At 52.3% G+C, this 137,395-nt stretch overlaps 7 protein-coding genes and 1 long non-coding RNA gene across 13 annotated transcripts; 7 read left to right on the top strand and 1 right to left on the bottom strand.

Annotated features, from left to right (window-relative positions):
* The first annotated feature begins 18,690 nt into the window (after window positions 1–18,690).
* SEMA3F (semaphorin 3F) lies at window positions 18,691–46,695 on the top strand. Of its 3 annotated transcripts, XM_080934072.1 has the most exons (19): window positions 18,691–19,198; window positions 23,044–23,204; window positions 35,417–35,577; window positions 35,682–35,744; window positions 35,846–35,965; window positions 36,684–36,776; window positions 38,345–38,438; window positions 39,827–39,946; window positions 40,172–40,311; window positions 40,412–40,526; window positions 40,680–40,749; window positions 40,904–41,048; window positions 42,520–42,742; window positions 43,294–43,382; window positions 43,521–43,562; window positions 43,728–43,885; window positions 44,067–44,134; window positions 44,416–44,549; window positions 45,419–46,695. In XM_080934072.1, the coding sequence occupies exons 2-19, from the start codon at window positions 23,093–23,095 to the stop codon at window positions 45,827–45,829; spliced, it is 2,358 nt and encodes a 785-aa protein (XP_080790198.1). In that variant the 5' UTR covers window positions 18,691–19,198; window positions 23,044–23,092; the 3' UTR covers window positions 45,830–46,695. The 3 variants fall into 3 exon arrangements, with proteins under 3 accessions (XP_080790198.1, XP_080790199.1, XP_080790197.1); XM_080934073.1 differs by lacking the exon at window positions 36,684–36,776; XM_080934071.1 differs by having other exon boundaries at window positions 40,412–40,749.
* A 2,009-nt stretch (window positions 46,696–48,704) lies between these two features.
* GNAT1 (G protein subunit alpha transducin 1) lies at window positions 48,705–52,921 on the top strand (the record flags this gene model as incomplete). Its single annotated transcript, XM_080934681.1, has 9 exons — window positions 48,705–48,810; window positions 50,056–50,098; window positions 50,213–50,354; window positions 50,434–50,591; window positions 50,699–50,827; window positions 51,046–51,175; window positions 51,348–51,501; window positions 51,619–51,810; window positions 52,077–52,921. The coding sequence occupies 8 exons, from the start codon at window positions 48,705–48,707 to the stop codon at window positions 51,807–51,809; spliced, it is 1,053 nt and encodes a 350-aa protein (XP_080790807.1). The 3' UTR covers window position 51,810; window positions 52,077–52,921.
* An 8,711-nt stretch (window positions 52,922–61,632) lies between these two features.
* SLC38A3 (solute carrier family 38 member 3) lies at window positions 61,633–76,937 on the top strand. The gene is made up of 17 exons (XM_080933930.1): window positions 61,633–61,734; window positions 62,141–62,215; window positions 69,674–69,825; window positions 69,923–70,001; window positions 70,170–70,285; window positions 70,817–70,890; window positions 70,977–71,069; window positions 71,168–71,249; window positions 72,131–72,213; window positions 72,296–72,354; window positions 72,553–72,720; window positions 72,805–72,884; window positions 73,125–73,225; window positions 73,430–73,554; window positions 73,661–73,805; window positions 75,863–75,966; window positions 76,057–76,937. Exons 3-17 carry the CDS (start codon window positions 69,725–69,727, stop codon window positions 76,159–76,161), a joined length of 1,515 nt encoding a protein of 504 aa, XP_080790056.1. The 5' UTR covers window positions 61,633–61,734; window positions 62,141–62,215; window positions 69,674–69,724; the 3' UTR covers window positions 76,162–76,937.
* A 13,988-nt stretch (window positions 76,938–90,925) lies between these two features.
* GNAI2 (G protein subunit alpha i2) lies at window positions 90,926–110,875 on the top strand. 2 transcript variants are annotated; one of them, XM_080934804.1, is made up of 9 exons: window positions 90,926–91,156; window positions 105,043–105,085; window positions 105,298–105,439; window positions 105,626–105,786; window positions 107,925–108,053; window positions 108,415–108,544; window positions 108,628–108,781; window positions 109,061–109,274; window positions 110,306–110,875. In XM_080934804.1, exons 1-8 carry the CDS (start codon window positions 91,039–91,041, stop codon window positions 109,249–109,251), a joined length of 1,068 nt encoding a protein of 355 aa, XP_080790930.1. In that variant the 5' UTR covers window positions 90,926–91,038; the 3' UTR covers window positions 109,252–109,274; window positions 110,306–110,875. The 2 variants fall into 2 exon arrangements, with proteins under 2 accessions (XP_080790930.1, XP_080790929.1); XM_080934803.1 differs by having other exon boundaries at window positions 109,933–110,875.
* Window positions 110,876–115,967: 5,092 nt separating this feature from the next.
* Window positions 115,968–118,415, top strand: LOC308434333. Its single transcript, XR_013975476.1, has 4 exons — window positions 115,968–116,097; window positions 117,801–117,965; window positions 118,069–118,241; window positions 118,341–118,415. It is a non-coding gene; the product is annotated as an uncharacterized lncRNA (long non-coding RNA).
* A 185-nt stretch (window positions 118,416–118,600) lies between these two features.
* On the top strand, window positions 118,601–126,820 carry SEMA3B (semaphorin 3B). Of its 2 annotated transcripts, none has more exons than XM_080934598.1 (18): window positions 118,601–118,690; window positions 119,809–119,996; window positions 120,774–120,931; window positions 121,108–121,170; window positions 121,546–121,665; window positions 121,745–121,838; window positions 122,003–122,122; window positions 122,881–123,026; window positions 123,125–123,236; window positions 123,343–123,412; window positions 123,493–123,637; window positions 123,937–124,156; window positions 124,446–124,537; window positions 124,620–124,661; window positions 124,882–125,039; window positions 125,130–125,185; window positions 125,274–125,413; window positions 125,791–126,820. In XM_080934598.1, exons 2-18 carry the CDS (start codon window positions 119,888–119,890, stop codon window positions 126,193–126,195), a joined length of 2,250 nt encoding a protein of 749 aa, XP_080790724.1. In that variant the 5' UTR covers window positions 118,601–118,690; window positions 119,809–119,887; the 3' UTR covers window positions 126,196–126,820. The 2 variants fall into 2 exon arrangements, with proteins under 2 accessions (XP_080790724.1, XP_080790725.1); XM_080934599.1 differs by lacking the exon at window positions 118,601–118,690 and adding an exon at window positions 119,633–119,687.
* Window positions 126,821–127,048: 228 nt separating this feature from the next.
* On the top strand, window positions 127,049–131,725 carry LSMEM2 (leucine rich single-pass membrane protein 2). 2 transcript variants are annotated; one of them, XM_080934604.1, is made up of 4 exons: window positions 127,049–127,949; window positions 130,695–130,805; window positions 130,877–131,062; window positions 131,197–131,725. In XM_080934604.1, exons 1-4 carry the CDS (start codon window positions 127,928–127,930, stop codon window positions 131,328–131,330), a joined length of 453 nt encoding a protein of 150 aa, XP_080790730.1. In that variant the 5' UTR covers window positions 127,049–127,927; the 3' UTR covers window positions 131,331–131,725. The 2 variants fall into 2 exon arrangements, with proteins under 2 accessions (XP_080790730.1, XP_080790729.1); XM_080934603.1 differs by lacking the exon at window positions 127,049–127,949 and having other exon boundaries at window positions 130,499–130,805.
* Window positions 131,726–131,838: 113 nt separating this feature from the next.
* IFRD2 (interferon related developmental regulator 2) lies at window positions 131,839–136,980 on the bottom strand. Its single transcript, XM_080934602.1, has 12 exons — window positions 136,739–136,980; window positions 134,653–134,772; window positions 134,481–134,565; window positions 134,250–134,374; window positions 134,010–134,167; window positions 133,829–133,879; window positions 133,565–133,743; window positions 133,372–133,477; window positions 132,934–133,071; window positions 132,608–132,736; window positions 132,440–132,535; window positions 131,839–132,334 (listed from the first exon to the last, which is right to left on the bottom strand). The coding sequence occupies exons 1-12, from the start codon at window positions 136,794–136,796 to the stop codon at window positions 132,254–132,256; spliced, it is 1,326 nt and encodes a 441-aa protein (XP_080790728.1). The 5' UTR covers window positions 136,797–136,980; the 3' UTR covers window positions 131,839–132,253.
* Window positions 136,981–137,395: the final 415 nt, after the last annotated feature.

Raw genomic sequence — 137,395 nt, 5'->3', positions numbered from 1 at the left:
ACACCCAGTAGCTGAGACTGCCTTATGTGCATGTCTTTCACACCTTGGCCTGTCTCTGTAGCAGGCAGACAGAAGCGGTTTGAAGAAGGGGAGGAAGTTCCTGATAGTCTTGCTGCAGACATGTGGGGGCCCCTCCCCCAGCTCTGCTCTGTGCCTGTTCCCCATCCCTTCCTTCCCTTGGGCTAGGGGCCAGTGGCTTTTCCCTCAGATTGCCTGTGGCTTAGCAATGTAACTCCAGCCCCAGGTCACTTTCCCAAAGCTAGGGACTGCAATGAGTCAGATGGGTGTCAGAGACAAAGGAAAGCTACTCCCAGCTTCCTTGTCCCTTGGGCATTGCAGTCCTTTTGAGGGTCCAAATGGGTGAGCCAACTCTGGGATGTTACAGGTAAATTGAAAGCCCTGCCTGAGGCCAGGCCTATCATGCTCCCTTTTCCTAATCAGGGAAGTCCTAGAGACCAGAGTGTAAGGGTAAGCATTGCCCTCCCTTGGCTCTAATTCCAGATTTTATTTCACCTAGGGTAGAGAGTAATAAGATGAAATTGAGAGCGAGGGGTGGGGCGTACGCTTGGCGGGCTGGTGCCAAGGTGTGCCCCTGAGAAATTTCTCTATGCAACAGATCTAGTGTAAGAGGTTTATTGGGGGAGGGGAGAGCAAAAGGCCATCTTGGAGTGAGGACATAAAGGAGAGAGGCAGACAAGCAGGCAGACAGACGGGAAGACAGGGAAGGAATAAGACACACAGGCATGTTTGCGCAAGAGAGAGAGAGAGAGACAGACAGACAGACAGACAGACAGAAAGGGCAGAGAGTGACCTGGGGTGGCTGGGGGCCCTTTTATGTGCAGCACCTAACACACCTGGTGGTGGCAGGTGATGTAAGCTGCTGCTAGGTCCCTGAGACCAGGCCAGTGGGATCGCTTGGTTACTAACAGAGAGTCTCTGCTGTTCTTTCCACCAAGCCCCAAGGCCCTTATAGGGGCCACATGAGCCTGAACACCTGGGTCTGTTGTCCTCCATGTGCAGGATAATAAAGTCTGTGTTTGACACTTTTTGTGAGTTATTATCCCCACCAGCCTTGTAGGCCCCACTGGCCCAGACAAAGCCACACAGTTTTCAATGGCAGGCATCATTAATTCTTCTGTCCTTCTGCCAGCTGGTGTGATGAGTGGAGGAGGAGGGGTTAAAGCAGGACCTCAGACAAAAGAAGTAGAGAGGCAGAGAGGGAACAGGCTTGGATGGAGGAGTGCTACCTTCCTTTCTCTTCAGACTCCAAGACTAGAGAAACCCCAGGCTAAGACTCAGGAGGAGGAGCCCAGGTAAGGAAGATGTCCTAGGCAAGGAAACTCTGGTCCCTAATCGTCTCCTATGCATATCCACCCATCTGATAGACTCTTGGGGATTTCCAGAGGCCCAGGCTTCAGACACTCATCTTTCTCTAACCAATGGTAGTCACCTGAAGTTGTGCAAGCCAGGAGCAACTAGACGCCCCTCTCTCCTCAACAACTCATGATTCCCAGATTCACCGAAGAGCTACCTGGATTCAGGAAGTTGAAGTTGAACCACACTGGAAGTCTTCTGAGGCCTCCACACTTGAGACCACATGGCTAAAGGCCTGAGGATGCAACTGCAGAGCTTTGGCAGTGTGACTTGTTCTAGCTTACCTCAGTCCCAAAAGGGCCCTGGCTTTGGAAAGCTTATGAAGCACCCATCTCAAATCAAATGAGGGTTCCAAGTTGAAAGACCATCAGGGCCTGTTGAGGCTTATCTGAGGTCCTCTGTTGGGGTGGGACAAGGCTCAGCTGGATGGATATATAAAGAGCTCATTCAGCACAGGGCAGTGCCTAGACTCCTGGCTCATTCCCTCCTCTAACAGCAGAGCCTGCACCTTGCCCCTCACCCTTATGTGCTAATGCAGGGAGCTGGATATTTCCCTAGAACATTGCTCCACCTCAGAGCAGACAGGTCCCTGGAGCTCCAGGATCAGGTTATTGAGGTCCAAAATCCTGTCTCCTTCTGTGTTGTGGGAAAGCATTTAAGAGAAGAGCTAAGAATATGCTAACAAGAAGCTGTAGCCTAAGGAATGTGCCAGCTCAAACACAGAGTGTATGCATCCATGTTCTCTAGAGGCCCGGGGCGTGCACTTCTTCTTCTTCTTTTTCCTTTTTGAAGACTTATTTATTATGTATACAGCCTTATGCCTGTATGTATATCTGCAGGGGAAAGAGGGCACCAGATATCATTATTGATAGTTGTGAGCTACCATGTGGTTGCTGGGGTTTGAACTCAGGACCTCTGAAAGAGCAGTCAGTGCTCTTTACCAGCCCAGGGGTGTGCACTTCTAGTTTGTGAGATCACCAAAACTCAGAGTGGCAGTTGAGTGAGGGTGGCTTAGTTAAATCTAACAGTATTATGCACCACCGGCCTCAACCCCCACCTTCATCTCCTGGTGTTCTCCTTGGCCCAACCAGCACCATTTTTTTCTGACCTTCTGTGGTGTAACAGCTCTTTTCTAAATTCCAGTTCTGTCTTTCTGGAAAGATTCTGAGCTCTCTGAAGGCAGAAGCCATGTCTAGCTGACATCTGCAGCCTTCCTGTGTGTTACCTATCACCTACCCTTTCCAAGGGCTGGGAAAGACAATTCACAGGCTGTGTGTACGTACGTACGTACGTACGTGCAAAGCAGGGAAGAAGTTTGCCAAGTAAACCTTTAAAAGATGCTTGTATCTTATGATCTTTTGGCTGGATGACTGAACTGTTACTCGGTGTCCCCAAAGTTGACATCTGACCAGTTTGAACTTGCTTATACTCAACCTCTTTTGCTAGCACTGGACCAAGGGTGACCAAGACAAGAGTGGTCTCCATCCTACCAGAGGTCACAGGAGAAGGACAGAGGACAGATGAAGCCATTTGTTCTGTGATAGGGACCACAGAAGATGTGAACAACTGAGGAAGATGGATGAGGAAAACTCCCTTGAGGAGGAACCTTTGACATGAACTAGCCAGACCTAGGACTCTCTTACATATAACTTCCCTCACAACTAGAAAAGACTGGCAAAGAAGGTCAGAGGAGAGGTGTTGGGAACAGGGACTCCTCTTTGTTCATAATTGATAGCCTAGGGTTGTTACACCAGAACAAGGTAGGACAGGGCTTGGGTCATTTCCCATCCATGGCCTGAAGGACAAGCAGGCTCAGATCTTTCAGCAGCTGTTCCAGTGTTCCACCTGGAGAGTAAACCAACCAGGAAGTCATTAGGAAACATCTCAGAGCACCAACTTTCTGAGATCTGCAAGAGGGGTCCCTTCTGATCCCAGTCTTATCTGGGCTCAGCTGTGTCCTTTCCCAGGCTCTGCCAGGCAAGCCCAGCTGCATGAGAGAGGTGGATGGATACCTGCATTACAGCTGGTCTGCTCCACCTAGGATGTAAGGGTCAGTTCTCCCACATCTGGACAGGTGAGGCCTGTTTCTCAGCATCCGCCAGGATGGAGCCAGCCTCCTTTCTGGGAAAGTGACTGCCCAGCTCAGGTTGCCTGAAATGGGCACCAGCAATGTGAACAAAGCAAACCTGGGTGGCAGGTGGGGCTGAGGCCTCGACAGTGTGGTTTGTCACAGCGGCTGCAGTGAGACAGCCTGCCAGCCTGGAGCTCACAGAATTCCCACAGTTATTCATGAACTTCGACCCAAAAGCCTGTAGCTAACCAGTCTTTCCATGATCAGCTATGTTGACATTATTTCAGGGTCTCCCCCAAACAGCGTGAGTCCTTTTCCTGGTACATAAAATGCCAAATTGCTTTTGCTTTCCTTCTGGAAGACTTCTGTATGGTCCTTTTCTTTCTTTCTTTCTTTCTTTTTTTTTTTTCTTTTTGAGGCAGACACTCTACATAGCCCTGGCTGTCCTAGAACTCACTATGTAGATCAGGCTGGCCTCACACTCACAGAGATTGACTCTCTAGTCATAACCCCAAGGTGGCATGTGACCAATTCTAACAGGCTGGACTCCTGTTTCTTCAAGGCTGTGGTTTACTTTAGATGAGGAACTAAACCCAGGGTACCATGGAGGCTCAATTGTCCTTACCTTCCTCCCTGGGAAGGAAGTGACTGGTCTGACTCACCTTCCTCTCTCCTTACTTGTGGAATTAGCCTTGGGGTAACCCTATGACCCAAAGAGGGTAGTAGGTGGTCTGGGCTCAGAGCACTTGTCTGGGAAATGGAGATGACTGTCCTCATGAGTGGATGAAGACCCTAGGGTCTAAGCCTCTGGACGGAGGGGTCAGCCTTCACACATTTTCCCCTTGTCAATTCAGAGCTCTCTGTCTTCTGTACTCAGAGCAGACTTTGAACTTATCTCTTACTTTAGCCATCGTCCCAAGTAAAGAGAAATGCAGGCCTGAGCCACTAGTCCTGGCTTTTTTCTTGCGTGTCTTGTTTGGCTATGGGCTATATGACTCTGAATGCTTTCAGGGCTGTGTAAAGGGTTCCAGAGGACCCTAGGTCACACAGGATATTCCGACTCTGCCCTTGCTGTGAGACCTTGGACATTGGCAAGAGGGAGATGTGCCAACTCCTCCCACTGGGTACTCCAAAAGAGCAGTGACTACACCCTTCAGAGTTCACTTCCCATTTCCTGTTGATTGGGTCTCAACCAGACAGGCATCCTCTCTCACCTCCCAATCACCATTTCCTCCTCCTGCCCCTCCCCCACCCCACCTAATGAGAACCTGCTCCTACCCCCACCGAGTGGCTTCCTCTTACTGCTTCTCCATCCTACTACAGTCAGGAGGGGCCACAGTCCTCTGACTTTGTCTAACTTCTGTCCTGTTGTCCTCTCTCCTCAGTTTTAAGAAAGCCCCGTCCCATCCTGAAATACCCCACCCTGCTAGATCCTCCTTCCCTAACTGAGGTTCAGGGACCCGACCCCCACCCCCAACAAACTTGGCCCCTTTCAGCTCCCCTCCCTTGCGGGCAGAGGCAGGGCGTTCAAGTCCATTTAATCTTGGCAGAATGCAATTTCCTGCTTCAGGGAGCTGGCGGGTTTAGGAGGCTTAATGAGGGGGGAGGGGGGAGACCGGGAAGAAGAGAAGCTGAGACAGGGCTGAGAGACGGAGGTAGAGAGTCCCTGAGAAGGGTGGTCTAGGAAGCCTAGGGGGTGTATCTGAGGCTGCCCCAGGGTGGGGGATCTTTGAAAGGGTCAGCTCCCGGCCTTCACTCTCCCACTGGTAGGTCAGGGACCCCACCTGCAATGCTCTCTCTCTATGCCTAGCTATGAGGGTCAAAAGAAGGGGCATTGTCAACAAAATGTGGAGGGTCAGGGAGAAGGACAATGATCCAAGGAGTCGTCGGGGCTCCAAGGTGGGGGTGGGGGGAGCGGCATTTAGCGAAAATGCGAGCTTGGAGAACCGAACCGTAGGTGGAATGTACGTGTTGGATGGGTCCCAGGAGAGGGTGCAGCTGGCAGGTCCCAGACCCCCAGGGGGTGGAGTAGCTGCCAGGTTGGAATTTCAGCCCAGAAAGGGATGCTTATCTGTATGCTGCCACCAAAGAGGCTGAGAAGATAAGGGACAAAGGGGCCTCTGAGGTGCCGGAAGCCTCACACCTGGTGGGGACAGCGTAGCCTAGAGCCTGCCTGACACCTGGAACACAGACAGCCTCTCTGGAGAGACTGAGACGGGGTGTCCTGTGCTCCATGCCCTGAATCCCTACCTAGCCCCCCTCCCCAGCTCTACCCTTAGGTGGTCTCCCTAACCTGACTCCTCGGAAGTGCTTAGTGGAGCCACAACTCCCGCAAAGCAGTCCCCCAGGATGTAGAGATAAGTAGTCTGCAGCTAAGCAGAGGATTCCCCAACCCAGGGGAGGCAGAATGGAGGGGGATCCTGGGGATGGGGAAGCTGCCGATGCTGGATGCTGGGGAGGGGACAAAGCAGGCTCAGAGAGCCAGGACCGAGGCTGCCAGATGCAGCAGCCTTGTAACCTGCAGACATAGCCCCACACTTCCTGCTGTGGATGGCCTTGCTGGTACCTAAGAAAACGCTGATGTAAGTGGTGAAGTTCTCTGCCCCTTGGTGCTTTGGACAAGGCCCTTTCTCTGAGCCTCAGTTTTACCATTTATGACCAAGGGTCATAATGTTTACCTTTGGAAGCAGGGAGCCTGCCTCAGCCCAGCCAGGGTCATCCGTGGGTGTGCTTGAACAGCACCTAGGTTTGAGGACTGGGAAGGTAGGCAGAAAAGAAGCTTAACTGGGACACTGTGGCCTTGTGTCCTCCCAGAAACCTTGAGATTCCCCAGCTTGTCAGCATTTGTGAAAGCAACATGTCCCACAGAGGTGGTGTGCTGTCACTCTGGAGAGAGCTGTCAGTCAACCAATAGAAAGAGCAAGGGTGACTGGAGAGGTGGCTCAGCGGTTAAGAGCACTGACTGCTCTTCCAGAGGTCCTGAGTTCAAATCTCAGCAACTACATGGTGGCTCACAACCATCTGTAATGAGATATGATGCCCTCTTCTATGCATCTGAAGACAGCTACAGTGTATATAATAAATGAATCTTAAAAAATAAATAAATAGGAGCCTAGAGTCAAGCTGCCAAAAAAACAGAGAAATAAAATAATAAAAATCCTCATTTAAAAAAAAGAAAGAGCAAGGGTTCCATAGGTTGGGGCTCCACAGGAGGGCTCCATGAGTATTTGTCCCCCTTGCCAGAGGACTCCACCTCTGCTTTCCCTTTGACCAGTTCTGCAGCTGTCTCTTCAGCTGACGTGAGCATCTAGCTTTATACCCTCATATTCCCAGCTCTCTGAGCCTTTTCACTTGTACCCCTAGGTCAGAAGAGCTCCCCGCTGACCCCTAGAACCTCATATTGCTAACTTCTGTAACTTCTGGCACATCACAGTTTGGAGGAACAGTAATATGTTGGACGTGAGGGGTGGAGACTGTGGCCTGTCTAAGGAGGGGGCAGTATGGGACCCAGGAGTCTCAGGCAGTCTGCTTTGCTAGCACTGTGTTCCCATGACAGCCTGCAAACAGGTTTTCTCCCAGGGGGAACAATGAGGCTGCCTTCCCTAAGGAGGTTCCAGTGAATGTGAGAATCCTATCTACAGCTGTGGGGCCGAACACCTGACTGAGGCCTCGGCAGGTGGGCTCATAGAAAAGCAAACTTGAGCCACCCCAACATAAGTGCATCCTTGTGTCAGATGAGAAAACAGACACCTGCTCCTTCTTTTCTGAGGTTCCAGCAGAGCAATTCTGGGCGATGTCCCTGTGTCCCTTGTATTGGCATTCTGGTCTCCCTGTCACTAGTGGGAAGGGCCAATAAGTTGTAACTTGGTGAGAATGTGCTATACATAATAATAATAATATATATATATACTGTAGCTGTCTTCAGACACACCAGATAAGTAACACACCATGTGCTTACTGGGAATTGAGCTCATTACCTCTGGAAGAGAAGTCAGTGCTCTTAACCACTAAGCTATCTCTCCAGTCCTTCCAGAAACCTTTCTATACAGCTATGTAGATACTCTCTGGTTCTGACTTGTTCAGGATGGGAGAGCAAAGACACCAGTGAAGTCCAAGTCCCCAGGGCTGCCTGGCCAGCCAGTCAGGTTCTTCCTAGCTGAGCCTGCCTTTTCTAGACTCTGGATTCACTAAACACCAGCCTCCTTCTTGGCTGGGCTCTTCTGCCCTTGGGAACTCCAACTACAGTTAGAGTTAATGGTTCTCAACTACCAAGGTATTCTTCCCTTCCTGAGGTGGCTCCTAGCCCTTAGCCCTTTACTTCAGAGCCTGACCCTACTACTCTTTAGACATAGCTTCATTGAAATGTGTGTGTGTGTGTGTCTCAAATGCTTGTGTAGGGTGTAGTTCAGGATCTCCTTAAGCAGTCCTAGTTCTCAACCCTCCTAATGCTGCAACCCTTAATGCAGTTCCTCATGTTGCTTGTGGCCCCAATCATAAAACTACTTCTGTTGCTACTTCATAACTGTAATTTTGCTACTGCTATAAATCATAACGTAAATATTTGTGTTTTTTTGACGGTCTTATGTGACCCCTGTAAAGGGGTCATTTGACCCTCAAAGGGTCACAACTCACAAGTTGAGAACCGCTACCTTAGGAGCTGACAGGACACAGGCTGATTGAATATGTAAGAGGTGGCTTTTAGGAAGTGTATTTGAACCCTGTCAGAAGGACTAAAAGAATATGGGACCTATTAAGAGATGGGGAAGGATATTGCTCATGCCTTGGGCTCATGTCTTGGGCTCCTAGCCTTATCTAGTCCTCACCTCCCTACCTGAAAGGCCCTGGATTGGCTACATTTATCTCTAAGGCACTAGTCCCTGAACAGGATTATGACCCAGGGCTGGCCTCTCTGTGGTTCTCTGGAGAAAGCTACCCTAAAGATGAACCCAGCCCATGATGGGAAATGCCATTCTCTGAAGTTCTATGCCTACATGGAGTCTACCCTCAGTCTTGTCTAAATGAGATTAAGATTTCTCTTGGAGGGGCTGGATGTGTGATTCAGCTGGTGGAGTGTCGTCTAGCATGTTGAAAGCCCTGGATTCCAGCTCCAGTACTGCATAAAGGAAAGAATGGTGGACCCCTGAGATTCCAGCACTCAGGAGGTAGAGGCTGGAGGATCAGGAACTCAAGGCCAGTCTCAGCTGTATACATAGTTCATGAAGCCTTGGCTGCATAAGACCCGGTTGCAATCTATTGATCAATTAATAAATGTTTTTTTAGGCTGGGCATGGAGGTACATGCCTTTAATCACGGAGGCCAGTGGATCCCTGAGAGTTTGAGGGTAACCTGGTCTACAAAGTGAGTTCTAGACAGCCAGGTTTATGTAGAGAAAACCTGTCCCCAAAATGCAAAACACGCAAAAAATTTTTTTACATTTATTTTATGTATATATATATATATATATATATATATATATATATATATATATATATATATATATATATACATAAAATAGTACCTTGGAGTTGCAGATGGTTATGAGTTACTATGCGGTATGCAGGTGCTGGGAATTTAAACCAGGTCCTCTGTAAGACAGATAAGTGCTTTTACCGAGACATCAGTTCAGGCCCAATAAACAATCATGCTAGCAGGCCCGTCTTTAACTGGAGTCCTATGTTTTTGGAAGGACTGGAACTTTGGTGTGTGAGCCTGAGCACGGACAGGTAATGCTAAGGACAGTCCCTTTCTAGAAAGGGAAACTGAGGCTTAGGGATAAACTGTGAGATTATCTCCATAGTCAGGTTCAGTGAGACAGACTGCCCCCACCATGGCTGTCCTGGGACTGGAGAAAGCTCATAGAGAAGGGCTGGGGTTTCCTGGTTCCAGCCATGGGGCAGTCATGTGCCTTTCCTTACTCAGGCAGGACTGGATGTCTGGAGAGAGGGGCTGGTGGCTGCTCTATGCTTGAGGCAGAGACCAAAGGACTGAGACATCATGGGTTAGAGGAGAGCGAGGAAAAAATGTTGCTTTCTAGGAAAAAGCTGTGCGTGGAACTGTATAATCCTAACACATGAAGGACGGCACAGGATGCTCTAGCATTCTTGCTCATTTGATCTGTGTACATCAAAGCTGTTGTGTATCAGGCACACAACAGGCAGCCCACAACCACTGTAACTCCAGTTCCCAGAGGTTCAACACCCTCTTCTGCCTTCCGAGAGCACCATCATGTATCTATGCACACATGCACATGAAGACACATGCACACATATAAATAAAGACCCCAAGTCAACTTCCTTTCCACAACACTCCCCCCCAAAAAGCTCCGGGAGATGGCTCAGTGGTGGAAGTACTTACTGCACAAGCCAAAGGACCTGGGTTCAGATCCCAAGATCCCACGTAAGCTCTGGGTGAGGCAGGTGGCTCACCTGTAAGTTTAGAGTCTCCATAAAACTAGGCATAGCAACAAGGTCTGGGTTTAACTGAGACCCGGCCTCAAAGGATAAAATGCAACTGATACAGTAGGGTCCCCTCGACATCCGTCTTCAGCCGTCACACACCCATGTACACATATCTGCCTATATACCTGTGTGTCCCTTCCTTTTAGTCTATGTATGAGTGCTTTACCCACATGTATGTGTGCTATATGTATATATGATGCTTATGGAGATTAGAAGAGGGCATCAGATTCTCTAGAACTGGAGTCATGTAAGCCACCATGTGGGTACTGGGAACTGAACTCAGGTCTTCTTTACTGCTGAGCCCTCCTGCCCATGCATGCACACACACACACTCACACATTTTTAAAAAAGAAAGACAATGCATAGGTACCTATTGGCATTCTGCAAGTCTCAATTTCTCCTTAGGGACAGTGAGGAGCCCAACCTTCAGTGAAGTGTGGAGGCTCCTCCTTCCTGGGTAGTAATGTCCCTCTACTTGTGAACTGGATAGTAAGTTGCCCAGGACTGGGCTGATTTAAGAGTGCTTCTTAAGCCCCAGAGAGTCTCCTTGCTGTGAGCTATGACCATTGGGGCTGGTTGACAACAGGAGTTGTGGTACACAGTAGGTAGACTTAGGAGGTATGAATACATTACACTGGCTGGCAGGAACAATGCCTGCAAACTATTCTGGGGGTTCTCAAGCCAGGAGGGCTGAGTGTCAGATCTGTTCTGCTGTCTCAACTAAATCATGCCCCTCCCTCCCTCCCTGCCTTCTTATCCCTCCATCTAGGCTGGTCCCTGCTCCTCTGACGGTAAGCGAAGGCTCTGTACAAACTTGTCCTCAGATTAAAGTCTAAATCACTTTTGAAAGAGAGGAAGGTAGGGAGGTCTGCCAAGCTGGCCTTGTGTCCAAGGATAGAAGGACCAGGTAGCCAGCCTGTATCTCCAGCTCAGAATCCAGGTCAGACCCATTGGGTTAGAAGTCAGAAGAAAGCAGGGTGATTTCTGGTTTTCTCTGAAAAAAAAATCTAGCCCCATCACAGTGTTCCAGCCAAATTTGGGGCCAATCCTCTGGATAGCCACAATATTCTCTTTAGGTCCATATTAGCCAGGAGAAATACTTTAAAATCTGAGTCAGGGCTAGGGATGTAGCCCACTTGATAGATTGTTTATCCAGCATGTATGAAGCCCTGGGATTTGATCCCAAGTACCACATAAAGTCAGACTTGGTAGCATATGCCTGTCATCCTAGCATTTGGGAGGTGGGAAGGTCAGAAGGTCAATGTCGTCCTCATCTGCATAGGGAGCCAGAGGCCAACCTATGATGTTACACCAAAGAAGCAGGTAAATTTAATTAAATCAAAGTCAAAACATGTCATACCCCGTCACCCTCAAAGAAGCCATAGTCTTTTCTCTTTCAGAAGTTGCACCCCAATACTCGAGGGGTCCAGGTCTGGAATCCACAGACAAAATCAGACAGGTTTTTCTTCCTCAAGATCGTCATTCAATGGGCATATAATGAGGTAAGGCCAAAGTGAGTTCAAGGCCTGCCCCTACGACTCCACAGATCTCAGATCTGTAATAATACAATGGAGGCTCCCTTCCTCACCCTTGGATGAAGGGTTGGAGATCACAAACGGCTCGGTCCCTACTCAGCCCAGTCATGCTTGAACATCAAGTCCCGCCAGGACAGAAAGGTATCCACTTGGCTTGGCAACTACATAGAGCATGGAGAGCCAGCTTCCTGGGCAAAGTGAGCCCAGGGTTGAGTTAGCTCCTTGCACAGATACCTGGCATTGGACCTGGTGCCCTGCAGTCCTCCAGAGCACGAAGGCTACACTCGGTAAAGGGGAGGTGTCTCTAGAAGCAGCATTCCTGGTTGGCCCATCTCATTGCTGCTGTACCTCAGAGGCCTTGCTGGTGGAAGACTCTCAGGTTCCTTGATCAAGGGAGGCTAGGGATCTAATTGGGATGCTCTGGCCTCAGCTCTCTGGAGGGAGAAAAGGGACAGTGACCTTAAATCACAATCCCTCTTTTAGTATGACCTGTAGCCAGTCCCCGGGAGGAAGGCCTAATGGCCTGGTGCCCAGTGTCTGTGTACTAACCCTCTCCCCCTCCTATGGGGGGCTTCCTTCATCTGGGCCCCACTGCCCTGCTGGGAGAGAGGGACTGGAGGAGGGGCACGCCACCGCCACCACCACTGTCACGGAAGGGACATTCCCCAGTCATTTGGAACTAAGTAAGTCCAGATTCCAGCTTGCAAGCCTGGCTCCGGAACCCTCTTTGGGCCCCCCTCCCCCAGGACGGGGCCACACAGACACATGGAAGGAGTGTGCACAGCAGATGCGGTCCTGGGAGGTAGCCAGAAACCTCACAAGACCAGAGGCTGCCACGGTCCGCTTTGTCAGTGAGCCGCCGGGGTCTCTCCCAGTTTCGAGGTCCACCTCTGTCACTGTGTCTGCCCCTAGAAAGCTCACAGTGCAAATTTCGCTGCTTCTCTGCTCTGTGGAGATGGAGCAGAACCCACCTTGAGTCCTTGCTGCTGCAGCTGCAACTGCTTTCAAGAGTATTTTTCCCGAGGCCAGTTCTTATGGGAGAAGCACTGAACATATGCCCTTCTTTGCCCATCCTCACGCTCAGTGCAAGCAGAGGCCCCGAGGTGGGGGAAGCACTTCCCTGCCCATGGTCAGAACACGGAGCACCTTCAACCCAGCTGGGTCTTCGACTCACTATCTGGAGAAGCAACTTATAAAACAGACCTGCCTGCCCTCTTGGGGGGCAGACTAACCACTGAACGTGAAAACAGGGATGTTGGGAGGAGGGCAAGGGGGAAAGGAGGACTGCAGGGACCATGATGGTCAGAATGGACCACGGAGGAGGCAGGATCTGGGCACAAGTCAGTAAGGGTGAGTGAGGGAGCACACTCTGGTGTGGCAGGAAGGATGTGCAGGAATAGTTACTACAGAGGCCCCAAGGCTGGGAGCGCCAAGGTGTGGAAGGAGAAGGTTGTAGCCAGGAGGACAAGAGTCAGAGAGGTAGGGACAGGCTGAGGCATAGACAATCATCTTAAGACAGCTTTCCTTCCCTCTTCCTCCTCCTCCTCCTCCTCAAGGACATCGTTTTTTTGCTTCCACCATGTGAAACCTGGGATCTCTCTCTCTCTCTCTCTCTCTCTCTCTCTCTCTGTGTGTGTGTGTGTGTGTGTGTCTGTCTGTCTGTCTGTCTGTCTCTCCTTTTTGAAATAGGGTCTCACTATGTGGCCAGGGCTGGCTTTGAACTCCTCCCTGAGTCTAGGGTTATAGGTATGTGCTACTAAGCCCAACTTGGATTTTCAACAAAGTAGGAGCCATGGAGACTTTTGGGTAAGCAGAGAGATGTGACAGCCTTATCCTGAAATCTTTCGGAGTTGTAGGAGGAACAGTAGCAGGGACAATAAGGGAGGAGGCTTCCACAGAGTCAGATACCAGGTGAAGCTGGCCTTGGAAGTGGCAGCTGTGGTTGCTCAGCAAGCCGGTGGTCAGAGGTAACCTGTGCTCACCTAGCGTATTCCACACTTTAAAAGTGAAGCTCAGAGTGTTTGCTAACATGAGAATCCAGACTAGCATAGGCTTTGGGTTTGAGTTGCTGAAAGGAAGAACTGGACACTGAGCCAGGCAACTATGCCATGAAAGCCGAGGAACACTGAGTTCACACCCCAACTCTTGCTGGGAATGTGATTCTGCAGAGCCGGGTACAGATGGAGTTCAAGGCCTGGCTCTTGGCTCCCCATGAAGGCTGGTCAGGCCTGATGGGTTGCAGGAGGGCTATATGGCCCCTGTCTAAACAGGATATGCTCAGGATGGTCCTCAATCATGGGTCACTTCAAAGACAGTGAGCTTAGGCCCTTTCAGCTCCACTTTCCTTACTAACACACACACACACACACACACACACACACACACACACACACTGGCGCGTGCGCAAATGCTCTAACACCATACAAAATGAAAAGGATGATAAGCAAGGATCTTAGCCCCATGTGTCTGTCTCTGTTACTCACACTGAACTCACACTGGCAACAGTGCTGATAGTTCTCTGGCCTAAAGAATGCAGAGTTTAGGATTTCCTAGTATTTGGATGACGGACCCCAGGAAGCTCTGATTCAGCCATTGTAAGGACTGGCTTTCTGGGTGATGGGCCTCTGCCAGGGACTTGAAGGATCTAGAAGGAGACTGGAAAGGCATTTCTAGATGCAAAGGAACCACATGTGGGAAGGCCCAAAATGAGAGTCCAGAGGTTCTAGAAGAGGCTAAGGACCTGAGAGGTCCAAACATAGAATAAGAGGAGGAGGCAGACAGCCTTGAGGAGGGAACCTGAGTCCCAAGTTAATGGGTGAAAGAGATGACCCAGGCTCAGTACTGGAGGAAGTGCAGGATTCCAACTGGCATAGATATCTGGGAAGAGCATTCCTAGGAAGGGAACAGGAGTAGAAAGGCTGGTGAGCAGCCAGGGAGGTGGGTCATTCCAGCTTTTGATCGGCTCCTAGCCAGCCTCTGGGGCAGGTTGGGCAGGAGGTTGAATCAAACCTCATCCTGGCCCTGGGCCAGAGGTGACTCCTCACTGCCTCCCCTTCCTGGTGCTGCCCAACCGGCTGCCCCGCTCCCCCTCTCAGGCCCCTTCCCAATTCTCCCCCTCACTGGTTCCAGTTCCGGGGTTGGGGGCTGGGTGAGAGAGAGAGAGAGAGAGCAGGCAGTGGCGCCTGGGGCAGGGGAGATGAGAAAACCAGAAAGTAAGGAAATCTGAGCCAGCAATGCTGGGCGGGCCAGGGCCTGCTCTGCCTGCTAGGCCCGGGAAACAGGTTCCCTGGAGACTGGTGGGGGGGTGGGGTGGGAGGGAGTGTAGACACCACCTTCGTCCAAGGGGCGTGGCAGGTCTCTGAGGTCTCCCAAGTCCAGCCTTCATATGCAGAGGGCTGAGGGCTGGATCCCTCTCAGGTTAGCGGGGGTAATGCATCTCCAGGCTTCTGTCTCTAGCCTGTGGTAGGCCTGGCAGCCAGATAGAGGATGTATAGGCAGCAGGAGGCCAAGAAGCTGCAATGCAGTTCCCACAGAACAGCCTGGAAGAGCTAGAGAAAGAGAAACAGATACAAAAGCTGCCAAAAAAACAGTTGGGCCAGGTTGAAGGGCTGGAGAACCTGAGAAAGGACCTTTTCTCTTGTTTTTAGGGAACGCCATTACCCAGGGTGGGGACGAAGCCAGTTCCTGACCACCTGGAATCCCTAGAAGGGTGCAGGAAGCCATCACAAATACCCCCCCACCCCGACCCTGTCATGTGACTGCAGTGGGAACTACAGAAGATGACAGCATGCCTGGAGCTGGGGGTCTCACAGAGGAGTCAGAGAGAACTTTTCTTTACCACTAGGACATCCTCTCAGGGGGGACATTGGCAGCTAATGGGTATAGGGGCATGACAAGAAGACTCTGGGTGTCAGGGTGTATAGGATGAAGAAGACAGCCGGTCCATTGAGCTAGGTAGGATGTCAGCTCTCTCTCAGCTCGGTGTGAGCCTCTTGGCTCAGGTTATCTTTTGAGTGGATCCGGTGCTATTCAGGCCTGCTCTCACAGTCATTCAGTAATGATTGAGTTCAATCAAAATATTGAACTCTGTAAGTGAGGCTTGGGGCTCCAGCACCCTGCCAACCCCAGAGCACCTGTCTGTTGCATGCCTTTAGTTTCCTGTAGGCTCCGTGAGCCTGGCCTGTCCTGGGGGGCTTTCTCTCAACTACTGAAGATGCCTGTTCTCTCCAGCCTGGTGGTCACATGTCTTGCCCACCTCTCTCTGTCTCCTCCTCCATTCTGTGGTGGGGACAATAGGGCCACTTCTTTTGCAAGATTGAAGATCACCCAGAGTTAAGTAGCTAGAATTCTTGCTGGAATAAGAGTTCTCCCAACTTGTGGTTCATTTTTTCATATGTTTGTTTTAGCGTTTGGAGATAGAATCTCAGGATGTAGCCCTGCCTGACCTGGACGTTTCTGTCTCTGCTTCCCAAATGCTAGAATTAAATCAGGGTTGGTTTTAAAGGTCCTTTGAATCTCTAAAATTGAAGGTGAAATTGCAGAAAACTATCTACTATTTCTTCAGATAGTTCTATATAAGAATGCAGTATAGCTGGGAATGTGGCTTGGTTGGCAGACTGAACAGGCATGCACAAACCTCTGGGTTTGACCCTCAGTACTGCATCTGATACAAGACTACAACCCCTGCACTGTGGAGGTGAAGGTAAAAGGAAATTCCGTTCGGGTCATCCTAGGCTACTAGTTAGTTTGTGGCTAGCCTGAGATATATGAGATTCTACCTCGGGGAGATCTGCCAGCCTAGGCTTCCTGAGTGCTGGGATTATAGACCTATGCCACGCCCCCCACATACCCTAGTATGTTTTCTGTAGACAGTATTTCACTAAGCAGCCCCTACCTCAGACTCTGAAGGAGAGGCATGTGCTTCTGTTACCAGCTTAGCCCATGGGTATTGGGGGCTTTTTTTCTCCTCTTCCTCTAGGATTTTTGAAAGCTCAGGTTAGCTTCCAATTTGCTATGTAGCTGAGGATGACCACAAATTCCTGATTATCCACCTCCCAACTGCTGGGATTGTAGATGTGTGCCACCATACTTGACCCAGTCAGGGGGGACCTGGCCTTTCACTCTGCACATAGTCAGGTACAATTCTTGTTCGAGGCTCCCTTCTCATCATCTTATCACCTGAGACCTTTGTGTGATAAACTGTTCTGTGACTGAGAGTCAGTCCTTTCCAGCCCTGAGTTTGGAGCTCTGCCACACCCTTACAACCATGCTGCTGCTGCTGCTGCCGGGGCTGCCAGAAGGGTTTCAAGGATACAGGTGGAGGCTATGAAATAATGGAAGAGATGGTTTTAGAGGCCATAGGGATAGCAATAATTACGTATGGTATTTTATGTGTATGAGTGTTCTGTCATCTTCATGTATGACAGCAGAACAAAAGAGGGCATCAGATCTCATTACAGATGGTTGTAGTTGCTGGGAATTGAACTCAGGACCTCTGGAAGAGCAGTCAGTCCTCTTTCTTAACCACTGAGCCACTGTCTCCCCTGCTCCTGGGATAGCCATGTAATTACAGTGAGGAGTCAGGGTAGGCCTAAGCTGCCCATGGTGGTGGCGGTACCCTGATGGTGACCACAAAGATGGCCCTGGTGAGTACCACTGAGGATGAGGGAGAGGCGGTTAGCAATGATGTACTTGATTCTGGCTCGACAGACCAAATATAAGCATTGCGCACACTAAGCCTATGCTTTGCCACTGAGCCCTGTCAGTGTATGTACGTGTTTTGTTAGTCTGAGCAGGATTTTATTGTATAGCCCTGGCTGGTCTGGAATTTGCCGCTGTACAGACCAAACTGGCTTGGAACTCAGAGAAGTGCCTAGATTAAAAGCTAAAGGCATATGCCAGCTCAAGTAGCTTCTTGTTAGTGTTCTGAATGAAGCATGACATTAAGGGAGATCAGGTGCTGTCCTTCATTACAGTCACCATAAACAGCAGGCAGACCTTTCCTTACTTTCAACAGCCAGCCCTACCCCACTTGTGAGTCAGGTGACCCTCAGCAGAATCCCAGTACCCCTCTGATACCCATAGTCAGCCAGTCAGGGGGTCAGAGGAAGAGTGGCTCTCTTGGGAGTTGTAGCAGGAAAAGGGGAGGATGGAGGAAGAAGAAAAGAGAAATAGAAAAGGAGACAGGAGGAGAGATTGGGAAGAGGGAGAGGAAGAGGACAAATGGAGGCAGGCCTGGGAAGAAGAGTGGAAGGCAGAGAGAATGAAGGGGAAGAAAGGAGGGAGACAGACAAGAAGGGAAAGTGGAGGAGGAGGGAATAGGAGATGAAGGACAGGGGAAGGAAGCAGAGGACAAAGAGGGCCAAAGCCTCTTGGGACCACAGCAAGAGTGTGTGGGGAAGGGCTGAGAAGTGGTTCTGGCTGATGAGGCCATGACCTTGGGGGATGGGCTGCTCAGAGGGACCCTTCCTGGGGTCAAGGGAAGCTCTTGCTCAATTGTTGAAGAGATTTGAAAGCAAGTGTCCCTTTCATAGCCGGGAGGCCTCGAGTTATTTCATGTCATCTGGGTTCTCTAGAATATGGCACTGTAAAGGGAAAGTCTGTGAGGGCCGCTGGCCTGAAATGAGACATATTGGTGTTTGAGGCGGTCACCTGGAGCATTTGGGTAGCTGGATAGAGCTAGTGGCTGAGCTGCACCGACTTGACCTACTCTGGAGGTAGACATCTGTCGGAAGGTCCAGAAGTACCAACCGTCCCAAGGGCTGCACCGCCACCTGCTGAGAGGCCTGGGCCGTCCCAGGTCCTTCGCCGCGGGGCCCTGGATGGCTGCAAGTAGGAAGGAGGAACGCGGAAGGGGGCGCGCAGGTGAGTGCAGGCTGGTTGCTCCCCTGCGCTCCAGCCCTTCTCACCAGGGAGTTGAATGCCCGGGTAAACACCAGGCGCGATGGTGCGCGGTGTATCCACGGAGAGACAAAGCCAGGGCGGGGCGGGGGCGCCGCCCGCGATGCCAGGGCGGGGGTGCAGGGCGCAGAGCAGCCTCCCCTGGCGCGGGTTGCCCACCGCCTGGGAACCCTGAGCCCAGTCCGCGGACAGGTGGAGCGGGGGCGGGGCGGGGGCCCGGAGGGTCCCGCCCCGGGGGTGGGGCCGGGCGAGCCCGGCGGGGCGGGGCCGTGCTATGCAAATGTCGCCCACGGGCGGCCAATTGCCTGCGCTCCGCGCGCGGCTCCGAGCGTCCCGTCCCGCCAGCGGCCTCGAGACCCTAGCAGCTAGGGAACAAACCGCAGCGGTCTAGGGAGCCCCGAGCGCAGCGTAGAGCCAGGGTAGGCTTCGAGGACCCGCGCAGCCCCGCTCGGTCTCCCGGCCCTAGTCAGGCAAGCGCAGCGCCACCCGGCCGAGCCCAGCGCAGCGCTCCGTAGCCTAGCGCGCGCCGCCGCCCGCGCCCCACACCGGGGAATGCGCCCTCGGCGCGCAGGCCAGGGGGCGCCCGCAGCCCGCCCCGGGGGAGGCGGCCCCGAGCGCCCCTGAGCCTTTCCATGGCCCGGGCTAGGGCCCGGGGCCTCGGCTGCTGACGTGCACGAAGCCAGGGGAACCAGTGAAGCCGAGACCGCGGTGCGGATCCCGGCTCAGGCTCAGAGACAAGAGGGCGCGGACAGGGCCGTGGCCCCGGGGGGCAGCTAAAGCGGACCGGCCCGACGCAAACCTCTCCGCTGCTGCGGCGGCCACCGCTGCCCGGGCGCCCAGGCCCCGCTGCCGTGGACGAGGTGAGTACAGAGGGAACGCGACCTCCCGACCCCACTAGGACCCGCGGTACTGCAACTCCTTAGAAGTGCGCGAGGTCTGGCGAACCGTGGCACACTGTCTGGGGCACTAGGCGACAGGACTAGGATGTGCTTCATACCTGTCCCGGCGTTCTGGACCCCTCCGCTCCTCGGCGCTGTAAAGATGTGCGACTAGGAGATGTGGCCTCCGGGGTCACCGGTGTGTGAATTAACTTTTTCCACCCCCGCAAGGTTTTCAAGGTTTTGGGTGGGTACTATCATCCTCGCGGAGTGGGAGTTCGGATCCTTCTGTTTTAGTCCTCTGCTGACGCCTGCAGCACCACTCTTTCCCAAACGGCGCGTTTGCACTGCCTCTGTGTCTCTAGACAAGATCAACCCCAGGGGAAGGTCTAAATTGGAAGCCCCCACGTGGAGGGTCGCCCGGAACAGCGAGACAAGGGGATCTGTTTCCAAATGGGCTTTTCTTCCAGCCATTTGCCGATCTCCTGGTCCCCAGCTGCATTTTGGTCCAGCTTGGGTTCAGGGGTCTCGGTATAGGTGAGGTGTTAAGTTGGAAGAGTCTGGAGTCAAGCAAGCCCCAGTTTGAATCACGGGCCCTAGAGGTGAAGTGGGCAAGGGACCATGGTGGGTAGCGGGTTGTCTAGAGCAGGTGAGGCAAGGAAAGTGTCAAGATGAAGAGTCCTTTGGAACTAAGACTGGGGTCCCAGCCGGACCGATAACTCCTCATTCTTGAAATAGGTGCATTTTGCCACCAGTCCATTAACTACTGGGTCGAGAGGACAAACTGGAGCCTTCCTGTGCCCACCGTGGAGCTAGGCCAGGTAGAAGGACTCCTGTTCCCCCAAATTCACTATTTCTCCAATATCCGCTACCCTAGTTACAGATACGGGAAAACTGTGCCCAGGGGTGGGATGGAGCCGGGGCTGCTCCTCCGGCTTCTCAGGGGGGTGTGCCTAGACCCAGTGGACTATCTTGTCTGGGCCAGGCAAGAATGCAGTCCTATCTATCCTCACTGCCCCCCCCCCCCCAGTTCCAAAGGAGCCAGGCCCGGAAGTAGGAAGGTGGGGGTTGGAGAGGCCAGGAGCCCAGCCTCTGCCCCCGCTACTCTGCGTACCTTGGGGGTGGGGATGGAGCCTGGCCCAGGTGACCTTGACTGGAAAACCCTGGCCACAAAAGGGGGTTTCGGTCCCAACCCGTCTGCTTCCTGGTCTACGAGGTGTTGGGGGAGGGGGAGGCTGAGGCTCTAGGAAGGAGTCTTGGGGCATGTGTGGGGTAGCTGATGAGCTGGTGGGGTGCTGTTAGTAATTTCCTCCGTGTTCCTCTACAGCCCTGTTCTTGCCTTGCCTCCCTTCAATCGAGGCAGTTCTCAGCTAGAGGAGCCAACCTCCTTTTGCTAAGACAGGCTCCCCCTGACACACATACACACACACAGACACACACTATGAGCTTGGGAGGTCTGGATCAGGCTGGACAATTTGACCACCTGGCCCCCCGTCCCGCCCCCAGGTGCCTCTGGACCCCTTCCTCCGTCCGCCCCTTCCCTGCACCCCTTGCCAGCCCCGGCTCCTCGTTTCTTTGTTCAGGCGTCTCTCCTCCGTCCCTCCCTCTCTCCTCCCTCTCTCCTCCTCCCGCCTGCTGCCTCCCTCCCTTGTTCCCTCCCGCCAGCTTTCTTCTCCTTTTCGGTTTTTCTCCTGGTGGGCTCCCAGGTGGCGGTGACTGTTCCCCTGTCCACCCACTCGAGCTTGCTCTGACTTGGGGGCTTTAAGAGGACTGGGGCTGAATGGAAGGTATTCAAGGGCTAGCTGAAGGGAAAGGACCGTAGCCGCCCCCTCCCCCTCCCCCCCTCTGTCCCTCCTTTCCTCTTCATCCTTCTCTTTCCTCTGTCCACACCCCTAGGTTTCCAAAGAGGGGCCCTGGATTTGGTCTTGAGGCCCTTGCAGACTTCATCACGCCCCCCTCCCACTAATTTACTCCTTCAAGGGCCAGAGAATTGTGGGAGCTTCCTGTAGGAGCCTCATGGGAAAGGTCCCCTACTTTCTTGGGCACCTTGAGTGAATCAACACTGGCTTTGGTGACCCTGACCATGTCACTGTGAAAATGGATATGGGGGAAAATGAGGTCATGGGGGGTGCTGTTGACATGAGCCCCCTGATCAAAGATCTCAGGGACTCAGACTACATCTTGCCCTTCTAGCTTCCTTGAGCCGCACCCCACTTGCAGGTCAAGTTCTTGAGCAAACTCACGCTTGTGAGGACGTGCGTGGGCATGCAGGTGTGGATGTGTGTATGTGTATGCAGGACTCTTCATGGGGGCCTCCTGGTGCACCCTCAGGGTGATGGAAACTGCTTAGCCCTTTCCCCCTCCTGCCTTCATGCCGGAGCCTGTCTTGAATTCTGTCAGCACTAGCTTTGTGCCCCCAGCCGATGGGGGAGGGGCTGGGCCTGCTTCTCCCCTCCCCCAGTCAGCCAGCCTCCCCGGGAGAGAGCATCTGGGATGGGGAGATCTTGGAGAAATGAGAGGTGTGCCAGGCACTCCGAGAGAGAGCACCGCTGGAGGAGTCAGCTGAAGCTGCACTTCCTGTCTGAGGAACTACCAAGTGGTTTTCCTTGGCAGGAGAGGCAGGGCTCCGGGGCTGGGGGCTGGGTCTGAGGAGGGCACTGGAGTCTAGGAGTTCACAGTGGAGCCTAGGCCTTGTCTCAGCCCCACAGCCCCGGCTGGGGGCACGGCAAGGAGTCACATCCTAACATACACATACCCTGGTGTCCTGGGAATGGGACTGTCATATTGCTTCTTGTGGGAAAAGGGGATAGACAGGGCAGATCTGGGGTGATGATGCTGTTATTCTTAATGCCCTCACCCCCAGTGCTTTCTGGGTGGGGGGGTGGGAGTTGGCGAAGACTCATATTGGGAGGGAGCAATATGTTACAACAACTGGTGCTGGGCTGCGTTTACCCAACAGCCAGCCTGCCTGGGGAGACAATATTTGAAAAACACAGTATTAAAATTTGGACTTGCCAGGGATAGGGTGACTTTGAAGGGAGCAGTGCATCTGGCATATACCCTACTACAGATCCACTGGCCATTCTAGCATCCTTTCTGATCCCTGAACTGGTACTTTTTTTTATGGAGGAAGTCCTTCAGCCCGTCTAACCTGAGTGCTTCCTGCTTCCTGCTTCCTGCTTTTTTAGTAAATGTGAGTCCTGTTATTATCTGTCTGTTCTTTTTTTTTAACTGATGCCACCCCTCCTGCTTTGGGCCATCTGTGTGTCTCTTTCTTGCCCCCCCTCCATCTTCCTATAATTACCTTCCACTCCAATATTAGGTACAAACTTTTCTGCTCTGGGAGGAGAGCACTTGCTCAAGCATGGGAGATGGCCACTCCGTAGGTTGTGGGCAGACTGTGGAAACTTGCCGTGAGCCACAGAGAGTTTCTGCCATCTGCTTGTGTCCGGCATGGAACTGAGGGGACAGGCGGGAGTAAGGCTTGACTCTCCAGTTCCCCCAGTCAGTGCTGCTGCCCCCGGTGGTCCAGGGGCAGGCTCACCCGCAGCATGTCCCCAGACAAAGGGAGGCAGAAGAAAGAACGAGAGCTTTGTCCTGAGAGCTGTGAGCATGGAGACTCCAACACTCTGTTCAGAAAGGGAAACTGAGGTATAGGGAAGCTAGGCAGGGTGCTGCGCTCCTACAGCCTCGGCTCTTAGGAGGCAAAGGTTGGAGGATCGTTCTAAGTTCAAGGCTAGAGGGTTATATAGTGAGGAGACCCTGTCTCAAAATAAAAGCCGGCCCACGGAAATGGCTCATACAGTCTAACCTTGCTCTCTTCCCAGGTGTCCACGGAACTGGAGCCTGCTTCCTGGGCCCCAGGCCCTTCCCACAATGCTTGTCACTGGCTTCATCCTCTGGGCTTCCCTGCTGACCGGGGCCTGGCCAGCTACCCCCATCCAGGACCAGCTTCCAGCCACACCTAGAGTCCGACTGTCATTCAAAGGTAAGAGACTCCTTTGCTCCTCTCCCAAACCATCCTTCCTTCTTGTGCTGGTTTTCCTGCGGAGGCAAGGGGAGCGGTCAGGGCACGGGACTGACAACAGTCACCTGGGGTTTCCTAGGCAAACATGAAGAGAGAAGCAGAGCTTGCTGGGAAAGGCTGGAACTCAGAGGACTGAGATCTTTTGGGAGAGGGTCCTGAGCTGGGCACTGGATTCTTTGAGCTGTGGGAGAAAACTCGGTGGGATTTGCTGGTGTCAAGCCTGTCTGTGTCCCAGGCAGCTTCTAGGGTGGAGGGCCAGACAGTGAGGTAGACTCAGGCAGCTGGAGGAGCAAGAACGTTCCTCTGGGTGTGTTTCAGAGCCAGTGTTCCTGAGAGCAGTGGGTGTTCGTTCCAAGGTCCCTGAGGAAGGACACCGTGTTGTGCCTGGAGGATCATGGGAGAATAGAATACCTGGTGGGCTCGGGGAGGGCATCTACTATTGTGAAAGGCATTAGTACCCCAAGCCCCCAGTGAGTTCTTTAAGAATCCACCACCTTTGCTAGCACACTTGGCAGGTGAGCACAGTGAGAACCTAGGACCTGTGGTTTATTTGCTAGACACTCCCTCAAGGGACGTGTGTGTGTGTGTGTGTGTGTGTGTGTGTGTGTGTGTGTGTGTGTGTATGTGTGTTTGTAATGCACCAGAGATCTGAAGTAAAGAGCAGTGGCTGTGCTGGGGTTAGGGGACTGAGAGTTTCTGCCCAGTGCTGTCTTGGCCATCCTCTGGCTAGAAGCCCCACTGGCTACCCTCCTGCCCTGGGTGGGGCCAGTTCAGTGCAGACTGGCCAGATTTCCCAGCAGCCATATTGGGTGAAACACTGAGCTGACCTTTCCTTCCTCAGGCTTGGCTGAAGCCCAGCCCCTACCTCCTCACCATGGCCCCCTGGCAGGGCCCTAGCCTCATCCCACCCCGCCCCCACAACTTAATTGAAGGAGAGGGAGTGACCTGGTTAACTTTCCCAGTCCTGATGGGCACACAAGAGTTAATCGGTTCTGGTTCTTAAGAGCCTCCTTTCCCAGCCTTGGGAAGGTGAGATATTTATTTGCCGGTACTTCCACCCTTCCCTGGTGGAATTCCTCAAAGCAGATTAATAAATCTTGAAGGGGCCTTTTTCCCCCCTCTCACCTCCCTTCCTAGTGCCATTAAGTGTCCCCTCCCCCAACAAGAGAAGGGAGGGGGCTTGAACAGCACACCTCAGGACCTTCTGTTTATAGCTTTGGGTATTTATTTATATTAACATTTATGCCAGAAAGCAAGGAAGCATAGCTTGGTCTTCTGTTTGCTCCTTTTAAACTTGTTGGACCTCTAGGAGCAAAGGGACAAAGGCTTTGTTCCTGTTTTTCAGAGAGAGAAACTGAGGCTTGGGCAAGAGCAGGGCCAAGGTCAGGCAAGAGGCAGAGAGAAGGCCAGAAATAGAACCCTGGAGTCCTGGGCTTGCTGGCGCCCACATCAAGTTGGGTCGATTCCCTGTCAATTAGCTCTGAAGCCGACACCCACAGTGACTAAAAGCCCAGCTTGCTGGCAGCCAGCCTACGGTGTTGTTTGCTGTGCCTGGCTGGCCTTGGATAGGGCTGGAGGATGCTCGGGCCACCCCATCCTGGAGTCTAGTACCTGTCCCAGAAAGACTCATCAGCCAGGGTCACCTCCCTCTTCTCACCTGACCTTATGCCATAGCATTGTGCTCAGATGTGAGCTCAGTTCAGCATTTACTTGAGCACCTACTGTGCGCTGTACTCTGTCAAGTACTGAGAACACTGCAGTAAACAAGATGCAGTACACATGATGTGACTGAAAACCCTTATTAGGTGACCCCACTGTGGAACCCAGGCCCTGCGTGCCCTCTCCCCTTTAAGCTCCTCAGGTCCACAAGAAGTGAGGAGAAATGTTTGTGGGATGCCAAATGGAGACTGACTCAGAGATGGGGGTCTCACAGCTGGCTTAGGGCTGGAAAGAAGTGGAGAGTCTTCCTTTCCAGTGTACACATACAGGGTTCATAGAGAGTTGCTCTCAGGAAGAAGCACCTGAGCTACCAGGGCTCCATGACTCTCTTCTTAAGGCTTGGGTGAAAGCAACTTGCCTCATACTGGGTTTAGCTAAACTCTCCTAGGCAGGGGTGCTGGTGTGAAGGGCCACACTTCTCAGGGAAGATAAAAGAACAAAGACAGGAATCAGACCAGATTCTAGCTTGCAGCCCACCCATCCGCCCAGGCACCCCAGATCTAGAGCCAGGAGGGCCTGAGAGCCAAGGGTTCATTCAGACGGAGAGGTTTCTGTGGTCCATCTCCTGGGCTTCCATTAGCAGTACAGAGAATGCCAGACACAAACAAGGAGCCAAGTAGGACCAAATGACAGAGCACCAGATGTGTCTTGCCCTCCTGCTTCTGTAAGCCACCCCCCTCTCCTGTTGGTGCCTGGAGTCCCTTTTGCCCAGAATCACAAGCCAAGTTAGGATGAAAAAGCTTTTCCTTCCCTGCCCTGGGCCAGTCTAAGTTGAAGCCACCTCCTTCACAGCAGTAGGGAGGTGCCAGGCCCTGCCAGGGCCTTTGTTCAGTGTAAGGAATGTTTACTTTTTGTCAGGAAGACCCCCGCCCCCACCCCCATGCCACTGCTGTCTGGACTAGCTTAGGCCAGGATTTAGGGCTGGGAAATGTTTGGTGGGAGAGAGGGACCTTGTGACACAGCTGGGCTGTTAGGGAAACTGAGGTGTAGGAGAAGGGAGAGGGAGCAAGTGGTCACTGTGAGAAGAGAGATCAGGAAAGAGACAAAGAACAAAAACGAAAGTGGATGCCATGCCTTTGCCAAGGTGAGAGCCAGGCAGGCGCTAGAACTTCTGTGGAGCTGGGCTCTGACCTCAAGTGCACCCAGCTCCTCAGCCGGGAAGAGTGCTCCGCTCTTTCAGGGTGGAGGGGGCTGGCTGATGTCTGCCCACTCACTTCATTTGCATGTGGCATCTTTAGTGGACCAGGTTGCTGTATCTCTTGTTGGAACTGATGAAGCTAGAGGTCAGGAGTGGTCATGAGTCATCAGCTTCACCTGGGGGCGGTGAGTACAGGCTGAGACGTAAGGGCTTGAAGCAAGCAAACCTTGCCAGAATCTTGGCCCAGGCTTAACTGGGGAGTAAGGGTGGGGCTGGAGAGCTGGAGTATCGACCTGGGCCCTAAGGGTTCACTGAGTGTCCAAACTCGGGAAGCTTCTCATCTGTAGAGAAATAAGGAGGAGGACATGGTCCAGGAGCTGAGGCCATGGTGACATCAGGAAGCTGGGCAGAGGTCAGGTGGCTTTGGCAGCTACAGCGGGTTTGGAGCTCTTAAGCTAGAGAGGGGTGGATGTACCAGGATGAGCCAGGATGACAGTTGGCTTTGGAGGAAGTGGAGGCCGGCTTTGTGTGATTGCAGGAGGCCTAGTTTGAGGCCGTCAGGCAGGAACCTTGGCCTTTAACCCAGACCCTTTCCTTTGGATGGAATGCACTGGTTGGGCCTTCCGAAGCCCAGGCCTTGTCTCAGGCTCTGGCATGCCGCCCACCCCACCCTGCTGGCTCCGGCTTCCCTTGGCACTGAGTGGGGAGCTGGTGCATGCTCGAGGAGTAAATCATGTTCCCTGGCAGCCCTCACGGCTTCGTAATCGTAAAGAATTTAAAGAGAAACTGCCAAGATACAGATCTCACCCGGGGCCCCTAAAGGCATCTTTTACCCTGTGGCTTGGGAGGCAGCAAACCCCAAAGAAGGTTCTTGGCTGCTTAACCTGTATGTGTGTATACACCTCTCACCACTCCCGTTCTCCAGAGGTGAAAGCTCAGAAGATGGCTTCCTGGTCCCTATTACTAAGGGCCCCCGAGTGCCTCCTTCATTTAGAGGTTGAACTCCAAGCCTACCCCTGGTGGCTGTGTAAATTCCATGAAGTGGCTTAGGCTCTCTGAGCCTTGTTTCCCCCTCTGTAAGGTGGAAATGGTAGTAGCACCCTGAAAAAGCATCAACTGTAGGCCAAGCAGGCCTTGGATTTGAGATCCTCTTACCTCAGCCTCTGAGATTAGAGGCCTGTGCTGCCAGACCTATCCTGAGGGCTGCCTTGTTTGCACCGTGGTTATCAATACACCTTGAACAGTGAATTTGCCTGTTCCCACTGCCTTCTGGAAAATGGGGTCCTGGGAATAGCTCTGACTTCATTGTGGTGTTGAGCAGACTTAATTATGTGAATACTGTCCCCTGCAGAGAAGAAAAAGCTCAGTGACCAGGATGGTGGCTGACAGGTGAGGGTTGATAGAGCATGCCCCAAGGTCTCCTCACCTTTCCAGAATTCTGACCTTTGGTTGGCGAGATGGTGCCTGGGAAGGACCTGCTGCGATAGAGAAGTCAAGAGGGAGAGAATTCCTACCATAGGCAGGTAGAAAGCAGGCAGGCTTCATGAATGAGGTGATGCTTCAAACAGAGGACTAAAGAGATGGAGAGGGAAGAGTTGGGGCAGAGGCAGGGTTCATACCACCCAGCATCCTGTGGCCTTTAGTTCTGTTGCTTGAGAGTTGTAAATATAAGTGGTGAGGAAACTTCATGATAGATACACCGGTGGGAAGCAGGTGTCCCGAAGCACTCCCAAAGCCCAGCTTAAACACCTGGGCATCTGCAGTGACACCTACCCGGACACCACGGAATGGGTGCTGCTCCGGCTTTTGCAGCTTGTCTTAGGGTGGCCAGTCCCAGGCTGCTCAAAGGGGCAGAGAGGTTTGTTGGCCTGGCCCAGTGCTATCCTGGGAATCTGAGCCCTGCCTCAAGGGAGCCCTTGGAGAAGCAGAGAGAATTTCTGCTGCATTTTTCTTAGAAATAGCAAGAGGGCCTTTGCCAGAGACTTGGATGCCAGAAGGCTACAGTCTGAATCCAAAGCCCAGCTCACGTGGGCGCCTGAGCTTGGCACGCCTGTAGCTCCCACCCAGGGTGCTCAAGCCCCAGGAGAGTTGGATGCTTTCTGGGCCCCAGATCCTGACCTGTGGCCCTGACCTAGCAAAGAACAGACCCTGGGCAGTGGCTACTGGTTTGGGATCCAGGGGACCCATCTAGGGTTGGGCTCAGCTAGGCTACTGGAGTACATGCTAATCTGCTTGCCAGCACGGCTGTCTAGGGCTGCCTCTACCCAGGCAGGGACAGACACAGCATCAGTGCCTCTCCAGGGAGCAGGAATGCTGGGAGTCTGGAGAACAGAGAATGAGCTTCTAGCAGCTTCTTTCTCCCCTCCCCATACCCCCTTCACCTCCCCCCCCTTTCCTAACTGCCACCTTGCTGTGACTTTCTACTTTGACTCCATCTTTCTTCCGAAGTCTCCGTAGCCAAGAACCAAATTTCTTCTCATTTGGGACTTAGTGCTGCTCCCTCGGTTTCCTCTTTGGGCCAAGTCAGGGATTGTGTACAACAGGCAGCTAGGATCTGGGGATTTGTGGGTTCCTGAAGCAGTCAGAGACTAGGTGGGTGGCACTCTAGGGGGCTGCCACTGAGCTGCTGTGATGTTTAACCCTTTCCTGACCTACCACCACCGCATCTTCTAAGGCCGACCCTGAGCATCTTTGTCTTCTGTTCTCTGTCTCAGCTGCCCCATAAGAATGTGAAGGGGTGGGGGCTAAGAGCATCCTGTAAGGGTGATGGGAGGGGGCTGCAAGGACTCTGGGGATCTGAGGAGGACAGCAGGGATTAGGGCGGGGGGGGGGGAAGGGTCTTGACACCCACCAGCCTGTTGTCCCATCCTGGCCTGTCTGTCTGGGTGATTTATAGCCGTAAATGAGCCATGGAGAGTTTGTTGTCTTTTGCAGTCATGGGGGAGGAGGAGGAGGTGATGGTGGTAGAGGAAGGAGTGAGAGGTTTCCGGGCCAGGTCTGGAATGTGGGAGGAGGGGTGAGTCCCTGGGGCCTTTGGAACTGGCGACCTCTGAAGACTGGCTCACTTTTTCTACCTGAGAAATGGAAGAGCAGGCCCCCTTTGTTACTCCTCTCACATTCCTTGAGGCACATTCTGAAAATCCATGATTGCCTAGTCCTAGTTACCCTACCGTGGTCACCTTCGCCCACCCCCTGCACAAGGGCATCTCTGAACTCTGCTGCGTCTTCAAGCAGTCAGGGCCTTGGCTTCTGCCTTCTTGACATACCCATGTGTTTTCCCACCTAGCGTGGTAATGGTCCTGGTAGGACCTCCTGGCCTTCTACCCAACAGTCTGGACCTAGAATCGTCAGATATGATGGGGCCATGGGAAAGACAGAGGTGAGGGGACATCTGGAAGCCCTCTTCTCCTTCAATGGAGGGAGGGTCAGCAGTGACTGGACATCCTTAGTATATGGTGTGGCCCTCTGGTTCTGCGCTTGCGTGTGTTTGAGTGGATGTCATGACCTTGCCGTGTCTTCCCTCTGGCTCTTCCTGGATTCAGGAAGAGCTGGTTCCTGGTCTCTGCTCTCTCCTGGGCGGGGCAGGTGGGCAGTGGGGCAGAACGGCCGTGGGAATAGCACGCCCCGGCCTGCTGGCCCCAGCCCCCAACCCTGGCCCCTGAAATGGGAAGGAAGAATGAAGGAGCCTTAGTCCATCTGGGTGGCTCATACGCAGTGTGATGTTTACTGAACTGCTGGGATGTTTACAGTCGCCCTTAAGAAGAGCCCCCTTGTTCTAAAGGATTTCCCATCTGGAGGGTCCCACGGGGGGGGGTCTTCCTACCTTTCTACCTCCCTGCTCCTTGGGATAGACGTGCAGAGGGTTTCCAAGGAGCAGTGATGCTCACCCCTCTTCCCTCCCCTCAGTAGGTTTCCTGAAGTGGCAGCTGTAGGTGGTGAAATACGGTAACTGGGTTCCCAGTTCAGACATTTAAATTAAATTCAATCAGAGTGGTTATTGAATATAAACACTCGGAGTCATTTGCATGTTAATTATGTTGAACGGACTATGAGGCCATAATTAGTTGCTAATTGGGTGAGAGCGGTTGTAATTGGTTTTGTTGGCACCGACCTGACTCACCTGCCTATGGGGGGGCGGTGCTTGAGAATTCTGAGAAGGCTCTTGGTCTCAGTGCCTGGTCAGGTTTGGGATGGTCTGTTCCCCAAGAACTTGCAACTTATCACCAAATCAAAGGAGATCAGCAGTGAGGCTTTCCCTTGCCCAGCCCCAGGAGGTTATATCCTGAGTGCCAATGGGAGGGCCCAGATACCACTTCTGCTGATGGGCCCAGAGTTGACCTGGTCAGTCTTGACTTTGGGTATGGGTGCGGGAAATATGCTGAACTTAAGGGTGAAACATACTAAGGCCCCTGGGATGCCCTGCCCCCAGCTCAGCCTGGCTGGGGCTCTCAGGGTTGTAGAGCTGTGGCCAGGGGCTGAGGCCTTCCGGCTGGCCGCTCATTAAAAGAGGATTAGGCTGGGAGCCAGGGGGCCAGCCCCTGGGCCTTCCTCTGGGGCCCCTCATAGCTTTGGAGGAGGGAAAGATGCTAAGGACCACCCTTCTCTAGAGTCCATGGAGTGTTGGGTGGGGATCGTTTGGGCTCCGCCACACATATCACTGCCACTGTTGATATATGAATGTAGATATATAACTTAATATAACATATTCTATAATCATACACACACACACACACATCTTGTCTACTTCAGTTTCTGTCTTGGGTCAGAAGGCCTGTCTTCCTCGTGGATGATATACTGACAAAGATCTACTCTGGCAGCCCCTTCACACCCAATCCCATTTCTCTTCAGCTCAGGGATTAGGGCTGCCACTCGCCCACAGGAGGTCAGAGGTCAGAGGTAGGGTACAGGGACCTGTCTATCACTCCCTCATCCCCAGCCCTTTTAGGGGAGGTCATGCTGTCAGTCAGAGCCTACTGCTTTGTGGAGCTGTAACCAAAGGGGCGGTCACCCACCTCTGCTCCAAGATGCCTCTTTTTGCAACAGCCTCTGCCACACTGGTAGCAGGTCTGGTGTCCTAGAGACAGGCAGCAGGGGGTGAGGCCCGCCCATGTGTGGGTCTCTGGTGAGGGCTGTGGACACGCCTACTGACTCCTTTAAAATAAGGCATCAGCCGGTGCTTCCCACACATGAGGAAGCAGAGACCCCCAGGATCAAGCCCCAAAGGCAGTGGGATTGGATTGTTCCTGCCCCTGGGACCTTGGCCAGGCCACTCTGGGCCAGGACAGAGTGTCTAACAGTCATGGGAGAGGTCTGGAAGCTGGGAACGGCTGCGGAAACGTGTCTGATGCCAGAAAAGGCTCTTCCTTCCCATGACGGGAAAATCCTTCCCGGATGCCACCCCACCCAACCTGTGCCCAGCTTGGGTGAAAGCAGGGGTGTGGGGCTCTCCCCAGGAAGCAGCACCCAGGCCCCCACCCTCCCCTGACAAGCTCAAAAACATATTCAGGCTTGAGCTTGGCTGTCACATACTGAGCAGAAGTCAGCCCTGATCTGAAGGCATCACCAATCCGTAGTACCACACGTCCTGGTGCCACCTCAGGCCCCTGGAACTTTTTGGCTCTTCAAGTCCTTTGAAGGCAGTGGTTCTTAACCTTCCCAATGCTGCTACCCTTTAGTATCTATAGCTCCTCATGTCGGGGTGGCCCTCAGCCATAAAATTATTTTTGTTGCTACTTCATAACTAATTTTGCTATGGTTATAAATCAAAGCTTAAACATCTGACATGGTCTTAGGCAGCTCCTGTGAAAGGGTCATTCAGCTCCTAATGGGGTCAAACCCACCAGTTGAGAACCGATGCTTTTAAAGTACTGGGCCTGGAAGAAGCTAATATAGTAGCATCTGCTGGTGCTGCAGGGGCCAGCCAAGGATATGTGCTTGAGCTTTCCCTCCACTCTGAACCAGGCTTCATGGGGAGTGGATAAAAGCCCCCAGATCCTTTACCCTGTGGTACATAGGTTACGGTAGGTCAGGCAGCTAATTCTACTTCATCATTTTGAGCATCACTGTCTTCCTGACTGCAGCTAGGGATGTGGGACAGTCTTATTAGCATTTTCTCCGGACATCTAGCATGAGTGGTATTAGCACTGCAGCTGTGAGTTCGCAAGGCTGGACCCTGACACGTGATTCTCTCTAGACCCTGGAGAACGACCCAGCTCTGTCTTTCGCTTATATAGCTCTGTCTTTCGCTTATAACTCTGATGAATTGAGTTAGCTGTGCTTCTGGGGGTGAGGGGGGCTGAGGGAATATGCTGGCGATAGGGAGGCTGGGCTGAGTCAACAGGAAGCCTCTTCCGTCCCGGTAGCCCTCTCTGCCTGTCTCCCCAGCATTAGGAAATGGGGTAGCAGGGATGTATGTGACTGGATGTCCTTCAGGTGATGCTGACATCTGGAAGGAAGCCTGCTTCCTCAGGAAAAGATGTGGGAGCCCCAACCAATTCTCTGGTCCCCCTCAAGACAGGGAAGGCCAGAGGAGTGACAGCTCTCAGGTTCTACAGGGCCACCTTGAATGTCAGATTTAGGAGGCCCATGAAATGATCTGGGCTGTAAAATGAGGCTCAGAGAGCCAGGATTCTTCAACATGGGGGTTAATACATAGCCCATGATGGAAATGGAACCACAGCCAAGGATTCCTGATCTTCCCTCCCACCTCTTCCTCAGCCTGCCTGGGGGCTCCCCTCCTCCTCACCATTTCCACAACAACTGAAGCATCACGTCCTGTGACACAGAGTGTCCTGTAATACCAGAGCCATTGACGCCATATCCCGAGGCCATTTAGAGGCATCCCTAGGGTTCTGAATCAAGTGTCTCCATGATGGAGGAGAGTCACCTTCCGGCTCCCCATCTCCTGGCAGGCAGGCCCTGTCACCAGGACTGGCTTTCATGGGCTCCCCATCCTTTGTCAATCTTTAGGCAGTCTGCCTGTCGCTTCCCTTCCCTGTACCCCATCCTCCTCATCTGTAAACTGGATGTACTCTGAGGAGAGTGGATCCCTCTACTTGGGGACAGACTGGAGGAGATACAGAGGCTGTGTGTGTTGGATCAAGGAGATCTCCTGTCCCCTTCCTAGAACTTTCTTTCCTTCTCTGCTCAGTGATGTCTCTCTTGTCTTTCTCACAGGGAGCTGGGGCCCTGGAAGCAGATTGATGATTTGGACTTGGCTCTTGGGTCCTGTCAGTCATGGGGCGTGATCTAGGCTATGGGGTCAAGAGTGAGAAGGGATGTGTGGGCACAAGGCTTTGGGATTATGGCTGTGTGTCTGTCTGGGGGCTAGCTCTGAATCTTCCCCTGCCCACCTAGGTGCTATGTCAGGGGTTCACTTGATCTTCTGTCCTTCTCTCTCCCATTGTCCCTGAGGTGCCCCCCAGCATAGCAGAATGAATCAGGGCATAACCAAGGCCATGCCCCCAGCCAGGGTATAAATAACCCCTGGCAGGCTATCCCAGCCTGGGGGGGCTCCACTGGCAGCCCCACTTCCTCTCTGGCCACTTCCCAGGTCTGGGGGTGGGGGAGTGTTTACTTTCCTGTTGTCACTATGACTGGGTGGCCAGGCAGGAGACTCCAAGTGACCCAACAACAGGTGCAGGACAGGTGCCCAGGCTGCCCTGCCCAGGACTTCAGAGGCACCGCCGGACAGGCGGGTGAGGCCATAGCCAGGCAGGGATTGGCCCTTTGATCTTTTGGCGTCCCTGCGTCCCTGTGTCCCAGTGGCTGGCCAAGGTCATCACCTATATTCCCTTGTTGCTACATCATCAGGTCTGAGCAGAGTAAGGCTTCTTTTTGCATTGCAGCTCTACACGGTAACGTCCTGAACCAGACACTAGGTTGACCGTCAGATCATTTGCCACCATAGCCTGCTCATCCCATCCCCCAACCCCTTTTTCTTTTTGGCTTTTCAAGACAAGATTTCTCTTGTGTAGCCCTGGCTGTTCTGGAACTGACTCTAGACCAGGCTGGCCTCGAACTCAGAGAGGCCTCTGCTCTCAAGTGCCACCACCAGCCTGCTGGCCTTCATACAAAAAAGGGTCTCTACAGAGCACTTGGAAGCAGAGCCAGGCCAATCAGGGACAGCCACCTGCTGGTGCTACCTTCCTGCTAAGTTCAGAGCTTCGGATCTCAGCTGTTCTCTCCCCAGGTGCCTAGTCTGTCCCTCCATTGTCCCATCTGTGAAGTTGGGTGGCAGCTGTGGGATCAGGCAGAGGGTATACATGCTCCAGTGGTACCTCATCTGTTGCAGGACACATTTGCATACTGATTACATGTATGTGCACATATGTGCTCTTCTGGATGTTGTCACTAAAAGCCCCCCTGTGCTGGTGAATATTCAATCACAATTTTCTCTCTCCCGAGCTAAAAATAGCTGGGGGTGGGTAAGGGACAGACTTGTCAAGTGAACCATTCAGCTCCCCCAGAGACAGGTTCACGAGCTTCCAGAAGTCCTGTGTGTCACTGGCCTGTTTGTTGTTGGCTGAGCTATGCATCGTTCACCCCAGGAAACTTTTCCTCAGTGTCCTGAGGGAGCCAAGGCTGCTGTAGGCAAGCAAAGAGAAAACAGAAGGCCCAGTTATACGTCTTCAGCCCTTGCCATAGTGTTCCTACAGCGTCTCTGGGAGGAGCCTTCTCTCCCCCATGGCTCCTCCTAGCTAGCTCAGAATGGCCTGAGTCGAACCATTAGAAGCCTTGTATTGTAGGGTCTGATGGACCCGATCTCTATGGGGTATTAGGGTTCCTTTGGAGCTTTTTGGTATATGGCTATTTCATTTCAGGTCAGATAGGGATCTTGCAGTATACCGGCTGTGTCCCCTACATGGTGGTCAGCGAGGGCGAAGACAGGGTATCTAGGATCGGTGCCAGCGTCTGTAGCAGCTCTTAACACTATTTCCACCTGCTCATTAACCCTTTCAGCCCCATATGACAAGTCTGCCTGCCGCTTCCCTTCCCTGTACCCCACCCTGAGTGGAAGCATCTGCCCCCACCTGAGCAGACTCTTTGATGCCACCACACACCCTGGCTTGCACCCACGGCCCTTTCATTGGGATTAGTTTGGGCTGTCTGTGAATCAGGGCTTAGCTTTGGGTGTGGCCCCTTCCCTGGCCTGCCTACATGTCCCACTTTCACCTCCATGACTGGCAGCAGCTGGAGAGGGAGCTAAGCAGGCCCTGGGAAAGGAATGGGAAGTTTAGGACAGCTGTGGCCTCAGTGCCTCTTTCTTTCAGAGGGAATGTGTCCCTCTCATTGGTGTCCTGCCTTTCATTCACAGAACTTAAGGCCACAGGTACCGCCCACTTCTTCAACTTTCTGCTCAACACTACAGACTACAGAATCCTACTCAAGGACGAGGACCATGACCGCATGTATGTGGGCAGCAAGGACTACGTGCTGTCCCTGGACCTGCATGACATCAACCGAGAGCCCCTTATTGTAAGGGCTAGCCCTGAAGTGGGACAAGGCAGGGTGAAGGGCGTGGAGCCAAGGGTCAGGGACCTGGCCAGCAGGCTGCATCCTCTAACCTCCATCTTTGGCAGATCCATTGGGCAGCCTCCCCACAGCGCATCGAGGAGTGCATACTGTCAGGCAAGGATGGCAACGTGAGTGTGATGGGGTCCACAGAGGGTGAGGCAGTGACCTCAGAGGAGGATGGACATGGGCAGGTGTCTGGGCATCCACACAGCTTTCTCTCTGGCCACAGGGAGAGTGTGGGAACTTCGTCAGGCTCATCCAGCCCTGGAACCGGACACACCTGTATGTGTGCGGGACTGGTGCCTACAACCCTATGTGCACCTATGTGAACCGTGGCCGTCGTGCACAGGTAAGCGCCCACCAAGCCTGGCTCTGTGCTGTCCCCTCTGGTGGCACAAGGTCCTGATGGGAGGATGGGCTTGAGCCTCACCCTTACCACTTCCAAGCCCTGTGGCCTTGGGTGAGTAAGTCATTCAGCTCTCTGAGCCTCAGTTTTCTCACCCGGAAATCAGGTTCACAGTTCCTTTTGAACAGGTCGGTGTGAGGAAGAGGCAGTGAATTAGTGCTCCCCAGCTAACACTGTGCGCATAGTAAACATTTGCCCCGTGTGGGGCAACAGTTCTCTTGGTCTGTGGAGCTTCCAAGTCAGAGGATCTGGTGGCGCCCTCCCTCGGCATTCCAGAAGGCGAGAAGCCTGAACCAACTTCCACCCTGTGGCCTTGGGGAGAGCTGCCTTCCTCCCCCTGGTCCAGGGGTGGGGAGAAGCTGCTTTTTCCCCAGCTCTGCTCCACCCTGCCTGCTTCTGCCCTTTTCCATTTCCATGTGGCCATGGATGTGCATTGATGTGACCTCGTAGGGCATGTGTGAGAGTGACTGAACATAAGGGGCACGTGGTGTGCAGGCGCGTGCCACTCCTGTGTGTATGTGTGCGTACACATGCATATACGTTCTCTGGGGGCCCATGTGTTCATGTGTGTTCCTAGTGTGGTATGAGAGGCTGGCAGCCCAGGCCCGCTCCCCCAGCCCCTACCACCCCCAGCTCTAACATCTATTGCTCATCTTCCCAGGCCCCACCGTGGACCCAGATGCAGGTGGTCAGAGGCCGAGGCAGCAGGGCCACAGATGGTGCCGACCGCCCGACGCCCACAGCCCCACGCCAGGTGGGCCTCATCCTTCTAGTCTTTCACCAAGCTAAACGACCTCTGAACTCAGTTTACCCTGGGCCTGGCCCCAGGGCCAGCCTCCCTAGTGTCTCCCTATACCCTCATACCCCCACCCCATTCCCACCCCTTCCCCTGCAGTGCCCTCAGGTTCTGAAAGCGGTTCCAGCTGGACTCTTGTCAGCCTCAGTGGGACCCCGGCAGGCAAGGAATCCTGAAGCCACCAGGTGGGGAAGACAGGAGTCCTGGGGACAGTTATGCCTCAGCCCTGAGAATATGTGTGGAGACACACATGAGCACGTGGCTACATATGCCTGGGCACACTTACTATCCACAGTACGCCTGGCACAAGACTCCTATGTGTCTGTTCCCATGCCTTCCATGGGTCATGTATGTAGATACAGGTGTCTTGCACATTTACATATGTGGGATCTCCTTTGAGGTAGTATGTCTGTCCATTAGTCAAGTCTGGGGAGGGGTCTGGGCCGGGTAAAGCAAGGTGGGGCTGGGCAGGGGCGGGCAGGGGGGCAGAGGCTGCCGGTGAATGACAGCACGTGTGTGTGTGTGTGTGTGTGTGTGTCTGTCTGTCTGTCTGTCTGTCTGTCTGTCTGTCTGTCTGATGGGGAGTGCTGAACACCTCAGGCTATCTAGACTCTGCGTGTGTGCATTAGGGTGAACAGTGGGCTAGGTGTGCTGGTGGTGTTGTCTGCTGCTGTGTGTGCAGCCCATGTGTGTACAGGAAGTCATGTGAACAGAGTGTAACTGAAAGCAGACCTGTGTGCGCCTTCCCGTCACCACCCTGCCACCTGCTGCCACTTCCTCTGTGCGTCTCTCCTCTTCCTTTTCCCTCCCTCTTCCCTGCCTTTCCCACCAGGCCCATGAGCTCATCCTGGTCCCAGGGATTTTGCCCTTCCTTCTAGCATCTTCCAGGGTGAAATGGGCAGTGTGGGGTTGGATGATGGTTAGCTTTGTGAAGTCCACGTGGTCTCAGCTGGAGCCCCCAACTTGCTCTCTGGGGAGACGTGGAGGGGTAGAAAGCCCATGATCTCTTGGTCCATCCTGAGGTTCACAGGTAGAAAAAACCTGGAGACATAACCTTGGAGCCCCCTGGTTGGACCTGACACTAGGACAGGACCCCAGACCCTTGAACTATGCCCCCTGCCCTACCCAGGTCTGTAGCCCCTCCATGCCCCAAGATAAATAGCTATAGTTCAAAATATCCAGCCTCTGTAGCCCAAGGGGTTTGCTGGCATCTTCCAGATTACTTGGCACAGAAGTACTTTACCCTGATAAGCCCCTGTGGTCCCCAAGACCTGGACCTCTGAGAGTTGATTCTTAGGTCTTGTCTGAGGCATAAGATCAAAGTGTGATCCCCTTGGAAATGCTATAGGCTTGCCCCAGGAGACCTGGCTGGCCAGAATTCACACCCAAGGACCCTGGGAGAGGGGTATAGGGGGTGGACTCAGGGTGGCCCTTGGGGCTTGTCCTTGCCCTAGGGACCTTATGAAACTTACCCTTCTTGTCTGTGGGACTGGCCTGGATGTGCTGAGCCCCTTTCTACCCTGCAGGATTACATCTTCTACCTGGAGCCTGAGAAACTCGAGTCAGGGAAAGGCAAATGTCCATACGACCCCAAACTGGACACAGCCTCAGCCCTCATCAGTGAGTGACCCCATTCCACCCTGATTCCATGGTTTCCTTTGCCACTAGAATGAGGGGTGTTACCAATACTCCAGGTCAGAGACAATGATCATGTCTCATTAGCCCCCAGTGGGGACATGGCTAGAGGGGTTAGGATACAGTACAGTCCTTGCTATGTGCTCAGAAGCAGAGACTAGGTGGTGTAATCCTCTACCCAGCCCTTTATGGATGGGATACTGAACAGCCAGGTCTTCTCCTGGGATACCAACTGTTGGTCTTCGCAAACTCTAGAGCCCTCAGAGCCATAGGTTGCCTAGAAGAGAAAATAAGCTGGGTTTATACAAAGAGTGTTTGGTATAAAGGGTTCCATAGCCCCTTCCTATGTCGAGGAGACTGGAAGAGAGAGGTTCACATAGAACCAGACAGCACCCTGAGCAGATGGGAGGACATATTTCGAGTAGGTGTCTGGGTGAGTTAGGGGCTCTTCTTAAGGAAGTGTCCTATTTGAGGCTCAAGAGCAGCTGCCACATCTGTCTACAGGTTGGGAAATTTGCCCCTGGTCTGGCACTATGCCTGGTTTTTGATTGTCCATCCCCAGGGCGCTTCATCAAGCAGCTGCCAGGTGCTAGGCCACCTGCAGCCCAGTTTAGGCCCAGGGTTTGCGGGGATGTGGGGTGCCGGTGTTTTCTCCTTGGTGAATGAGACCGCTCTGGTCTAACAACAGAGTTCAGACCAGGGTATAACTAACTGGGGGAAGGTCAGACTTGACTGCCCTGTAGAATCTCAGAGAGTAGAGGTGAGGTACTGGAGCCAGCTCAGTTGTTAAAGTCTCAGGAGTTTCCTGATCCAGTTGTTAAACACGGCTCTTGCTGAAAATTCAATTATAAAGACTCATAAGCAAATAAACTGTATTAAGCCAGAAGTACCGGCAACAAAATATAATAAATGCTCAAAAATGTATTATTTCCTAATTGACTACATTGCTACATTGTAATCTGTGCTTTTGAGCTATTTAGGCCTGTTGTGATTGTGGGGTAGAAATCCTGTAAGATGACTTGGGCATGTCTTCCTAGTTCTGTGTAAAGTGACCTCAGGTTATCAGCTTGAGTTAAGCTGGGATGGAAGGATCATAGGAATTGGCCATTGCCACTGACAGCCCCCTCCCAGAACTGGTTGTAAGCATTTACTGAGAGATAGGATTGTGCCCAGTGCTCCAGGGCATCTTGAAGGAGGGAGAGAGTAACAGGGGTGGGAGTGGGGTGGGGGAGAAACATGTTGAACTTCACCCAAAGGTCCCTAAGTCTGAGCAGTCCCCTAATTGACCCACCAGCTTAAAGAGGGGCTGGGACTCTGCCTGGGGGTCCCTGAGTCTGAACAGTCCCCTGACTGATCCACCAATACTTCTACAGATGAGGAGCTCTATGCAGGAGTGTACATCGATTTTATGGGCACTGATGCAGCCATTTTCCGCACACTTGGAAAACAGACAGCCATGCGCACAGATCAGTACAACTCCCGGTGGCTCAATGGTGAGCTCCACCTGCAAGACCTTAGTGGAAAGTGTGGTTGGATGTGCAGAAATATCTGTAGAAGCATGCCTGGGTGGGGAGCGGGGAGGCAGGGGAGAGTTTAAGCCTGTGTCTAGTCCCAGGCAGTGATGGTTTTCTGTCAGGGATTCTGGTGGGGGCAGGGGGTGGGGTAGAAGCCTAGCCAGCGTTCATGCTTCTGACCCCTAGTCACCCATCTACCCACAGATCCTTCATTCATACATGCTGAGCTCATCCCTGACAGCGCAGAGCGTAATGACGATAAACTCTACTTCTTTTTCCGAGAGCGCTCTGCAGAGGCCCCACAGAACCCTGCAGTGTATGCCCGCATCGGGCGCATCTGCCTCGTAAGTGTCTTTAAGGCTCTTCTGCCAATCCCCAGGCCCACCCCAGCTGGTCTTGGGGCGATTGAGCTGATCTAATATGGCTACCTACCCCCACCCCCAGAACGACGATGGTGGCCATTGCTGCCTGGTCAACAAGTGGAGCACATTCCTGAAGGCTCGGCTTGTCTGCTCCGTGCCAGGCGAGGATGGTATTGAGACCCACTTCGACGAACTTCGTGAGTGCTTAACAAGCAAGCAGGGGCCTATGGCTGTAGCAGGAGGGATGGAGGCTGGATCAGAGATCAGGGTGCCTTTAGAGGACAGCCTTCCCAGGGCAGGAGTGGATGGGTCCATGGGAAGTGTCCTCAGTACCTTCTCCTCTTTTTCAGAGGATGTGTTTGTCCAGCAGACCCAGGATGTCAGGAACCCAGTCATTTATGCTGTCTTTACCTCTTCAGGGTAAGGCTGAAGTTAGGGTAAGCAATGGAAGGATTTGGGGGCTATGGTTTGTGGAAGACCCTGGCCTGACTGTGAGCTGTGAAGTAGACACAAGCTGTGGGAGACTGTGGTCCAGGGTCTACCCCAACCATAGCAGTAACCTGTCTGTACACAGCTCCGTGTTCCGAGGATCTGCAGTGTGTGTCTACTCCATGGCTGATATCCGCATGGTCTTCAATGGGCCTTTTGCTCACAAGGAGGGCCCCAACTACCAGTGGATGCCCTTCTCAGGAAAGATGCCCTATCCTCGGCCTGGCACAGTATGTACTCTCTCTCTCTTCCTTATTTCTCTCTTTCTTTCTTCTCCCCTCCTCCTTCTGTTGTGTATCTTGAGACAAGGTCTCACTGTATCCCTGGCTGTCCTAGAACTCCCTATGTAGATCAGGCTGGGCTCGAATTCCAGAGGTCTGATTCTACCTCTCAAGTGCTGCTTTTGTTGTTGTTTGGCTTTGTTTGTTTGTTTGGTTTGTGTGTGGGTGTTTGTCATGTATAGACACATGCATGCTTAGCTTCTACAGAGGCCAGAAGAGGACATTGGATGCCTTGGAGTTACAGAGGTTGTGAGCCTCTGTGTGGGCTCTTGGGAACTAACTAGCCAGTGCTCTTATCTGTGGAGCTATCTCTCCAGCCGCTCTTCTTGTTTCTAAGAGGCTCACTCTGGGCTCATCTCTGCAGACACGGGCTCCACTCTGATGAACCTCCAGCCAACGGGGCAGTGAAACACAAGATATGTAAACCATTACTTGCAGCTGGGCATGGTGGCACACTCCTTTAATCCCAGCACTCAGCAGGCAGAGGCAGAGGCAGAGGCAGGTGGATCTCTGTGGTCTCAAGCCAGTTTGGTTTATGCAACAAGTTCTAGAACAGCCAGGGCTCTGTAGAGAGACCCTGCTCAAAAAAACAAAAGGCAAAACAGAAAGAAAAAAAAAAAAAAAAACTCTTACCTATACAACACACATCAGGTTGTAAAGAAAGCAGTATCCCAGGATAGAGACAGATGAGGACCAGGTGTTGTCCACTACTCCATGGAGGATCCTCTACTCTGTGGAGGGCACTCTACTCCATGGAGGGTACCCAGCAACTTTCAGGGAGGTGAAGGTTACTGGGAAGGATCCAGCAAAGCTGAAGGTAGTCTGAAGTCAGATTGTCTGGCTAACAGCAGGAAAGGAGATGGGGAGTGGGCAGGGCCAAGCTGTGCTCACTCTGCAGCCTTGGGTACCCGCTCACTTTGTCTGGGTAGGGCCTGGGCCCACGGTCGGAGCCTGAGTGTGTGGGCTCAGACATGATCTCACCTAATCTACTGGCTGATGTGACTGTGGGCTCCTTACCAGCATGGGGAAGTCGGTCTCTGAAGTTGGAATTGGAAGGATGACAGTCTGAGCCCAGGGCAGAAGGAAGAGCATGGGCGGTGGGGGCGGGAGGGGGGCCTCCTTTGTGTCTAAATGTTGAGGCTGCTGGCCCTGCAGCACAGGAAAGAGCAGGGAGACCAGAGGGACGGCCAGAGAGGAAGGAGACAGCCGGGTGAGGATAAGGACATGGGAAGGGAGTGGTCAGCTCAGGCAAGTGTTGCCACAAGGACATGACGTGACAGCGTAGATCTGTGGAGGACAGAAAGTGGAGAAAGGGTTAGAGAGAAGCAGGTGGCTGTTGCATGGAAGCTTCTCCTCAGCTAATGGGTATGCATCGCCCCACCTGGGCACCCTAGGACTAACACTCGTGATCTGCCTGCAGTGCCCTGGGGGAACCTTTACGCCATCGATGAAGTCCACTAAGGATTATCCCGATGAAGTGATCAACTTCATGCGTACTCATCCACTCATGTACCAGGCCGTCTACCCGCTGCAGCGGCGACCCCTGGTGGTCCGTACGGGTGCTCCCTACCGCCTCACCACTGTTGCTGTGGACCAGGTGGATGCAGCTGATGGACGCTATGAGGTGCTTTTCCTGGGCACAGGTACCCACTGCTGCTCTCAGACCCTCCCACGTTGGGCCCACTGGATGGGAGGAGCCAATCCTGGGGCCAGACCCTGCCCAGCTAGGGGTTGCTCTTCTTGGCCAGAATAGCCAAGTCTAGGAATGGGAAAACTCCATCTCTCTTCCCATTTTGAGGGGCCCATCCAGGGACCCTGCATTAGGATTCAAAAATAACTTAGGATACAGGGATTTAACTTCTTGCCCGTATATACACATACGAATGCACACAGGCTTGCTTACACGCATCTGTCAAGATTGTAACAGCCTCCAACTCAGTTGCCCATTTTCTGTTCTCAGTAGGGCCCAAAATGAGAGTCTGGGTGCAGGGGCAGACCCTGGCCATGACCCCCTTTGTCCTGTTCTAGTCCCCCAACAACTCTCCCCTTCATCCAAGGGAGGTCCTTGAACCTCAGCATGGAAGCCCCGCTCCAATGCCCTAGAGGAGATGGGGCTTTGGTGGGGAAGGGGCTGAGGCTTTGCCCCTTCCCCAGCATCCTCAGCCCCACTGAGGTCCTGCCCGGCCCGTTCCAGACCGCGGGACAGTGCAGAAGGTCATTGTGCTGCCCAAGGATGACCAGGAGGTAGAAGAGCTCATGCTAGAGGAAGTGGAGGTCTTCAAGGTAGGTGGGATACTGCCCAGTCCTGCCTATGCCTCCTTGACCCTCTCCGGTCCCATCCTTTGACTTTAGACTTAAGCCAGGACTGGCAGGGGTCCCGAGCATTCCCAGTAGCTGAAGCTGACCCCTGCTTTCTTCTAGGAACCAGCGCCTGTTAAGACTATGACCATCTCTTCCAAGAGGGTGAGTCCTTGGCAGTGTGGGCTGGAGTGAGGTTGGAGCCTGTGTCCCACTGGGGTCATGCTCTTGGCATAAGGACTAGGAGATGGAAACAGAAAAGGAATCCAGCCCAACTGGCTGCTGACAGGGCTGTCTGTGAGAACTGACACCCCCTGCTCCTGCTCCCAGCAACAACTGTATGTGGCCTCAGCCGTGGGTGTCACACACCTAAGCCTGCACCGCTGCCAGGCATACGGAGCTGCCTGTGCTGACTGCTGCCTCGCTCGGGATCCCTACTGTGCCTGGGATGGCCAAGCCTGCTCTCGCTACACAGCATCCTCCAAGAGGTAGAGACTGCCAGAACCCTGGGATCTATCCATAGCCCTGGGAGTTTGGAGGTAGATAATGCCAAGGTGGGGGTGGGGTATGGATAAGACACAGCTCTCCTGGGGCACAGGACCTTGTTCTAGAGTCTTGGGGGTGCAGGGGCCTCCCAAGAGCACTCCTTTAGGAGTTACCCTCATCCAGGCGGAGTCGACGGCAAGATGTCCGCCATGGGAACCCCATCAGGCAGTGCCGTGGTTTCAATTCCAACGGTAAGTAAGCATGCTGCACCCCCATGGGCTGCTTCTCATGTTCTGGAGTCCTGTACAGCTGATGCCCATAGGCACCTTCACAGCCCAGACTTACATATGGTTCCCTGGGTGGCAGGATCACCTTAGGTCTGGGATCAAGAGTCCCATGTCACCTCCTCAACGGATAGGTGTTGTCCTGGTGTTGTCCTGGTCTGTGTGTGCGTACCCCTTGATGCTTGCCTCTCCCTACTGAACGGACTTGGGGCGAAGCTCCTTCCACTCAGGGTCCTCTCCATCCACAGCAAACAAGAATGTCATAGAATCTGTGCAGTATGGAGTGGCTGGCAGCGCGGCTTTCCTTGAGTGTCAGCCTCGTTCACCTCAAGCCACTGTTAAGTGGCTGTTCCAGCGAGATCCCAGTGATCGGCGCCGTGAGGTGAGTTCCTGTGTCCCCCAAGGGGCGATGCTGCACTGTGGAGTTCTTTTTGCAGCGGTGAGTCCATGAGAGAGAAATGAGATAGTGTGGCCAGCCTGGGTCAGCCCTCATTCTGTGAAATCTCTTTTATGGCTCATCCTTATGCCAGAATCACTGAGTTACGTAGAAACCGTGGGGAAGGCTTCACTATGTGGAAACCATTTATAGACGGGCTTCCTTTCCTACAAATTCCATACTGAGCCATGTGTGATGAGGCATACCTTTAATCCCAGCACTGGTGAGGCAAAGGCAGGCGGATCTCTGAGTTCGAGGCCAGTCTGGTCTACAGAGCAAGTTCCAGGACCGCCCCACAGGGCTACACAGAGAAACCCTGTCTCAAAACAAAACAAAAAACCACAAAGAACAAAAAAAAAAAAAATTCCATATCTGTACTCTGTCAGGGTAAACCTCCTTGTTTGGAATATCAGATGGGTGAGCTCCAGTATATGGAAATTCTGTGGATATTTTCTGGAAAAGCCTTACAGGTGTTCCTCTTTACATGGAAATGCTATGTGGGTGCCGCAATTGGGTATTCTCATTAAATGAAAATTCTGTGTGTGCTCCAAAATTTTCTCATTCATTGTTCAGAATCCACTCCCACCCCACCCCCAGGGTTATCATTCTTCCAGAAGTGGGAATATTTGTGGGTACCTTATTCATATCCCTCTCATGTGAAAACAGTACGTGGGTTTTTTTTTCCTCTTGGAATATGGAAATACCGTGTGGGTGTCTCTACTTGGAATGGTCACAAACATGGCGGTCTCATTGGAAGCTGGCTAGGGCAGTGGAGTGGTGACCCAGCCCCTGAGCCCCACCCCCTGCCCCTGCAGATTCGCGCAGAGGACCGCTTCCTGCGTACAGAGCAGGGGCTGTTGCTTCGCGCCCTGCAGCTTGGTGACCGCGGCCTCTACTCCTGCACGGCCACTGAGAACAACTTCAAGCACATCGTCACGCGGGTACAGCTACATGTGCTGGGCCGGGACGCCGTCCACGCTGCCCTCTTCCCCCCACTGGCTGTGAGCGTCCCTCCACCTCCTGGCACAGGCCCTCCAACACCTCCTTACCAGGAGCTGGCCCAGCTTCTAGCCCAGCCGGAAGTGGGCCTCATCCATCAGTACTGCCAGGGTTACTGGCGCCATGTGCCCCCCAGCCCCAGGGAGGCTCCAGGAGCACTTAGGCCTCCTGAACTCCAGGACCAGAAAAAGCCGAGGAATCGCCGCCACCACCCTCCGGACACATGAGGCCAGCTGCTGGAGGCCTACATAGGACCAGCCTAGCCCCTCATCCCTTTTAATATAAAAGATATATATATATATATAAAATATCTATATTCTATACATACCCTACCCCTGCAAAGACAGTATTTATTGGTGGGTTGTATATAGCCTGCCTCGGTGGCAGCATTATCCAGAACTTAGACCCAGGTTGGTCAGCAATGGCACATGACTGAGCATGCCCATCCTGGCCTAGGGAGTTGCCAGGGCCAGCCCAAGACCACGCGGTCCCCAGACTCCGTGGAAATCTCCTTGCTGAACAGCTGTCGAGATCTACAAAACAGGGAGGGAGGAAGCAAGCCCTACTTGTCAGGTCATGGACCGTAGACCTCTGCCGATGATTGTGCTCAGCTCTACCTTGGCATATACATGGACAGAATTGCTGTGGAGTCTGGGGTCGGGCTCAGGGCACTCAGAGGAGGGAGGGAGGGGCCGTCAGAGGTCCCCAGTCAGGCCTGCCTTTCCCAGGTATTTATTCTCTATTTATTGGGGACAGAAGAAATGTCTGTCGGGGCGAGGCAGATACTTCTCTTCTCCCTTCTTTGCCTGTCCTGGCAGGTCCAGCCCACTCTACCTCCTTAGCTTTTCCTGTGCTGCCTCAACTCATGGGTGGGACTGGGTGCAGGCATGGCTTAAAAGAACCCCCAGTTCTGAGGAGAGATGGGCCGTGGTGGAGGCCCAGGGCCTGTCTGTCATCCTCAAGGCTTACTTCTGCCCACTGCCTCAGGCGATGGGTGTAAATAGCCGGAGGCAGTAGGGTAGATGGTTGGGGGGCTCCTGCAGCCTCTGCTCCCCAGACCACAGTCACTCTCGGGTTCCATCTTGCTAATAAACGCTGGCTCTGGGACTAGACTTTGGCTTCTCTCCTTGGTGGTTGGAGCGGGAATGGAGGTGGGTTAGGCCCACAACTGCTGAGAAGTGCAAGTCAGGTGAGGACTTGGAGGCAATGGATCTGCTACACTTGGGAGGCAGAGGCAGGTAGTTCTCTGAGTTTGAGGCCAGCCTGGCCTACAGAGTGAGTTCTAGGACAACCAGGACTACAGAGAAACAAACGAAATCTGTGTAGAAGGCAGGTTTGGTTTGGTTTAATAATCAGGGCTCCTGCATTTCCTAAGCTACAGAGAGCTCTGCAGCTCAGGCTTACTGCACTTAAACTGTGCAACTGAAGGTGGGTGGAGCCCAAGGGCTGAAGTGACAGGTGAAACTTTCTCCCTCCTCATTCAGGATGAATGGCAAAATTGCCAGGGTAGAGTATCTACTTCCTACCATCCTTAGGGACAACTCTATGCTCAGTGCTTGGGATCCTAGCACACCCCCTTGTAGTCTGTCATAGAGTTGAGTCTGGTTTCAGGAAAGGAGACTCTAGACCAGTAAGAGAGAGCCCAAGATAGGGTTTCTAATTCTACGGACACATGCCATCTCTAGCACCTAGTTGCCCGGCACAGCAGACTCCATACTTCAGCTGATACACCTGAGCAGGTCTCTAACCCCCTGAGTAGAAGCTATCAGGTTATAGTGGTACCTAGCCCATGCGGGTCCCACAGTATGAGTAGTGGGACCCCATTCTTCTGTTCTCTGGGGAGCACCAAATCTACACTAGATCTTCACATCTGTGTGTGACAAATAGACTTGAATCTAGCCACCTCTATAGTGATCTTCATTGCACCTAAATGTGCATGTACACTTAGACGTGCATGGGCTGGCACAGACAAGCATGTATGCATGCACACATAAGGACACAGGTGTGCATCTAAATACTTAGGCAAGTGCACTGTAGTGTGATTGCCATAGTTACCTATATTTGCACGCTCAGGCATACAGGCACAGCTGTGAATTCACACAAAGCAGCGCTGTAAAACAGGAGCACACAAACACCTGTGCCTACACAGAGACATGCATAGGATGCTGGGGATGCAGCCCAGGAGTGAAGTACATGCCCAGGTGCAGGAATCCCTAGATCTGACCTCCAGCATATACACAAACGCCACCAATTTACATCCACACATTGCATGCATGGTCATGTAAACAGGTATGTAAGGGCACATGCACCTAAAAAGCTCCTAGCATGTGCACACACTCGCAGGTATACGGGCTCAAGTGTGTCTGCTCATTACTTTGCTTGATCCTAGAAAGGAACAGAAAGACACAGGCATGTATAACAGACTCACCCATCCACCAGCAGCAGACATGTAGAGACCATGTTCAGGATCACATTTAACCCCAAGTGTGAGGCAAATTAAAAGTTACACATTCCCTCATAGCTCCTGGGAGACGCAGAACCCTCTGATCCAGAGACACCCCACTCTTCTAAGCTACTGCTAATTATGCGAGCATGTCAGACTCTTCTGATCAGTAAAGTGGGGCTGTGATTCAGGCAACACCTTCCTCATGTGAGCTTATGGGATAAGGAGCGGTGGCCACAGCTGGACAAGCAGTAGGTCCCCTGTGTCTCCCTGAGCAGTCTCCTGTCAGTCCTGCTCCCAGTCCCACTACTTCTGGAACTAAAGGGTCTGTCTCCTCAATTCTACCAAATAAATATAGGATGGGGGGAGGACTCTCTAGGATCTCTTCTGGAGAACCAGAGGGGGGCGGAGGGGTGCCAAGTCAGCAGTTGACGGATTGGGGTCTTGCCAACCTGATTAAAAGGCTAGGAGACTGAGCCTCACCTGTCCTTGTCTCTGATTGGCCCTCGGGTGTGTCTAGCTCCCAAATCCCACTGAGCAACCCCACCAGGGCCTGTGCAGGTCTGTGGAGAGCCAGTTGATTGCTGGCTTTGGGGCCAGAAGGTTATCTGAGGAGGCCAGGGGCTGCCTACCTTGTCCCTTTGCCTGCCGCTGGGACCATGGGGGCTGGGGCCAGCGCTGAGGAGAAGCACTCCAGAGAGCTGGAAAAGAAGCTGAAAGAAGATGCTGAGAAGGATGCTCGGACTGTGAAGCTACTGCTTCTGGGTAGGGGTGCGGGCCAGTGCTGGGGTGGGGACAGCTGCTAGGCGAACAGCCTTTCCTCAAAGCAGGGATTCTTCTGGGGAGAGTGTGGTGGGGCAGAACACAGTGGGAGCCATTCCCAGGCAAGGCTTGACAGGTGATCATGTCCTAGTCCCCCCCAAGGCAAAGTATCCCATGATAATTTCTTGGAGACAGTTCCTGCAGAAGTATATACCAAATGCACTGTTGTATAAATGTGTGTGTGTGTCCAGGCACATTTTCCCCTCAGGCTATAGCCTTTGGTTTTCCAGGCCTGCTCAGCAAGGTCTTCTCAGCTTTTCTTTATCCCTTGGGAATAAGGTCTGGGACTAACTCTAGACTCACCCAGGTCCACAAAGGCACTGGATGCCAGAACTTGGTCCTCGGTAGATCTGGGAAACAGCTTTTAAAAGAGGAAAGATGTCAGGCAGTGATGGTGTGTGCCTTCAATCCCAGCACTGGGAGGTAGAGCAAGTGAATTGCTGAGTCTGAGGCTAGCCTGGTCTACAGAGTGAGTTCCAGAACAGCTATGCCTACACAAAAGAAAAAAGAAGGTGGAAAGATATTGAAGCCTATGTGGGATAAATAAAGCCAATCCCATGATCCCATGGATACTGAGGGGAGATGGGGGTACTGGCATTGTTTAACTCTCAAGGGAAGGTTGCTGGTTCAGAAGGGTAGGCAGAGGTACTAAATAAAGCCAGAGGCCCAGGAGAAAGGCCAAAGCTAAGCTGGAAATCCCATTAATTGTATCCAAAACCCTTAAGGAGTGCAGGCTCAGAAAGGATGTCAACTCTGTCCTCTCCCCCATCTAAGGGTGTTAATTCCTTCTGAGCCTCTCAGAGACATCTCCCAAGTTTCAGGTGTAAAGCAGAGAGAGGCTGGTCCCTGGTCAGATAATCCTGTGCATGCAGTACTAACAAGCTCCACAAGGTGGCACTAAAGGGTTCCTTATTTTGGTCTCGAGGTGTAATAAAGACTTTATACACCAGAGTCTTGGGGAACAACCTCCTTCCCTCTGGGCACAGTTGAAGTCATTCAACTGATGTAGGTCCCCTTTGTCATGTACAACCATTTTTTTTTCTTCAGGGGTTTTTAAGACTTTACTTTGAATAGAGATGAGGGCAAATGTATCTAGAGATCTAGTTGGCACGCCTCCCCCGCCCCCATCCCCTCTGATCCAAAAGAAGTGGTGTTTAGTGCGGCTCTGAAGCACAGCTTCCCTTTCAGGTGCCGGTGAATCCGGGAAAAGCACTATCGTCAAGCAGATGAAGTGAGTGTCCCGTGCCCATCCTCAGGCCCCTAGTGGTGGGTGGGTACGTGCACATTAGAACCTGTCCTTCCCTACTCGCCCAGGAGACTCTGACTTTGCTGGTCTTGGCTGTAGGATTATCCACCAGGACGGGTATTCGCTAGAAGAATGCCTCGAGTTCATCGCCATCATCTACGGAAACACTCTACAGTCAATCCTGGCAATCGTTCGGGCTATGACCACGCTCAACATTCAATATGGAGATTCAGCCCGGCAGGTGAGGCCAGGAGGCAGGCTGACTTCGAGGGCACATGGCTAGGCTCAGGTTCACAACCACTACCTTGCCCCACCCCCAGGATGATGCCCGGAAGCTGATGCACATGGCGGATACCATTGAGGAAGGCACAATGCCCAAGGAGATGTCAGACATCATTCAGCGCTTGTGGAAGGACTCCGGCATCCAAGCTTGCTTTGACCGAGCCTCAGAATACCAACTCAATGACTCTGCGGGCTAGTGAGTACACGAGTGGATGCGGGGGAGGGCAGAGGAGGTGGGTAGGCAGGACCCTGGTGGTGTGATCGCCCACGCCACTCACCCACTCACACCGGGTGGGACTTCAGCTATCTTTCAGACCTAGAGCGCCTGGTGACTCCAGGATATGTGCCCACTGAGCAGGACGTGTTGCGTTCTCGTGTCAAAACCACTGGTATTATCGAGACTCAATTCTCCTTCAAGGACCTCAACTTCAGGTAAGACCCGCTGCGCAAAAAGAGCTCAGCTGGCCCGACTGGAACGTCACTGTCTTGAGTGAAGGGTCCCACCTTTGCCAGGAGAAAAGCTGGTCATTTCGCATGCCCGGCGGTATGGGGGCTCTCCAAGCCAGCTTAGGAGGACAAGGGGGTACCAGTGGACATATCCAGGTGACCTGATACGCGGGTCTGAATCCGGACCCGGCTCTGCCTGACAGAATGTTCGATGTGGGCGGGCAGCGTTCTGAGCGCAAAAAGTGGATCCACTGCTTTGAGGGTGTGACGTGCATCATTTTCATCGCCGCGCTGAGCGCTTACGACATGGTGTTGGTGGAGGACGACGAAGTGGTGAGTGCCAAGTTGGGCCTGAGTGTTTGAGAAGGGAGGTGGAGCCTGGGGGAGCCAGTGAGACTCACGGACCAGAAGCTTTCTGGGAGCGGAGCGGTTGGTGTCGGGAGGCCGGAGACCAAGGGGCAGCTGCCTGCGTAGCCTGGTGTCCCACGGCCGCTCCCCTCCCCAGAACCGAATGCACGAGAGCCTGCACCTGTTCAACAGCATCTGCAATCATCGCTACTTCGCCACCACGTCCATCGTGCTCTTCCTCAACAAGAAGGACGTTTTCTCCGAGAAGATCAAAAAGGCACACCTCAGCATCTGCTTTCCCGATTACGATGGTGAGATTCCCTAGTTCTGGCCGCCAGGCGGTGCCCCAGCCCCACGATTCCCGCCGCGCGCTCCTTCCCGCGGGAAAAGCTCTTCCCGCGCAGAGAGAATGCTGCCCTCTGCCGCAGGACCTAACACTTACGAGGATGCCGGCAACTACATCAAAGTTCAGTTCCTGGAGCTGAACATGCGACGTGATGTGAAAGAGATCTACTCCCACATGACGTGCGCTACCGACACACAGAACGTCAAGTTTGTCTTTGACGCTGTCACCGACATTATCATCAAGGAGAACCTCAAAGACTGCGGGCTCTTTTGAGGTGGGGTCCTAACTAGCCAGACCTTCACCTTAATCTCAGGGCCCCAACCCTCATTTCCTATTGCCCACCCCTAAACCCCGCCCCACTGCTCTTAGGTTCCACTCACTACCAGAGGCCCCTCCTCCTACGAATTAGCAGGATGTCTTTTCTTCCCATCCCAACCTCCAGATGCAGATTCCAGGGCTGTCCCCCCCAACCCCAATGCCTAATCCCATTTATTTTGCTGTTCAAGGAGGGTGAGTTTCCATTTCCTCTTCTCTTCACAGATACCTGAATTCAAGTGTGTCCCTTGCCCTGAGACTCTGTAGTCCCCTCAAATATTGAAATATTCTTCAAGCTGCTGCTACTGTAGCCACACACCCAAAGCCCTGAGGCTTCAAGTACAGTACCTTCCCCCAAGTACCCAACTCTACCCTGCTTTTCACCGCCTGGTTGCACTGGCCTCTTGGACCTACAGTATCCAGCCTCAGCTAGGACACGTCAGGACTTGGGACACCTGGAGCTCACAGTGACTCAGCAGTGCCCTAGTGACCCTTCCCCCCCCCCCAGCAGCAGCTCACCAGCAGATCCTGGTTCAGCAAACAGCCCTCCCTCCCCAGTTTCCATGAAGGGCTTGAGGTATCCCTCCCTCAATCGGTAGGTCAGCCCAGCCTGCTGCCTGCATATGACAAGTCCAACACCTGTCCACCCAGTGGTCAGTGACTGTCCCTCCCAGTAGCCTGAGGAATCCAAAGTCCAAGCTCTGGTTTTTTTTTTTGAAGCCTCTCATAAAGAAATTGGTGACTTGGACTTGGGTGGCAGGGAAGGACACAAGCCAAACCCATTCCCAAATACCAGGCTCAGGGTTTCTCCCAGTTCCTTCTCCCTCTGGGTCTTGCCCCTCTGTCCTTGAACACTTCCACACCACACCTCATCCACCCACACACAGTACTCAGGGCTGGCTGATCAAGGTATGCTGTATTGAAGGGGGGGGGTTATTGACACAGTGATGACCAATAATGAAGCCATGCTGAGGGGTGGCTCAGAGCAGAGTCCAACTGCTATTGATCAACCACGGGCAAAGAATATCCCATGTGAGGTTACCGGAAATTCCATGTGACCACGTTGTCCCTTCCGATTCAGGCCCTATTCCTTGAAGGAGAACTGAAAACCATGCCTAAACCAGGAGAGGCGATGTCCCACCCCCGCCCCAGCCACTTCTCCTAATACCTTTGCTTAAGCCTGCGGACCAGAGCCAGTGCTGCTGGTAGGGGCAAGATGCTTCTGTCCAACAAGGCTAGGGCAACAACCTCTCCTTCCCTTAGCTAGCTACAGACTCAGCAATAAACCTTTACACCAAGTCTGCTGTCCTTCCTTGGGTCAGTGGGAGAAGCTTAGCCATCATGCGTCCTGCACATTTATTAAATCCCTAATACTAGACATCAGAGATATAGGAAGATGACCCCCTTCCAAGGTAAAGTGTCTGGGCTGTGGGATCTCAGAGAGGGTTAGTGGATCCAACTCATGAAGTCAGACAGAGGCTGAGAGATATGGAAAACATTACTGGGACAGGTTCAGACCAACAGGGAGTTTTTGCTTACTTGTTTTATGAGACAGGGTCTTACTGGGTAATCTAGGCTGGCTTTGAACTCACCATTTCCCTGCTCTGAGTGCTGGGATTATTGGCATACCTCTTTAATGACACCTAGTGACAGGGAGATGTGAGACACAAGTGTATCTGACAGACACTAGAGTGCATAAGAGCTGTGGTCACAGGAGCTCAGTGAAGCAGGAGCAGAGAAGCAAAAGATGGTGAAGAAGAGGGGACAGGGCTAAATGCCAGGAGAAGGTAATGAGGAGTTACAGAAGCTCTCAAAGCTGGGGTGTGGCTGTGGCCAGGATTAGGGTGAGGCAAAGGAGACTCTTCATCTCCAGAGCAGCAGTAGCAGCCAAGGGCTGGTGTCTCAGTGCACACCTTTAATCCCAGCACTCAGGAAGCAGAGGCAGATTCTCTGTGAGTTTTAGACTACCTCAGTTTACATAGCAAGTTCCAGGTCAATTGGAGCTATGTAGTGGCGCAGGTGTGCACGCGCGCACACACACACTTTTTTAGGGGAACTGGAGAGATGGCTCAGCAGTTAACAACACATAATGCTTTTACAAAGAACCTGAGCTCAGTTCTCAGGCGGCTCAAACCACCTGTAGCTCCGGTGCCAGGGGGTCTGATGCCTCCTTTTAGCTTTGGAAGGTACCTAGACTCACATCCACATATCCCCACATAGATACACACACACAAAGATAAATAAATAACAAAATAATTTTTAAAAAAAAAATCAGGGGACTGGAGAGAGAGATGGCTCAGCACTTAAGAACACTGGCTGTTCTTTCAGAGGACCTGGGTTTGGTTCTCAGCACCCGCATGGTAACTTATAACTGCCTAAAACTCCCAGTTCAAGGGACCCAATATCTTCTTCTGGCTTCGGTGAGCACTGGGCACACATGGTACACAGACACCCATTCAGGCAAAACATCCATAGACATAAAGTAGAATAATTTTTAACATTTTTAGTTGGGTGTGGTGGCACATATCTTTAATCCCAGCATTCTGAAGGCGATGCAGATGAAACTCTAGAGTTTGAGGCCAGCCTGGTCTACATAGTGAGTTCTAAGACAACTAGAGCAATATAGGGAGATAGTGTCTTAAAACAAACAAACAAAAGAACCAAAAACTTAATCTTTTTGGGCTGGAGAGATGGCTCAGCGGTTAAGAGTACTGACTGCTCTTCCAGAGGTCCTGAGTTCAATTCCCAGCAATCACATGGTGGTTCACAACTATCTGTAATGGGATCTGATGCCCTCTTCTGGTGTATCTGAAGGCAGTGACAGTGTACTCATACATAAAATGAATAAATCTTTTAAAAAAAACTTAATCTTTTTAAAAGATTTATTTATTTAATTATATGTAAGTAAACCGTAGCTATCTTCAGACACACCAAAAGAGGACATCGGATCTCATTATAGATGGTTGTGAGCCACCATGTGGTTGCTGGGGTTTGAACTCAGTACCTCTGGAAAAGCAATCAGTGCTTCTTAGCCACTGAGCCATTTCTCTAGCACCCCAAAAAACTTAATCTTTAAAAAAGGGGAAGAGCAGCTAGTGGTAACACGGGCCTTTAATCTCAGAGACAAGCAGATCTTTGTAAAGTTGAGGCTAGCCTGGTCTACAGAGCAAGTTCTAGGACAACCAGACTGTACAAAGAAACACTGTGTCAAAAAAGTAAAAACAAAGTCACAACTAAACAAAGAGGCATGGTGCCTTTGGTCTGCTGAGGCAGCCTGACTTCCATGAGTTTGGGGAAACCCTGATCTACACAGCAAGTTCCAGGCCAACCAGGGTGACATAGAAAGGCTCTGTCCGTAAGTTTTTTTTCTTTTTTACAAATCACAGTCTGGTGTGGTGGCTCACAGCTTTCAGACTGGAGCAAGATAGCTCAGTGAATCTGCTTCCTAGGTAAACCTTGTTCCACCCCAGAACCCACAGAAAGATGGGAAAAGAAAACTGACTCGAAGTTGCCCTCTGACCTCCACATTGGCACTATGGCATGCACCTTAACATGAAGAAAACTATGTGTTCCTAGATACGCTTTTCTCTTTGTTTTTCTTCTTTTTTCCTTCTTATTTTTGGTGGTAGTGGTAAAACACACACACACACACACACACACACACACATATATTACAATTTATATACTGTTTATTTCTTGATTTGTTTTTATGACAGAGTTTCAAAAAAAAAAAAATCTGTATAGCTTTGACTGTCCTGGAACTTGCTCTGTAGACCAGGCTGGCCTCCAACTCAGCAATCCCCCTGCCTCTGCCTCATGAGTGTTGTGATTAGCTCCATCACTGTCTAGCTAACCATTAAATTATTTAAAAAAAAATTATTAGTGTGTGTGAGAGCAAGAGAGAGGGAAAGAGAGAGACAGAGAGACAGAGAGACAGAGAGAATATGTGTGGGTGTTGGTGCACACACTGGTATGGGAAAGAAGAGGACAACTCAGGGGAGTCAGTTTTGCCTTTCCACCTTGAGTTTGAGGCAGAGTCTCTCATTTTCAGCAAGCTAGCACTCCGTGAGCTTCCAGGCCATTCTGCCTCCCTCCATGCTGAGCCGGAGCCTACAGATGTGAGCTGCTGAACCCGGTTTCCTCCCACAGCTTAGATTCTCAGGGCTGTGCAGCCAGTGCTCTTATCCTTCTCTCCAGCTTCATCCTAACTGTTTTATCTGTTTTGTTTTCTGTTACAGAGTTTCTCTGTGTAGCCCTGGCTGTCCTGGAACTCTCTCTGTAGACCAGGCTGGCCTCGAACTCAGAGATCTGCCTGCCTCCTGAGTGCTGTGGCTAAAGGCCTGAGCCACCACGAGCTGCATATCTATTTTAAATGTACATGTTGGTGACACTGAGTGTGTTCATAGTGTCATTCAGACATCATTACCATCTATCACTAGAACCTTTCCCATCTTAAACATCTGAACATTTTTGTCTATTAGACAGTAACTCCTCCTTCAAGGCCCTGTCAATCAACACTCACACTTCTCACAAATAGGTCAATCTGTGTCTGCTTACCGGCTGCTTGCTTCACTTAGGTGCTGCTGAGGTTTATCCCTATAGTAGCCTGTGTCTAAATCCCCTTCTTTCTTATTGCTGAATAACATTCTGATGCATTCTGTTTTGTTTTATTTTGGTTTCGTTTAGTTTGGTTTCTTGAGACACTGTTCTCTGTAGCTCTGGCTGTCCTGTAACTTACTATGTGGACCAGACTGACCTCGAACTTCCAGAGATCCACCAGCCACTACCCCTCAAGTGCTGGGATTAAAGGCATGGCACCACCACTGCCAGGCCCTGTTTCTAATTTTTTATTACATTTGTGTATTTATTTTGTGTGTGAAGGGGGAGGGGATACACACACCTCAGTGCACATGTGGAGTCAGAGCCAACCGTGGGAATTGGTTTTCTCCCTTTACCAAATCACTGCCAAGCTATTAGGCTTGACTTTAAAAACCTTTGCCCCCTGAGCCATCTCACCAGCCCAATTTTCAGTTTTCAGGCTGGTGCCTCTGTACCTGATTTCCTTTGCTTTTCAGTCAGGTTGTACTATGTAGCCTAGACTGACTTAGAACTAGCAATCCTGTCTCCACCTACTAAGTGCTAGGAATCCACAAACCGCCATGCCTGGCTCTTCTTGTGTAACACCCACACTTTTTTTGGGGGGGGTTGAGGGTGGGGATTAGAGCCAAGATTTTGTCCATGCTAGAAAATTCTCAACCACTACTTGCCTTTTGAGATGTCTGTATCTATGTGTGTGCATATGTGTGTGTGTGTGTGTGCACACGAGCACACATATAAACATTAAAATAGCTTTAAAATTTTTAATATTGATGTCAGGGGCAGGGGGCCCACATCACTTTAAAAGCAGAGGTGGAGGGCGGGGCTGGAGAGATGGCTCAGTGGTTAAGAGGGGTTAAGAGTGATTGCTCTTCCAGAGGTCCTGAGTTCAATTCCCAGCAACCACATGGTGGCTCACAACCATCTGTAATGGGATCTGATGCCTTCTTCTGGTGTGTCTGAAGACAGCTACAGTGTACTCACATACATTAAGTAAATAAAAATAAAAATTTTAAAACAGGAAAGAAAAGATCAAAATGTCAAGGACACCACAGGAAGATCTACAGTTTCAACTAACCTAGGCCCATACTCACAGAACTGAACCACCAACCAAAGAGCATGCATCGGCTGGCCTGAGGCCCCTTGAACAGGTTTAGCAGACGTGCAGCTTGGTCTTCATGTGGGTCCCCTAACAACAGGAGCAAGGGGCTGTCTCTGACTCTATTGCCTGCCTTTGAATTCCTTTGCCCTAGTGGACTGACTGGTCAGGCCTCAGGGGGAGAGGAAGGGTTTAGTCCTACTGTACCATGGTGAGTTGGTACCCATGGGGCATAGAGGAAGTGTGAGGGCAGAACTAGGAGGAGATGGGGGATGCAGGGAAGAACAAAGCAATGATGGTTTGGAAAAAAGCCTGCCTGAGCTTTCTAGTAAATTCAAGTGAAACCTCTTTTGAAGGAAACGGGGAAAGCCAGGAATGATGGTATGAAACCTTTAATCCCAGCACTCTGGAGGCAGAGGCAGATGCAGATTTCTCTGAGTCTAAGACAACGTGGTCTATATACAGAGTTCTATACAGTGAGGCCTTGTTTCAAAAAGAGGAAGAGAGAAGAGTGTGAGGAGGGGAAAGGGAATGCGTGTAATTTTTTGTTTGTTTGCTTTTAATAGACCAGGCTGGCCTCAAACTCCTGAGTGCTGAGATTAAAGGTGTGTGTCACCAGTGCCCACCAAATGTAGTAAAAAATTTAAGAAAATGCTCAGAAGTGGTAGCACACAGTTTTAATCCCAGAATTCCAGAGAGGCTGGCAGATCTCTGTGAATTCAAGGCCATCCTGGTCTACAGAGTGAGTTCCAGGACAGCCAGGGCTACACGGAGAAACCCTGTCTCAAAAAAAACCCAAAAGGGGTAAGGGGCAGACTAATGGTATCTCCTTCATTAGCTGCCCTGTTTTCAGAGAGCTCTTGAGTAAGAGGCAGAGAATTTCAACTCTATATGTGAGCTGGACTCCACCCTCCAAAGATGGCCCTGAGTACAGGGTCTGGGACAGATGAATAATATTCCTGAGTCTTGTGTGACGGGCACAATACCTGGCCTTAAGCTGTGCTGTGTGAGGGGAGTCTCCCAGGCGGAAATCCTTAGCCCTACTTACCACAGCAAGTGTAAACATGCTCTAAGGAATCAGCTCAGTTAGTGCCTGGTAGAGGATCCAGGGCAGAGGATCTAACAGAACAGAGTGTCATGATCATATCTGTTATGGGGGCATTTACTATGTGCCCTCCAGCCATCCTGTCTGCTCTATAACCTCAAAGTGTCCCCAAGGGCCCTCATGATCTTTTGCTCTGGCTCTGACAGGTCTTGCCTGGCCCAGCCACTGACCTGAGATTAGACAAGTGGATGGTTAATACCACTGACGTCAAGCTTGGCTGGATGACCACTGGGAGTCTGAGCCCTCCCATGGGCAGCAGCACCGTCCATGTGACCTGGGCTCATTAAACTGCTTCAGTGGCCAGAGAAGCTAGGGGCCAGATCTCAGGGGAGAGAGGGCAGGCATGCCAGACCTGCAGAAGCAGGCCTTGGCCCAGAAGCTACCAGCTCTAGGGACCCAAGCTGGGGAAGACTAGATAAGAAGATTGCCTATGGTTACCTCCATTCTTTTGCAAGCTGTAGTGTGACATTCAACTCTGCTTGTGCCCAAAAGGCAGCCTCCTGGGCACTGAACGATGAACAAGTATAGTCAGGAGCCTGGCTCTGGGTCTTCCACTCTGGAGTGTGAAACAAGGGTCCTCTCGTCTATGAACCCTTTTAAAAGTCCCTAACCTCTTTCCTTAACAAGTATCTCATCCTTACACATAACCCAGAATCTACTAGTGCCGATCACACGGTGTACTGGGCTCTCCGTGGAGAGTTCTTGTCTAGCCCCAATATGTGGCTTCCATCCCCTGGACTGAGTCTGGTTCACAGGCTACTCCTCCACTGGGATTTCATTCATTCATGCACTGATTCCGGTAGGTGTTTGTCATTTACATGCCCTACACAGAGCACGTGAAGATGCTGAGGCTGGGACTGAGTGTGTTGGGTGGGGGTGGTGATTTGGGCAGCCACTGTAAGACCTAGAATAAGCTGGTTCTTTGGTAATTTGGGTACCTTTGAATGCTAAAGGACGAATCCGAGGTTGCCAAGGACTTAGGACTGTGAGGATCTCAGGCTGGTGAAGCAAGGGCAGAGGCACAGAAGCATGAAATTTGGCATGTTCTTAAAAAATGGTAGGACCAAGTATGGTCAGCCAGGCTGCATCAGGAATGGGCTGACCAGGAGCAGGCTGGGGATGAGTGTAAGGGAGGAGCCTGCAGATGCCCATGGAATGCATAGATCCAAGAAGAACTAGGTTAGAGGTGAAGATGGGGCATCAATTATTTTTTTTTAAGATTTATTTATTTTATGTAATGTGAGTACACTGTTTCTCTCTTCAGATACCGGAAGAGGTCATCGGATTCCATTACAGATGGTTGTGAGCCACCATGTGGTTGCTGGGAATTGAACTCAGGACCTCTGGAAGAGCAGTTGGTGCTCTTAACCACTGAGCCCTCTCTCTAGTCCCCTGGGGCATCAATGTTACAGAGGGTCTGGAGGAACTCTGTAGAATGGGGTATGCTGAGAAAAGCCTGTCTGGGGGTTGGATAGGAAAGAGCTAGGAAACAGGCAAAGGGGGTGGTGCTGATGTGGCCTTGGAAGGAGAATCTCTAAGATCCTAGGATTCTAAGCTCTATTCCTTGTGTCTTTTAGGCCTGTGTCTGAAATGTGGAAATCAGGGAGTAGAGGCAAAGGCTGGCCCTAATGCCACAGATAATAAAACTTTGCCTCTCCTGATAAAGTGACCCCAACATGGCGGCTGGTTACAAGGATAGGCATTCTCTCAGACCTCTGGAAGAAGGTGCCTGGCCTCTCTCAGAGTCCTATCTGGGCTGTGCAGCTAATGCAGGCTGGGCTGGGAGATTCCGCAGGTGGTGAGGAAGGCCTCAGAGCTCTGTTTACCCTGGCAGGGGTCCAGGCCTAGCAACAACAAACAGTCACCCTTCCCCCAGCTTAAACATGATTGGCCTTACCCAGGGACCCCTCATCACATTAGTCTCTGGGCCTCCCACAGCAGCTCAGCCCAGCCAGTCTCTGCCTGTTCAGTTTGGACTAAGGACTCCAATGTTCATTTGCTGAGTGACCTTGAGTCTAGTCACGACCCTCAGGAACTGCCCGTGGGTGCCGCTACCCTTTGACAAATATCTCCTGTGAGTATCCAAGGTGGTTCTGTCTCAGCCATTTTGTCCTCCCCGCTCCCCTCTGGAGGGCTGGGAGTGCAGGCACCACGTGCCACCCTACCCCGTTTCTCATGCTTTTTTAGAGGTTAGGAGTCTAATGGCCCTTCACAATGTGGTAAGTGAGCTCTGGTCTGGTAATTATGTCAACCTCAGCTAAGGATGCAAATCTTTCCTTCCTGTCATCTAGCTACCGGAAAGGTAGGATTGGAAGGCCTGAGTTCCTGGAGTTGTCGCCACTCCAGGGCCGTTTTCCTCAGTCCCTCAGCTCCCTGGCCCTTCTAGGCAGCATCTAGTCTGTTCATGGCTTATAGATTTCTCTTTACGTGCCCCCCCTTCTCTCCTGGCCAGAGGGCAAGAGAGCCATTTCTTTCTAAAACAGAGGGAAACTGAGGCACGCTTGGGCTTGGCTGTGGTGGTGCTATGATTCAGCAGGAAGGGAATCCAGGACTTCTGGATTCGAGGAGTCCTGACTCCCAGCCTGGGGCAGGGAAGGGATGAGACCTGGCCTCTGAAGGCATGCTTTGCAGCATCAGGAAGTAGATATGACATCAGGAGGTAGATATGACAGAGAGATCCAGCTTGGAGAGGAATGGCAGAGGCCCAGGAATTAATCGGATCAGAGCCAGTGGCTGAGAAGCAAGGGACACAGCTGTTTTAGGGGCGTCCCCAGCCCCTTTAGCCTGAAAGGTCAACACCTCTCCTAGCTCCATACCCCACCACCTGCCTCTGAACAAGAGTCCTAGGCGGGAAGCAGATTGAGGTGGCACTGACTGCCAGCCAAGAATGTCCCCCCCCTCCCCAGTCTCTTCCTCACAAGTCCTGCCCCCGTTTCTGATGGGCAGGCTGACAGCAGTCACTCACAGAGTGGAGGACATAACCGGGTAGGGCTTGAAAAGAGGCAATACAATCAGATTCAGATAGCCCCTCTCCCACCTCCATCCACCACAAGCGAAGGTGACCCAGGCAAGGTATGAAAGAGGTAAGTCTGAAAGCCATCCATCCATTCCAAGCCGCTCACTGAAGTTAAGCCTTGCGGTATTCCTATTCCTTTTGGTTGAAGATCTCTTGGGGGGGGGGGCGGTTAGAGAAATGTAGGCAGAATGTTTCAGGGGTTCAGAGCAGCCACAGTCCTCACAAACATTTGACCGGAACCATCGTCCCATTCTTCAAGGCTCAAACGACCCCTCCCCAATCAGGATGTCTCACTTAAGGGCTCCGAGGGCACCAAGGGCACCGAATGCCCCTTTGAAACAAGCCGGCCAGGCCCCCGCTCCTCCCCGGGCCAGCCCCTCCTCCCTCCGGCAGCCTGGGATTGGCGGGTCGGGGGCGGGCTAGGGGCGGGGCCGGGCACCCTTCATCCCCTACAGCTGCCTTTGCTGCTGCAGCCCTGCGCTCAGCCTGGAGCAGAGCGGATCTCACCCATTGGAACGGAGTGCTGAACGTGTCCACCACGAGGCCAGGTACGGCCGGGGATATAGAGCCACCATCCCAGGGGCGCTGGGCAAACCGAGCCCACTGTATCTCCCCCAGTCCATAGTAGGTTCTGGGTAGCTCTTCTTGTACCCCGAGATCTGGGCAGGCGTCCCAGCTTTCCGAGAGTCAGTCTTGCGAGCTCCAGGGCACAGGTTTGTGAGCCTTGCCTGTAGGCTCCCAGCTCCAAGCTTGCGCCAGGGTGCCGGGAGGGGCACTTCGTTGATTCCGCTTCTTGGTAGAACTAAGCAGGACAGAAAGGGACAGCAGCCCGGGGCTAGATCCACAGGACACCTAGTTTGAGGCTCAGTAGACAGTGAACCAACTTCCCGAGTCAGACAGAACCTGCGGGCACCAGCTAAAGAATGGCCGGGAGTAGACTCTGGAGCGCTGCCCCGACGGGCGCCTGAGAGGCAGATCTGCCGGCTGGCACGCCGGCAGTCCGAGTATATTTATCCCGCTCTCTGGGCAGTTTGAGGGCAGATCGGGCCGGGACGCCTGAGGGGCCGCGGGGTACATGCTGGACCCAGAACCAGTGCCATTTGCAGTGGGGCCAGCGGGCACTGCCTGCTCTGGGTTCTTGTGGCTCTTTGGCCTGAGGGCGGGGTGCAGTGGACGCTCCTGTCCACCTGTGGACCTGGCTGGCCGAGGTGTGAGAACTAGCCAGGGCCCAGGACTCAGTTTTCATAAACCCGCCCCTGCTGGACTGGCCCCTTCCATTGGCTACAGCGAATGCGTGCCGTTTGTTTACACTAGAAAAGGGGGCCAAGGATGGGGCATGTGAGAATGAGAATTTTGTGAGAGTGAGAGTTTCGCCCCAAGCTTGAGATCTCCCTCACCACGTGACCTGAGACCTGAATCCAGGTTTGCCTTTTCCTGTGTGTGTGGGGGAGGGGGTGTACATTGCACCCTGAGGAATACCATGGCGCCCTTCTTTTAGCCCTCAAGTTCTGTTACCCCTTTTGCTTTCTCCACGTCCCGCCCTTATATTATCCCCTAGAAGAGACCCCTGGCACACAGTCTGGGATGGGGGCTTATTTTCCGGAAGAGAAGCCAGTCCCTTAGAGCACTTACTGTGTGTTAGAAAGCTAGGTAAGTCCAAGGATCGATCGATTTGGAAATAGGGAACATCTGCACAGCTGTGGAAACCTGGGAAGCCCCATGATGGGAGGGACCAGGAGTGCACGAGGCCATGCCTGGCACGTTTTGGAAAGGCTGGGATGGCTGAACCAGGAATGGTAGTCTGACTTCTTGAGTTGGAGCATGGGATTGTGTCTGTAGGAAAGATGAGGATGGTATGTCTCAGAGCATCGTTCTGCCCGGGGCTAGGGAGCCCACCTCCTCACAGACTCCCAAGTCATCCTGTTGAGTGCGGATTCTTATCCCAGGCTTGCTGTACCCACAGTCCAAGGCTCCAGAAAGCCAGGCCGAAAGTTGCTTATTCCTGTGCTTATATCATGGGTCTTGAAGCCCACCCCACCCCCACACATACACAAATGGAGAAATAGGGCCAACGAAGGCAGGTAGATCATGGACTCCAGACTGGACCAGGAAAAGATCTGAAGCCGGATGAAGTGCACCTTGGAAATGAGCTGGGTGTGAGTGGGAACACAAAGACTGAGGCCAAAGCACGTTTGCAAGGCAGTGCCTGCTAGGGACAAAATGCTTTTTGGGCATTTGTGTGCACAGCAAGCTGGCATGTGATGTCTGTGCTGTTGTAGGAAGGGGCCCTGTGGGAAGAATTCTATTGTAGACATCACCAGGGAGGGACTGAGTCCCACAGAGTAGGTAAATTAGACTGAGAACTTATAGCGGGCTTTGAACCCATTCCATTCAATCAGTGAGTGATGTTTATTGAGTGCCTACTATGAGTCTTGCTCACAGTGTGACTGGTGGATGCATACTGAAGAGCTGGACCTTTGACTTGGATGGGAAGACAGACAGACACAGGAGGGTAGGGTGGGAGCTGGAAAGGACCAGGCAGCACTTCTGGGGGCCAACGGGAAGGACCGGCTGCTGGGGCAGGAGGGGCTTTCCTGCCAGTGGCCCGGGGTTGCTTGGCTTTGAATTTCCGCTCTGCGGGCCACGTCCTGTACACAGCCTCTCAGCCAGCACGTCTGCACCTGTGTGTGACCACTGACAATAGGAGTCACTCCAGATGACCATCCCTTCTGCTTGTCTTTTTCCTTTGTTCAGGTAAATAAGTCTCAGGCACCAGCCCTGAGGTCTCTGAGCTTTCTCGTTGAGCCTGGCCTTATGACCTTCCTGGACTTGGTTCCACTGAATGTGACATAGCATCTGGTTGGTGGGATATAACTTGAACTTATGGAGTCCTGAAGATGCAGTGGTGGTGGCCTTATGGAGTCCTTCCTGGGTTCTCTATAGATACCTACAGAGCCTGACACACTCCTGCCTCATCTCCTACATGTGGCCATTTTGGCTCCCCCTCCCTTCTTGCTCCTTCTAGGACTCTGTCTTTGTTGGGACAGGCTGTTTGACTGTTTGTTTTGGTTTTGTGGGTTTTTTTTTTTTTTTTTTTTTTTTTTTTGGTTGTTTCAAGACAGGGTTTCTCTGTATCCTGTCTGTCCTGGAGCTTTCTTGGCAGACTAGGTTGGCCTTGAACCTGCTTTTGTCTCCTAAGTGCTGGTATTTTAGGTGTGTGTCACCACCATCCATCTCTGTTTTTGTTTTTGTTTTTGTTTTTTTTTAAAGACAGAATTTTACTATGGTGCTTGGGCTGCTCTGGAACTATATAGATCAGGCTGGCCTCTAAGTCATAGATATCCCCCTGTCTCTGCCTAAGGTTTGTGCCACCACCCTTGTGGGGCTCTGTCTTTTGCTGGCTATTTCTTGGCACCATCTTTTCCCAACTTCTGGAGGGTCATTTTTTGTTTCTTACCCCTCTCTCTTTGTCTCTATCTCCTTGCCTGTGTAGCAAACCATCTACTTATGTATGGTTTTTGATTCTCTCTGTTTTCTTTTGTCTGTGACCCTGTATATCCACCCATGTTTCTCTAGCTCCCTGGGCCCCTGTCTGTCTGGTTGTCTGTCTAGATCAGTATGCATGGGCGCATGTGTGAAATGTGTGTTTTCTTTTACATTCTCTCCCCTCAGATCTTTCCTCTCTTCCTCTCTCTGCCTCAATCCTCCTGACCTTGGATGTCTCCCCTCCTCCAAGCTGACCTTGCTTTAGCCCCCCATCAAGGTCTACAATGAGTCCCAAACTGCCCCAGGCCTGTGTTCCAGTTTTCCTTGAGGCCAGAAGTCCGGCTGTCCAAATATTTGGCCACCTCCAGGGGATTCCAGGTCGGCCTGGAGGAAGATGGACTGGCTGGCGCAGGGTCTCCCCTGCCTCTTGGGGGCCACCATCACGTGATGTTCTGTCCTTGGCCTCAGCAGGACCTCTGGCTACACATCCCTCTGAACAAGCTGGCAGTAGAGTTGGGGGAGGGGGCTGCTGCTGGCTCTGGATAGCTTGGGCTGAGAGGTGCTGACCTTAGAGACTGAGCAGAGAGAGTCCAGGTCTCTGTGGGAGATGAGGCCAAGGTGGCTTGTAAGCATCTGCCTCGTCTAGGAAATGTACCCTGTCACAGGAAAGTCTACCTTCCGGCCCCAGCTGGGCTTCTTAGATCCTCCTAGATGCTTCCGGATAGCCAGAACACAGACACAGGCTACACAGATCGTAGGGCCAAGGAGCTGAGGCTGAGGCATTGAGTAGCTAGGGTGTCAGTGTTCCAGGCTGTCACCTTTTCCCTGGCTTTGCCTGCTCTTGCACACACACCTCGTCAGGCCAGTCCTGCCAGCCACACACTGGCCATGTATGTGTCTTATTCTCCTGTTCTATTGTCTTTCAGTGATGAGACAGTGGTTAAGTGCAGGCTGGGGTCTTCTACCACCAAAGTATGAAGCTGTGGCCTGGGGCGGGAATGAGGCATGGCTGACTGCTCTAACAGCTTCCTACTTGCCCTGAAACCTCAATCTCTTACAGCAGCAGCTCCCAGCAGTCTTTCTGGCGGTGTGTTACGGACCCACAGTCCAATCATGTCAGCCGTGTGCTGATTCCCCTCCCCCTGTAATACACGCTTGCTCCCAAGATGGAGTCACCTCTTTAAACCTGGAGAATCAGGTGTCTAGAGATACTATGGCATAATGGCTGAACAGGGATAGGAGCTTTCCCTACCATGGAGCCCCCAGCAAGAGGCTCTGTGACCCTTCACTTCATACAACCTGCTTCTTACAGGTCAGGGCTGCCCAGGCCCAGGAAGGTTGAGCTGTAGAAGTATGACATGCACACCCCCATCAGAACATAGGGTTGCCTGACTTGGAGAAGCGCTGTCCATCGTGTAGCCAGCCCACACCTGCAAACCCACTTAGGTCCCTGAGAACTGAGGTGAAAAGTGGAGCTTAGGGACTCCGATAGGAGAGAAAGCTGTGGTTCCCATAGAGGCTGATGCAAGCAACCAGCCCGTCCTGGCCTGGATTCCGGGGCCCAGAAGTCTTTAATTAGCCAAAGTCAACACCTGCCAAGGTGTGCCTGATAAATTCTCACTCTGTGATGCCTGCGTGGGCAGGCGCTACTTGATGCATCGTCCTCCTGATGCTCCTCCCTCCCATCTCCCAGCAGAGCAAATAAGCCTCGGAGGGGTGCGCTGGACCAGGCCACCAGCTCGCTGCCCATGTTACCCATGATTGATAGCATTCTGACGGCCTGTCCAAGGGCTCAGTGAGCTCTCTATCCTAAGGCTTGCCTATTCTTTGGACTCCCCTGACCTGCTCTTGGAGGTGCAGCCTCACGATAGCTCCCCATTCTGTTACCAGCGTTGGTCCAGCCTTCCAGGACCCCTAGATATCAAGGGGGCAATGAGGTCCTGGTTGAAGGTGCTCTGCACTGTGAGGCTGATCTGGGCTCTCACCATCACTGGAGACAGCAGACCTGAGGTAGGGGCTGTAAGAGATGGGCTGGCAACCTTTGGTAGGATCAGATCTCTCTCGTAGGATAAAAACCAATCTTCACTCTGCGGCTCTGCCCCCGAAACCTGCCTGCACTAAGGTGCAGGACTTGACGTAGCCTTTAAGGCTCTGGAAGGTTTCTCTATGCTCACTCACAGATTCTTCCTTCTGCCCTCACCGCCTGCTGATAGCACACCTCAGAGCCTATGTTCATGTTGTGTTCTCTGCTTAAGCCTCTCTTCCTTGCTTCATACTTTGGAACTTCTGTTGGAAGTTGAGGCCTGACTCCCCTGCCTCTCTTCCACTTAATTATATCCCTAACTCTCCTCTCCTTTTTAAAGTCCCAGAAGAATGCCTCACACCCAGCGGCAGCAGGAGATGTTAAATGTTGCTGGTTGGGGACAGAGGTAATGGAAGATGGAAAGACATCACTCCTCCAGATTGGAGGTCATTTAAGGACAAATATTCTGCATCCTTCCTGGGACCTCAGGGCAGCCTGAGACCTGGCAATGACTGGTTATGAATAATGGCCATCAAGCCTCAAAGGCTTTAGCCCACATCCTGAAAGGGGACAGGGGACCTAGAGCCAGAACCTGAGGCCCTTCCCATAGCCATTCCACATACTTAGTCTCCCTAGAGGCAGTGCTCTGCTGCTCCGGATCCTGATGCCAGACAGAATGAAGCCCTACACACACCGGCCCAGGCAAGCCCTTGGGGGCTTCTGTCATTACGACAGAAACAGTTGCTTGACCTAGACTGCTGACTCAGCACATGCCAAGGGCTTGTCCCAGCTTGCCCAGGGTGGGGACAACCTACTGAGTGTCAGGGGGCTTTGGAGAGCTGGCAGTAGTGCCTTACACCTAGGTGAGATCCTGGCAAGGCAGCAGAAGGGCAACATGAGGACAGCCTAGGGATGATGGATGATCCACAGGAGAGAGGACAGCCTAGGGTTGATGGATGAGCATGGGGAGAGAGCCCTAGAGGCCAGGTCCACATGGTCAGGGTCCTGGGTAGATAGGCGGGGATGATAAAGGGCTCAAAACTGGCAACCAGGGAGACAGAGGTAGGTAATGGTGCCAGGTATGGAGTTCCCAGAACTAAGATATTAGAGGTCTGAGCTCTAGGATGGGGCAGTGGATTAGGGTGCTCCGGCAGGTATAGGGAGACAAATGTCTACATGGTGTGGGGACCTAAGGCCTGAGCCTGTCTCCCTGTAGGATCAAAGATCAATCCTGGTTGTTTGTTTGAGCTCCTTGGATCTTCCCACTTCAAAGAAGGTCTGAGACTGTTGGGGGCTAGAGTAGGGAGAACGGATTCAGAGCTGCGTTAGGGGTACCCCATTTGCCTCAGGCCCAGGCTCTGGCTCTCCTGCCTGGCAGAGACAGCCCTTCTGGCCACTTTAGCCCTTAGGATGTCCTGACAGAGCCTGGGTTCAGTTTGCCCAGACATCTTCTGGGCACAGTAGGTAACCCCTGGCCCCAGGGATGGGAGAGGAGCCAGTGAGTTTTCTGGGCAGTGCTCAGTGTGGAGCAAGGAAGCTGGATCATCTGCAGTTTAGCCTGGCCAAGCCCAGAGAGAGAAGGGGCACCCAGCAGTGACATGGGCTTCTCCTCAGCCGGCCAAGCCCTGAGCTCCTGGCCCAGGGAAATGAGGGCTCTGTTTAGAGGGTGGCTTGGACGGCCGGCTCTGAGGATTAGGGGCTCCCTGGTAAGAGAGGAGATGCTAGAAGGAAAGCAGGGCTGTGAGGAGCATGAAGAGCAAGTGGCCCACAGAACTGTGTGCCCTGGGACATCCATTTCCTGGAAGGGCCCCTGAGGGCCTTTCACCACAGCCAGGCTGGATGGGCCCAGGTGTTCAGCCCCAGCACCGCCTCAGGCCTCCTGGCTCTGGAAGGGGCACCCTCTGCGCCTGCTGTCCACAGCACCAGCTCTCAGCCCACAGAGAGCCCTTTGTTCTGACTGCCAACAGAGCCCGCCGGGCAGCTGGGAACTGGGCCCACTCCCCTCACCCTCTCCCAAGGCCTCTAGCCGTCGAGCAGTGCCATTCTAGGTTGGCCAGGAGGCCCCTGGCACACAGGACCAGTTCAGGAAACTGTGTCCCAGGACTACTGTGAGGAAGGGATTCAGTCCACGGTGCACATGCAGAGTGGAGTCAGAACCTAGGGCTTAGCATTCAGAGCTTCTGGTGCCTTCAGCTATGGACTCAGATCGCTCAAATGACCCTCGCTACACAGGTAGATAAATTGAGGCCCCAGCAGCTTGCTTGGACTGGTCTTATGTACAGGACTTATTGTCCCATCTGGATGTCCTAGGAGCTTAGGTGTTCAAGTTCTGTTCCACACTCCAAAGGCTGAGCCCAAGGAAGTGGTGGGTCTCAGTGAGCATCCATGTGCCTGTCAGTCCCAAGTGACCCTCTCAGAGATGTATTATGGCCATTGACTTCATGTGGAAGACCAGACCATGACCCAAGGATAACCAGAAGAACTGACTGATCCACAGATACCTGACTGTGTTTGTGTGAGAGCAGTGCTTGGGGGTGGTTTCTGAGCCATGGAGATACCCCGACAGACAGAGATGGTGGAGCTGGTGCCCAACGGCAAACACTTGGAGGGGCTTCTACCAGTGGGCATGCCCACAACAGACACCCAGAGGTAAGCAGAAGGGAGCTGGTGGTGCCTCAGAGCATCCCTGGGCAGAGGCACAAGACAGGGCTGGAACTGAGTCTCATGCGCTGGCCTCTTCTTACAGGGCTGAAGATGCCCAGCACTGTGGAGAGAGCAAGGGCTTCCTTCAGAAAAGCCCCAACAAGGAACCACACTTCACCGATGTGAGCTGGGCAGCCTGAGGGAGTTGGGGAACTGTAGGGAAATCGGGCACAGTAATGAGGTGCTCTGGGGATGCAATGGTAGACGGGGAGGCAATGAGGAAGAATACTACAGTGCACCCCGCTTCCGCTGACTCCCCAATTCTCTCCATTCCACTTTGGTGCCTGCAGTTCGAGGGGAAGACATCATTTGGGATGTCAGTGTTCAATCTCAGCAATGCCATCATGGGCAGTGGAATCCTGGGGCTCGCCTACGCCATGGCCAATACGGGCATCATCCTTTTCCTGTGAGTGCTTCTGAAAACAGCCCTAAATAGCTGCCAGCCATGACCTCCCAGGACCTTCCAGCTCACTGTCCAGTGGGTGGGCACCCAGTCCACCGCTGTGAAAACATCCACAGCCAGGCAAAAATACCTCACTGTTCTTCAAACCCACAAACCGAGCCTTACAGGCCCGAGTCTGTTCTACTACGTTTACATTCGATGGCCGAACCCTTGTGGCCAGGCCTTGTGTGGTCACACGCGTCCTTGATTTGGTGGCTCTGCCCTGAAGCCTGAATGGAAAACATGTTTGTCCCAAAGACTCAAGAAGAGGAGGTGCTTAGAGGACAGGCAAAGGACACTCTTAACCCAGGTCCTACTGCACCCTGGGTCAAAGAGAGTAGCGTCTATAATATCTCTGTAGTCTCCTGACTTGCACCCACTCCCTCCAGGGGGGACATTCAGACATTTATGTCAGACTCCTTCCTCCCAGCCTCCTTAAGCCCATCACTCCCTGCCAGCCAACCCAGTGGCCTCTTTTTCCTCTGTGTCCTCCAGGTTCCTGCTTACAGCGGTTGCCCTGTTGTCTAGCTACTCCATTCACCTGCTCCTCAAGTCTTCAGGGATTGTGGGTGAGCTGCTTGCAGGCTTGCAAAGGGTGGGGTGGAGGTGAAGAGGGCCAAGTCCCCCTGGCTATCCTGACTTCCTGTGTCCACAGGCATCCGGGCCTATGAGCAGTTGGGCTACCGTGCCTTTGGGACCCCAGGGAAGCTGGCAGCAGCCCTGGCCATCACGCTTCAGAACATTGGAGGTGAGGCCGTGGCTGGGGCGGCGGTATGCAGAATGGGCAGGTCTGAAGGCTGGCCAGTTCAGCTGACCTCAACAGCTATCCCCCTGCCTCCTCCCCAGCCATGTCCAGCTACCTATACATCATCAAGTCTGAATTGCCTCTTGTCATACAAACCTTCCTGAATCTGGAGAAGCCGAGCCCGTGAGCCTGGGAAATGGGGGTGGAAGTAATGGGTACCCCACTATCCTGATAGAGAAGATAGAACTATGACTGATGGGGAGCAGAGGGCTGCAAAGAAAGCCACATTCAGTTCCTGTTTGTGTGCAGAGCATCCAGGGAAAACTCTGAGAGCCCGAAAGCTCATGTGACCCAGGACCCTGCATATGAGCAGAAGGGCCCCAGGCTTAACTCTAAGCACCTGCTATTCCTGACCATGGGGTCACCCCCACCCTAGCTGCCACTACCAAGAGATTAAACCCAGAGCATGTGTGGGGGAGCCTACTACTTAGCTAGCACTGGCTGAGCATCAACCTTGTTTTGTATTTAGGGGAAGGGATCAGAGGCTTACCCCTGCTCTGGACAGCCACAGTGCTGAGAGGAGAGGTCTCAGGGTATGCACCTAGAGTCCCACGGACTTTCCCTAGGAAAGGCCCTTGAATTTGCCCTAGAAGAATGAACGGTCCAGGAGAAAGGAGGGCCAGAATAATACAAGATGCAAGTGCTCAGAGAGACCACAGAGGACACACATCATTTGCAAGTCCCTGAGACCCTCCCCCCAAGAAAAATACAGACCCTCCCTGATCCAGGTCCTTTCAGGAGACTGGGCCCAGACCTCTGAGACAACACTACCAGCAACTGCAGTCACAGGGGACCCGTGCGAGCTGTGTCCCGGGCCAGCTCACCCTACCCAGGAGTGTGACAACGGGCCTATTTTAGATAAAGCTCAGGGGGATTTGGAGTTATGGATAAATATTCATCCGGAATACGATGTGTATCACTGGTGTGCACCTGGAGAAGCCGGTGGCCCCACACCAGGCTGAGGAGCTTCTTTCTGACCGGGGATTCTATTCTTCTTTCTACAGGGTGTGGTACATGGATGGCAACTATCTTGTGATCCTGGTATCTGTCACCATCATTTTGCCCTTAGCACTAATGCGACAGCTCGGTGAGTCAGCAGGGTCAGACTATATAGGGGGACATTAAAGGACACGGGAGAGGCCTGAGTCTTACAGTTTCCTCTTTGGCAGGCTACCTGGGTTACTCGAGTGGCTTCTCTCTCAGCTGCATGGTGTTCTTCTTGATCGCAGTGAGCTACCCTCCATGTTGGTCAGAAAAGAGCAGTGGCCCCAAGGGAGTCCTCTGTCAGAGGGAGGGGGCAGGGTCTCTTAGGAAGCTGGAATGAGGAGGCCGAGAAGACTGGCTCTTCTAATCTTAAAGATGGTTTCACAGCCCCGTTGCTGGCAGCCCAGCCTGACTCTGACACTCTCACCCTTCTCCACCCCAGGTCATCTATAAGAAGTTCCAAGTTCCTTGCCCATTGGCACACAACCTGGCCAATGCCACAGGCAACTTCAGCCACATGGTGATGGTGGAGGAGGAGGCGCAGCTGCAGAGCGAGCCTGACACTGCTGAAGCCTTCTGCACACCCAGCTACTTCACGCTCAACTCACAGGTTCCAACAGGCCGAGCCGGGCCAGGGAAGTGGGGAGGGTGTTGGTGGGGAGGGCTGTCTTGACATAGTCCTATGTGTCTCCAGACAGCATACACCATCCCTATCATGGCCTTCGCTTTCGTCTGCCATCCTGAGGTGCTGCCCATATATACAGAGCTCAAGGAGTAGGTGTCTGCGGCTGGGAGAGGGACGGAGGCTGCCTTGAGTCGGTCTGGAGGGTAGATGTGGTCTTGTATGTCTGTCTGAAGGGAGATAAGCTGAGACTCAGGTCGCCAGACCAAAGGTCTCCGTGGTCGGTAAGAGTGGATAACGAGAGTCAAGAAGGAGACAGGGGGACCCTCAGGTATAAACAGGTATCACAGTGGTTCAACTTGCCACCAAGTCTTGTCTCTTACTGTCTGCAGCCCCTCCAAGAGGAAAATGCAGCACATCTCCAACCTGTCCATTGCTGTCATGTATGTCATGTACTTCCTGGCCGCCCTCTTCGGCTACCTCACCTTCTACGGTATGGCTGGATCGGCACGGGTGGGATCAGGGGCCAGGCTGGGAGGCAAGGGCTAGTCAGTGGCCACAGTGATTATAGGCACTCACTCGATGTGTGATGCCTGACTGTGTCCTGCAGCTGTGGAGGTGAGTCTGAGTACCACTCCCCACAGTGTCAGGGTCCACCGTCCCCTGGCCTGCTGACCACCCTCCCTGCCTGCCACAGACGGGGTGGAGTCGGAGCTGCTGCACACCTACAGCAAGGTGGACCCGTTTGACGTGCTGATCTTGTGTGTGCGTGTGGCCGTGCTGATCGCGGTCACACTCACTGTTCCCATCGTTCTGTTCCCGGTGAGCCAGCCGGGCAGGTGACTGGGCAGGCTGAAGGGAGGGTCTAATGGAGGCCACCAGGCTGATAGTTCTCTTCCCCACCCCACCCCCACCCCACACTGCCCAGGTACGACGGGCCATCCAGCAGATGCTGTTTCAGAACCAGGAGTTCAGCTGGTTACGGCACGTGCTCATTGCCACTGGCCTGCTCACTTGCATCAACTTGCTGGTCATCTTCGCCCCCAACATCTTGGGCATATTTGGGATCATTGGTGAGAGCCTTCTGTGTGAGCAGGGTAGAGCCACAGAGAGTTTCACTTCTACAGGTCCTGGTAGACCCCTGAGTTCACACCCTACATTTATGAGAGCTGTCCCCAGTGTACGCAGTTTGGCCTCCTTCCTGAAATCTTGTCCTTACTATTGCAATTCATTTTGAAGGCTTAAAACCCCCGAGTCAGTCCTCTTTAGTAGATGATGGTGTGGATGTCTAGGCCAAAGTCTCCACAAAGGATCTCACTGGGTTGGGCATGGTAGCCTGTGCCTGTAATCTTAGCTTGAGAGGATGAAACGGGAGAATCGCTTGAGCCTAGGTGTTTAAAACCAGCACAGACAGCACAGTAAGATGCTTCGGACAACCACAAAAAAATCTCATGATGTCTTAGCCCATTCTACATATGGGGAGGCCAAAGTCCAGCATGATTAAAGGAACATAAAGGCTATAGTTGATGAGTGGAGAGACCCAACAAGACTGTTAAACTCCAAGCACTCTGTCCACTGTCCCATCCCAGCTGAGGTTTGGAGCTGGAAAATTAGACAATTCTGGAACATCTTTAGGGTGACCCAAGTCATAGGACTAGTTCCTTAACCCTATTCTTCAGGCTGCCTTGATGATTTGGGGGCTGAGAGTTGTGATTATCTTGGAAAGATTTGCTTCAAAATCTGAGTCAAACTGAAGTCCACAGACTGAAATGCATTGTTCAAGGGATAGAAAAGTCTCTCAGGGGAAACTCTGTGTTAGTCAGCTCTTTGTCACTGTAACAGAATGCCCAAGGCAATTAACTTATAAAGAAAAAAAGTAAGGCCGGTGAGATGACTTAAAGGTGCCTGCCACCAAGCCTGACAGCTTGAGTTGGACCCCTAGAACTCTCATGGTGGAAGAAGAGAACCGAGTCCTGAATGGCTGTCCTCTGACCGCCACATGTGCCCAGTGACACACATGCAGCTACATGCATACACATATACACAGCAGTAAGTATAAAAGTTAAAAAAAATAAGAGAGAAAAAAGGTACAGGGACTGGGGACATAGCTCAGTTAGTAGACTGTCTGGCTGTACATGCATGATGGAGTCCGCATGAAAGATGCATGCGTGGAGTTTGGGTTAGACGGGGTCCAGGACATGCAAACAAGCTATTGCAGCAATGTTCCCAGCATTGAGAAGGTGGTGGCAGGAAGAACAGGGGTCCAAGGTCATTCTTGGATATACAGTTTGAGGCTGTCCCGGGATACATGAGACCTTGTTCCCAAACAAACAAACCGAAGGGTTTGTTTTGGCTCATACTTCTACAGGTTTCAGCCATGATTGACTGGTTGATTTGAGAGCTGTAGTGAGATAGCCCATCCTGACAGAAGAGCACAAAACTGCTTACTCTGTGGCCAAGAGCTGAAAGGGGAAGAGGAGACAATGCCTTATAGTCATTCCCTTAAGGGCTCATACCTATGCCTAAGGACCTCCCACAAGACTCCACCTTCTAAAGGTCCTGCCCTCTTCCAAACAGCACCAACTTCAGAACCTCCTAGAGACCCCACTCCCCATACCCCAAGCACTTGGGCCTCTGAGAACATTCAAGATCCAAATTATAGCAAGCTGTATTAGGAAACCAGTATTCTTATATGTAAATATGTATGTATGTATGTATATGTATGTTTATATGTGAGTACTCTGCTGCATGTACACCCCAAAGTCACAAGAGGGCATCAGATCCCCTTATAGATGGCTGTGAGATACCATGTGGTTGCCGGGAATTGAACTCAGGACCTCTGGAAACAGCTGAGTTACCTCACCAACCCCAGGAACCCAGTTTTCTTAGGGCTTTATTCTGTCATAAGTTTCTTTTCTTCATTCATGTATATTTTCCTTACCCACCAACATCATCAGCCTTGTTGACTGGTAGAGAGAGAATGGGAGTGGGGGAAGGCTAGAGAGCTCCCTGGAATCAGGCACAGCTCTCCCCGAACCCAAAAAAAAAAGTTGATCTCATTGAAAGTCCATTTCAGACACCGGGCAACATGCAAGTGTGAGTGGCTGTCGCTAAGTTCTGCTCTTTGCAGGTGCCACATCTGCTCCGTGCCTCATCTTCATCTTTCCTGCTGTCTTCTACTTCCGAATCATGCCCACTGAGAAGGAGCCTGCAAGGTCCACCCCTAAAATCCTGGTAGGAGAGGCCTTGAAGCCCAGGGGCTGGGGTAGAGCTAAGGGACCTGTTCTTGTCTCAGACCTGACTCTTATTTCTAATCCTCAACAGGCCCTTTGCTTTGCTGCGGTTGGCTTCTTGCTGATGACCATGAGTTTGAGTTTCATCATCATTGACTGGGTCTCAGGGACCAGCCAACCTGGAGGAAACCATTAGGCTGACCTCCATCTTGCTCTGCTTATTCATCCTAGCATCCCCTGCCCTCTTTCTCTCCAGCCCCTGCTCCCAGCCAGGGGCTAAGTAAGGAGAGAAAGACAGGGGAGAAAGACTCTGTAAATACTATGGCATTTGGCTCCACCCATATCCTCTCCGTTGGAAGGTTTTTGTTGAAGAGCCAGGACCAAGGCCCTTGGACCACCCCTGCTGGGCTCCAGAGCTGCAGGGGCTTCCTGCACTAGGAACAGGGTGGGGCTGTCGCCTTAGATCCCACCGAAACCCTCCATCCTCCTCCAGCAGCTGTGTACACTGAGGCCCGGCAGCCGCCTCCTGAGGTCACACAGGCTGTAGGGGCACACAGAGCCAGAACCCAGGCCTGAAGACATCCCCTAGTCCTGCTGGGCGACCACAGACTACATCCAGAGGCTTGTCCCTAATCTCCAGCCCCTTTCCCAACAATTGGGTTCCAAATCTTGGGCACTCTCATCTTCTCCCATCTCCTTCACAGGAGACCCTATCCCACCCCATACCTGGGGTCAGCAGGTTCTGCTGAGGATGGGGCTGGTATGTACCCCAGGGGACCCCTGCTGTGGGCCTTCACCAGTCCTGGGGAGGCTGGGACTCCCAAACCTCAAGCCTGGGTCATCACTTACATTCCACTGCTGGGGGAAGAGAGGCCAGGCCCAGAGTATCCTGCCCTTGGGAGTCAAAGACCCTAGGGGCCAGACTGGCACAGGCATGGGGAGGCTGGCCTTTTATAAATATTATACACAAGACCGATTGTGTTCTATATTCTTGGTCTCCACAGTCGTCAGGTTTCTGGAAAATAGGATAGGGGTCAGTAATGACTATGGGGGAGACACTGGGTGTTCTCATGTCTGCTTGCCTTCACGAGAGTGGGAACTAAACAAGACCCTCCACCCCACCCCATCTCCTGCCTCTCAGACCAAGCAGTGGCATGCTCAGACCCAGCTCTGGGCCTGGGCCAAGTTCAGCACAGACCTGCTTTTCTCACGGGGTGAGGTGGGGAGGAATTAATGAGCACCAGGAAGTGGGACAGAGAGAAGCCTGCGGAAGGAGGCAACGTGAGGTGCATCCCCAGCAGCTCCTCACAGGGTCTGAGCTGGGGGTAGATGAGCTTTTTAGAAGCCTCAGGAAAGAGCCCCTGCAATCCACCAGCCCTTAGGTTGCTTGTCAGCCCTCTGTCAATGCCTTCAAGCTGGAGACAGAAACCCAGGGATCCTTTCCCTTTCAGGAGTGATTTTTTTAATTGATAATAAACACCTCTATGAATAAAGGTAGGTTAGTGAGTCTCACTGGAGTTGGGATAGTCCTGAATGGCTAAGTCTGAAGCAAGGCAGAGACTCCAAGGAGGCAGGGCAACCCCAGGTATCCTGGCCCAAGTGGGACTGGGAAGCTGCCCATTGCAACTCACAGGGCTGAATCAGCTACAGCCCAGAGGGACAGAACTGCCCAGACCTTGGCACCAAACCCTCATTAGGAAAGACCCTTCACTGGGATAAGCCACCAGCGAAAGGACAGCAAGAAAAATCCAGTTTGAACTTGAAAGGCAACTGCCCGTTTGGGAAAGCCCTGAAGAAAGAACTTCTTCAAGCTGGTGGCTGCTTGGCCCACAGCTGTGCCAGCTAGACAGTGGGGAGCTTCCTGAGTCCCATTCCCATCGGTCTCAGGAGCCTGACTTCAGCCACCAGCCCTGTGGCCACAAGAAACATCTGGACGCTGACCTAGTGGTAGATGCGACCTAAGGTAGACAGTCAGAAGGGACTGACCCCTGTGATCCACCAGTTTCTTCTCCATTAGATGGGGCACACACTCTTGCCCAGAAAGCCTGACTGGCTCACTGGGGTGCTGGTGATCAAGGGAAGATACTATCCTGTGGGCAGATCTTAGAGCCCTTTTATATCCCCTATTCAAAGAAGGATACAGGACAATACAGCAACGGGACATCAGCCAAGGCTGCAGGCTTCTCGGTCCAGATGTGATAACAGTAGCCCCCATACAGAGCCAGGGTGTGAAGGAGGACCCACACCCCAGAGCTCTTCTCTACACGCTCAGCTAGAGCAAGGGTGGCAGTAACAGAGCAAGTGATGTAGGCACTGTACTAGATTCAGGAGCCATGTATCCCTATGACCGTAAAATAAGGCTTCCTGTCACTGGCCTCCAAGCCTGGGAACCGGATGATTCAGCCTCTGTGAGGATAGGTCCATGACCCTTTGGATATCCTTAAGGATTATATGTTTTTAATAACATCGGAGGGTTTTCCCCCCTTCTATATGCTTTTGATGGGGGGAAAAGTTTCTCTGCTTAGAAGCTTAGTGGTCAAGTGTTTATCTAGCATGTAAGAGGCATACATATTCAAAGAGTCTGGAAAAAAATGTTTTATTTGAAATATTGACGTTAGAGTACCCCAAAAGCCTAGCGTACCTGTCATCTATTTTTCCTTCACTCTTTTTCTGTTGAGGGACAGATGATAAGATCTCACCGTGTAACTCAAGCTTCCATTTCTCCTCCCAAGATGATAATGCACACTAGGAAAATATATTAGTCCCTCTCTGTTGTGGTAAATATTATAAATATTAAAAAGGGGGGACAACGAGTTTTAGGAAGTCACTGTTCCACGCTGTCCCCGGTTCTCTCTGAACCAGGCTTTCACTCCCATACTAGTTCCAGCACCAGAGGGCCATATAAAATTAACATTAATTCATGTCAGCGGCTCCACTGCTCCGAGGTACTCTCTGACCTGGGCGGTCTGCGAGCTGTTCCAGTGTGGCATCTCGCCACGCTGCTCCCTGGCATTAGTTCCAGCACTGGAGGGCCATATGGAACTAACATTAATTCATCTCTGGTTAGTATCTCTCCCGGCTGCCTCTCTGCTAGCCATGAATGCTGCTCACATTCCAACAAACTCCAATAATTCAAAGCTCCAGAAACTTATAACTTATCAGTGGCTTTATCTCAGATTTACTTAGCAAATTTTGTACTCCACAAAACGTCCACACCATAAACTCAAAGCCAAATGATACAATTTGCCCACCTAGACAAGCCAAATCACCCTGTACAAATCCATCCCTTATAAAATATTCATAACAACCCGTATCTATGCAGAGATGCCCAAAGAGGATCATCTGCATCTTCCTTCATGTTGTCTCCCCCCATCCCCACCCCCGGGCTTCTCCCTCCCTTTCTAAAACTTTGTTCCCACCTACCCTTCCTTCTCATCCAGTGACCGGCCTCGTTTTATCTTGTGTCTGCCTTCACCTGCACAAAGACAACTTACACCTCACTGCCCAGCAACTGGCTTTACCCACATCTCTTCACCCATGTGCACACTCCTGAAAAATGGCTAACTCATTCATTCCCCAAGGTTTTGCTTTATTACTGTAGTGTTGGATATTGAACCCAGGGTCTCACGTATGTTAGACGAGTGCTCTACAAAAGAGCTATATCTTCAGCCCCATTTCTGGGGAGAGCCCTGGGGATCAAAGCCAGGGACTCACACAGTAGGCACAGGACCTATTACCAAGCCATATCACAGTCACCCCAAAATGTTTTTGGAGACTTTTTCACATGCCAAACTCTCTTAAATGACAGTGACCAAGGATGAAGGCGCTTTTAGAAGAGAGGCATTACTCACAAACACAGTTATCTCACTTGTTAGAAGATATTCAGTATAAGCCAGGCATAGCGGCACACTTTTAGTCTCAGTCCTCAGGAGGCAGAGGCAGGTGGCTCTCTGTGAGTTCCAGGTCATCCTGATCTACAGGGTAAGTTGCAGGACACCCAGGATCAGACAGAGAAACCCTATCTTGATCAATCAAAACAACAAAACAAACAAATAAACAAACACCCCCCTCAAAAACAAAATCAAATCCAGGGGTTTCTGTAGTCAGGACTAGCCAATGGAAAGGCCTGAGGTCCTCATATACCTTATCATATAAGGGGCAGCCAGGAGGTCACTGAGGCTGAGTCTGGGTGAAGCAGGTGAAGGTAGACATGTCCAATGGGCACTGGAAGGAGACGCACTGTCCCTGTTGTCCCTGTGAACCACACAATGCAATGTTAGAATTTTTTTTTCATCACGAGAACCAACACCAGGTCCTGAAATGAAAGAGGAGTAAGATCTGCTTCAGTGGATTCTAAGGGTTTTTTGTAAATAAACAAACAATATATATTTTAAGATTTATTTATTTATGCATTGCATGACAGAAGAAGGCATTGGGTCCATTACAGGTGGGAACTAAACTCAGGACCTCTGAAAGAGCCACCCGTTCGCTTAGCCACTGAGCCATCTCTCCAGCCTTCCCTGTCCCCCAGCCTTTTGAGACAAGATCTTGATGTGTAGCCTTGATTAGGACTGGAACTCACTTTGTGGACCAGGCTGACCTTGAACTCATAGACATCCACCTGCCCCTGCCTCTTCAGTGCTAGGATTAAAGTTGTGCACTTTTTATTTTCAGCTCCTAAATCTGAGTGTTATATAGATTACTCTAGTTGCTGAATTGAAATAACTGAAGAAGGAAGAAAGACAGAAGGACAGACAGACAAACAGATCAGAAATCACTGTTAAAAGAAGAGGAGAGACGGCTAGGGATGGGCTGGAGTTAGATAGAAGGATTCTGGAGGAACTGAGATGGAAGACAGTAAAGGAAAGGGGAACAGTGACTGCTGGGAATCAGAGTCGATGTCACTGGGGACCCCCTGACAAGTCTGGAAGCCACACACTGAGTCCCAGATGAGCCCAGTACAGTAAGGGACACGTCTACCCTGATTGCAGTGTAAAGTCCAAGCAAATGGCAAATGCCTTTCTTTCAACAACTTGTAGCAGTGGTGCTTGACTACAAGTGAGTGGCTTAGAAAGAACAGCCCCAGCCCCCCTCAAAAAAAAATCAGAAGAGTTAGGTGAGGCAGTGGTAAGCTTACAGTCCTAATAGGAGGCAGGAGGATAGCCACAAGTTCAAGGTTAGTCTACATAAGTAGCCCTAGGCAAACCAGGACTACATAGAGAGGTTCTGTCCTAACAAACCAAAACAAAAGTAACAACCCCTAAACAAACAAACAAATAACAACAAACCAAGGCCTTTTAGGTCTCAAGCACAGCCAGCCTGCTCATCCTGAGCCTTGAGCACTGAGGCCCAAATTTACAGCCGGCGGCCTCTGCTGACCTCTGGTGGTCAATGGCCAGAGTCTGGCTTGTGAAGGAACGCAAGGGAAGAGAGGGGTACCCCATATGGGTGTTCATGGCGTAGATTTAAGATCCACGCCTGAGCAGCCCTTAGTGTGTTACCGAGTGAAATAGCCTGGTGGACTGTCAGGCCAGCTTGTGTCTCCACCAGTGTAGTGTGGTCCAGTAAATACCACAGGGATCCAGTGTTGACCCATTGCTATGGACCTTTTGTCCCTGCCACCATCGACTGGATGCTGGGATCACATGCATGTGACATTGTGTCTAGTTTATGTAGTACTAGGGACGGATCCAGGCTTTCACACATGCTACTAAGCCCTCTACCAATTGAGAATTCGGCTTTATTTCCAACCAATACCCAATCCCCCCTCTCACTTGGTAGGGGTCGAACCCAGGGCTGTACACATGGTTGGCAGGCATCATGCCACTGAATTACTTTCAACCCAGTCCCACTGAGCCCCTTCAGGTATAACTCAGTTTCTGTCCTTATCCTTTCCATGACTTTAGGGTCAAACTCTACTGTGCATTCTAGCTCCCACAATGCACACCTTAGGCTGAGTACAGTGACCGACCTCAGTCTTCAGAAAGCAGGCAAGATACCCAGTGGAGAACTACATAAATCACCTAATCTCCAATCTCAACTGTGAAGTACAAACAGTAAGAGAGGGAGAATTCTGAACAGAGTGTATGAAGCATCAAGAAAGATAGTTGTCACTGGAGGTGTTCTAAAGATCAGTTAATAATGGCTACAAGGGAAGACCGCTTGGATGGATGGATTCTGATACCAGACAAGAGAAGAGCAACAGGGTACCACAGAGTGCAGGGCAAGCAAGAAGATGCCAAACAAGGGCTGCTCTGTGGAACTAGGCTTTAATGGAGGAGAGACCAGAGCCCAAGGCAGGAGACAAGAAGACCTGGAAGGTAGCAGCAGCCACAAGCGGTGGCCGAGGCCAGGGAGGGACTAGAGAGAGGAAGATGAGACGGGCCCGCCACAGTTCCTGAGCCGCATGCGCTCTGAGCCCGCCAGGGGGCGCCGCTCCTCCGCGGAGGAGGGTTCTGAAATCGCGCGCTCTGGCCTGGCGATCCCGGAAGAGGCGGGCAACTCTCCAGGAGACCACTTCCGGCTTCAGCTCGGCCAGGGCTTGGTTTTGTGGGGATGCAGTGAAAGAATTTGGGAGGGAGGGATGTTAAGGACTAAGGTGTATTAGAGGAATATGGTGCAGAGTCTGCAGACAAACGGTGCCCCACGTGGGTGTTCATGGCGTAGATTTAAGATCCACGCCTGAGCAGCCCTTAGTGTGTTACCGAGTGAAATAGCCTGGTGGACTGTCAGGACGGCAGGAATACAACCTGTAGATGGAGGGGTGCAGAAAAGTGAAACCATTATGGGGACTTTAGAAGAGTTCTTGGGCAGATTAGATGGCTCAATGGGTAAAGGCCCTTAGGTGCAAACCTGACATGTGGGTTAAATTCCCAAAACTTACTTAAAGGTGGAGGGCCAAACCCGACTCTACAAGCTAGCTGTCCTTCGTTATCCACACATGCACCCCACCACATACACAGCTACGAAAATTTGTTTAAGACCAGATCTTACCATGTAGCCCCAACAAGCCTGGAATTCATAATATAGACCAGGCTGGCTTCGACTTTACAGAAATCTGCCTGCTTCTGCCTCCTAAATACTGGAACTAAAACCAGTGCCACCACGCTCGGCCTTAAAAGGTTTTTCTTTATAATAAACTTCCTATATTTGGAGAAAAGGCTAAGCCTTCAGGGAAAGCTAAAAAAGACTAACCAGTCCCGGACCTGCTGGAGGAAGGGGGGGATAAGGGGTGGGGAAGAGGGGGGCAGCTTCTTAATGTATTTGTATACACATACCTAAACTCTCTTCTAGAAGACAGCACACAGCCCTGTGGGACAGGCTTCACTACCTCATCCTCATGTGATGGCTACTCCCTGCCTCCAGGCCTTCCTTCTTGTCCTTAGGCTATATCTTTCATAGAAGCCAGAGAGGTGTTTAAAATATTAGATTTGCTGGCCAGAGAGATTCCTCAGCAGTATAGAGTACTTGCTGCTCTTGCAAAGAACAGAGTTCAGTTCTTAGCACCCAGATTGGGCAACTCACCAACACTAACAACTTCAGCTCCTGGGGGTCTGACACCGTCTTCTGATCTCCAAGGGCACCTGCATTCACATGCATGTACTTACACACAGATACTTATACATACACAGAATAATGTAAAAATGTTAGAGGCACAGGAGAGATGGCTCAGTGATTAAAAGCTGTTTTTCAGGAGGTCTGGGGTTTGGTTTGCCAGCACCCACATGGCAGTCCACAGCTGTTTGTTGCTACAGTTCGGGTGCCTCGGGGTCCTACACCCTCTTCAGACCTTCAAATGCATGCATGTAGGCAAACCCTCATATAAATAATTCCTTTTTCTTTCTTTTTTTTCTCTCTTTTTCTTTTCCTCCTCTCTCTCTCTCTCTCTCTCTCTCTCTCTCTCTCTCTCTCTCTCTCTCTCTCCCTTTTCTTTTTTTGAGACAGGATCTCACTATGTAGCCCTGGCTATCCTGGAACTCATTTGTAGACCAGGCTGGCCTCAAACTCAGAGATCTGCCTGCTTCTGCCCCCCCCCCCCCACAAGCGCTAGGATTAAAGGCATGTGCTACAATGCCCAACTTAGATTTTTTTTCCCCATGTGCATTGATGTTTTGTCTACATTTATGTCTATGTGAGGATGTTGGATTCTTTGGAACTGGAGTTATAGACAGTTGTGAGCTGCCATGTGGGTGCTGGGGACCGAACCCAGATCCTCTAGAAGAACAGCCAGTGGTCTTAACCGTTGAGCCATCTCTCCAGCCCAACTTAAATCTTTTTTGAAAAATTAAAACTGGGACTGGAGAGCTAGAGAGATGGCTTAGTGGTTAAGAGCACTGACTGCTCTTCCAGAGGTCCTGAGTTCAATTCCCAGCAACCACATGGTGACTCACAACCATCTGTAATGGAATCTGATGCTTTCTTCTGGTGTGTCTCAAGACAGCTACAGTGTACTCACATACATAACAGAAATACATAAATTAAAAAAAAAAAAAAAAACTGGGACTGGAGAGATAGACGGCTCACTGGCTGAGAGCAGAGGACCTAGGCTCAGTTCCCTGCACCCACAAGGCAACTCACAATCATAACTTCAATCCCAAGGGATGTGCCACAGTCTTCTGGCCTCCACAAACACCAGGCACGCACACATGAATGCACATAGATGCATGCAGACAAAACCTAAATAAATGTTAAAAAAATAATAAAAGAAAACTTTAAAATGACTGGTGGCTCATGCCTTAATCCCGGCATTTAGAAGGCAAAGCAGGCAGATCTCTGTGAGTTCAAGGCCAGCCTGGTCTACATAGTGAGTTCCAGGCCAACCAGGGCTACATAGTGAGATGCTGTATAAATAATTAGTTAACTAAAAAACAAATCTTAAAACACACAATGTCAGATCTTGTCACTCTACCTAAGGTGCTTAGAATTCAGAATGCAGTCTGACTCTTGGTTTGTTTGGTTGGTTGCTTGGTTGGTTGGTTTCTCCAAACATGGTTTCTCTGTGTAACTCTGGCTGTCCTGGAACTCACTCTGTAGACCAAGCTGGCCTCAAACTTAGAGAGAGCTACCTGCTTCTGCCTTGGAGTGCTGGAATAAAAGTTATATACCACCACTACCTGGCCTCCTTTTTCCCCCTACCACTAAGAGTCATAGGTTTGACGTTTTCTTACCCTGTGGCCTTTTATGATCTGACTCCTCCTTTGTGGTGCTAGTTTGCATGCTGACCTGCTGTGATGACATGCTGGTCCCTCATCTCAGGGCCTTTTTACTGGCTAATGGCTTCCCTGAGGCTGCTTCTCCAGCAGCCTGCATAGCTCCTTAGGCTCTCTCAGCTGTCTGATTCCCTTTGGTTGCAGTATTTTGCTTCCTACTGGACAGCTCAATGGCCTGGCCTGGCCTGGCCCAGTGACCAGCTTTCCTCCCCAAACAAGTTCCCCTCTCTTTCTTAACCTCTCAATCCCAGATCATCTACAGAAAGCCCTCGTGCCCACATGGCGGGGTGCGCACTGCTCGATTGCTGTTGTTACATCACCTTCATTAGAGCTGTTTTTGCCTCTTCATTAAATTAAATTCCAGGAAGCAGTGCTAATGACCGCACTAACGAGTCACGGGAGAGGCTAGCAGCCCCAGCCTTTGGACAGCGTAGGAAGGAGGACAGGGCAACAACCTGAGCAAAGCAGAGGCTCCTGGGATAAGGCTGATTACCATTTCCTAGGCTCTCCGAGGACCCTGGGCTTCCCAGGAGAGGTAGCCTTCTGAGGCTGTATGCTGGGCAGGCACAGTGAAGGACTGGGCCATGGACTCCTCGAGCACTAAGATAACGGAGGCTCAGCTCTTGGGCATAAATCCCTGAGTGAGCCCTGGTTCCCTACCTCAAGCTGGTGCCTCCACACATACCTCCCTGTAGCTCTTATGATGCCCTGCAGGTCCCTGTTTACTTATCAGTGTGTGCTCTCCATGGTGGTCCCCCACCCCTGCCCTAGGGTTCTCAGCCGTGTTGCTGACACTCCGTAGGTTCCCAGTGCCTGAGCAGATAAGCAGGTGAAATTTCCCATGCGCTGGGGGTGGAGGGTGGGAGGAAGGAGGGAGTGGAATCTTTTCTGGTCCAGAAACTTCTGGGGAGAGTTGTGGCTCTTCAGTTCTCTACGATGGAGTTGATTATTTGTGAAGAGATGATCAAGAAGGGGAAGATTTTGGGTGTAGGTCGTTCCTTTTGGGAGAAAAGTACCCAGGCAGGGACTGGGAAGACAGGGGAAGAGAACTCACTCCGATCTCAGAACCACCACTAGGCCAAGAAGCACAAAGGGGGAAGTTCAGAGGATAGACCAGGAGGTGGAGCTTGGTGGGGAAGAAGTGGGTGACTATGTGTGTGTGGAGGCCGACAGGACAAGAAATCTGGCCACTGAGATCCGCAAGCAGAAGTTGCCAAGGCCTTGTCTCCAAGGTAGTGATTTGATGGTCAGAGGTCTTTGTCTGAGGACTCCCTGCAACCTAATCGCCATGGAGGTGGGGTATCCAAGGATCTTGGACTCTAGACCTTCTTCGGGGTCCTGGGCAGCAGACACACCCATTCTGAAACTACCTTTGGGGAAGTGCTTGCAGCTTCCTCTTCCTGGTGCCTGTAGGCTTGAGTGTCACAGCCCACTGAAGAGGGTCTCTGTTCCTCACCATCTCAGGACTGTGGCTTGACAGGAACTCAGGACAAGCTGGACACGCGCTGTGGCCTGTGGTGAGCCACAAGGCTGCTCTGGCTCAGGGGGTGAGACAGCAGTTCCCCTGAGTGCTCCAGTCAGAGAGGCTGCTCGCTCCCACTGCAGGACCTAGGCCCCCTTCTTTTGTGATCAAGTCTAGGTGATGCTGGGCTCACTGGACCAGGAACAATTCAGTTTTCCTCCGTCTGGTGCTCAAGACTGTTACGCTCCCCCTGTCCCCAGCATAACTCCTCCAAGGCATTCCTGGACTCCTCTCATGGAGAGACCTTCTCCACAGCCAGGAGATTAAGAAAATGGTTGTGGGGCTGGAGAGATGGCTCAGTGGTCCAGAGCACTATCTGCTCTTCTAGAGGTCCTGAGTGCAATCCGAAAGCAACCACATGGTGGTTCACAATCATCTGTAATGGGATCTGACGCCCTCTTCTGGTGTGTTTGAAGACAGCCACAGTGTACTTATAGATAATAAATAAATAAATATTAAAAAGAAAGAAAGAAAATGGTTGGGGATGGTGGTAAATAATGGGATAGAAGATGGAGTGGGGGGCTGGAGAGATGGCTTAGTGGTTAAGAGCACTGACTGTTCTTCCTGAGGTCCTGAGTTCAATTCCCAGCAACCACATGGTGGCTCACAACCATCTGTAATGTAATCTGATGTCTTCTTCTGGTGTGTCTGAAGACAGCTATAGTGTACTCACATAGAACAAATAAATAAATAAAATCTTTAAAAAAAAAAAAAAAAGATGGAGTGGGAAGCAAGGCAGGATAGAATGGTGTTGTAGTGGCCCATTCTTGTAATCCCAAGGGTGGGCCCACCTTGCTCCTGAGATACTATTTCAGTGTCACACACACACACACATACACACCACACACAGACACACACACACACAGAGACACATACACACACACATACACACACCACACACAGACACATACACACACATGCACACACCACACACACACACATATACACACACAAATACACACACCACACACAGTTGCTGGAAGCAGGAGGATCACCACAAGCTTAAGGCCAGTCTAAAGTAAGCCTGCTTTATTTATTATTATTAATATTATTATTGATAAGTTATTTCTCTGCCAGTGAAATGAGCCACTTCAAGATGAGTTAGAGTATATAAAGGCAGTTTATTGGAAACCCACTCTTGGGTTCACTGGTCCCAAGTAGCCATGGGGAGGGAGCCAGAGGGGACAAAGGAAAGAAAATGCAGGGGGAGGGAAGAGACTGAAATGTCTGGGTTATATAGAAAAGAGCTTTCCCTGGGCTGGAAAGTTCAAAGCAGAGGGTAGAGTATGGCCTGGAACAGGTAAGGACTGTGGGATGCTGGGAGAACCAGGAGGCCAGGTCCACCTTCATAGGTAAAATATGCATGTCAGCTGTTTGTCCTAGGTCTAAATCCCAACAACTGTTATTGTTATTATTATTATTATTATTATTATTATTATTATTATTATTATTATCATTATCATTATTATTAGTCATCTGAGACAGGGTTCCTCTGTGTAGCCCTGGCTGTCCTGGAACTTACTATGTAGACCACGCTGGCCTAAAACTCAGATCTGCCTGCCTCTGCCTCCTCAGTGCTGGGTCTGAAGGCCTGAGCCAGCACAACCAGCTTGTCCTGATTGACATAGAGAATTGGAAGGTGTCCTTTGAGAGGGGACAGCTTCTATAGAGACTTACAAAAATCACTATTTTAATAATTTACCCACATTTAAGTATTCTGTGAGCCACACTCATGAGCATGTGCACACACACACACACACACACACACACACACACACGCACGCATCCTGAACCTTTCACCTATTTCCTTCCGTGGTCCTGTGCATTGGATGTAGACCCACTTTGCAGGTAAGGAAGCCAGGATGTAGAAACCATCAGATACTTGTCTAAAGTAAAACAGTCAACAGCAGAGTCTTTTTAGATAACAACTGCTCTACCTCTAGCAAAGTTTGTTTGTTTGTTTGAGACAGAGGCTATCTGTGTATTCCTGGCTGACCTGAAACGTTTTTTGTAGACTGACCTTGAACTCACAGAGATCCATCTGCCTCTGCCTCCTGAGTGCTGGGATTGAATATATGCACCACTACTCCTCTGACTTCTAGTGAAGTTTAAGCCAGTGTTTTGCAAGCTTTATCCTCAGGGAGCCAGAGGAGGCTTGTAAAATGGAAGTGACATGCTTTCCCTTCACTCATCCTGACTGTGTATATTTGGTGGCTGTGAAGGGCTAGCTCTGGCTAGTGGGAGGGACCATGAAGTGACTGCTCAGGAACCGGTACCATTAGGACAGGATAGATTCAGTTTTGGACACCCTGGGTTTGAGGGTGTCTGAGGTATCTGGGAGAGGCAAAAATGTAAGGTTGACAGTCAGGAAGAAATCAGATGAGATAACCATGCGGATAGTTCTGAATGGATGGGAAAGGGGGTAGTGACTGGAGTGGCCATAGCCCTGGGGACTCACATGGAAATAAGAGCCACCAAAGCACTTGAAGTAGGAGTTGCCAGACTCCCTAGGAAAAATATGGAACTGGGAAGGAGGGACTGGCTGCTGGGAAGGCTGTGAGAGCTACAGGGTCTAGCTCAGGCCTGGGGAAGGCAATGCCTGCTTGCTCTTCCCCCATAGAACGGGGTCTGTATGCTGCCCACCTCCCTAGAGTGGGGCCTCCAAGGGGCTGACAGGTTTGCTTGTTGCCTGGCAACTGAGAGAGCTGTTGGCTGTTGCTAGGAGCAAACTAGGGAGGCCAGAGGAGCAAAGCTCTGCAGCACAGGGCGGGGCAGAGGGGGAAGGGGCTGGCTGCAAGAGGGATTTGTCTGTCATCTTTGTGTAGTAGACCGTGCCCTGCTGCGTGTGCTCATATTCATGGTGTGTTCTGTGAATCTGCCATGTTGGAGGTAAATCCTACAGGTGGATAGATATATAGAGCATACCACTGTCCATAGGTAGCAATATATGTTCTTATCCTATTTATACATGTCTAGAGTAGGGCCTGCTTAGGCTTCAGGCAGGCTCACCGAGGGAACCACTGGATGATTGCAGGCTACTGACTCCTCAACAGGGAAGACGTTCTAATGATTGAGACACACAGACAACACTCCAGAGTGAGCAAGCAAGTTGAAGGGTAGAAGCTGGAACATTCTCCTCATCCAGGTAGTGCTGTACTAACAGGAGGCTGTGACCAACTCTTAATGGCAATGTCCCTCTCTGGCTTTAGTCTGGGGCCGCTCAGAGCACCTTACTGTGTCATGCTTGGGAAACACTTCAACTGTCCAATCAAAATTGGGGAGTCATAGGCTCCTCTTAAAAAGCAGATCACGAAGATCTGAAACATCTCCACTTCTACCTTTGCGCAGCCACAGGATTACAGCCACTATCTAGAAGAGACTCAGGATTGAAGAAGCCTCTAGAAGCGGACAGAGGATGGAAGGAACAGATCATGGCAACGTTTGTTTCCGTAAGTCCAATGGCAACTTTCTCTTCTGTCTGTCTCTCCCGCTAGAGTCCAGTTTCATTGGTCTCTGGTTGAAGCCCCCTCCCCCGCCCCCATTGCTACCTGCAGGAGAATGCTTCCCAATCTATCAGGCAAAAGGACTAAATTTACGTGACAAAAGGTAGTCCTCTTAAAGGTGTAAAAGCGGCAGCTTTCGACGTAGTTCAACCTAGACAGGGATGGGGGGAGCTGTCTTAAAGAAAACCGAGGTCCAGAAAGACACAGTGTGGACTCCACGGAGTTTAGTAGATCTCCAAATAAGTTTATAGGTTCACTTTTCGTAAGTGAAGAACACACATCTCCTCCATCTTACTCTCGTAATTCAAAAATGCTTAGAGTCCTGGTTTCTATTAGGCCTGTGGTGAGAGCAGGTAGTCCTGACCCTTGGGCTACTAGATCAACTGGTCCTACAGTCAAGAAACAGAGCCCCAGGCTTTCAGCATCCAATCAGAGACAAGCTCCTCCTGCAGCCCGCCCAGAGGCCTAAGCCTGTGTTATTAGCTCTACCCCCGTGTCTTCCCTCGTTGCCCGCCCCGCTCTCAGCTTGCGCCCAAGCCTAGACTGAGCCTAACTTCTCCTTTGGCTCCGCCCTCCAACCAATCACCGTCCCCAAATTTCCTCTGACCCCTCCTCCAGACCCGCCCTGGCCCAGTCGCGGGCTTGGTTCGCCCGGGCCCCACCCCGGGCCCGCCCCGCCGTCGGTGCGCGGCGGCCGGGAAGGCGCCTCCCGCAGTCGCTCGGAACTGCGGACCTGAGAGCTTCCCGCAGAGGGCCGGCGGTGGGAGCGGAGTGGGTCGGGCGGGGCCGAGCCGGGCCGTGGGCCGTGTGGGGGCCAGGCCGGGCCGGCGGACGGCAGGATGGGCTGCACCGTGAGCGCCGAGGACAAGGCGGCAGCCGAGCGCTCTAAGATGATCGACAAGAACCTGCGGGAGGACGGAGAGAAGGCGGCACGGGAGGTGAAGTTGCTTCTGTTAGGTGAGGCAGCGCCCCGTTCTAGGACCCTTGACTCTCAACACTAATCTCCAGACAAGGACCTGAAACTACCCAGCCTGGCCTTGGACCCTACACCTGCGCTTGAAACCCCTAGGACCCACCCTTTTAAGATTCGAAACTCTGGATTGGTTTAGATTTATAATCTATTTCAGTCCCTCAACTCATTCCAGATCCCAGACACCAAACCTTGCATGACCACCCCCCCTTACTCTCCAGTCTCAAGAGAACTCAGCCCCTGCCTTGTATTTCCACACTTCCTTAGGCTTCACTTAAACTCTCAGTACCCTACTGGTTCCCTTCTTCAAGCCCCACCTGTTCTGTTTCCATTGCCATGAGCATTCCTTGGGACCCCTGTCAAGCTTACTCTGGAATCTGTATTCTCTCTCTATACACTCTGACCCGGTAAGAACCTCTTTAAGAGGGAAACTGACTATTCTCAAGTTCTCTATAGCAAGATTCCCCATAGGGCCTCATCCAGGTCACCAGATCTCTCTCTCTCTTCCTCTCTGTGTATGTGTGTGTGTGTGTGTGTGCAGGTATCAACCCCCAAGTCATCTGCCCCTCTCTTGTCTTTTCTCACAGTCTGGCATTCCCTTGATATTTGCACCCTCCTACTCCAGGTGGTCCTTGATAGAAGAAGGGGAACCAGGGGCCAGAGTAGGCCTAGGCTGAGTTGGGCAGACCCTCTCCAAGAGGTTGTACTGAAGCTCATAGAGTAGTCACACTGGGGTAACAGGGGCCAGGCCTCAAGCATCTGTGGGAAGTTCCATTCCCTGGGAATGTGTTCCCTAGGTTCCAAGGCTTGTCTGGGCCAGGGCCAGGGGAGTCTGGGCAATAGGAGGGAACATGGAGGAGTTAGGGTTGTAGCCACTTCCAAGGCCAAGGAAGATGGTGGCAGCTGGGATGGGGGGAAGTGGAAGTAGTGAGCTAACCGACATATTGTTGCCCTTGTATGCCTGTAGAGATCTGCTGACGGGTGCTGGGGTTCTCAAACTCCGGGCTGAAACGCCTGGGATACGGCCTAGGATACTGAGTGGACCTGTTGGTCCCCCAAAGACATACTGTGATGGGGAGTAGTGGGCAAGCTGATCGAGGGGCTAGTAGGAGTCAGCTTCCTGTACCCCCGGGTGCTCTCAAGCATCCCAGCTAGGCTTTGGCAAAGGCAGTGGAGTGGGCCTGATGCTTGTGTCCAGACTCCCACTGGTAGTCAGAATGGTTCCCTATGGTAGACTGACTTGAGAAGATCGGGTCCTTTGGGTTGTGGAGAGGAAGGCCCTAAGCAGTAGAAGCCGCGCAGCAGCGTAATCGGCTGGATAGTATGTGGGGGGGGTGTGGCCCCTTAGCCCCAGGGCCGCCTTAGGGTCTGCATGCTGTGGAAAGCCTGGCTTTTTTTTTTTTTGCCAGGCCTGTGGCCGAGAAACAACATGTATGCCTTTATGGATCCATCTGTTGACTGTCCCGGCGGACCCGGCCTGGGGGCACAGCCCCGGAGGTTTCAAAATGGCATCCGCTCCACTGCTGCCGCGGGGAGGAAGAGAAGGGGCGGGAAGGGGCGGCGGCCCAGCCTCCTGGGCTGCTTTGCGTTGGGCGCTTGCCTCTTCCTGTCTCTGCTGCGAGTGCGGCAAGCAGTGAGTGGGTGTCGACGCGGCGGCGGCGGAATGTCCGTTGCTGCTGGGCCTAGGGAGGGTACTTCCGGGACCGCTACCTCCCAGTGCCCAGCCTGGAGCCCCTTACCAGCCCCTCCCAGGTTTATTGTAGTTGTGGTGGCCAAGGAGATGTGGATCTGGATCAGAGAGGCTGGGGGTGGGGGGGGGGACGAGGGTTGCACAGGACCTCTGGCCCATTCTGTAACACACGGTTTCCTCTATGCTGACAGGCTTGTCCCTTGGAGTTCAGCTCAGCTTTTGGGCCAGGCTAGGTGGGACTTGGTATCCCTTCCTACACTAGACTGGCAGTAGCCAGTGGTTTAGGATCCGGTGTAGCACTTTTCTCACGGAACAGTCCCTCTGGCCTTTCCTTCCTCTGAGATGGCATTTCTGGCTTGTGTCACAGGAGTATCCACGGTGAGACTAAGACCCTGCAAAGGGTGTGCAGCCAGGGGCTGAGAGCTCTGCCTGAAGTGGACAACCCGGTCTGCATGACCAGTCTGTCACTGCTACCTGGGAAGGGGTCTTGACTTGAGCTAATCAACTCCCCATAAAGGAATAAGGTGACAGTGGGACCCCAGCTGTAGCAGGTTAGGAATTCTGGGCACCAGTTCTACATAGCCGGAGACTCTGGCCAGGCAACGGGGGACTCAAGCTGGGAAAGCGCCAATCTTCCCTCCCAGCCAGAACCACGCCTGCTGCCCCACCCGCACACAGTCTCCCTCCATACCCTGTATCCCTGCCAGAAGGCGGGCACAGTCACTGTCACCAGGGCAGAGGCAGATGTGGTACACACTAGCAAGATAGTTTCCCCTGGCAGCTTGGTCAGTAGTAGAGAAGGTGATAGCAGTCTCACTGCAGGGAAACCCCCTAGACACCTCCCCCACCCCCAGTTCAACCAGACTGACTAGCTAGGCTCAGATAGATTTGGGAGGCTCTGGTGATAATCTGAACTGGACACATCGGGAGTAACAGTGTGGGCTCCATGAAGTCTCAGTATAGATGCTGCATTTGTCTTTGCTGCAGGACTTTGTATCTTCCCTATTAAGTGTTCCTTAACATTCCATTCACAGATCTCTTCCCAGAATCCTTCCTGAGGTCTCACCATGACTGATGTGGCCCCTCTGCTCCCTGGGATCCTACCTTCCCACTAGAGCATGGGTTTGGCCCTTGAGACCCCAAGGCAGAACAGTGTCCGACTGAAGGATGTACTTGGTGAACTTGGGTTGGGGGATGAGTAGGCAAAGGTAACTGAGTCACAGTTTGGCACACTGTGTGAGCAGATGACAAGTGCTCATTGGAAGACCAATGACCAAGATTGAGGAGATGCTGAAAGAAATGTTCTTGGGTTCTCGGCCCATCACAGGCTAGTCCTCACCCTGTCCACTGAGGAACCCCTGCTGCCCAGTCTGCAGCCTGTGCCAGGGCGCAGCACACAGTAGGGACTATATGTGAGAGAGTGGCTCCACAGACTCCTCAGTTCACCTCTGTTTGGGGACAGCTGCAGAGCTCTAGCCAATAACCGGTTAAGCAGCTGGAAGCTCTGAGGCTCAACCTGGAGCAGTGCTGCAGGAGCTCCAGGCTCCTTAGTCAAAGCCAGGCCTTTAGGGAGTTTTGTAACCTGTGTCCTACCTGACTAGCAAAAGGCAGGCGTGCTGTATCCGTGCATACTAAGTATGTGTGTAGAACATCCTTTGGGAGTAGGAGAGGACAGGAGTGAAGAGAATAAAAGGGTAATCCTGGGGCTGCCAACTGAGAGACAGATGGGAGGGCTAGCCTAGGAAACTGGCCCGCTAGGCACTGGGAGTAGAGACCCAGTTCCCTGAGAGCACTAAGACAGGAGATGTAGCCTAGATCACCAAGCCTCTGGTGGATGTTTCCTGGCATGAAGCTGGAGGCTCGCCCTGGTTGGACCACTCTGGGGGTCTTGTAGATATAAGTTAGAATCCTGGGGCTGGAGAGATTTAAGCATTTAAGAGTACTGACTGCTCTTCCAGAGGACCCAAGTTCAATTTCCAGCACCCACATGGCAGCTTACATCTGTAACTCCAGTTTCAGGGGATCTGACATCCTCACACAGACATATATACAGTCAAAACACCAATGCATATATATATATATAAAAGAATTCTGGTCCCATCTTCTGCCTCATTTACAAAGCCACTTCAGGTGAAACCCTGCTGAGAGAGCTTCCTATTCTGTACAATTCAGGCGGGCTTAGTGCACTAGAGCCTGGAGGTAAACAGACAAATAAAAGCCAGATGAGGGACCCTCTCCTCTCTCTGACAGAGCTGTCTGAGTAGGTAAAGTATGGGGACCTTCAGAGGGAACTCCCTTTCCTGACCCCAGGAAGCTCCCAGCAAGTGGGAGGCCAGGTTTGTAAAGAACAGAGTAACTGACCTTTCCTGGGACTTAAGACCTAATCTCTGGGGGCCTAGCCTTGGGGGTGTGGCACAGTCTGCGAGCCAGGTGGGCTGGCACATAGGCTGCCTCCCTTCCCTAACCCATTTCTCCCCTGCTGGAGCTCATTAGCACTTGAATGGGGGGCTGGTTGGCTTGGGCCTCAAAGTCTCTTCCCACCCCTCCCCCAGGCTGGGTAAGGCTTTGTCTGCCCAGGCCAGCCTGGATGAGCTCCCACGCTAGGGAGGGAGTGGGGGGTCGGAGCCATTTCTAACCTCCTCCGTCTGCCTCTCAGCCTTGCCCATCACCCCAGTGCTGCTGCAGCAAATATAAAAAGCTATACACTGTCCTGGGCAGGCATAGGAATCAATAGAGACTAGGTATCTTAAAGGAGTATTCCTGAGCTGGTGAATCAGAACATCTCAGCCAGGGGCATCCCTGGTCGGGGGAAGGTGGAGGTTGGAGCTTTGGACAGAGTCTAACAGGTGGTCAATACTGGAATGGAACTGGGGCTGGAGGATGGTAGTCCAGACAGCTGAGGAACACAGGCTTCTACACAAGCTCTTAGGCAGCATCAAGCCTCTTACTGTTGTCAAATCAGCCTGAGCCGCCAGGGCTTGGTCAGGGCTCCTTTTGAGTCTGTGCAAGTTGGCAGGGTTGGCCCCGGGATCTGAGAAGTAAGGTGAACATTTATTTATTTGTTCACCAAGTGACAGCCGGGGATAGGGCTGTGGCTGCCATGATCTGTCACAGCAAGGTCTCCAGGCCTCTCTAGCAGGTGGATAGTGAGTGGATGGGGCACTTGGACCATTGGGAAGCACACTGGTCCTGTAGATTCTACCCTCAGGCTTCTGTCCTCACTGCGTTTCTAGGACTGTTTCTAAAAGTTCCTGGTTCCCTTGGCAGGAAACAACTTTGTTTACCCAAGAAGCTTTTAGGTACCGAGGGACCAGTGCACCTATCACTGCCACCAGCAGAGGATGACAGGTGTGACCTGGAGTGCTGCTGCCTCTCCACTCCTTGCTGAGACAAAAGAGCGAGGAATGGGGAGGAATGGGCCGGAGGGATGGAGTACAGGCCTGGCCGCCTTCTCGGCCCTGAGGGTTCCACCTGGGAATTTGGTTAATAGAGGCAGGAGTCAGTAGGTTGTTGCTAGGCCACAGCCTACATCCTATCTAAGAATGTTCTTCAGGATGCTCTGGTGTGAGCAAAGGATTGGACCCTTTAGTGTGCTTGAAGCTCTCAGGAAGCCCCTGCCTCAGCTACAGGTGCAGGGTGGGGCCTCCACTGTCTGGCCACACCCTGTCTTTTGCCTAGAGCTCTTGTTCTTACTAAACCCAACCCCACCCTCACCTTGTTGGTGCTTCAGGGGCTTGATGCTTAGTGGTTTGAGAAGGAGAATCTTCCAGGGCTAAGCAATGACTGCTGGGCTATCTTTTAGGGTTGGCTCTCAGAATTTGCAAACAAGGCCCTGACCGGGTGCCAGGCCAGTTTGAGGTGTCTTTGAGCCTTGGAGGATGCTGCTCCCAATCCAGCTGCTTCAGAGTGTGCCTACGGTGCCTAGGCAGGATTGGGGACAGTCGTGTAGTTGGGCCTCTTAGGGAAATGGTGTCCACATCAGAAAATAAGGAGGAAGCAGCTGGGGGAGGAGGAGCCCAAAAGGGGAAGAGGCCAGAGGGCTGCCTGGTGCTAGTGCAGAAGGTGGGTCCTGAGTCACCCAGGTTTCTGCCAGCCAGAAGGCCTAGAAGGTTCACACCTGCCCAGGCTCACCTGTGAGGTTCCGCCCTCCATCACTGAGTTAGGGCCAGTCCAGGTGGTAGCCTTGTCCTTGTTCTGTCCTAGCAACTGCTGGGGCCAGGATGTCAGAGGCGGTGCTTCTGAGAAGGATTCTAGGCCCCTCCTTTGGACACAGGAAGTGGCAGCTGGGAGAGGGACACCAGTGGGAGGTCCAGCAGGAAGGCCAAAAGCTGCTCTTAGATTACTGAGCGGCCATTGCCCTCCAAGCAGGAAGGCCGGCCACAGGCAGAGATGAATGCCTGGAAGCGGAGCAGCAACCCTGTATTAGCTCACTCTGGGTTTCCCCTGCTGGGGGGTTGGTGAGGAAGGGGCCTTCAGCCCATCACGACTTGCTGAACCAGGATACCGTCAGCGTGTGCCTCAGTTTCCCTTCTCATAACAGCAGATGCCTCTGATTGAACTTTGGCTATTTAATCTTGTGAGGCCGGGATAGGATAGGTTTCTTCCTCCAGTGGAGAGACCGAGGGCCTAGAAGCAGAGGTGCCAGCCTTGGGCTCACTGTACCTATCCCACCACTGTAGCCCTTGGTGTCGGTGCCCTGGTGCACCTCTTCTGGGTGCGTGTGTGTGCTCTGTGGGTGCACATATGCTCTGTGGAGGCTTGGGGATCTTGCCTAGATGAGTTTTGTTTGTTTGTATGTTTTATTACTTTGCTTTTTCAAGACAGGGTTTCTTGGTGTATAGCTTTGGCTAGCCTGGAACTCACTCTATAGACCAGGCTGGAGTTCTGCCTGCCTCTGCCTCCCGAGTGCTGGAATTAAAAGTGTGCACCACAACCTGGCACCTTGAGTCTTAAATCCTTTTAGGCTCTGAAGGGTGAGACCCATGATTCTGTTTTAGCCTTTCTGCCATTCTGGCAGAAGCCTGCCTGTTGCTATGGCTTCTTTCCACACGTGGCTACTATGGAATCACTCCCCACCTTTCCCCTCAGCCTACCTTCCTTACAACATTCATGTCACAGTCAGTAACTTAGCATTGCGCCTTCCCTGTTGTGCCTCTTCCTCCCCTAACCTCCACTCTGGGGAGAATAGCCTGGACCAGAGAAATGCTGGGAGGTGCTGAAGTTGGGAATTGGCCAGACCGGTGGAAAGGCGGACTATCCTGCAAGGCTTGTCATGGTCATTAGCTCAGTGGTGGCCTCAGTGTATGTGGTACTGTGTGCTGGCTGGATGTGGCTGCTGTGTGGGCTGGGAGCAGTGACAGCAGATGCTTGTGTCTCTTGACCCCCAGATCTCATGTCTGTGGGGCTTCTCCTTCCCGTGGGAGATTCTGGGGATTCTGCTGGGTTGTCAGAACAGGCCTGCTTGGCTAGGTGTCTGTGCAGAAAGCTTATACCTTGTTCCTCCTTATCACCCAGGCCTGGGTACAGAAGGGCCCGATCCTTTGTGTGTGTCATCTCAGACTGCCTCTGCCTTTGTATTCAGAACTGGGACTTACGGACATGGACAACTCCTGGCTCGAGTTTGGGCCCTGGGGCAGTTTGGAGTTCCTGAAAACCATGAGAAAGCTGCCCTGGGCAGGCATTGGGCTTGGCACATTCCCAGGAGGGGTACATTTCACAGATGGGAACACTGAGGCCAGGGTTGCAGGCACCTCACCTCCAGTCTGCCACAGTAATTCCGGGACAGGCAGCCATTGTTCAGGCTCTTGAAAAAAATAGTCTTTAGTAGAGTACCCATGACCTGGGGCTTGTTCAGTTCTTCCAGGCGCTTTACAGGTGGTAAGACCTACAACCCGAGGAGGCAGGGCATGGTTGATTTGTTGGGGCTGTCGGGCCACAGTCTTGGGTGGAAGTGTTATGAGATCCTTCCAAAACCCTACTCCGGGTCATCTTCCTTTCCCCCAGTGTGAGACTGCTGAGCCTCTTTGGAGGGCTTAAGGGGGGGTCAAAGAACCTGGAGGAAGGAAGAGACGCCTGGGGTGGGGCCTAGAGGGCCTTTGTCTGGCTGGGCTCTCCCCCCCTCCTTTCTTCCCTCCTGTTTCCATTGTTCCTGTGTATTCAGACTCTGAAGCTGGCTGGGGGCTTCCCAGGGAGGAGGTTGTAGCCGAGGGTCTTAGCACCTCCCCCAGCCACCCCTAGCTGGGAAGGCTGCTTTGCTGAAACAAAACATTCCCCGTGCTGCCCAGCCCCCATCTCCTCTGCTTTGTCTCTGGCTGTGGGCTCCCCCTGGTGGTAACTGAGCCTGAGACCCTCAGCCATGGGGCAAGGAGGTGACAGACAGGATCCAGAATGGCAGAGGTTATAAAACAGTGAGGGTAGGGCACCTTTCTAGTAGCTGGGCTACCTGTGGGGTGGGCATCTCGGCTCAAACCCCATCTCCACTGTGCCCCATTGGGATTGTAGCAGCGTGGGCGTGCCTGGTGCTGTGGCTTTGAGCTGGGCCGCTGCCCAAGCCTACCCTGTGGTCCCAGCTGCTCCTGAGCATTTCTGCCCTCGGGCTGCCACGTCAGCTGCCTATTCTCCTTAGCCCATGAATTCCAAGGGAGCCCACCAGCTCAGGAGCTGCCTCCAGGGAGGCCTATTCCCAGCCTTCTGAGTGTGTAGAGGACGGCCCCAGCTGGGAGACTTCTATGTGGAAGTCCCTGGAGAGAGAGAGAGAGACAGAGAGACAGAGAGACAGAGAGAGAGAGAGAGAGAGAGAGAAGTGACGGGCTCAGCACACAGTGCTAGTGGCAGGAGAGAGCTCTCACCTATGTCCCGAGTGGCACTACAGCTCTGCAGGGCACCCTCCTCTCTCTGTGTGCCTGTTACCCCTGCTCTTTCTGAGTCTTCAGAAGCTGTACTTGAAATGAGGTTACTGTGGTACTCACTCTGTGCCGACTGTTACAGTGACCAGAGCAGCTGGCCATTGTGCACACTGTAGGAAATGATGTTTGGGGAAATCTGTACTCTTCCGCCAAATAGGAAAATAATGGCAACTGACTTCTTCTGGTAAGGGTCTCACCATGTAGCCGAGGCTTACCTTGAACTCAGTATCCTTACCTCAGTCTTCTGGGTGTTGAGATTATAGACATGTGCCACTATGCCCAGATACTATCTTTTTTTAAGTATTTTTTTATTTTATTTAATACTTGGGAAATTTCATATTACCATATTACTTTTTTAAGTGTATGTGTGTTTGCTGCATGTATGTTTGTGTAGTACATGCTGACCTGATTCCTCAGAGGCCAGAGAGGGTGTCAGATCTACAGTTGTTACAGATGTTTGTGAGCTGCGTGTGAATTTCGGGGGACAGAGTCAACCAGGATTCTCTGGAAGAGCAGCCAGTACTCGTAACTGCTGAGCCAACTCCGGTCACAGTAATAACTTTTATCTGCACACTAGCCTTGGGTGAGGTTCGTGGAGAGGAGCTTCGGTTCCAGGTCTCGGCCTCTCCCTTTAGAAGATAACACATTGTTCCACTTCACAGATGAAGTACCAGAGACCTGAAAGGGTTGAAGCTAATGGAAATCTCAGGAAAGAACAGTTGGGCAGCAGGGTTGAACTAGACAGATCTAGATTCCCCTTCCCTTGGGAGGGAGAAGATTAAAAAGTAAAAAGTAGATCGGTTGGCTGCTTGAAGAAACTAAGGCCAGAAAGGACAAGAGCAGGTCACGGCCTCCCTGCAGATCAGACCTAAGCGTAAGGTAGGAGGTGGAGGGTCCAAGATGGACACATAGCGGGGTCCTGCACGCTGGGGTCTAGATGAACACCAAGTGTTTGAACATATAGGCCCATCTATGGTGAGGTTTTGTGGGTCTTGCCAGGCAGTGAGGTTGTACTGTCTTCCCCTCAGTCTGTTCTCTCCACGGGAGCTCTGTGCTGCATGTAGAAGCAGATGTTCTATGCAGAGGAGCCTCGGAGATCACTACCGTCCTGCAGTGGGCCCAGCAGCTGGACTCTGGGAAAAGGCTGCAGAGGTGTTTTCTTTGGTGGGAAGAGGTGTAGCTTGGTGGGAATGTCAAGGCCACCCCCAGGGGCCCTCTGTAGATCGCCACTGGTCTCATCATCCAGCTGGGGATGGAGCAGCTGGTGGGGACGAGAGGCTGACTCCTGCTTCCGTCTGTTCAGTTGGCTTCTCTGCAGGCACCTCTGCATTGGTCTGGGGAAGCTTTCCCTGAGGTAGGCGCAGGACTGGCAGAGAAGGAACCTGGGTATAAGCATTCTCCAGGATGGATGTGTCCTGGAGACACATTAGGAGTAGTGTGTCCTAATGGCACAAGGGCCATCGGGGGCATAAGAATGATGTGGCCCCAGGGCTCCTGAACCACCAGGTCTGTGGCCTACCTGAGCGCCAATGTCTTCACCACACACCTTTCACTAGACGTCCTGCTTCAGACTTCCCCAGCTCTGTCCTGATATGTCTCTACTTCCTGCTTGGTTGCCAACCACACCCTTGTCCTGCCTCTCACTACTTCCTGCCTGAGTCACAGTTGCTGCAGTGACAAAAGGTCCTCCTTAAGTCCCAGAAATGGAAATCCTATAACCATGTCTTGTTCACCTGTCAAAGGGGCTGTTTGCAGTGACCCCTGCTAGGCAGTGAGAATTTGAGAGGCCTTAGGAAGGGAAACTGAGGCATTAGGGTAGTGTGGGAGCAGGTCTTCAGCTTACTGAGGCAAGAGATGTATGACCCTGGTTTCTGGCTTGGCTTGCTCAGGTGTGGCCCTCTTGGTGTCTGCCAACTTTACTAGGGAAATCAAATGCAAAGTGAGTTGATGCCATCATCCCTGGCACTGGGCAGGGACACAGGTAGCCCACAGTACCTCTGAAGAGAGTGGTCAAAGGATTAGATGTCCTCTTTACCCACAATGACCAGAAGTGAAACCAGTGTTTCCCATAGCCAGGAATTCCAAAATCATGTAAAGAAACAACCTTCATTTGAGGTGTCCTGTGGCCTGGACATCTGCTGCCCCTGCCTGTCTTTGATCTGGTTAGTGAGATCTGTCTGACCCAAGTTTTACATCTTTAGCCTCTACTCTCTGAATAAGGCCTCAGTCCTGGCCAAGACTGGTTCTTCCATGGCTCCAAGATGAACCCTCTTCCTTCTGCTCTGTGGAGTCAAGTAGGAAGACTAGATAGGGCCACTGTGCCCTTTCTTCTTTAGGTAGATATTGAGGCCCTGTGGGCCTAGTACTCAGTGATCAGATGGTGTAGGCAGGGTTTACAGACCTTCTGAACACACCTCTGGGCTCGTAGAATGTGAAGGAGCCTTATTCTACTGCTGTGCACAGCCCCGTTTGGTGGGATAACCATAGCCAGAAAGAACAAGACCCACAGCCAGACCTCAGGGTTTGTCCCATAGTAAGTAGTTCCTGCAGCATCCTGTGAAGCAGGCTTGGGACAGTGAGATACTCAGTAATGCTGCCAGCATAGAACTCAGACCTTTCCCCTCAGAGCAGCTACTGGATTGAGACCTACTCTTGTGAGGGTCACAGCTGTGCCTCAGTTTCCCCAATGAGATATGTGTTTGTGTCCAGGAACCTGAAACTTGATGAGGTCTGTCTTCACTTGTTTAGTGCCTGCCACCTCTTGGGCCCCTCAGAGACTGGGGCCAGAGGGAACACAGTTGACAAGTGCAGCTGGGCTCAGGCATGTGTGATCTCCAGGGGGGATTGTGTAGAGCAGGGTAGAGGACCCCCAAATTGAACTAGCTATATTACAGCATGTGCCTCGGTTTTCTTAGAGATGGGCTGAGAATAGAACCTACCTCAGGTTTGCTGTGGAGATTAAAGGACCTAGTAAGCCAGGCACTCGGGAGGCAGAGGCAGAGGCAGGCGGATTTCAGTGAGTACTAGGCCAGCCTGGTCTATAGAGTGAGTTCTAAGACAGCCAGGACTACACAGAAACCCTGTCTCAAAAAACAACAAAAGGCACCTAGTAATTACAGCAACATTCTCCAGGTGTAGGATGCTTAACTGGTGTGTATGAACCCCTGGAGGTCAGCTGAACCCAGCACCATATAAAAACCTAGGCATGGCTTGGCTGGGAAGATGACTCAGTAGTAAAGGGTGCTTCTTGCTCTTTAAGATGACCCAAGTTCAGATCCCAGCACTCACATCAAGTGGCCTCTGGGTATCTGTATTGCATGTGTACATAACCCCCCCATACACTCACAAATATATACACATAATTAAAAATACAAAAAAAGTAAATGAAAATAACGGGGCATGGGGGCTGGTGAGACAGCTCAGCCGGTAAAGGTGCTCTGCTACCAAGCTGGAGAACTTGAATTTGATCCCTGAGACCTACCTACATGGTGGGAGCACAGGACTGACTGCTGCAGGTTGAAGGCACATGTACTTACAAGCCATGTACATGCACACACTTTTTTTTTTTTAACTTTGGGGACTAGAGGGATGGCTCAGCAGTTAAGAGCACTGACTGCTCTTCCAGAGTTCCTGAGTTCAATTCTCGGCAATCACACGGTGGCTCATGACCATCTGAATGAGATCCGATGCCCTCTTCTGGTGTGTCTGAAGACAGAGACAGTGTACTCATACACAAAACTTAAAAAAAAAAAAGTATAGAGGATCCAAATTTGGTTCCCAGCACCCACTTTAGTTGGCTCATAATCATTTGTAGCTCCAGCTTCACAGAATCATACACCTTTTCTGGAAGTCTCAGTGGGCACCTCTAATGACATCCATATACTTAAACAGAACTTAAAACAAATTGGAAGTGGGGCTGGAGGGATGACTCAGTGGTTAAGAGCATAACTGTTCTTCCAGAGGTCCTGAGTTCAAATCCCAGCAACCACATAGTGGCTCACAACCATCTGTAATGAAATCCAATGCCCTCTTCTAGTGTGTCTGAAGACAGCAACACTGCACTCATATATATAAAGCAAGTACATCTTTAAAAAATAAATAAATAAATAAATAAATTTTAATGCATCTTTTAAAATAAATAAATAAATTGGTAGCTGGAGCAATGACTCCACAGTGAAGAGCATTGGCTGCTCTTCCTAAGGATCCAGGCTCAGTCCCAGTGCCCACATGATGGCTCACAACCATCTGTAACTCTAGTTCCAAGAAATCCAACAGCCTTTACTGTCTCTGGCGTATCAGGGACACATGTGTTGATGTAGGCGTAAAAGTTGGACCCATCCATAGGTCAGTCCTGTGAACTGCTTGGAGAGGGTTACTGTGAAGAGAACACGGGGCAGGTTTGCCCAAGAGAAGGTAGCAAGAAGCAGGCAGTACCTGGAAGGTACAGGAGTGGAGCTGGCGAAGGGACAGGCAGACTAACTCTGGGCAGAGGCTGGGAAGGAGGCCGGGGCCTCATCTTGGCATTGTGGTGCCATCTTGAATGCTGGCTGTATGATCCTGCTTCTGAACTTCAGTGCCCTCTGTAAACTGAGACCAGGAAAGATTTTTTGTTTAATGGAGTTGCTGTGGCAAACATAGGAGAGACCAACAAACCTCAGAACCAGTCATAGAGAAATGAGGACGGGGCTCTGCCAAGCTAGAGAAGCTTGAGTCAGACTTGTGTACATGTGTGAGAGAGAATGTGTGTGAGTTTCTATTTTCCATCTGTTTAGGACAGAACTGGTCCAGAAAGCAGAGGGCTGGCTCTTGGGCCATGTCCAAAGAATGGGAATGTGACTCTGTGGCCCTTGTAGGTTGCTTAGCAGCTAAATCTCAGGGTTTGGGAAAAGAAGGATTTCCTGCCCTTTTGCAATATTCAGGGTACCTTCCAGCCAGCCCTTCCTTGCTCTTGCATAGGGTGGCAAGCCTGTGTGAGAGTAAACAATGTGGACCCACGTCTTTGGCTAACTCCCAGAACTCAGAGGTGACTGGCGTGGCAGGATCCCTGGCAGACGGTGGAGCTTAGGGAAGCAGAGGCCTGCAGGGAGCCTGCCAAGGAGCAGATGCTATAGGTTTCCTTAGTCACTGTGGCCCCGGTAAGCCACAGCTCTTATCTTTCTCCCTGGGTCACCAATGTGTGGAAGGAAGGAAGTACCTTCAGAGCTAATGGCAGCTAGGCTGTTTGTCTGCATATGGAGCTCACTGGGCCCATCCTGATCATCTACCCCCTTTGTTCCAGGTGCTGGAGAATCAGGGAAGAGCACCATTGTCAAGCAGATGAAGTAAGTGCTATGCAGGGGAGGGGGGAGTCACCAAAGTTTGATCACCATCTTCCTCTGCTCCCCTGCGTGGTCTCCACATGTCCCAGAGGGCCTCACTGCTATCAATATGACTCTGTGGGCCAGGGTTTTTTCCCCATCCTTGGAGCAGTTCCAAGGAAGCTATGTGATTTCCTGTGGTCTGTAGACCATAACTGTTGACCTCTATTTATCAGAATCATCCACGAAGATGGCTACTCAGAGGAGGAGTGCCGGCAGTACCGAGCAGTCGTCTACAGCAACACCATCCAGTCTATCATGGCCATTGTCAAGGCCATGGGCAACCTGCAGATTGACTTTGCTGACCCTCAGCGTGCGGTGTGTGCACTTCCTTACCCCCTCCCCTCTCCCTGTCTCCCAGAAGCCTTCAGGACAAGTTTGTCTTGGGGAGCCTGAGAGTAGAGTACACCAACCTGGGCCCCGTTCTAGAGGATTCCCTTCCCTCTGTCAGAGAAGGGGTCTGTTCCTTTATCTGTCTTGACTGCCCTCCATTTCCATGCCCAGGATGATGCCAGGCAGCTGTTTGCACTGTCCTGTGCTGCTGAGGAGCAAGGGATGCTTCCTGAAGACCTGTCTGGCGTCATCCGGAGGCTCTGGGCTGACCATGGTGTGCAAGCCTGCTTTGGCCGCTCACGGGAATACCAGCTCAATGACTCAGCTGCATAGTGAGTACTGAAGGGACTGGGCATGACAGGCTGTCCCAGGAAGTTAATGACTGTCCACTGAGGCTTTGGTAGTGGGTTGGGTGGGAACACTGAGATAGTCTGCTCTCGGAAGGCCGGGAGAGATGGCAGCCATGGTGGCTTTCAGGCTACTTTAGCCTTATCTGTCTTCACACATGATCGTTCTGAAGAACATTTGCAGCCACCTGCTCTGTGCAAAGCGTCAGGGACACAGTGATGAGTGTAAAAGACAGGTCCTTAAGCAATGACAGCTGAAGGTGTCGGTAGGAAATCAAGAGTGGGAGGGCTTTGAGGCCAGGGCATGGCATATGTTAAACTCCAGATTGTCACTGAAGATACAGGAGTTTAGGCCTGCTTCTAAGAGCCTCACAGAAGGAAGAGGCTGTCCTTGAGGTGACGGATGTGTGTACAAGCTGGAGCCTGGACTTTGCTTTTGACCTTTTCTGGATCCAAGCCAAGCCCAGGACTCAGCTGGAGAATCACAGCGTGTCCCAGGAATTTCAGAGGCACAACAGGCTTGGATCCTTTAGGCCAGAACACAATTCTGAATTCCCCTGCAGTCCATCCTGCCTCTGCTGCAGTTAGCCAGCCTCTATCCCACCCCAGCCCCCCCAGGTCCCTTTTGCCTCTCTGATCCTGATCCTGCTCAGCAGGGCTAGACCTCACAAGAGTTAGGTAGGAGAAGATCTGCTTAATTAGGATTCCCAAGTCCTGCTTCAATCACATGGCCAGGCTTCTGTCCCCTCTGCACGGCCTACCTCCCCAGTACTACCCTCGGGTAGTTTTGGGATCATAGCCAAATCTGTAGAGGCCTCTGGGCTTCAGTTCGTCCCCACCCTGAAATCACCCTGAAATCACGGGCCTAGCCACCAGCTGAGCTTGTGGATAATAGAGGTAGGGAGGGGGTGAACCCGGTCAACTTACTAGTTGACAACCCAGACTACTTCCCTGTTCTCAATACTCTAGGAGAGAAGTATGGGGTCATGTCCGGGCCACTCTCCACTTCCCTTGCTTCCTTTGTCTTTCTTCCCCAAGCACTAAACACACCCCTCTCTGCTTTAGAAGTTGGGGTCGTTACCACAGGCCTGCTCAGCCGGGGTGCTTTTTGTCTTGTCCTAGCAGGTTCATCTGAAGGGGGCGTATGGGGTGGCACAGTAAGACGGGAGGAGAGCAGAGGGTCCTAGGGTGAACCCACCTGTTGAGAGGAGAAATTTGTGTGGAACTCACCTTGAGGCCTGGAGGCTGGGGGCTCTGTTCACAGGGGATGGAACATGGTACTCAAGTCACAGCAAGTGCGTCACGGTCCCCTGTGGCCCTTCCTGTTATTCTGTTCTATCCCTGCTTCTCTGAGATCATTTCCCTTTGGCCCAGTTTGGCTGGCTGCTGGCCCCAGCACCCCTGCCCCAGGAACAAAAGATCAATAGAGGGCAGCCGCTTCAAGGCTTGGATACAGCCTGAAGGCATGGCGGGGATATTGAGGCAGACAGTGGGCCCTGGACCCAGCACAGAGACATTGATGCTAAAGAAAGGCGTGTGTGATGAAGAGCCCCAGGGATCTCTGCCGAGCAGGTGTCTGCGCTCCCACTTCAGCTCAAATTTTACTGAGTGTTAGGCAAAGGACCCACTGGACCTGGCAAGCCCCAACATGTTTAGTCCCCTATGAAAGGACCACACCAGGTTGCTCTGCAGTGGGTAACTTAATTACAACGATTAGCATCTTGATCTCTCCCTGAAGGACTAATTTGCCCCCTCCTACTTTTTACCTGTAGTTCCAACAGTCTGACTCCTCTTGGGTACAGGTCAAGTTGAAAAGCCAACTGCTAGCGTCACAGAGCCATAACCTTCCAGTCCCATTCTATATAAATGTGAAACAAGGGGACTGACTGAGCCCACGTTTCTTAAAGAAGCAAGGATGGCAGGCACAGCTGTGCCCACCTGTAATGGAAGTGCTTGGGGCTGAGGCAGGAGGATTATAGGTTTGAGACAAGATCGGACTACATAAACCAGATCCTGCCTGGAGGAGAGGGAAAGGAGAGGAGAAGGAAGAAGCAGCGTTTGTCTGTCTGAGGTCCAGGTCAGGATGCTCCTTTTGGCCTGTGTGATCTCCTCCCTTCCTGCAGCTACCTGAATGACCTGGAGCGCATCGCACAGAGTGACTACATCCCTACGCAGCAGGATGTGCTTCGGACCCGTGTGAAGACCACAGGCATCGTCGAAACACACTTCACCTTCAAGGACTTACACTTCAAGTGAGTGTGTGTATGGATGGGGTCAAGGGCAGTGCCTCATAGCTGCTGAGGAAGCCATTAAGCATGTTCCCCAGTCCTGCTGCAGATCTTCAGGGTTGTATTGGGAAGGCATGTCGTCGAAGTTCTTCACCTAGCTATCAGCAGTGACTTCCTACTAATAGCTTCTCCCACCTCTGTCCCTCATGGCTCCAACCTGTCCCTCTGACTAGATTCAAAACCAGGGTTGTGAGGGCTGACGATTCCTTGATGGAAGCTGTCCCACCCTGGCCAGGCCTCCGTCCTTGGCCTGCCAGCCTGTGAAGTGCGAGGATGCCTCCCCTGGGGCTCTGTTCCCCGGGTTAAGTTTACCCAATGTCCGCAGGATGTTTGATGTGGGCGGGCAGCGATCTGAGCGGAAAAAGTGGATCCACTGCTTCGAGGGTGTCACGGCCATCATCTTCTGTGTCGCCTTGAGCGCCTATGACTTGGTGCTGGCTGAGGATGAGGAGATGGTGAGAAATCGAGATCACTGGTGGCCGGGACTGAGCCTGGTAGGTCAGTGGGGTCAATGCCAACGTCACATCTTTTTCCATAGAATCGCATGCATGAGAGCATGAAGCTGTTTGATAGCATCTGCAATAACAAGTGGTTCACGGACACCTCCATCATCCTCTTCCTCAATAAGAAGGACCTGTTTGAAGAGAAGATCACACAGAGCCCCCTGACCATCTGTTTCCCTGAGTACACAGGTTGGTCTCTTTGAAGGCTGTCTCCTGGGAGGGAGGTTGGCCATCCCAATAGACTCCACTGGGAGTGGCCCATGGATGCCCCCATCTGGACAGAGGGAAAAACACAGGATCTGTTGTACCTCACTCAGGAATGTATACCGTGTCTACACACAAAGGGGGCTTCTGCCCTTGAGCACATGGGAATATCCTTCATATACCACACGCACTTACACATGAACATGCTGTGCACAGATCTTTGTTATTCAGGTGCATATAGAAACCTCCATTTGTCTTCCTTAGGGGCCAACAAGTACGACGAGGCAGCCAGCTACATCCAGAGCAAGTTTGAGGACCTGAATAAACGCAAAGACACCAAGGAGATCTACACGCACTTCACGTGCGCCACTGACACCAAGAACGTGCAGTTTGTGTTTGATGCCGTCACTGACGTCATCATCAAGAACAACCTGAAGGACTGTGGCCTCTTCTGAGGGGCAGTGGGCCTGGCAGGATGGTGAGTCAGGGGCCTGTCAAACAACAGTGAGACCACAGGGTTCAGAGAGGGCGTGGGGCTGCAGAGATGGCTCAGTGGTTAAGAGCACTGACTGCTTTTCCAAAGGTCCTGAGTTCAATTCCCAGCAACCACATATGTAAAAAAGTAAAAATTTAAAAAAAGGGGGGGGAGGTGGGGACTTAAGGGAAGTTCTGTGGGAGTACTTGGCCTGGAGGAGAAAGGGTGGGACTAGGCAATCAGGGACCAGAGGACAAGGCAGGGGACAAAAAGGACCTGGCTTTCCCCTGGACAGAACTAGAGGAGTGGTCAGTGTCCTTTGGAAGAACTTGGCTCCTCGCCATGGTCAACCAGCCTTGTCTAGATGCAGAAGGAGACCCAGCCACCCTGCTGCTCACCGACCAGCTTTATACGTGTTCTTAGACGGCTGTCTCTCAATTCCGAGAGTCCTAGGCCCAGGCCAGCCCCATTGGCTCTGGTGTACATTCAATGACTGCAGTGTCACTGATATGCACGTCCTGTAACCCAGCAACAGAAGCTGGCCCCTGGGCACAGCTGTGTCCCTGGTAACAAGTAGGTGGGGGAAGAAGAAAGTCATTGTTTAGAGAGACAAGAAGAGGAGCCACATGTAACCCAGGCTGTGTCTGTCCTCCACCTCCAGGGCCACCGCTGACTCTGCTCCCCACTACCCATGAGGAAGATGGGGGCAAGAAGACTATGCTCCCTGCCTGTTCCCCCAGCTGCTTCTCTCATCTTTTCTCTCTGTTCTCAGCTCCCCTGTCCCCTCCCTCGGCTCTAGACTTGGGGAAGGGGTTGCCACAGGCCTCCCTGTCTAAAACCCACCTTTGTCTGAGGTGCCGGGAGTAGCCATGGTACCCCCTTCCTGGGCTTTCTAACCATTGTCTTGTTCTGGGGTGAGTGGGGAGCGCATGCAGAGTTTCCCAAGGCCTATGTCTGGAGGGGAACCAACTCCTCCAGCCTAGACCCCTGGCTTTGTCCAACACCAGCCCTGACCCAAGTCCAAATGTTTACAGGGAGCCTCCTGCCTGCCCTACTCTCTGCCGCTCGGAGGCCCCAAAGGAAAAAGCACAAGAAGCGTGAGAGATACCGCCATTCCTGGAGACAAAATCCACCCGCTCATTCTCGTAGCTTTAAAAAAACGAAAAAGAAAGGAAAGGGAAAAAAAAGGAAAACTGCAAATCTAGAAAACTTTTTAGAGAAACCTATTTAAAACTGTCAGGTCCTGACCAGCACCCTGCCCCCAGCCCCTTTCCAGTGATTCCGTGCCTTGAGTGTGTCTGCAAGTTTACACCCATCCCTCTTTGGGCGGCCCCCTGCCCTGCCCTCCACGGAATTGGATTCCAAGGGCTGTTCCAGACAACTGCCAATGTCACTGGGGGCCCTGCCCTGAAGCCCTGGGCCCAGGCTCCATTAACCTAAATGTAGCTCCTTAGCGCTAATCCTGGAACCGCCGCTACCTGCTGAGGGCCAGGCCCCTCACGCCCTTGCTCCAGGCCCAGGTCCTCCAGCGTTGAACACTTCCTTGCTTTTTTCACATGTTTTATGGAATTGTTCACATGATTTGAAATAATAAAATGTAGAAAGAAAACACCAAGAACGTCTGGGTGTTCTTTTCTCCTGGGGACTGAGCAAGAAGAATGGAGTTCACACGTTGGTGCCTCACTTAGGATGGTACCCTGGACATCAGCTTTCTAGGCAAAGTTCTGTCCCAGTTCTCTGAGCTTTACTTTGCCCTCTGGACTGGTCAATTTATATGTTAGAGTCTAGGCAGCCTCCTATTCCTAATTTTACAGTTTGAGGTATGGGGCAGCCTTCAGACCTTTGGAACCTTGGGGCTCTTCTAGAAGGTTCTTGGGAGTTCAGAGGGTTCAGAGTAGCAGAGGTACCCAGCCAGTCGTTAATGTAAGAGATAATGACTTTTGACTTACTGGCTCAGAAACCCAAACAGTTTAAGGGACTGAAGTCACACAGATAAGTAGGCTGCACTCCTTGGCTTAGCAAACAGACACAAGCTAGGAGTGGTGGCATATGCAAGAGGCTGAGGCAGGAGGTTGACCAAGAGTTCCTATTCAGCCTGGGCTGTATATTGAGACTCAAAAAACCAAGTCACCTCCTAGACTCGGGGAACATTGTAAAATCGGGATAACGAAGAATGTAAGAATTGCAGAAAGATAAAATGCTGTGGCACTCTCCCACGCTGGATGGGGCTGGTCAACATCCTGTCATGGAATGAGGAGGTGGCTCACCTCCAATAGTCCCCCCCCAACTGGTTGAGGGGAGGAAGAGACATTGTCTTCAGTGTTGTAGCCTCTAGTAAGGTATCCATATTACTGGAAGCACAATCCTATTGAGAAATGTAGTCACTTAAAAACAAACTGAAAGTGGAAGGGGCCAGTTGGGAAGGGAAGGGGGGTGGTCAGTGGAGGAGCAAGAGAGTAATGTCATCAGTAGAAGTGCGGTGTATACATGCTGAAACGGTATGATGAAACCCAATTAACATGTTAACTATTTTGTAAAGAATAAATAAATAAATAAATAAATGCCAGAATACCACCTCGCCAAGTCAGAGGGGTGGGGACAGGCTGTCAAGGTAGGGCTCATGGGGGTCTGTCATTGGCTTCATTCGAAGGTTGTGGGAAAACAAAGCTAAGGAAGTACTGAGTGCTGGGCGGAGCGCAGAGCTCAATGCCTAGGTTTTCTTCCAGGAACTACAGGGGCAGCGGCCTACCCGGTCCCAACTGGGCGGGGCTCCGAGGCTGTTGCTGCCGGCCGCCAGGGGGCGCCACAGCCCGTCCTCTCCGCAGCTGCTGAGCTGGTCACGCAGGCTGACGTCACCGGGTCCCGTGGAGGACGCTTGACACAAAAGCAGCTTTGTGTGGCATTGGAGGCTCCGTGCCCGCGGCCTGACAAAGCGACTGGGTCCTGGGGCGGGCGGGGGTCGGCGCCGCGGTGGCGGGGGAGGGAGGGATTGGACCCAAGACCTGGGACTTCGCCTCCTTACACCTGTCAGTAGCCACAGGCCACAAGGGCCTCTGATGCTGGCAGGAGATGAAAGGTTGTGGCGGCAAGTCGGAAGGAGTCCCTGCTTTCCTAGGCCTCCCCCAGCCCAGTCCCCCGTCCCAGTTCCTCAGGCCATTCCGGCTACCTCTGTCACAGGGTCCAACTGACAAGAAGAGGATCCTGTGCCATCCCCAAATTCCTGTCTTTCTTTAGATGCTCAGGCTTGAACCCCAATGTGCGCAGGCGGACTGGAGCTATTCCAGAGCCACCATACCCGCCCATCAGGAAGCAAGCACCGGAGATGGTTCCTTCCTTCTGTCCTGAGGGGAACCCCGCACAGAGGGCCATTGAGGAACTGGCATTGTCTGCCTGATGCACCCGGTGCCTCCCTGCCTGGGTGGGCCATCTAGGGCTCTGTCCTGTATCCCCTAGGATCTCAATTAGCACTGGGTCTGGGTGTGGTTCTGGCAAACAGAGCTTACCCTGGTACAGACAGTTAGGCCCCCACCTGCCTTTGGCCCTTTTACTGCTGCTCTGATTTGGAGGGCATAAGGCTCCATTGTCCCAGGACTGGTGGGGGCGTTTTCTCAATTCAGCCTTTATTTGGTTGGCGGGAAATTCCCAGCCATGCTTGGAGGGCAAGGGGGAGGCAAGAAGGACCTCCCAGGTATCCTGAACCTTAACTGGGGTACCCAGTGGGGTAGGCATCCCCCCACTGTTTGGAGCTGTTCTTGGCTGGGTCCCAGCAGTTTCTCATTTCTTGGGAAACAGCTGAGTGAGGAGAGAGAAATCGAGTCCTTTCCCTAGAACTCTTCCCATGTCCACACCCATGGGCAGCTGTAGTATGAGGCCCAAGACCCTTAGCAGGAAGTGCAGAGCCAAGTAGGGGCCTGAGCTTCTGTTTTCAGTGTAGCCTATGAGGACTGCCACGAGTCTGGTCGGCCTTCAAGAGTGCTTGGCTCACTTGAAATAGTTGCTGGAACTACTGATGTGGTTGGTCGTGGTAGCCTTGGTATTTTTAACCTATTTGTAGGGCAGCAGAACAGCTGGGAAGAGAGAGAGGAACAGGCCCTAAGAGTCAGAGGCCCAAAGAAGGGAGCTTATGGGAGCTGTGGGGAGGAGGCAGGCCCTGCAGGCAGGTCAAGATAGATGTCCTGTACAGAACAGGAAAAGGGGCCCTTCCTGGGATCATAGCTAGAGGTTTTGAGACTAACAGACGCTGCCTAGTCCTGATGGAATCTCGTGCTGTCTTTCAAAGCAGACCAAGACTTTTAGTATTATGTGTGTATCTCATACTGTATGTTTGCTCTGTGTGTGCCACAACATGCTTGTGGAGGTCAGCGGACAACGTGTGGGATTCGGCTCTCTCCTTTCACCATGCTATGTTCTGGGGACCAAACTCAGAGCATCAGATTTGGCGGCAAGCACCTTTACTTGCTGAGCCATCTCGACAGCCCTAAAGCCCTAACTTATGTCCCTCAGAAATCACTACATGCACACCCTTTAGACCAAGATCAACAGACTAACCTCAGGCTAAAGCTTAACAGCCCTGTCTTCAGCTTCCTGACTAGTGTCGTGGCCAGCCAGGATCCCGGTGGCTTTGGGTGACAGAAAGTGATGAAGATAAAACTATAATGTCTCAGCCAGGTGGTGGTGGCACACACCTTTAAAAGAGGCAGAGGCAGGTGGACCTTGGAGTTCAAGGACATCCTGGTTTAAAGAGTGAGTTCCAGGACAGCGGAGGCGTCTTTTTTTGAGACGGGGTTTTGAGAAACCCGGTCTCAAAAAAAGAAAGAAAAAAGAAAAGAGAAAAAGGAAAAACAAAACAAAAACCACAGTGTCTCTTTGTTGAGTGTGGGTTGATGTTTAAGCCCGTCCCCCATCACTGAATCCCCATGACTAACAGGAAACCTAGGACCTTCATCACTGCCATGTGGGTCTGCACCTCCCCAACTCCGTTTCAATCAGAATAGAAGGTAATGGCCTCCAGCCCGATGGGGCATGTCTACAGCGGTGTTACAGCTAGGATGTACATGCTTGCCAGACATCCAGTCTTAGTCACACAGTGAGGTGTCACAGTTCAAGGGGGACAGAGGTAAAGAACATGACTCCGCCTAACATTTTGTCCTAACTTCTCACTCAGTGGAGAAACCTTACAGGTAATCTTGGGAGAAAAATCATAGTTTGATATCATCTCCCATTTCTGGTTTTCTGGTTTCATTGGGGGCTGTGGGAAGTCAGTTTTGAGAGGCTGGGAGCAGAGGGAAAGAGGGACCTGCTATGTGTCTCTTCATTAATTCTTGAGCGTCACGGTGACCTGGAGGGGTTTTCTACAGACGTGCTCTCTCTCGCTCCTTTTTGCTGGGCATCTCCAGAGCTGCAGGGTCTCCAATGGTGATGGTCTCTTCATTGCCCCCACAATGGAGAACCTAAGGCCTAGTCCCGGGGTTCAACAGGAATCTTCCACAGAGGAAGAATAATAGCTAAGGTGGCTAGTGAACTGTGACAAGTCCAGCAGGTGACACTAAAGGGTTCAGGGCACAGCCCAGGTAATATTTTGGCAACAAACACTTCATGCATTCAGAAATGGAGCCACTGGGGTGCCAGAAGAATGGCAAGACAGAGCTAGGGGGATACTGTGAACTCTGGGCTTGGAGCTTGGGTCCCTGTAAGTTCCTGCAAGCCAAGTCAGGATGTAGAAGCAAGGTACTGCGGAGGATGACCCCAAGGCCCCAGCCCAGGGGCAAGAGGCAGGTAGGATCTGATCCTATCTTCAACAAGACTTATAATTGGATTCCTAGGAAGAACAGGTTTGGGTGCTGCTAGAAGTGGACTGGGGACTTTTGAGAATTCTGGTGAATCCCCGGGGAGGGGTCCCTGAGCATAGTGGTTTGAGGGTGGAGAAGAGTATGTAGGGTAAGAAGTGGGAGCAATGGTGGAAGAGGAGCTGAGCCTGAGGCTGGGATGGTAGCCCCTCAAGACCCTCCTCATATGATGCCCAGAACTGTGCTGGCTGGCAATAATAGCACACGCCTGCAATGTCCCAGCCTGCTTAGCTTAGGTGGCTATCGTAGTGACTGACCAGGGAGTGAGGAGGAGTGAGCTGTAGGGCAGGTGGTGCGCACGCCTTTGATCCCAGCACTTGGGAGGCAGAGGCAGGCAGATCTCTGAGTTCAAAACTAGCTTGGTCTACAAATCAAGTTCCAGGACAGCCAGGACTTCACAGAGAAACCCCGTTTTGGGAGATGAGGGTGGGGGTTAGTTGTTCACTAAACAGGTTCTGAGCAGTGCCCCCCAGCATCTTTAACTCCTACTAGAGCATACAAAGGATGCCCCCACCCACCCTCAGGTCAAGGTTTCCAGGGAGGCTCTCTAGATCTGACTTAGGGAATGCAGTATTTATGTAAATGTCTGATGATATGCACAGAGTGCTATACAGTCTATTTTTTCCTGGTATAGCCCCCTCCCTCAAACACTGTGGAGAACGAGGCCCCACCCCCACTCCCTGGCTTCCCCACCCGGCTCTGTAGGGCAATGAAGAAAACAGGAGTGTGGAACTGTGATGTGGCTGGTTGGGGGGGGGACTCCCCATCCCAGAGGGGCTGACCTCAGCCTGGGAGGAATGTGCACGAGGGAGGGAGAGAGGGAGGGAAGGCAGGGGTGGAGCCAGTAGGGGGAGGGCCAGAGCGAAAGGCCCAAGCCTCCTGGTGGTGGCCCCTCCTGCCACCCCTCCACCTCAGCTCTGACATGGCCCACTGCAGGGAAGGGAAACAGGCATGGAGGGATGAACTGATCTTTTCAAAAGGTGGGCCGGGGGTCCCCTGGACCATGGAGACCAAGCTTGGGGTTTGTGGGTGGGGAATGTCCTGACAGACCCTTGACTTTTTCCCAGATCGCCTGGGGGCAGGTGGTATACTGTTAGGGGAAGTTAGGCTTCCAGGGGCTCCTCGCGGCAGTGCTTTACCAATCCCTGGCACCAGGCTTCGGTCCTCAGAGTCTCATGACCAAGTGCCCACGTGGCCAGTGGGGGAAGCCGCCAGGCCAGCCTTGATTGCAAAAGCAGGTGTGAGCAGGGTGCCCAGGATCCCACCCAACCTAGGACACTGGCATGACCTGTACAGTCTTCATCAGATGAGTGTTGGGTGTTCTACGGCAGCCACGCCACCACAGGGAGTCCAGGCATGGTGCAGAGGGGTAGGCTTGAGATGGTGAGGTGAGGTGGGTGGGGGTAAGTGTGGTGATTTGGTGCAATGATCCAGTTATTTCCAAAAGGAAAAGGCCAAGGTTTAATAGGCTGTACCATCAACGGAAGAACCCAGGCAGACCTGTGCTAGTGGATGTGCCCAGGACAGAGGTTCAAACAGGAGTAGGGACCCCAGCCACCTCTTTGGGTTTCAGACCCAAACCAAGACTACCTTATTCCAGAACCTTTAGAAAGTCTGATTGTGACACCCGTGTACTGACTCCTGAAGTGCTGCCCCTTAGAGGACCCCTCCCGTTGTCAGAAAGATGGTGAGGGTTCTGGTTCTGTCTACTGGTGTGAATACCAGGGCTAGTGCAGGGCATGAAAGAAAAGAGTTTGGGTCCCTGAGTCTGGAGAACAGGAGACAGTCTGGGCAGACCAGGGGCACAGGAGGGGTGGCCAGGGGCCCTCAGCAGCATTTGCTGCTGGGTGGAAAACTGTCAACAGCCAAAGAATGTTGTTTGCTTGCATGAGGCCAGGGGAGGCTGCCCAGGTCCTTGGAGAGAGGCAGCCAGCCCAGGAGCAGGGCAGGGCCTCATCCTAGAAATCTAGGTTCCTTTCTGAACACCCCTGGTCCTTCTCCCATAGCAGCTAGACAGGTAGGCCAGGAACACTAGATCCTAAAGCTTCTGGAGAGATAAGTCTCCCCTTATCTCTGTCTGTGTCCCTCTATCTCTGATTTTATGCCATCCTGACAATATACAACCAAACTGCACAGCTGAAGTGCCACGACCCTGAGGCACACACGTGGAGGCCTTCTGACCCTTGAGGTCAGTCTTGGGGAGATTGAGGCAACATCCAGCCCTTTAAAGTGCTCCCAAGAGTTCAAACAGGGAGTTGTTTCCAGTACAAGCTATACAACAAATCCTCAAGTGCTTCCCAACCTGAGCACCAAAGACAAGTGTAGGAGTCAGTCTGCCTGTCTGAAAACTAACTGCCGTGCACTTGGCCTAGCCCCTGAGAAGCAGAGGTAGGTGAGGCAAGAGTTGAAGGCCATCCTTAACTAATGGTAAGTTCGAGGCCAAGTTACAGAAGACCCTGCCTTCAAACAAACAAAAACTACCCTACAAACCTCCCTCGGGTACTTGGCTCCGGGTTTGATGGACAGGGCAGTCTTGCCAGCTTGGAAGAGGGTGGGAATCCATAGGCCCCTCCACCTGCCCTAGGCTCCAAGCTGGGCTCTGAGGATGGGCCCACACTTTCAGCAGAAGCATCTCCTGAGCCTCCCCCCTCTCCCCCCCTTTCCTGCCTGGCTGTCATTGCAGCCACTTCGGGGCCAGACAGCTGAAGTTTTAAGAGGTCCAACTGGTAAGAAAGTGACTGGGGCTGGGGCCCCAGAAGAAGAGAGGAGAGCTTTTCCCTGACCTCTGACCCACTGCAGCTGAGCTTGCTGCTGAGTATGCAATTATCCCTGAGCTGTGGAGGGACAGGTAAGGACCCAGAGTGCCTGGCCCATGGTCCCTCTGCCTGTTCCACAGAAATGTCTGGGAGGGTTTCACTGATTCTTCCTGCTCTGCCTTAACTTACCGCCAGGTTTCTGGAACTACCACCTGGGGCACCCTTCACCTTGAGACCCAGCGGAAGAGGGCCATCGATACCTGCCCAACCCTTGCTCTCATTCCGCTCATGCGGGGCCACAGTCTCCAGCCAGTTCCAGCTGCCTGTGCCGGTCACCCGATCCACCCTGTAGCCCTGCAAACTTTATGGTATTCTGGGCGGTGGCTGGCCTGGTGGAGGCGGGGGCTTCTACTTAAAGGAGCCGTCAGAGGGTGCCCTATGGGCCCTAGCCTGCTTCCCTTCCCCAGGACAAGAGGGGTCAAGGTGGGAGACACCTCTGCAGAGTTCTTGGTGGAGTGTGGGAAGGCAGCTGTGTCAGCCCCACAGACTTCTAGAACCTGAGAAGAGGCTCAGGCAAGTGTGAGCAGATGAAAGTGGGGGAAGATACAGATACGGGGCCTGGCCTGGGAGGGGTTCAGGAACTGGTGGGGGGGGGAAGGGGTAGAGAATGAAGGAGGAGAGATCTGAGACCTATCCTAGCAGCTAATTTCCTTCTTTAATTCACACTAGGACCTTGGCTTGTGTGCCCACTTGTCCTGTCTGCTTCTGTAAAGGGGGACCATAGGAGTCCGACCCTGGCTCCACCTCAGTGTGATAGGTAAGGGGTCTGGTTCAGTGGAGGGGCTCAAAGACAGGGAAACCGGAGATCCTAAAATAGCAGGACTTTCAGGGCGAATCACTGCCCTACCTGGAGTTAAAGTGAGCCAGAATGGTGGTCACCTCATACTGGCCTCAGTCCTCTCTTGGGTCTCAAGTCTGATGGTAGGCTCTACATGCCTAGCTCCTTCTACCCTCAGGCTGCAGGGTGGGAACAGTCACAGAACCAGACCTGCTGGATTTGGCCTGGGTCTGGATCTGGGTCCTGAGAAGAACTGATTGCCTTGTCAGCGGAAGTGATTGATGTGGCTTTTGTGTTCACTTGCACGTCCGTCCGCAGTGTGTGTGTACACACACCTGCCCATGCACACATATGTGATCCGTGTACCAAACAGGCATATTTAATGCTGGTACACAGCACCACATGTAACTATACAGATTTGTACATCTACATCGGTGCGACACCTGCTTGCTCATAGATGTTTATACATATACACATGTGCATACATGTTCATATATGTGTGTTCTCTAAGTGACCCTCAGAAATATATTCATATCCATAGCCACCCACAACCTTGGATCCAGTCCCAAAAGTGCCCCTGCATTTCCCAGCCAGTCTGTGGGTACACAGCCACCTCCAGAGGCCTCACCCCCCTCCTCCCACTCTCCCTTCAGCATCTGCTTTGCTCTTTGCACTTGATGCCCTCTGAGATGACCACAGGATCTGACTCTCTGTTGGCCTTTCACCCTTTACTGCCTGGGGACCTTGTCCACATCATCAGTAGTATCCTTGTCTCTCTGCCCCAGGCTGGCATGAAGTGGGTGCATAGTGTTTGTGAATTAATGTCTGTGAGTGTGTGTGCAGAGGAGGGAGGTTACTGAGGAGGGTGACGTGGTGAGGCGGGTGCCTGCCAATGCAGGGTGACCCTGAGGGTGTGCCCGGTGTGGGTGTGTCTCTGATTGTGGCCAGGCGGGGCACCCTTGGTGGAGAGGAAACGGTATGCTATGCGACCCCCCAGCCTCTATCCCTGGGGGCTGTAATCTGATCCCTTGGGACTCCCCCATGCCCTCCCACCCGCCCTTACCCTCTCTGCTTTGCTGCCGACTCTTCTCTTCCAGATCCTGGGGCAGAGTCCAGGGCTGCTGAAGGCTCCCTCCACACACGCCTGCTGAACCCTGAGTGTCCCGAGCTGCCGGCATGGGGCGGGCTGAGGCCGCCGCCATGATCCCAGGCCTGGCCCTTCTCTGGGTAGCAGGGCTGGGAGATGCTGCCCCTAACCTTCCCCGCCTTCGGCTCTCCTTTCAAGGTAGGTGCACCTGGCAGACGGAGGGACCGGCTTGAACAGGAAAAGGGCCCCGTGTGGAAAGACTTGCCGGTGCCCGTATGTGCATCCTCATTACTTGTTGGGTTTCGGGTATTCTTGGGTTACCCCGTTAACCCTGTTCTAGCCTCAGCCCCCAACCTCTCTGCCTACATTCTGCTCATGCTTTCCCAAGGAGGACCCCTACTGTCTCCTTAGCAACAGTTTCTGCCTCTCTCTGATCCCCCCCATCCCAGAGCAATCCATAACTCTTTAGTAGTTACTAAGTCCAGGTTTGGGGGCTGTCAGAGCCCCTTTCTTAAACTCCTTGCTCCCAGGGGCGGTCCCTGGGCATAGAGTGACATTTGCTGGTCAACTCTGCTGAACTCTGCTGAATCCAAGCTAGTGATAGGGTGGCAGGGAAGGGACCCTCAGCCTGACATTTTAGGGATGGATTCTGTCCTGTCAGCCCCTCCTCCCTTTGCCTTTCCTAGAACCCCGGTGTCCACACGCCTGGCCTCCCAGCATGCTAGCCCACTTGTCTGCACATGTTTTCCTAAACCTGTTTTCCCCTTTCTGAGGCATGCACGGCCCACCCTGTGACTCTGTACATCACCTGGGTGGGCCGGTCTTCATAAGTGTAAGCTCACACCCACGTAAGTGTACATGTGTATGTCTTGGGTCACACAGATAAACTTCGTCTGCAAATAGCCAGACAGGACCTTGAGGAAGCTCCTGTCACTGTTACAACAGGCACATACTGAGAGGCATCTCTCCCTGCAGAATTACAGGCCCGGCACGGTGTCCGGACCTTCAGGCTGGAGCGGACCTGCTGTTACGAAGCCCTGCTGGTGGATGAGGAGCGTGGACGCCTGTTTGTGGGTGCCGAGAACCATGTGGCTTCCCTCAGCCTGGACAATATTAGCAAGCGAGCCAAGAAGGTGCCAGAGACCCCCTAACCTTACTCAACTTCAGTGCTGCCTCAGGAAAAAGCCTTAGGATCCCAATCCAGTCTGTTTAGACTCTAGAAAAAATCTCAAAGGGGTGGGTAACTGAATGAAGAGACCCCCAAAAATAAAGAGCACCCCAAATCTCTAACCTGTGTTCCCTCCCATAGCTGGCCTGGCCCGCCCCCGTAGAATGGCGTGAAGAATGCAACTGGGCAGGGAAGGACATTGGTGTGAGTGTGGGCTGCTCAAAGGGGGGCATGCAGAAGAGGGTTGGGCCCCCATCCCAGGGCTGAGAGAGAGAGACTAGTCTGTTGTGGTTTGGGGTAAGGGCAGGAAGGTCAAGGCAGATTCGGTGGTGAGTCAGGGTGGGAGCTCATGTGATTCTTCTGGGGGGGGGCTCTGAGTTGGGGGAGGTTGTACTTATCTATACTTCCGCGTGTAGTCACCCTGTGAAGGTAGGTTGTCACGAAGGCCACTCGGGTCCCTGGAACTTATGTTAGTATTTCCCTGGACTGATGCAGAAGGGAGGAAGGGCAGGGTACCCCTAGGGACCTGCAACTCCCTGGGGAAAGCCTGACTGTACCCCACCACCACCTGCCCATCAGACGGAGTGCATGAACTTCGTGAAACTGTTGCATGCCTACAACCACACCCACCTGCTGGCCTGTGGCACGGGGGCCTTCCACCCAACCTGTGCATTTGTGGAGGTGGGCCACCAGCTGGAGGTAAGACTAGGACTGGAGAGAGTGGTGAGGCAGGAGAGTGTGAGGAAGGACTTGGCATTAATAACTTTCCTGCCCCCAGGAACCCATGCTCCAAATGGACCTCAGAAAGCTCGAGGATGGCAAAGGAAAGAGTCCTTATGACCCAAGGCATCGGGCTGCCTCCGTGCTGGTGGGTGAGTCCAAAGGCTAGCACCTCATATAACTCTAGAACCCTCTAGAAGTTCTAGAACTTCACTTGCCCAGGGGCACCCCTTTAGCTGCCCTATAGTCTTGATTCCCTACACACTTTTTTATGAGAACTCATAGCCGGCTGAGCACCACTTTGCCCTGTCTGCAGGGGAAGAGCTGTATTCCGGGGTGGCAGCGGACCTCATGGGCCGGGACTTTACCATCTTTCGAAGCCTGGGTCAGAATCCGAGTCTCCGAACAGAGCCCCATGATTCCCGTTGGCTCAATGGTGAGATGCTGGTGGGGTCCCCTGGGAGGAGACTGCCCTCCTCCAATAGGGAACACGTATCACAAAATGAGAAAGCAAGAGAGCAATGTTGAAGTCTCTCCAAGTATCTACTATAATACCTGAGCCAGATGCACAGAGGCAGAGGCAGGCAAGAGTCTTTGAGTCCATGAGCAAGGACATTTCAGTGGTCATGAAAGAACAGAAAAGGAAAAGAGGTGTCTGGGTTGAATAAGGAAAGCTATTGTTGGGAGGAGCTGTGAGTTATTAGTAGCTTCTGGAACACAGGAAATCCAGCCAAAAGAATTGGATGAGCATTCTAGGAGAGAAATGATTAGTGCAGAGACAGTGAGACAAGAACCAGCAAAGATAAGGCTCAAGCAACTATTATTGATAGGAAACCTAGACTCTGAAGGGCTGGAGTCCTTTACTACAGGACAGCAGAAGAAACTGAAGCAGGAACAGAGAGTATTTGATCTGCTAGGAAGGAAGATTTGTGAATGAAGATGAAAACAGATACCCAATCTCCCTCTTCTCCTGGCAAATTAAGGAAGTGTGGCATGAAGTCCTGCAAAGGGGAGAGGGAGCAGCCCGTGTGCACTCGTAACTATGGTCTCTACTGCCCTCCCGTGGTTACTTCTTGCCTTGCAGCTGCTGATCATAAGGGTGGGTCTTGGAGGCTCTGGTTGTGGGAGCCTGCAAAAGTGGAGTCCTTGTTGGGAACCAGGACCTGCTGATACCGTGCCTCCTGTTTTGGCTAGAACCCGAGTTTGTCAAGGTCTTTTGGATACCAGAGAGCGAAAACCCTGATGACGATAAAATCTATTTCTTCTTCCGCGAGTCCGCTGTGGAAGCGGCACCAGCCATGGGGCGCATGAAGGTGTCTCGTGTTGGCCAGATCTGCCGGGTAAGGAGACACTGGGATGACTCATCCCTTGGCCACCTTTGTCCCTGACCCTTCACCTGCTATAGTCTTGTTCTCATCCCTTCTGATCCTCTGAGCAGAATGACCTGGGTGGCCAGCGGAGCTTGGTCAACAAATGGACCACATTTCTGAAGGCGCGGCTTGTATGCTCAGTACCTGGAGTTGAGGGTGACACCCACTTTGACCAACTTCGTGAGTGTTTTGAATGAGGGGTGGCATCTGGGGAGGAGTCAGGGTGCAGAGTCCAGGAGCCTGGGGTGTATAAGTATTGCCTGGCCACCCTTGTCTTGCTCTGCAGAGGATGTTTTCCTTTTGTCCTCCCGAGACCGCCAGACACCTCTTCTCTATGCCATCTTCTCCACCTCCAGGTGAGAGGCAGCCACAGTTCCATTGGGCAGTCCGCTGAGCTTGCTGGGGCTCCTCACTTTGCCCTTGTCATTGTTTGCAGTGGCATCTTCCAGGGCTCTGCTGTGTGCGTGTACAGCATGAGCGATGTGCGCCGAGCCTTCTTGGGACCTTTTGCTCACAAAGAGGGGCCTACACATCAGTGGGTGTCCTACCAGGGTCGTGTCCCCTACCCAAGACCTGGCATGGTACGGTACTAGGGACCACTTGCAGTAATCAACCACAAAGTCTCAAGGGTGGAGAACTTGACTGTGGGGGCTTTGCTGGGGGGGGGTGTGCAGTGTGATTTCTTCTTATTGGCATGGGTGGGGAAATGTCACCATCATAAAAGTTAGAGCTGTGCCCTCTCAGCCTAAGGTTCACCAGGGAAAGGCTCAGATACTCAGAGCCCTTGTTGGATCCCATCTTTCACGTTCCCTGAGGCTTGGAATGGAAGGCTGATCACAAAGACCCCGTATCTCTGCTTGACATGCCTTGCCTTCCCTAGTGCCCCAGCAAGACCTTTGGCACCTTCAGCTCCACCAAAGACTTTCCAGATGACGTAATCCAGTTTGCTCGGAACCACCCTCTCATGTACAACTCAGTCCTGCCCATGGGGGGGCGCCCTCTCTTCCTACAAGTGGGAGCTGGGTACACCTTCACCCAAATCGCTGCAGACCGGGTGGCAGCTGCCGATGGACACTACGATGTTCTCTTCATTGGTACAGGTCAGGGTCTCATTACAATGCCCGTAGGACAGAGAGCCCCTTCTGGTTCCTTGGCCCAGAGGTAGAAGTTGTCCCTGGTCAGTCTACTATCTACATCTCTGACTGGGCTGTGGCCCCACTTTCTGAAGGCTTCCCTCATTGTTTCAACCCACAACTGTTATTTTTTTCATGACCCAATCATGAGGAAGATGGAGACAGGGTGAGAGCACATGCGGGTGCACGCACATTCGGACACACACACACACACACATGCACTCATAACACATATACTTTCTTTTCATTTTTTCAGATGTGGGCACAGTGCTGAAAGTGATCTCAGTCCCCAGGGGCAGCCGAACTAACGCGGAAGGACTTCTCCTGGAAGAGCTGCAGGTGTTTGAGGTGAGACCCGATCCCTAGTCACCCTAGGACACAACACTTGAAGCCACTAAGCCCTGATCCGTTTGCTCTGCCTCCCTTCCAGGACTCTGCCACTATCACCAGCATGCAAATCTCCTCCAAAAGGGTGAGTAATTCAACTTGGGGAAGAATTGAATTTGTCCCACAGCACCCCAGTTGTCTTGCTTCCCTTTGGTTTTCAAAGCCCAGAGTTTCAGGTCTAGCTTCTCTTCGCTAGACAATGAGACCTCGGTGTTCCCACCTGTCCAATGGGGAAAAGGCTATCTGACTGAAGGGAGTCAAGTAGGGCTGTCCTCAATCAGACTGGAGACTCTTGTGCCCTCTAGCATCAGCTCTATGTAGCATCGCCCAGCGCAGTGGCCCAGATTGCTTTGCATCGCTGCGCTGCCTTAGGCCGCGCCTGCGCAGAATGCTGCTTGGCCCGTGACCCTTACTGCGCCTGGGATGGATCAGCCTGCACACGCTTCCAGCCTACTGCCAAGAGGTGGGTAGGCTTGGCATCTGGATTGGGCTACTGGGAGAGAGTCTCTGCCGCCGGCAGAGAAGCGCTCATAAGTTTTTATGCCTCCCTTAGGCGGTTCCGGAGGCAAGACATAAGGAACGGCGACCCCAGCACCCTATGCTCTGGGGGTGAGTACCCCATCAGTTCCTGCCCTCAGGCCTTGAAATTGATACAGCTAGCCCTGCCTTGTCTGAAGTTTTACATTTTTGTCTCAAGACTCCTCTCACTCTGCGCTGTTGGAGAGGAAGGTCTTTGGTGTGGAGAGCGGCAGCGCGTTTCTGGAGTGTGAGCCCCGCTCGCTCCAGGCGCATGTGGAGTGGACCTTCCATCGTGCAGGGCAGGCAGCTCACACCCAGGTGTGCCTCGCTCCACCCTTCCTAACCAGGCCCAGTTAAGAGAAGCCGTGCCCTGCCTAAGGAGGCCTTTGGCCTGTGCCTCATAACTATGTGAAACCCAGTTCAGTGAGGCTCTGTTCAGTCAGATTCCCTTATCATCGTCTTCGGCCCTTAGAAACCTAATGATGCCCCACTGTGACTAGACTCCTGACCCACCCTCAAACCCACGCACTGAGATTTCTAATCTACCCCATGGCCCACTCAAGTGATCCCTCTCACCTAGATCGATTCATCCTATGAAGGCTACCTATTCCTTTAAAGTAAGCGCTAGCACCTATTTTCCTGGTTCACCTTTGGCTTCCCATGACGCTTTGTTTCTGTTCCCGCCCTCCACATAGGTGCTGGCTGGGGAGCGAGTAGAGCGCACTGCACGGGGGCTGCTGTTGCGCGGCCTGCGGCGCCAGGACTCTGGCGTGTATCTGTGCGTCGCGGTTGAACAAGGCTTTTCACAGCCACTGCGTCGCCTGGTGCTGCATGTGCTGAGTGCGGCACAGGCTGAACGACTGGCGAGGGCCGAGGAGGCAGCAGCTCCTGCACCACCAGGCCCTAAACTCTGGTACCGGGACTTTCTGCAGCTGGTGGAGCCAGGCGGTGGTGGAGGTGCAAACTCCTTGCGAATGTGCCGCCCACAGCCTGGGCCCCACTCTGTGGCAGCAGATTCACGTCGTAAGGGTCGAAACAGGCGGATGCATGCCTCTGACCTGCGTGCTGAACGTGGACCGCGTAGTGCAGCTCACTGGTGACTCGGCTGTCCCCATACTGAGGACCAGGCTGGATACGACACACCGAAGAGGGAGCAGACAGATGCCAGGCAGACAGATGAGTTGTGGCCAGGGCACACTGAGGTCCTTGGGCCAACGGAGACACCTAACCCATACATAAGCCCTGGCCAAAGGGTAGCTTATTTATTAACAAGATAACCCATGAATGTAGCTCTAGAAGACTGGCCCAAGCTCAATTCAGGATCTAATAACCTGGAGGGGGGAGGCAGTGAAGTGGGGTTCCAGAGTGGACCAGGACCAGAGAGTTGTCTTGGGTGGCAGCCCTGGGGAAAGAAAGCATTCTCTTTCTTGAGCAGCGAGCAGAAAGCTGTGAACAGATTAGACTGTGGGGCGTGGGATGAGGCAGGCCAACTGTACTAAAGTAATGCAATAAACACATTATCAGCTGACGTTGGAATGGCCCCAGCAGACAACAGGTAGCCCTAGACCTTGCTGGAGGTCTTGGGCATCATCCTAGCGGTCTCAAGGCCTGTATTTTTCCCACTCAAGAATACTGTAGTGAAGACTAAAAGTGTTCGTAGATGGTTATGCTGGTTGACTGGTACTAGCATGCCCAGTGCATTAGTGGCAGGGCCAAGCTCTCTGAAGTAAAAAACAAACAAACAAACAACACTGGATGTTGTGAGCAAGAGTGTATTAACTCACTGAACGGGTGACGTTTGAGCTGAAAGATAATGAATCAGTCACAGGTGTCTGGTGACAGAACATTCCAGCATAGAAGAACCAGTGCAAAATCTTGGAGTGGGGGACAAACCTTCTATGTCTGAGGAACAGCAGGGAGGCTGGTCGGATGGTATGGCGCTGTGGATTCCAAACGGTTTGGAAGGTAGACCCACCACGGTCTGGCTTGGCACAGTTTAGAAGAAGCAGAACAGAGTCCACCCACAGACTGAGGCCTGGAAGCTGGACCCGCATCCTTCAGGAGTGAACTACGTGCTTCCACGTGGCCTGTGGAGCCCTTGAGGAGGAGAGGGAGATCAAGACCACTTGTGTCTAAGTGCTTTAGTCATGCATCTCTATCCACAGTACAGCTGGCCGGGAACCCTTGCTCCTGTTTTACAGATGGAAAAGCAGAGACCACTCCTAAAGTTCTTTTTACCAAAGGTTATAGTTTAATTCTAGAAATAGCAGCTTCTCTTCCCAGTCTGTCCACTGGCCGGCATGGGTGCCCACTTCCAGGGTTGCCAGATCCCTGGGGCATTGGGCTCCAGCTGTGCCCCACCCACCACCCCCAATCTCTGGTATTAGATGGTTACACGGTAGTGCTGGAAGAAAAAGGCTGGTCTGTGGGTAAGGGGTCTACGGGAGTGAGGGACGGCTGAGGACCTGTGTAGAGCTCCTTTTCTATCATACCACACGGTGCTTGCTGGATGCTGACCTTCGGGATGTATATAGAGTTGGTGTGGTTGTCTGAGAAGTTCCTTGTGCCCATGTGCTAGCAGAGGCTTGCTCTTAGCTGAGCCCCATCACCAAGTAGGTAGTCTAGGCCGGCCCATCTAGGTCACTCTGCCCCTTTTCGTGATTCAGAACTGCCCCCTCTAAATATAGTCCAAGGAAAGTGAGCTCAGGCCTATTTCAAGACCAGGTTGGGAGGCAGCCAGGCTCTCCCAGAATCTGAAAGAAGCCACTACTGCCTTTGTCCAGTTCTGGGGCTGGGCACTCTCATTGGGCCCCTGACTACCTACCAGCTGCCATGCCTGAGGAGACCCAAGAAGGTAGGAGAGGGTGGCCACTGGGGAGGACAGGGCTCTAGTCCTATGGGTCACAGAGAGATCTAGGTTCACAGGGAGACCTCTCAGTCTTTTCCTACCCCAGCCTAGGGATTTACCCCTATGTATAAAGAATGGAGCTGTCATACTTACAATTCCTCCCCACTTAAGGTCCAGCCTGAGGGAGGGATTCAAAGCTCTTCATGTAGGAATGGGTCAACTACAGGCTGTACCCAAGTGGGTGTGGGCATCTGGAGATCTCCCAAGCAGTTCCGTTCTTCCTTCAGCGAAGAAATCAGGATTTGGATGAAGACTGGTTCCAGGGAGCATTTGGACATCTGGCCCAGGGGACTAGGAAGTAGATAGGCCTGTTCTAAGTCTCTCAGCCTGGTCAAGACTGATACTTCGCTAGTCAAGTGCCTTTACCTGCTGAGTCCCCCCCCCCCCCCGTCCCCCCTTCAATATTTTATACTGCAGACAAAGGGCCTGCCCTCTACTAAAGGAAGATGCCTACCTATTTGGGGGGGAGAGGGGAAGACTTAACTGTAACATCTGCCATGTGTCTTCTTCTGTAGTGAATAAAATATGTTCAAATATAAAGTGTGGGAGAAGCACAGTGAGGAGCAAAAAGGGGATTTAATGTGACCCCGAGTCCACTGCCCAGGCTTAAGGACTGACAGCCTCTGCTTTTGTTTCAATCACTTGTGAGCACAGCAAGGGGCAGCTTCAAGCATGTCCTAAAGGCTGAGTTTCTGTCCTGAGATGGGAGGACCCAGAGGCCCAAAGCCATCCTCACACTGTTACCTGGGTTCCTGGCAGGCATCTGGAGCTCTTGTGGAGTTAAGACAAAACAAAACAAAATGACAACATCCAATAAAAGACCTTTGGTGGTGCATACTCAGGAGGCAGAGGCCAAGGCCAGCAGGATCTATACTCTCAATTCTAGGTGGCCAGGTCTACGTAGTGAGTCTCTGTTTCAAATACAAGTATTCAGTCAAATCATACCAGCAGAAAGAATAGTTATTTAGAAATTACAAATATTTCTATAGTAGTTGGAATGCTGAGACAGAGGGATTATTTGAATTTAACAGTTACTCAAAACCAGTCTGGTAACTTTCTGAGACTGTCTTAACAGGGGAGGTAGGGGGAGGGACGAGATGGCTCAGTAATGAAAAACACTTGCTGAATAACCGGAAGACCTGAATTCAGGTCCTGGTACCATGTAACAAGCCCGCTGTGGTCGTGTGTGCCTTATAACCCCAGTGCTGTGTGTGCTGGGACATGAAGATGGGTAGGTCACTGGAGCTTGCTGGTTATTACCCTTGTCAAAAACAAACAAGCAAACACCCAAACAAAAAACCCCATAAAAACAAACAGAACCCCTGATTTCCAGACTCAGGAAGAGTCCTGTCTCAAAGAAATAAGGCAGAGGGTAAGAGATGGGCAGCCAGTCCTCTGTGCTCTACATACATGCACAAGAGTCTAAACAGAGGTGGGCGTTCACCACACACATACTGCTAACACATAACAAAGCTGGGTAGAGATGCACACATTTAATACTAGTAATAGGTAGGCTGAGGCAAGAGAATTTCGAGTGTAAGCCCATCCTAACTTAGGTTATGCAATGAGTTTCGGGCCAGGACAGTGAGTCACTATCTCAAAACAAAACAAAATCTGAAATAAATATAACCATAAGGGAACCACAGTCAGTGACTAAATAGGCAGAACCTGTGAATGGTAATTACACACACATCGGTCAGGCAGCAATCAAGGCAAGCTGTTTCTCATCTCTCAAGTCAGCAAATATATGTAAAGGTGTGTGCATACAGGGTCTGGGGATAATTCTGTCAAAAGCTTGTCTACCAAGCATGAAGACTTGAGTTAATTTCTCCGGGGCCATGGCATGTGTGAAGCTGCCCCATGCTCAGAAGCAAGTCAAAAAGCAGATGCTGCGTGTCGCTCTTTATGTCTGGGAGGTGGACTGCACACTTCTGATCCCGGGTCTGGTGAGGTAGATACAGGAGTTCCTGGGACTTCTTAGTGAGTCGAGGCTATGTGTTGAGTTCCAGAGCCAGGTCAGCTAGACCTCTGGCTTCTGCACACGCACTCCACACCACACACACACACACACACACACACTTTCCCCACAGTGGGATGCCTAATGGTGGCAATGTTGTACTGCTGGGCTCTCACGGGCCTTTTAGAAGACAGTTTTGTTGATAGCTTCCAAGAGCAATCTCCTCCATTCTTGGGCCCAGTGATTTCCACTTCTGAGAATTGTCCTCAGCAACTTTGAGTAAAGTGGGGAAAACCTTCATATTCAATGATGGATGTCCTGGGGGTTAATTTCCACAGAGAATTGGAAACTACCTAAATGCCCAGATAGCCTCAGAGGGAGGCCAGAGGGAGGAGCCCTCAAAGTTATAAAAAGTGAACTCCCGTGGTGCTGCTGAGTGCAAACAGCAGGACTCCAGTAAGAGGCTGAATCACTGTCTGATAAGGCAGAGCAGAGGGCAGGAGGAATAATCGGGCAAGGGGGGAGGGGGAAGGGATACCCAAATGTGACCATGGCAGCATGTCAAGAGCCCCTGTGCAGACTAAAACTTTAGATTCCTGGATCCAAACCAAGGGTCCTGAAATTGTAGGGAATTTGGAAGCAAATGTCACAGGTGTAGTCCTCACAGATCCCAAGTCCCTGCAGCATGAGTTTACCTACAAAGTTTTACTCCAATTGTCCCACTGCCCCTGTAGACGCTGTGTTGCCAATGCAGAACCAGAGGAACAGGGGAACACTGGCTCCTAACCACCTGCAGGAGGTGCGTCTGCACCGAGTGCAGTCCATCAGTGACCTACACAGTGGAGGTAAGGGAGTTCAGAAAGAGAGCAAGATGGATGCTTTGGGTACTACCTTCCAACGACAATTCTCCCTGCAGGCTCACTACAGCCCTGTCTGGCTGAAGAAGCACAGACATGGGAGGAACTTCTGGGTGTCTTGCCGCCATCACTGTGCTCCCAAGCTGGTTGCAGCCCCGTGTGTGGCCGTGGGGGGTTCCTTCTGCTATTGGTACTGCTGGTGTTCACCTGCCTGGCTCTAGCCATCGTGGCTGTCTACTTAAGTGGTAGGGACAGGCAGGACCGGGACCCCAGGGTAACTGGAAATGAAGCAATAAAGGGTGGGGCACAGGTCAGTGGGCTGTGTGGGGTCTGGGGTGACAGGCCTGACAAGGTCCCACAAATGTCTTCCCACCCCCAGTGCTGCAGAGTGAATCCCTGAGGACGTTGGCATACACACTGCGCACACAGGAGGAGACTCTGCTCAAACTGCGCCTGGCTAGCCTCAGCCAGCTAAGAAGGCTCAACTCCAGTGAGGCTCGGGCACCCAGCTGAGATGCCATCTGCATGTCAGACTGTGAGGGGGAATAAAGGGACTCTTGGCAAGTCTCTGTTCTCCCACTGATGGCCTCATCTACACTATTCCTTGGTGAGATTTCTGTACAAGCCTGACATAACTCCACAGCTGCCTGTCTCTCTCGACTTCTTCAGGCCCGGCCTGACCAAACCTTCTGGTGCCGAGACCCTGCTTTGGATAGCCAAAGGTCAGAGGATGGGGCGCCAGTCTTTTCCTGGCACCTCCTGTCAGCACCCTCTGGCCACCCCCAGACAGGAGGTTCAGAAGTCTAGAAATAGCTGTCCCAGCTCAGCCACCTACTCTGCCAGGCCTCCTAGTGGGGGGTCCAGTCTCAGCCCTCAGACAAGCCAGGCTGAGTTGGGGAACTGCAAGTCCTGCCACAGAGGACAAGGTGAAGTAGAGATCTAGTGAGAGCCAAACCTAGGGTGGCAGATGGGGAGGAGGGCAGGAAAAAGACTCAGGATAAAGGTCACAGGGGGCTAAGTATTGTTTCATTCTCTCTTATCTTTAATAAAGCAGCTCACACATCCATTCTAGGCAGCTTTGCCTTCCCTATGCCATAGTGCCCAGGTACCAGACCCCCAAAGGAAGCAGCCCCAGGGGGCACGGTCTAAAAAACAAAAGGGACAGCCCTTTCTCACTGCCCATCACCTCCAGGACCCGCACACATTTGGTTTCACCTGAGACAAGACAGGAAGAGGCCACAGCCACAGGGCTGAGTGCACATACAAGGGGCTTGAGTCGTAAGTGTCCTGATCCCTTGACCCTCCCACATTTGTCTATTTTTGGTTTCATCATTAAAAAAATAAATTGACAATCACTGGCAGGGACCAGTTCTTGCACTGTCTTCTGTTAAAAATATGGTTTGGGTATGGGTAGCCTTCTCGTTGGCCAGTCTGATTCACAAGATATCTGCCCGCTTGTCCCTTGCACGACTCCGGGCCTTGGTCCGGGCTTTGAAGGCCGCAGCATTGTACAGGTGCTGTTGAAGAGGCAAAGAAGAGAGTGTGGTGAACCGAGAAAGCCCACTCACAGCTCTAGGCCTCCGGGTAACAAAAGGCAAGATAAAGGCGCCCAAGATGCAAACCTTTTCAAAGCGTGAAATCTTGCAGGCCTTCAGGGCAGCAGCATCCAGCACTAGCACAGGGCCCAGGCCAAAGATGTCACGGAGAAGTTCGTTGTTCTAAAAACAAAGCAATTAGCTGAGGCCAGTCTGAATCTGTCAGGCTGGGTGGCCCTCCCTGTGTCCCCTCACCTGGAGGTGATAGTGCATGCCAGAGCCCAACACATCTTTGAAGGCTGTGTAGATGCGGTGGCGAGCCCAGCTATCTATGTAGAGCACTTCCAGTCCAAATCGGATTGTTTCCTCCTCACATTCACCGCCCTGTAGAATAGAGGGCCCATGAATGATTGGGATCAGTTGCCATGCCTGGGACGTGCTTGCGTGCATTCGAGTTTTGAGCAGGGTCTATGTAGCCCTAGCTGTTCCAGAATTTACCAGCATAACCCAGCTTAAGTGCTGGGTTTACAGATGTGGACCATCATGCCTAACCTCTGGGGACACATTTTTTAGGGACACACCTCAACAAAGTGCAGCACAGCTCGGAAAATGGAGCGCTGGCGTCGACGGTCGATCTTGGCACGGTACTTATTGCTGTCAGTGGCCAGAGTACGCAGAGATCCGCAGAGGGCCTCCATATCCTCATAGATGAAGTCCTCCTGGGTGCGAACAATGGAGGTATTGAGTGGAAGTTTGAATTCTTCTGGAACTGAGTGAGGTGTTTCTCCTCTCTCCACCCCTCCTCAGCTTCTCCCAGCTGTTCACCCCTACTCAGAACCCCCACTATGGCAACTAGTATGTGAGTAAGAGTTGGGGGGTCACCTCCCCTGCAAAATAACCCAAGACTGCTATTTTTTTTTTTTCTTCTGTTGTTGTTTGTTTTTCTCATGGCATGTGTTGCAAACAGCCTGGGATGGTCAGTGGTACCGGTAGGGGGCTCTTCCTACTGTCCCTCGCACCTCAAGGTCCCGGGCAAGCTCAAAGAGCAGGGCAATGGCTTCACCAGCAGCAATCCGCAGGTTCACACTTTCACTGGACAAGAGCTGAGGCAGCAGGGGCAGCTGCCTGCAGAAAGGGCAAGCTAAGCTTCACGTATGGGTTGGGGGTCCCTTCATACATTCCCTCTCACTCCCAGCAGGCAGCAGCCCCTACCTGTCAAGGATATGGTTGATGTGGGTACTAGGACAGATGGTGAGCAGCAATGCCCAGGCCTGGAGGGCAGCACAGAGCAGGCCATGTAGGCTGGCAGGAACCAGGGAAGCAGCAGAGCCACTCGTGCCACAGGACCAGCTGAAAACACCTTCCAAGCAGGCCAAGCAAGACACCAGGTCCTAGGAGCACAGTGAGACAGGCGTGGCTCACAGACAGGGCTACAGAGCCAAGCTGCTCTACCACTTGTGTCCAAAGTCCACTTACCTGAACATCGGTGGCAGCCACATAGCAGCCCAAGCCAAGAGCAGAAGCACACTGTTGGAAAGAGGACAACGCTAGGCCACCATGGGTCAACATCAGGAACCGTGAGTAGAGAATCTGAAGACAGATAGAACCCGACACCCTCCCTGGGGACGAGAGACTGGTAGGGCGGGGAAATACTCACGTGGAGCCGGGCAGTGGGGCTTGCTGTGCTATCACTGAGCACCGAGATTAGCAGGGGCTGCAGGCTGTGGAACAGCTCCTCGCCTTTGGGTCCAGGGCCCAACTGCACACAGAGCAGGCCTAGCACCGCAGCAGCCAGGGCCTGTTCTTCACCCTTTCCTACAGGATGCTTTTCAGTTAGCGCATGCAGCAAGCGTCAACACCTGCCTAGCTAGGGTTCCCCAAGTGCCCAGGACTTGACCTTTCTTAAGGCACTTTTCCAGGGCATCCGCCAGAGTGAGGCTGCGCTCCAGCAAAAAGTCCGGAAGCAGGCGGGAGGCCAGGGCCAGGCGCAGACTCTCCAGAGCTCCTTGCCGGGTCTTGGCACTGGGAGGTGAGAAAGGGGTTCATATGGGTGACGGCACCCTTGGTTCCATTTGTCATTGGCGGAACAGGGCCTTAAATGTAGAAGCTGGCCAGTAGCCCGAGGTACCTCCTGTCAGTCAGGCAGTCCACGTGGTCCTTCAGCTTTTCCTCCAGGTTTTCCTGCTGGCTCTGTTCGTCCACAGCTTCCCCACCTGCAAAGCCAGCCGTCCATCACCGGATCCTGCCCTTGTCCCGTGGAGCCCTCCTCGAGCCCCTGTCAACCTTCAACTCGCTCTCACCCAGGCAGTCCTCTGCGGCGGTGCTGAGAAGGCTGGGACATTCACTGGTGGTGCTCCGGGCCTCGCTGGCCGCGTCATCCTCACTGGAAGCAGAGTCAGCTTGAGCACTGCTCCTGGTACCTGGGGAACAGAGCATCTCTATCAGAGTAGCTTCCACCAGTGAGGGATGACTCGGGGTCCCTCATTTAACGTCAGGAATGCTATCCCATCCCAGAGACCAGCGAACCAAACCAAGGCCTGACACCTGTGACTTTAATTAGGATACAGGAAAAAGGTCAGAAAGTCTATCTGCACGAGGACACAGGAGCTAGGCCTACCCTGGGGCAACAACCTGGCAGACTCAATGAGTGGGGACCCCAGGAGGGCACAGCCTTTTTTTTGTTTTGTTTTTTGTCTTGTTTTCTTCTCTCCCAGACAGGGTTCTTACATATAGCCTTGGCTGTCTTAGAACTAGCTCTGTAGACCAGGCTGACCTTGAACTCGCAGAGATCCACCTGCCCCTGCCTCTCCAGTGCTAGGATTAAAGGTGTATGCTATCACTGCTTGGTGGGCACAGTCTGCTTTAAGGACAATAGGAACCACATAGTGGCAGAAGGGCCTGGGATGAGTCCCAGTGAGGCCTGTGGCCCACTCTAGGGTATGGCCAAAAGGTAAAAGTTAACGCAAAAGATAATGTAAATGTTAGGACTCAGGTTATAGTACTAGGCAGACTCAGGGGTTTAAACTGAGCCAAGGTCTTGTGCTCTCCGATGGGCTATACCATTAGCACCCCTTGCCCCTCCTCATTTTAGCAGAGGTATAATTTGATCAGTTGCCCGACCTTTAAAGTATGGACGGCACAGTGAACCTCTCAGGTGTAGCAAGTAAAGACAAGTAACTTGCAATGGCTCTGCTACAGGCCACCACACTCACTGTGCTAACAACTCTGGGAGCAGCAGGGGCCCAGGTCCCACTGGGTGTGCTGGGCACCTTGTTTCAAATATATTGCTTTCTGAGCTTCCTTTGGTCCACTCAGGGCTACCAACTTTAGGTATAGACATAATGGCCCCTCTAAGCCTTGGAAGACCAGAAGAAGCTCTTGACGGTGTGAGCACTTGAAAAAGTAAACACAGGGACTCTCCAAGTGTCGATAGGGGCAGGAACAGACCCCGTGTGAATTCTCTCCAGAGCTGAGGACTGGCTCTGAATACAGTAGCTTCTATGGTAGGTGCCCTGCACAGGTTCTCAGTCAAAAGCAGTCCTTACATCTTAGGGACCACTAACATTACCTGCTTATAGGAAAAAGTTCAGCCCACACATTGATTTCTGTTCACCTTTTCTCTTACTATCCTACTTGTCAAAACCGCAAACAGGCTCTCTACACGGGTTCCTTTCCTTCTCAGGTCTCATCCAGAAGTTCCCCTCGCAGAACTGAGTGGTCTTTCTGAGACCACTCAGTAAATGCTTTCCGTACTAGTCCTTCTGGAACTGTCACCACCCTATTAAATGTCCTCAGACCCAAGCCACATTTGGATGGCAGCCAGGTCAAAAATATGCTCGGTAGACACTCTTTCTCTGCAGTTACTTGTTTACCTTAACGGGACGTGCTTCTGGTTGAGGCTGATAAGAAGTCTCCAGACTGCTTAGGAGTTCTTGGATGTCCACCCGGTCTCCAGCCCAATTGATAGGGCCCCAGTTCTGTACCTTTCCAGTCACACTTCCCCGTTTTACAGAGAAGACAAGGTCTCTCTACTAACTTCCTTGTGCAGGCTACCAAATGCACTAGTATTTGGCAAAACGACTGGCTTCACGCCCTTTTTAGTGTGGTTGTCTACCCCAGTGGCGATAGAAAAACCTAGGTCCTCGATGCTGGTCAAATCACCGTTGCGGCGCGGGATTTCGAAAAACAGCTGGCAATAAGCTCAAGTTAGGCGCACACGTGGCCAATGCCAGCTGCGGCACGTGCGAGCCTAGGCAGAGTTCTGGGAGGTTACGATGGGCTGATCTGGGAAGATCCATCAACTCAGGACCCTCAATGACATCGAAAGGGAACCACCGAACACACACGCTCACTACTGAACAATTTTACTGGAGCCCCCGGACTCACCTCCTCCACGGCGCTGACCTCCCTTGCGGAGCGCATTGCCCTTACGAGCGCGAGGCATTCCGAAACCGGGAATTGGGGACACGGGAAGGTGGCGCGGGGTCAGGGACCTGGAGGGCGGGGACTCCAAACCAGCGAAACGCTGGCCCGTGTGCTGAGCTGAGACTCGTGAAGACGACTGGAGACACACGCCGCGCGTACCACCATCTTCCTGAGGCGCCCCGCCCTGTCAAATGGGTCGCTGGGAAGGTGAGTTCCCGGCCACCAAACTCAGATCCACATCCACGCGGCCGAAACTACTATCCCCAAGCGTCAGCATACACAGATTAGCAGCGCCCGAGTTGCGCGCAGTGCATGTCGGGAGTGGTAGTCCATTCCGGAGACAAATAAGCCGACGACGCTCCAGCTAAACTATGTACCCACAATGCCCTGCGTACCCACTTCGCCCCTCCTTCTCCTACCCCCGCCCGCGCGGCATGTGGGTTCACAGTTAACTCAGTAGTTTCCTTCCTCACTAGAAGCCATCTGTAGGTTCTGATAACAAAGCACCTGCTTTGAGGCGCCAGGGTTTGACGCTAGGTAGAATAGTGAGAACAGACAAACTTCAAGTAATGAAAGAGTGACTTTATAGATGAGAATACAGATAATAGCTTAGCATTT

The sequence above is a fragment of the Micromys minutus genome (assembly GCF_963924665.1).
Source record: "Micromys minutus genome assembly, chromosome: 21".
Classification (NCBI taxonomy): Eukaryota; Metazoa; Chordata; class Mammalia; order Rodentia; family Muridae; genus Micromys; species Micromys minutus.
The sequence above is the reverse complement of the archived record's forward strand: the minus strand, read 5'-3'. Positions and strand labels throughout refer to the sequence as shown.

Coding starts and splice junctions, on each gene's coding strand:
- LSMEM2 (XM_080934603.1), top strand. CDS start 130,646: ATGAGTTTACCTACAAAGTTTTACTCCAATTGTCCCACTGCCCCTGTA. Junction 130,806..130,876: donor CAGTGACCTACACAGTGGAG/GTAAGGGAGTTC, acceptor TTCTCCCTGCAG/GCTCACTACAGCCCTGTCTG. Junction 131,063..131,196: donor CGTGGCTGTCTACTTAAGTG/GTAGGGACAGGC, acceptor TCCCACCCCCAG/TGCTGCAGAGTGAATCCCTG.
- SEMA3B (XM_080934598.1), top strand. CDS start 119,888: ATGGGGCGGGCTGAGGCCGCCGCCATGATCCCAGGCCTGGCCCTTCTC. Junction 124,662..124,881: donor TGCAAATCTCCTCCAAAAGG/GTGAGTAATTCA, acceptor TGTGCCCTCTAG/CATCAGCTCTATGTAGCATC. Junction 125,040..125,129: donor TTCCAGCCTACTGCCAAGAG/GTGGGTAGGCTT, acceptor TGCCTCCCTTAG/GCGGTTCCGGAGGCAAGACA.
- SLC38A3 (XM_080933930.1), top strand. CDS start 69,725: ATGGAGATACCCCGACAGACAGAGATGGTGGAGCTGGTGCCCAACGGC. Junction 69,826..69,922: donor CCCACAACAGACACCCAGAG/GTAAGCAGAAGG, acceptor CTCTTCTTACAG/GGCTGAAGATGCCCAGCACT. Junction 72,214..72,295: donor AGCACTAATGCGACAGCTCG/GTGAGTCAGCAG, acceptor CCTCTTTGGCAG/GCTACCTGGGTTACTCGAGT.
- IFRD2 (XM_080934602.1), bottom strand. CDS start 136,796: ATGCCTCGCGCTCGTAAGGGCAATGCGCTCCGCAAGGGAGGTCAGCGC. Junction 133,880..134,009: donor GCCCCACTGCCCGGCTCCAC/GTGAGTATTTCC, acceptor TCTTTCCAACAG/TGTGCTTCTGCTCTTGGCTT. Junction 133,744..133,828: donor TGGCTGCCACCGATGTTCAG/GTAAGTGGACTT, acceptor CTGTGCTCCTAG/GACCTGGTGTCTTGCTTGGC.
- GNAI2 (XM_080934804.1), top strand. CDS start 91,039: ATGGGCTGCACCGTGAGCGCCGAGGACAAGGCGGCAGCCGAGCGCTCT. Junction 105,440..105,625: donor TTGCTGACCCTCAGCGTGCG/GTGTGTGCACTT, acceptor TTCCATGCCCAG/GATGATGCCAGGCAGCTGTT. Junction 108,782..109,060: donor CTGTTTCCCTGAGTACACAG/GTTGGTCTCTTT, acceptor TGTCTTCCTTAG/GGGCCAACAAGTACGACGAG.
- SEMA3F (XM_080934071.1), top strand. CDS start 23,093: ATGCTTGTCACTGGCTTCATCCTCTGGGCTTCCCTGCTGACCGGGGCC. Junction 35,745..35,845: donor TGTCAGGCAAGGATGGCAAC/GTGAGTGTGATG, acceptor CTCTGGCCACAG/GGAGAGTGTGGGAACTTCGT. Junction 39,947..40,171: donor CAACTCCCGGTGGCTCAATG/GTGAGCTCCACC, acceptor ATCTACCCACAG/ATCCTTCATTCATACATGCT.